The 144,179-nt window shown below is 41.4% G+C and overlaps 1 protein-coding gene across 1 annotated transcript; it reads right to left on the bottom strand.

Annotated features, from left to right (window-relative positions):
• Positions 1–56,039: 56,039 nt before the first annotated feature.
• On the bottom strand, positions 56,040–143,218 carry timm44 (translocase of inner mitochondrial membrane 44 homolog (yeast)). The gene is made up of 13 exons (XM_063032302.1): positions 143,172–143,218; positions 129,077–129,187; positions 126,039–126,209; positions 125,883–125,963; positions 124,635–124,784; positions 108,088–108,227; positions 100,576–100,661; positions 100,365–100,457; positions 92,235–92,359; positions 82,801–82,851; positions 80,193–80,282; positions 67,830–67,940; positions 56,040–56,868 (listed from the first exon to the last, which is right to left on the bottom strand). Exons 1-13 carry the CDS (start codon positions 143,199–143,201, stop codon positions 56,749–56,751), a joined length of 1,359 nt encoding a protein of 452 aa, XP_062888372.1. The 5' UTR covers positions 143,202–143,218; the 3' UTR covers positions 56,040–56,748.
• Between the last annotated feature and the right edge of the window lie 961 nt (positions 143,219–144,179).

Below are 144,179 nucleotides of genomic sequence, written 5' to 3'. Positions count from 1 at the left end.
TATTACTCAGATCCAATGCAGAATAAAACAAACAATAAATAAAACTGCACACAATTAGCTTATATGCAGTACATACACTGATTGTATGTACACCAAGTGATGCTAGGTACAGGAGTATCTGTACATAAGGTGACTGGCAGGAAATGATAAAGTGGTGCTGGTGGAGATGTGGCGGGGTGGGTTAGCGGGTGGAAGAGTTGATTAGTCTCACTGCTTGGGGAAAGTCACTGTTTTTGAGTCTGGTGGTCCTGGTGTTGGATGTTACATAGCCTGCTCCCTGATGGGAGCGGGACATACAGTCCGTGAGCAGGGTGGGAAGGACCCTTCATGATATCGCTGGCCTTTTCCGGCACTTTACTGTGTTCATCCATTATCCTCTAACCTCCAAATGTTCTGACACTCTCCTTCTGCCCAATCACTTCCACCCTGTTCCCCTTCCACCCTCCACAACCCTCCCCCCCCATCCTACCTACACTACCTCATCCCATGCTGTTACCCCTTGACACTGACACCCTGATCCACCATACACCCGGCTTCTCCCCACCTCGGCTTCACCCTCTCCTCCCTCCATCCTTGTTATTAACACCCTCCCTCACTCTCATTCCTCTCTCCCCACTCTCCCCTTCACCCCCTCTTCCTCATTCTATCTCACCTCCAGCCCTGCCCTCATCTCCTTTCCTCTTCACCCACCTCCTCATCCCTTATCTCTTCCAAAGTTGAAAGTAAATTTATTATCAAAGTACATATACAGTATGTCACCATATACAGTACAACCCTCAGGTTCACTTTCTTGCGGGCATACACAATAAATCCTACAGCTACAATAGACCCAATGAAAGACACTACCAAGAGGGAGGACAACAACTGTGCAAAAGGCAATTAGCTGTGCAAATACAAAAAGAAATAATAATAATAAATAAGCAAGAAATATGAGAACATGAGATAAAGAGTCCTTAAAAGTGAGTCCGTAGGTTGTGAGGCAGTTCAGTGTTGGGGCAAGTGAAGTTATCTCAACTGGTTCGAAAGCCTGATGTTTGAGGGGTAATAACTGTTCCTGAACCTGGTGATGTGAGTCCTGAGGCTCCTGTACCGTCATCCTGAGGGCAGCAGAGAGAAGAGAGCATGACCTGGGTGGTGGGGGTCCCTGATGATGGATGCTGCTTTCCTGCAACAACTCTCCGTGTAGATGTGCTCAATGGTGGGGAAGGCTTTATCCATGATGGACTGAGCCGTAATCACTGCTTTTTAAGGGCATTGGTGTTTCCATAGCCAGTCAATATATTCACCACTACACATCTATAGAAGCTTGTCAAACTTTTAGATGACATGCCGAACCTTCGCAAACTCTAAGGAAGTAGAGGTGCTGCCATGCTTTCTTTATCATTCCACTTACGTTCTGGGCCCAGGACAGACCCTCTGAAATGATAACACCAAGGAATTTTTAATTGCTGACCTTCTCCACCTCTGTTTCCCCCAGTAAAGACTGGCTCATGGACCTTCGGTTTCGTCTTCCTGAAGTCAATAATCAGCTCCCTGGCTTTGCTGACACTGAGGGAGAGGCTGTTGTTGTGGCACCACTCAATCTCCCTCCTAAATGCTGATTTGTCACCACTCTTGATTTGGCCAATGACAGTGGTGTCTTCAGCAAACCTAAATATGACATTGGAGCTGTGCTTAGCCTCATAGTCATAGGCATACAGCAAGTAGAGCAGGGGGCTAAGCACACAGCCTTGTGGTGCACCTGTACTGATGGAGATCGTGGAGGAGATGTTGTTGCCAATCCAAACTGACTGGGTATGCAAGGGAGGAAATCCAGGAACTAATTACACAAGGAGGCCAAGGTCTTGAAGCTTATTGATTAGTTGTGAGAGGATGATGGTTGAATGCCGAGCTCTAGTCACCTCCACCTGTCCACCTGTCACACCCTGTCTGCCCCACCCTCTTTTCTTTATCCCTCTGTCCCCATCCTCTCCTCCACACTCTCCCACCTCCCTCATTCTCCTCCTACTCTGCTCTCTCCATCTCCCTCTGCTCACTGTTGTCCCCGTGTCCCTGATACCCTCCTGTTCTTCCTGCACCCTTTCGATCTCCTCAGAGCTGTTCAATCAGTCAGCTACCACATCCTATCTGGATCAAAAGGACAAGTCGACGTCATGTGGTCACGGCCGTAACTAAACCTTCAGCCAACCTTGGGAGTCATTCACTAAACATTTAGAGGAAAATTTGTTGATGTGGGTAAATCCTGAGGCCCCTCCGAAGGCAAGGACATCAGTCAGTCCTGAAATCAAGGCCGTGCTGTCACGTGAGCCAGTCACATTTAATACTTCCTTCATATTTGCTCTTTTCCCACCTTCTTATTCTCTTTAACTCTCCACCCGATAGCTAGTACATGGGTAACAAGAGCCAACATCGCTGCCTGTGAGATGATGACACGCTCTCAGTTTGCTCAGAGTTTTTCTTTGGTGTGTCACTCAATGCATCGAAATGGAACAGGCGATGAATTATTCCAAATGCCTCCAGGCAAACCCCAGGGGTCCAGTGGGGGTTGGAGTGAGGGAGAGAGAAAAGTAAACCGGAGAAAAATAAGGTCAGAGCCAGCATTTTTGCAGAGGTCAACCATGATCACTGACTTCTCAATCACGGCACCTGAGACAGTATCTCCTGAGCCAATTGCCTCAAGAAACCTTCTTGATGCTGGATGCCAGACGTGCTGCTGAAAATCTAACAGGAATGAAGGCACGCCGCTGTGAAACGGGAGCAGGATTGTTGGAAAAATCTCCAGAAAGCTGTAAGGCGACAGTTAGATCTGAGACAATTCAGGCTGATGGGACAGTCGGGCACCAGGGAAGACAAAGGACAGCACGCTGGCATAGCAGTTGGTGCTGTTGCTTCAGTGCACCAGGTACCCAGGTCAGATCCTGAGCCTGGCACTGTCTGTGCGGTGTTTGCACGTGCTCTCCATTACCCCAGGGGCTTCCTTCAAAAGATTCACTCTCTCCCCACTCCCCAGGAAGATGCTGGCGGTTTACCGACCCCTCAATGTAGGTAGTCTGGGGTGTGTGGGGTGTCAGGGAGGGGTAGCACTTCTGGTGGGGGGACATGTCACGTTAGTCCACCTTTGGTCCCACCTGGCACTCAGCTCTCACCTGTGGCTCCACGTAACTGTTTGCATGCGACAGCCGCCACACCCTGGGCAACGGCTTCAACAAGCCGGCTAAACCAGGTGAGGGTAGCCGACGGGTCTCAAACCCTCAGTGAGATAGGGAGTTGTCTATCCCAGCGTGTGAAGACAGACTCCGGCTGATTGAGCAGACGAGACCAATGGAAGGTCCAACGGTCAAGAAGGCGGTCTCTGCAAGCGTCGTGGAACATGTAGAGCACGACAAGACACAGAAGACTTCCTGGTCATCCACTGCGCCTAGTCCCATCTCCAGCCGTCTCAACTCTGTCTTGCCACTGGATCCAGATGGGAATTGGGAAGAGAGAGTGAGGCTAACGCTGCACAACTCTCCCTCACTTAAATCCAAATCAAGCGCTAGTCTCGACACCATCAATGGTGTTGAGGTCTTCACCGATGACAACGATGGATAAACAACAACAGTGTAGGTTAATGGCAAAATGAATCAAAAGAGGAGTTGATGGATGTGTGTGAGAGAGAATAATCCACAGGGACACATGGAAATAGGAGAAATGGGGCTGGCGGGTTTGCTTCCAGGGCTAGCAAGGATCCGATGAGCTGAATTTTCATTATAAAGGTAAAATAAGGGTCAGCCACATTCCTGAGGAGATCTATACAGCACAATTCTATGCACTGCAAATAAATCCCATTCCAAGATTTTTGAAGGTCAGAATATAAATCACCTTAACACAACACACTAGCTTTTGTCAGTCATATTAACTTTCTGAAAGAACTGCTAAGTTTTAATTGTGACGGGTAAATTTATTGATGACATCCTCCCTCCACAAACCTCCTCTCACAAGACTGTAGCGTCAGACAATCCACTCATAAGCGCTTCCAAAAAATCTGTCCTTGAATGAGAATGATATTTGCTTCACTAACCGAGGCATTTTTTAGACTTTTCCAGAGACACAAAACAGGGATACAAATACAAGATCACTCCCTTCAGACCGGTTGGTCGCAATCTAATTTCAGTTACAAACAGTTCAAATGCAGCAGGAGGCTCGTACAAGTGTATTGTTTGCATTCAGCAGAGAAGTCCATTGTAAAGTGCGTTCACTCAGCAGGCAACATATGAACCTTTGACAAGTTCCATATCAGAACGTATAGACCCAAGCTAGTGAGACGCATGTGATCAAATAAAACGTGCATTATTCAAGAGCTTTTTTCTTACACAGATTCTCCAGAACTTTCTTCAAACATTATTGCAAGTCAGAGAGCAGTTAATCATATGACACAATTGTTAAAGCAGGAGGAAAGTCTTAAACTACTGCTCATTATTACACATATAAAATTGTTTTCCCTTTAAAAAACTGGTTAAACATCTTTCCAAATTTTAAAAATATCAAGCGAGTCATAGTTTGCACTCTCTCTCTACGGTTCTGTTATACTGGCAATTACCAGATACTGTTGGGGTATCTTCTCCAATTTATCAATGTCATCTCACCTTGACTCTTGCAGAAACATCACAAGTTGTACTGTCCTAGGGTAATCCAGCACAGAAACAGGCCCTTCAGCCCAAATGGTCCGTGACAGCCACAGCATCCTCCTTGCTGCTCCCCGCTATCCACATTCAGCCCACAACCCTCCAAACCGCTCCCCTCCGTGTACCTATCCAAGTGCCTCTTGAATGTTGCAATTATACCTGCCCTAGACACATCCTCTGCCAGCTCTTTCCAGGTACTCACTACGCTCTGTGCAAAGAAGTTACCTCTCAGCTCTCTTTTAAGTCTCTCCCCTCATATTTTATATCTGTGCATTCTAGTTTTAGACTTCCCAATGCTGGGGAAAAGACTGTGACCGTTTGCCCTAACCATATCCCTCATGACGATGTAAACTCCAAGAGGTCACTCTTCATTCTCCTTAACACCAAGGAATAAAGATCCAGTGTGTCGAACCTCTCCCTGTAAGCTCTCTAATCCAGGAAGCATCGCTATAACTCTCTCTTGCACCTTCTCCAGCTTGGGTGCCCAAAACTAGACACAACACTCCAAGTGTGGTGTCACCAATGGCTTACATAACTGCAGTATAATATCCCTACTCTTAATCTCATTGTCAAAACCAATGAAGGCCAGGGTGCCGAACACCTTCTTCACCTCCCTGTTTACTTGTATGCTTGCTTTCAGTGGACTACCCACGTCCCTTGGTTCCACATCGCTCATCAGTGCCCTGACCTTCACTGTGTAGGTCCCACCCCATTTTGACTGCAAAGTGCATCACCTCACATTTATCTAGGTTGAAGTACATTTGCCATTCATCACCCTATCTTCCTAACTGATCAAAATCTCTTTGCATTTCGTTGTAACTTGCTTCACTATCAACACGACACCCCAGTTTAGTATCATCAGCAAACTTACTAACCACACCATGTACACTCATACCCAAATCATAAGTAATGAATAACAGAGGTCCCAGCATTGACCCTTGGCGCACCACCCTAGTCACGGGCCTCCAGCAGGAGAAGCGACCTTCAACCATCACCCTCTGCTTCCTATCATCAAGCCGTTTCTGAATCCATCTCTCTATCTGCCCTGAATATCATGTGACCTAACCTTCCAGTCCAGCTTCCCATGTGGGACCTTGTCAAAGGCCTTCCCTTCATCTACCTCCTTAGTTAGCGCATTCCAAAACAGTCAACAGACATGACTGTCCACACACACAAATCTGACTACTCCTGATCAGGCCTTCACAATCCAAGTGATAGTAGAACCCGTTTCTTAGAATTCCCTGCCATAATGTTGTACTGGACCGACCGATGCAAAGATAATAGTACCACAAATACACTAACACACGTAATTCCTTTTCAAACCTTTATTCTTTACTCATAGCATGCTATGGGGAAGTTACAGACTGATCTCCCAAAAGAGCCAGTCCGGACACTGCCCCTGAATTACACAATCCTCCATAATTTATAACATTGATCAGGTAGCAGGAAATCTTACGATTACAAGTTTAGACAATATTAGAATCATTTCAATCACATGCTAAGATACAATTAGATGTAAAATAATCATTGGTTAGTTAGTTATAATAATTTTAAGCCAAAGCTAGCCCATCAGTTCCTCATTCGGACACCTTCCCCTTTTCCCCAGAACATTCTAGCCCTTACACTATACTTCCCATATTTAGCTATACCTTGAGGTGCTTCTGCATGATCAGATAGTTCCTTATTTGAACCTTTGCCTATCTTTAGAGGATAATGACTAGTACGTCACCGGTTGCTGGCTAAAGCTTCTTTCTGACTGTCCAAAACAGTAAACTAAGGCGCACACAAGGTGATTGATCATAAGTTAATCAGTGTTCTTAGTCTACAGCCCTATTTACCTATCCCTTCACTCCACCAATAACTTCCCCACAAATGAAGTCAGGATCACCAGTCTGTGACTGTCCCCTGGTCTGTTCCTGCAACCCTTAATGAACAATGGAACAACATTAGCCTCCCTCCAGTCCTATGGAACTTCACCAGTAGCTAACAACAAAGCTATTATTTCTACAAGGGCTTTGGTGATTTCTTCTTTGGCCTCCCATAAGGTCCAGGGGTGTACTTGATCAGGTCCTGGGGATTTGCTCACCTTAATGTGCTTTGATGCAGCAAATCAAAGTATATTTATTATCAAAGAATGTATAAATTCTACACCTTGAGAATTGTTTGCTTACAGGCAGCCACAAAGCAAGAAACTCGGAGAACCCGCCCATGTGTGGTGGAGGGGATCTATAATATAACTCTATCAAGGCGACCATCCCCTTCATATTTCTAGGTTCTACCCAAATGGCCCGATTAGATGATCTCTCAGGAAAATCCTCCCTAAGCCCTACAAATAATGTCCTCCCTTATCTAAAGGCAACATCACCTCCTTCTTTTTACATTCCTCTGGCATGCCCAAAGCATCTGTATCCCAGAACCTCAAGATGCCAGAGATGCCCTTCTCTCATCCATGTTTGGATAATAGTCACAATATGCCAATCCCTAAGGCAATTCACATCCTCAGTTCATCTGCTTTACCTGGTATGCCACGTGCATTGAAATAGATGCAGTTTAAAGCAGTGGTCCTCTCTGCCCTTTTACTGTAAATGGGGCTATCCTGATTGCTCCATGTACCCTTATCTTCACACCAACTTCACTCTCTCGAGTTCCACTCCTCTGCCAATCTGGTTTAAAAGCTGGTGACAAAAGTGTATTTCACTGCTGTGGTATTGGTCTGCCTCTAGTTCAAATGCAACTGGCCTCTCTTGTGCAGGTCACCTCTACCCCAGGAAACATCCCAATGATCCAAAAACCTGAATCTCTGCCCTGAGCATTGTCTCTTCAGCCAAGCATCCACCTCACCTATCTTTCTGTTCCTGCACTCACTGTTACATGGCACTGTGACTAATCTGGAGATCACTGCCCTCGAGTTTCTGCGTTTTAATTCCCTACCTAACTCCTTATACCCACCTGCAGGACCTCAACTTTTGTTCTGCCTACGTCATTGGGTCCAATGTGTACCACTGTTAATCCTCCTCTTGAGAATTTCCTGAAACTGCTCACAGACATCTTTGACCCAGGAGACAGCACACTATATTGGCTCTCCTCTGCAGCCACGGGATCTACTGTGGGTCCCCCTCACTATCAAGACTTCTGTCACTATCGCCCTGTCTGATGCACCATTTCCTTCTGAGCTTCAGAGTGGGTCACAGATGCCAGAAGCTTAACTAACAGTCCCTGAAAGAACAATCTACTCAACGGTATCCAAGAGGCTATACCTGTTAATGAGCAGAATGCCAGCAGGGGAGCCCTGCACTGACTGCCTGCTCCCTTTATTCTCCTAGTGATTATCCATCTGTCTGTCTAGTTTGGGTGTAACCATCTCAGTAAAAGCCTTTAGGTTTACAGTACCTCAGATCCAGCGCCAGTTCCTCGATCCCACCTCGATGAACTTCCCTCAGATGTAGTCATCAGAAAAACCACGAGGTTCTCTGACCTCCCATGCCTTCAAGTTCAAGTTTAATTGTCATTCAACCACACATAAATACCCTTGAGTACAGCCAAATGAAACAGTGTTACTCTGGGGCCAAGGTGCAAAACACAGTACCAACAGTCACACACAGAACATGGCACGTATCGCACATATAAGATAGCAAGCATATACGAGGTAGCAATGAAATACAGTCAGAGAAATATATATAGTCCAAGTCCCTGAGTCCAATAATGTTGCAGCAGTCTGCAGCTGAATATAATACGTGTCTTCCACTGAGCAAACACTATGGGGGAGAGGGGAGTACTAACTCCAGAATGGACACCGCACCACAATGCCTCTAGCACTCCGGTGGAGCCTCCGACTCCGACGCCTCCCCCAGGATAGCTGCGGCGTGAGGCCTAGTCCCTCACTACGACCAAGGCCATGGTGCTCCGCCGCTGATCACCAACGAAGCAGTGAGTTGCACTTGCAACATTCCTCGCTGCCAATGTCCAACGGGGTCTTGCAATCGCAAGAAAAGTGACTAAGACGATCACTCGCTGTTCGAATGCACACACCTCCTTTGCGCGCTGATGCCTCTCTGTCACAGGCAGCATCGCAGTCAGCACCAAATCCAGCTCCTTCAGTTTTCCACCAATGAGCACCTCACTGACAGGGTATACCATTCATACTTCCAGTCCTTAATGTCCGGCAGGGTCTTGCAATCATAAAAAAACACGTTTTAAAAAAGGCAATAACACTTTTGGTTGATCCTGTAGAAGCTGCTGGGTCTGAGTGCATCGCCATCTTACCAGAAGGCCTGAAATCTTGCAGAAGGGGCCCTAACTGTCCTCCTGACTACAATGAAACAAGGACTAAGAATAACAACAAAATGGAACCTTACCTGTTCTTACCTGTGCCTACTCACTGAAGCCCTTTTAAAGAGCTGCTCTCACTCCCCAAACCTGGGCCACTTACTCTGTCGCTTCATGTTAAAGCCTCTCCACACATTGGCTCCTTTTGACAGTATCTGGACTCACTTCAGAAACATCTGCAATCTTTGAGTCTCCCTTTGCTATTCCCCAGGGTGTCATGCATTGGGATTAAATAGTCAATGTGGATTTCATGGAACTGCGGAGCACAGGATGCTCGCATGTGAAATCCTTCAGTGTAAGGTAGCCCTTGCACATCAGCTACCACATGGACTTGATAGTGTGTGGTCTTGGTCTAATAGCAGGGAGGTGAAAAACATTTGGAGTGAAGAAGGAAGAAAAGCCATCTGACGTAGGTGTATAAGATTATGAGGGGCACATACAGAGTGGACAGCTAGCAGCTTTTTCCCAGGGCAACAATGGCTAATTCAATTGAATTGAATTGACTTTATTTCTTACATCCTTCACATACATGAGGAGTAAAAATCTTTACATTACATCTCCATCTAAATGTTCAATGTGCAATCATAGTAATTTATAATAAATAGAACAGTCAATGTAACATAGAAATACACTCAAATCAGCGTGAGTTAATCAGTCTGATGGCCTGGTGGAAGAAGCTGTCCCGGACCCTGTTGGTCCTGGCTTTTATGCTGCGGTACCGTTTCTGGGAAGGGAGCAGCTGGACTAGATTGTGGTTGGGGTGACTCGGGTCCCCAATGATCCTTCGGGCCCTTTTCTCACACTCATCTTTGTAAATGTCCTGAATCATGGGAAGTTCACAACTACAGATGTGCTGGGCTGTCCGCACTACTCTCTGCAGAATCCTGTGATTTAGGGAGGTTCAGTTCCCATACCAGACAGTGATGCAGCCAGTCAAGATGCTCTCAATTGTGCCCCTGTAGAAATTTCTTAGGATTTGGGGACCCATACCAAACTTCCTCAGCTGTCTGAGGTGCAAGAGGCGCTGATGTGCCTTTTCAACCACATAGCTGGTGTGTACAGACCACGTGAGGTCCTTGTTGATGTGGATGCCGAGGAACTTAAAGCTGTTTACCAGAGGCCATCCGTTTAAGGTGAGTGGAAGTTTAGGGGAAATGCCAGAGGTCATATTTTTTTTACCCAGAGGGAATAGGAGCCTAGAAGGCAATGGTTAGAGTGGTGGGAGGGGCTGATACAATAGGGACACTTAAGAGACTCTTAACTAGGCACATGGACGTAAGAAACTGGGAGAGATATGGGCCGTGTAAGAAGGAATGCGTTAGGTGGGATCTGTACAAAAGGGACAGGTTGCATTTGAATCTGAGGAGACTGATATTCTTGTGGGCAGGTTTGCTAGAGCTGTTGGGAGTGGTTTAAACTAATATGGCAGGGGGATGGGAACCAAGATGATAGAGCTGAGAATGAGCCAGCAGGTTTACAAGTCAATGATGGGTGTAACATGAATGTAAGGAAGGACCAAGGCAATTACTGGATACAAATGCAGACAGAACAATGAGTTAAATTGTACCACAGAGGCAAAATTCAAAAGGCTGAAGAACGCAGGACTGAAGGTGTTGTATTTAAATGTGCATATCATTTGGAATAAGGTGGACAAACTTGTGGCGCAATTAGAGATTGGCCTTATGGTTGGTATGACGTTGTGGGCATCACTGAGTCATGGCTGAAAGAAGGCCATAGTTGGGGGTCTAACATCAAAGGATGTACTTTATATCAAAAGGACAGGCAGGAAGGCATAGGTGGTGGTGTGGCTCTGTTGGTAAGAGATGGAATTACAACTTTAGAAAGAGGTGACATAGGGTCAGAGAAAGTTGAAACTTTGTTGGCGGAGTTAAGAAACAGTAAGGGTGAAAAAACCATTATGGGAATCATATACAGGCCTCCAAATAGTAGCCAAAATGTGGGGTTGAGATTGCAAATGGAGCTGGAAAAGGCATGTAATAAGGGTAATGACACGATTGTATTGCAGGATTTCAATATGCAAGGGGATTGGGAAAATCAGGTTGGTGTCAGATCACAAGAGAGGAAATTTATAGAATGCCTATGAGATGACGTTTTAGAGCAGCTTGTGCTTGAGCCTACTCAGGGAAAGAATATCTTAGATTGGGTGTTGTGTAATAACCCAGACCTTATTAGGAAGCTTAGTGTAAAGGAACCCTTAGGAGACAGTGATCATAATATGATTGAATTCATACTGCTGTTTGAGAGGGAGAAGCAGAAGTCACGTGTATCAGTATCGCAATGGAATAAAGAGAGTTACAGAGGCATGAGAGAGGAGCTTGCCCAAGTGGAATGCAGGAGGATACTGGCAGGGATGATGGCAGAGCAGAGATGGCTGAAGTTTCTGGAAATAGTTCACAAAGCGCAATTTGATATGTCCCACGGAAGAAGAAGTTCTCAAAAGGCAGGAGTTGGCAACCGTGGCTGACAACAGAAGTTAATGACTGCATAAAAGCCAAAGAAAGGGCAAATAAGGTAGCAAAAGTGAGTGGGAAGTTTTTAAAATCCAACAAAAGACAACTAGAAAGCTATAAGAAGGGAAAAGATGAAATATGAGGGCAAACTAGCCAATAATATAAAGCAGGATACCAAAAGTTATTTCACTTATATAAGAGTAAAAGGGAGGTGAGAGTTGATACTGGATCACTGGAAAATGATGCTGGTGAGGTAGTAATAGGAGACAAAGAAATGGCAGAGGAACTTATTGGGTACTTTGCATCAGTCTGAACAGTGGAGGACTCTAGCAGTGTGCCAGAGATCCATGCGTGTCAGTGAGCAGGAGTGAGTGCCATTGCTATTACAAAGGAAAAAACGCTAGGCAAACCTCAAAGGTCCTAAGGTGGATAAGTCACCTGGACCAGATGGACTACATCCCAGAGTCATGAGAGAGGTTGCTGAAGAGATAATAGATATATTGGTCATGATCTTTCAAGAATCACTTGATTATGGTATGGTCCTGGAGGACTGGAGGATTACAAGTGTCACTGCACTCTTTAAGAAAAGAGGAAGGCAAAATAAAGGAAATTATAGGCCAATTAGCCTAACCTCAGCGGTTGGAAAAGTGATGGAGTGTATTGTTAAGGATGAGGTTTTGGGGTACTTGGAGACTAATGATAAAATAAGTCAAAGTCAACCTGGTTTCTGTAAAGGGAAATCTTGCCTGACAAATCTGTTCCTTGAGGAAGTAACAAGCAGAGTGGACAAAGGAGAGACAGTGGATGTCATTTACTTAGATTTTCAGAAGGTGTTTGATAAGGTGCCACACACGAGGCTGCTGAGCAAGACAAAATTCTATGATGTTACAGGAAAGATACTGGCATAGATACAGGAATGGCTGACTGGCAGGAGGTAGTGAATGGGAATAAAGGGGGCCTTTTCTGGTTGGCTGCCAGTGACTAGTGGTGTTCCTCAGTGGTCAGTATTGGGACCACTACTTTTCACATTGTTTGTCAGTGATTTGGATAATGGAATTGATGGCTTTGTGGCAGAGTTTGCAAATGATACGGAGATAGGTGGAGGGGTAGGTAGTGCTGAGGAAGCAATGTGATTGTAGCAGGACTTAGACAAATTGGAAGAACGGGCAAAAAAGTGGCAGGTGGAATAAAGTGTTGGGAAATGTATGTTAATGCATTTTGGTAAAAGGGACAATAGTGCAGACTATTATCTAAATGGGGAGAAGGTTCAAACATCAGAGGTGCAGAGGGACTTGGGAGACCTCCTGCAAGACTCCCAGAAAGATAATTTACAGGTTGAGTCTGTGGTAAAAAGGGCAAATGCAATGTCAGCATTTATTTCAAGGGGAATAGAATATAAAAGCAAGGAGATAATGCTGAGCCTTTTTAAGACACTAGCCAGGCCACACTTGGAGCATTGTCAACAGTTTTCGGCCCCATATTTCAGAAAGTACTTGGTGTCATTGGAGAGAGTCCAGAGGGGGTTCACGAGAATGATTCCGGGAATGAAGGGGTTAACATATGAGAAACATTTGGCAGCTTTGGGCCTGTACTCACTGGAATTTAGAAGAATGCGGTGGGATCACATTGAAAGCTACGAAATGTTGAAAAGACTAGACAGGGTGGGTGTGGAGAGGATGCTTCCTATGGTGGGGGTATCCAGAACTAGAGGGCACAGCCTCATAATTGAACAGAAGTAAGGAGGAATTTTTTTAACCAAAGGATAGTGAATCTGTAGAATGCTCTGCCACAAACTGCAGTGGAGGCCAAGCCAGAGGTATATTTAAGGCAGAAGTTGATCATTTCCTGATTGGTCAGGGCATCAGAGGATATGGCAAGAAGACAGGTGTATGGGGTTGAGTGGGATCTGGGACCAGCGGAGCAGACTCGATGGGCTGAATGGCCTAATTCTGCTCCTATGTCTTATGGTTTTATGGTTCTACGGAATGGTTAGGCTGATCGTGGAGCAGGTTTACATAGATCAGCACAACATCATGGGCCAAAGGGCTATACTATGCTATAATGTGCACAGACACATACATAAGCCTGGACGTATTGTAATCACACTGACTAAACACACTCAAATGGACATTCACTCTTGTGTACACTTTCTTCCAACATGCCCCTTCCCCCACCCATCCATTAACCTCCTCTTGGTTCTCTTTCTCTTCTCCCTGATCGTCACAGCCCTCTGGATCTCTTCCTCCTCCCAACCCATCTTCCCTTCATTATCCCCCTCTCTCAAAGCCAATGTCCATAACCAAACCAGAAGCAACCTTTCCAGAGTCCAGTCGTGTGAAATGAGCTGAGGGTTGCTGGGATTAGAATTGGCGCTCTGCATAACCAGTGTGCAGTAGCTCAGTGGCTCCACAACAAGTGGATTAGAGGAAATGTCTGCAGCCCTGACACGTCCAGTACTGAGCGACCTGGTTGATCTTGCACAAGGAACGTGAGGGCTCGTCAGGTATTGGAGAACAGGCGAAGTCCCAGAAGGATAGAATGCAAAATTGGGGAAGATTTGCTCCAATCGCACCAGACGTTGCTGAATTTACACCTGCAACCTCTCTGTGTGTTTTGGTCATGTTTAGGGAGAGATCTGCATACCTTGGTGGGAATGCAGAATATTCCCCACTCTGACTTTTTACCTCTTCTCACCTGCCTATCACTTCTCCCTGGGTCCTCTCCCACTTCCCTTCCTCCTGTGGTCCACTCTCCTCTCCGATCATATTCCTTCTGCTCCAGCCCTTGTCCTTTCTCACCCACCTGGCTTCACCTATCACCTTCCTGCTAGCCTCCTTCCTCTCCCTCCACCTTTTTTATTCTGGTGTCTTCCTCCTTCCTTCTCAGTCCTGAAGAAGGGTCTTGGCCTGAAACGTCAGCTATCTACTCATTTCCAAAGCTTCTGCCTGACCTGCTGAGTTCCTGCAGCATTTTGTGTGTGATACAGCAACAGTACTCTGGATTGGTTCGAGAATGAGGGCATTATTTGGTAAGGATGCGTTGTGCGCATTGGACCTGTGTTTAAAAGGAGTCTGGGGCTGAGGGAAGTATGATGTGTGGATGGGATGGTAGGGGAGGGGCAGGAGCAACTATTCCTTAAAGAAAATGGGGATAATTTTGCTTTGGGCTACAGTGGCCACAGGATCAGATGGGAGCCCAGAGCAGAGGACAAGAATGCAGAGTGTTTGCCTGGATTATACTGTACATTCACATGTCTGGAGCTGAGTCTTAAAGCCATAAATTTCTGATTACCACTGGATCATTGCTAATCATTTTATAGCAAATCAAACCAAGAAAAAATGCAAAAAAAGAACAGATTTCCGTGAGTTGTAAACCTTTCCTGATTTGAGTCACGTTCAATGGAAGTAAGTTTCATACTTAGTGATGGCATTATTGACATTTCTGTACATTTTGGTTACTTCTATGATAATTTCCAAATTGCTGCATGAAGAGTAAAAGGTCACCCTCATCACCGGCTGATGTGGGAAGCTGGAGATCAGGCCGCCTCCCTCATTCCTAAGGATTTCTCCCTTGGGAATGAGATTCAGTGACAGTAAAACTCTCTGTGGTAGTGCCTCAAAGTGCAATTGTCTTCTGTCCAGCCGCCCTCTGTATGAGTCAGTGATGCACTCCTGCCAGTGAGGGTGCTTGCAAATAAGCAGGGTGTAGGTTCTGTATTTCTAAACATGGTGATGGCTTTCTAGCACAGAGTGCGCTTCGAGCCACGCTGCCCAGCAACCCCCGATTTAATCATAACCCGAATCACGAGGCCAACCGGTACGCCTTTGGAATGTGGGAAAAACCAGAACACCCAGAGAGGTCACAGGGAGAACATAAAAACTCCTTAAAGACCATGGTGGGAATTGAACCCCAGTCACTGGTACCGCAAAGCACTGTGCTAACCAACACGCTTGTGGTAAACCATATATATGTTGTAACTGGGTTAACTGTCTGGACACGTCCCTCTGCTGACTGTCCCTGTGGCTTCTCCCACAGATTCCTGTATAAAGGTGATTTCACCCTGCCCCTCCCCATCAGTCCGGGGGCAGACACTCACTGTGGAGGTCGTATTGTACAGCGAATAAAAGCCTTTCAATATTTTACCCAACTTCAGTCTTTGGAGTTATTGAATGTTCTTCAATTTTATTCGTTGTACATTTTAAAGCATGGAACACTCACTGAGACCCAACAAATTAGACCTCAATCCGCAAACGCCAGAAGCTGGAAATGCTTTCGAACTCTGGCTGGTCTACTTCGAAGCGTACCTAGAGGAGATTAAAGCGACTGACCCCGTAGAGAAGCGCAGAGTTCTACTCTCCAGGGTCAGTCCACGGGTCTATTCGCTGATTAGAGACCAGCCAAGCTACGCTGGCGTGATGAGCACCCTCAAAGGACAATACCTGTGGCCGATAAACAGCGTCTGTACTCGGCATCGCTTAGCGACACGGCAACAACGGCACGGGGGATCAAGTACTGAGTTCGTCCAGGCCCTACAGACACTCGTGCGGGCCTGCAATTGCCAGGAGCTGACGGCGGCGCAGCATGCAGAACTCCTAGTGAGAGATGCCTTCGTCACGGGGACCAGGTCAGTGTATGTGCGCCAGCGGCTGCTGGAAAAGGCCGATCTTACCTTAAGTCCGGCGATCAAGCTGGCCGACACGCTGGAGGCCGCTTTGCACAACTCTGAGGCTCTCCAGGCACGCGATCCCCCAACGGCCTCGTGGGCATCGCAGACCCTGCAACCCGTCAGCGAGTCGACCTCGGCTACTGCCAGTCACGAGTCCACGAAGTGCTACTTCTGCGGACTCGAGAAGCAACCCCAGAAATGCTGCCCAGCTCGACAAGCTACCTGCTCCAGCTGCGGAAAGAAGGGCCACTTCGCCAAGGTCTGTAAGTTCAAACCGCGAGTGGGATCGAGCAGCGCCGCGTGCGAGATGTGGGGGTCGCCATCTTGCCTGCCGCCTTCTTCCCTGCACGCCACCACCACGTGCGAGACACGGGGGCGGCCATCTAGGTTGGCACCCCCTCCCACCACCTACGACCAACGGGTGCTCATGGGGCACCCCACTGTGCCGGACCAAGACAGCGACCCCACCCTGGCTTCTGTGACCCTCAACCAAAGCGCTCCCCACCAGCTCGCAAGGTCAATGATGGACATCCTGGTAGAGGGGCGCAGGACAAGCTGCCTGTTTGACACAGGCAGCATGGAGAGTTTTATCCACCCGGACACGGTGCAGCATTGCGGACTCGTGATACGGCCGGTAAGTCGGAGGGTCGCCATGGCTTCTGGGTCGCATACAACAGACATCCAGGGGGGTTGTGTAGTGACGCTAGTGGTGCAGGGCACAGAATATCGGGACTTTACGTTACTGGTCCTGCCTCAACTGTGTGCCCCTGTGCTATTGGGGCTCGACTTCCAGAGCCACCTGAAAAGCGTGACAATGGAGTATGATGAGCCCCTCCCACCAATCACTGTCGGAAATCCTCAGTTTTGTAGGAATACGTCACATACCCCGCTACTGACCACCCACACACACCAACCCGCACATCCCACCCAACACCACCATGTCAACAGCCGCACTACGGGCACCACTTGCGGCCTCTCCACCCTCAAGATCCCTCCCCAACCGCTGTTCGCCAACCTGACCCCCGACTGTAAACCTGTGGCAACTAAAAGCAGGAGGTACAGCGCGGGGGACAGAGCTTTCATTAAGTCGGAGGTGCAGCGGCTGCTCAGGGAGGGGGTCATTGAGGTAAGCACAAGTCCTTGGAGGGCGCAGGTGGTCGTTGTTCGGAACGGGGAGAAGAATAGGATGGTCGTGGACTATAGCCAGACCGTCAATAGGTTCACGCAGCTTGACGCGTACCCTCTACCCCGCATCGCGGATATGGTCAATCAGATAGCACAGCACAAGGTGTACTCGACCATAGACTTAAAATCCACTTACCATCAGCTCCCCATCCGCCGGGAGGACCGCCCTTACACTGCCTTCGAGGCGGACGGCAGGTTTTATCAATTCCTGCGCGTCCCCTTCGGTGTCACAAATGGTGTATCTAGACCATAAGACCATAAGACAAAGGAGCAGAAGTAGGCCATTCAGCCCATCGAGTCTGCTCTGCCATTTTATCATGAGCTGATCCATTTTATCCTATTTAGTCCCACTGCCCCGCCTTCTCACCATAACCTTTGATGCCCTGGCTACTCAGATACCTATCAATCTCTGCCTTAAATACACCCAATAACTTGGCCTCCACTGCTGCCCGTGGCAACAAATTCCATAGATTCACCACCCTCTGACTAAAAAAATTTTTTCGCATTTCTGTTCTGAAAGGGCGCCCTTCAATCCTGAAGTCATGCCCTCTCGTACTAGACTCCCCCATCATGGGAAACAACTTTGCCACATCCACTCTGTCCATGCCTTTTAACATTCGAAATGTTTCTATGAGTTCTCCCCTCATTCTTCTAAACTCCAAGGAATACAGTCCAAGAGCGGACAAACGTTCCTCATATGTTAACCCTCTCATTCCCGGAATCATTCCAGTGAATCTTCTCTGTACCCTCTCCAACGTCAGCACATCCTTTCTTAAATAAGGAGACCAAAACTGCCCACAATACTCCAAGTGAGGTCTCACCAGCGCCTTATAGAGCCTCAACATCACATCCCTGCTCCTATACTCTATTCCTCTAGAAATGAATGCCAACATTGCATTCATCTTCTTCACTACCGACTCAACCTGGAGGTTAACTTTAAGGGAATCCTGTACGAGGACTCCCAAGTCCCGTTGCATCTCAGAACTTTGAATTCTTTCCCCATTTAAATAATAGTCTGCCCGTTTATTTTTTCTGCCAAAGTGCATAACCATACACTTTCCAACATAATACTTCATTTGCCACTTCTCTGCCCATTCTTCCAATCTATCCAAGTCTCTCTGCAGATTCTCCGTTTCCTCAGCACTACCGGCCCCTCCACCTATCTTCGTATCGTCAGCAAACTTAGCCACAAAGCCATCTATTCCATAATCTGTCCTCCAGAGGGCAATGGACCGGATGGTGGACCAGTGCCAACTGAAGGCCACGTTCCCATATCTGGATAACATCACCATCTGCGGTCACGACCTCCAAAAATTTCTCCAAGCGGCCAAAACTTTCAATCTCACCTATAACAAGGACAAGTGTGTATTCGGGACCACCCAACTTGCTATCCTTGGGTGTGTCATGGAGAACGGAGTCATTGGCCCTGACCCGACTGTATGCGCCCCCTGTTGGAACTCCCTCTTCCCAATACCCTCAGAGCCCTCAAGGGTGCCAGGGCTTCTTTTCATATTACGCCCAATGGGTCTCTAACTATGCAGACAAGGCCTGCCCCCTGGTCAAGTCCACCAGATTCCCCCTCTCAGCCGAGGCCCACGCGGCCTTCAGCAGTATTAAAGGGGACATTGCCAAAGCAGCAATGCATGTGGTGGATGAGGCCATTCCCTTCCAAGTACAGAGTGACGCCTCCGACTTTGCGCTGGCTGCTACCCTCAACCAGGTGGGAAGACTGGTGGCGTTCTTCTCCCGTACCCTTCAAGGCCCTGAACTTCGGCACTCCGCGGTAGAGAAAGAGGCCCAGGCCATAGTGGAAGCTATTAGGCACTGGAGGCACTATCTCGCCAGCAAAAAGTTCACCCTGCTAACTGACCAGCGCTCAGTCACATTCATGTTTAATAATCAGCAGTGGAGCAAAATCAAAAATGATAAAATTCTGAGGTGGAGAATCGAACTCTCCACCTTCAACTATGACATCATATACAGGCCTGGGAAGCTCAACGAGCCCTCCGATGCCCTATCCCGGGGAACATGCGCCAGCGCGCAGATCGACCGGCTATACGCCCTACATGTAGACCTTTGCCACCCGGGAGTCACCCGGCTTTTCCACTTCGTGTAAGCCCGGAACCTGCCCTACTCCCTTGAGGAGATCAGGACGATGACCAGGGACTGCCAAGTCTGCGTAGAGTGCAAACCGCACTTCTACCGACCCGAAAAGGCACAACTAATCAAGGCCACCCGCCCCTTTGAGCGACTGAGTGTTGACTTTAAGGGCCCCCTTCCCTCCATCGACCGCAATGTGTACTTTCTTAACGTAATTGACGAGTACTCGCGATTCCCCCTCGCCATCCCCTGCCCCGACACCACTACCACGTCAGTTATAAAAGCCCTGCGCAAGCTCTTCACTCTGTTCGGATACCCATGCTATATCCACAGTGACAGAGGGTCCTCGTTTATGAGTGATGAGCTATGCCAATATCTACTGGCTAGGGGAATTGCAACCAGTAGGACCACGAGCTATAATCCCCGGGGGAATGGACAGGTGGAGAAGCAGAATGCCATGGTGTGGAAAGCCACACTCTTAGCCCTCAGGTCAAAGGGACTGCCGGTCTCCCGCTGGCAGGAGGTCCTTCCCGAGGCACTCCACTCCATCCGCTCCCTGTTATGCACGTCCACCAATGCCACCCCTCATGAGCGGCTCTTTTCATTTCCCAGAAAGTCGACCACTGGGACCACCCTCCCGACCTGGCTGACGTCCCCGGGGCCAGTGCTGCTTCGGAAACATGCGAGGAGCAATAAATACTCCCCGATGGTCGAGAGGGTTCACTTACTTCATGCGAACCCCCAGTATGCCTACGTGGTTTTACCTGATGGGCGGGACGACACAGTCTCCATCCGCGACCTGGCGCTCGCAGGAGCACTGGGCCCTTACCCTGAACACTCCATGGTGACTATTGACCCCGTACCCACCGATGTATATACCCACGAGACACCGTGCACCCCAAACCCTATACAGACACCACACGACTCTCCCATACCGGGCGCAACGCACACGCACGAGGGATTACCGACGCCTAACGTGCTGACACCTCAAGTCAGGCCGGAGCCAGCACAACCACCATCGCCAGTGCAATCACCACCGGTGCTACGTAGATCACAGCGACGGACTCGACCGCCTGATAGACTTGACCTGTAAATATACTTGTTTTAAATACTGTCAGTCACTTCACCTCGCAGGATTCTTTTTAAAAAAAAAAGGAGGGGTGAATGTGGTAATCCATGTATATGTTGTAACTGGATTAACTATCTGGACACGCCCCTCTGCTGACTGCCCCATGGCTCCTCCCACAGAACCCTGAATAAAGGCGATTGCGCCATTGCTCCTCCTCTCAGTCCAGGGCAAATACTCAGCATGGAGGTCATATTGTACAGCGAATAAAAGCCTTTCAGTATTTTACCCAACTTCAGTCTTTTGGAGTTATTGAAGGTGCTTCAACGCTACCGGGCCACACTACTAATCAGATGATAAAGTGACCAGAAGTAACTGCAGGAGGTATCTGGAGGGGGAGATATCCTTTAAACAGCTAGTGATCCTCATGGCGTTAAGCAGGGCGCAACATATTCATTGATTCACATTGCTTAAAGGAATGGACGCCCCCCCTGGTCTTCAGCCTGCTCTGGACATTTTCATTGCCAATCCCATCATCTCACTCTGGTGCTCCTCCCCCCTTTTCTTTCTTCCATGGCCTCTGTCCTCTCATGCTGGATTCCCTCTTCTCCAGCCCTGTATCTCTTTCACCAACCAACTTCCCAGCTCTTTATCTCACCCCTCCCCCTCCCGGTTTCACCTATCACTTTGTGCTTCTCCCTCCCCTCCCCCACTTTTTAACTCCACTCCTCATCTTTTTTTCTCCAGTCCTGCGAAGGGTATCGACCCGAAATGTCGACTGTACTTTTTTCCATAGATTCTGCCTGACCTGCTGAGTTCCTCCAGCATTTTGTGTGTGTTGCTCGGATTTCCAGCATCTGCAGATTTTCTCTTGTTTGTGAAGGATTGCCCCTGCTGTGAGCTTTCCCATCATTAGTCCTGCTGTGGCCCCAAATGTCAGCTGTCTATTTCCCTCCACTGAAGCTGCCTGACTTGCTGAGTTCCTCCAGCGTTTTGTGCGTGTTGCTCAAAATTCCCAGCATCTGCAGAACCATTATTTAAACTTTATTCTCTCCTGCTGGACATACAGCTGATGTCGAGGGTAGTTGTGTGGTTTATGCTCCAGATTCTCTGGCTATCAGGAAACCAATGCATCACAACCTGGAAACTGTTGAGCATGTCAGGTGCCCAGAATAACTCCAGTATTTGCTTGTGATTCATGGCTAACAAATAGCAAGTCCACGAACGGGAACGCACTCCCAAGGGTAGGACCTTGAGGAACAATTGGTGTTGGTGCTGAGGTGTTACATTCTTTCTTTAGTCCTCATCTTCATGTGATTCAGTGAGATTATTAAGGACGGCAATGTGATTAATATTCTGAATCTGCTAAAACACAATTTAAACAGCAGCATTTCCAAATGCACCATGCAAACCAGCTAAAACTGAATAAGATATTCCTTAAATAGCACTCTGTCAGATGGAGATATGTCTGTACATTAATCGTGATAGAAATGATTCAGATAAATGTTCACTGCAAAGCACTTTCCCTTCATCCTGAGTCAAATTTGGAATTGTGGTGTCATGTTGGTCAGGGTGAATGTCGCCTTATGAGAAAGGCTTCCTTTGTATTTCTCTGTTACTAAGGTAACATGGGAAGAATTAACTATCACCAGTTACTTTGCTTCACAATAAATCAATGATGTTTTGCAGAGGCAGCTGGCAAAGCCAAGGCAGTCCTTGAGCAGGGACAATTTGCTGTTAGACTTGTTCTTTCTTAAACCCACTCAGCACAAAGTCTTCCAAAACTCCACAAACAATCTTCTTTCAATATTTTTATTAGCTTCTACATAGAAGAATACAGAGTACAAGAAAGTATATATAAAGGTCAAAAAAACAACTACCAATTACATTATATCTATTCATAATAACAATCTCATTGCCCTGCATTCATGTAGGTTAGTCAAAGTTATATTGAAATACACTAATTTATTACAAAAAGGTCCTACCAAGACCGAAGCTGTTTATTAAGGAGAAAAAAGGTAAAATACCTTCTCGTATAATAGAAATTAATAATAGCCAACATCTGAATTTAAACAATGAATTACAGGTTTTGAAAGTTTTGAAAATAATTCAGAAAGGGTCCCCACAATGTCTTAACAAGATTCAGAAAATGAACAACGAATCCTCTCTAAATCTAAGCATGACATAACGTCACATAACCATTGAGCATGAATAGGAGGAGAAACATCTTTCCATTTAAACAAAAGTGCCCTCCTAGCTATAAGAGAGGTAAAGGCCAAAATATGTGAATATGATGTCTTCAACTTGATATCTTGTCCTGCAACAATACCGAATAAGGCCGTCAGAGGATTAGGCTTAAAATTGACTTTGAAAAGTAAAGAAAAAGTTTGAAAAACTTCCTTCCAATATTTTTCAAGACATGGACAAGTCCAAAACACATGAATTAATGAAACTTCTACACTATTGCATCTGTCACAGTAGGGAGATATATCCGAATAAAAATGAGATAGCTTATCTTTAGTTATGTGGACCTTAAATTGTACAACCAATCTTTAAACCTCCCCTACCACCCTTACTCCATCTGTTGCACTTTGCTTCTCCAGCTACTGAATGACACCTTCACAAAAGCAACAAAAAACACATTTTATGGTGGTGGAGTAACTCATTAAACTAGTTTGAGAGTATGGGTATCAGGATGCTCGTGGGTCACAGCCAAGGACTCTCCCATGGTGAGTTCGGGCATTCGCTGGCCCTGCTGAAGGTTGCAACATCTTGCAACAGGGAGCCAAGTCTCACTCCTCTGCTATCCAAAACTGTTTAACATACATAGACCCCTCACAGGGTCACGAACTAAAAGACCCCAAGTTAAATTGAAAGATGGTAGGAGGACTGATCATAGGTTCTGGTCAAAATTGTGGTTGTTGAGGAGTAAAGGAGTGGTGTGCAGTGAGCTGAAACCAACCGGTGTTTACTTCAGAAGGAGTATACGGTGTCAACCAAGTGAAGGTGGCCACTAACAGTGGACTTTGGTGAGTAAGGGCATGAATTAATTATAGATGTTTAATGTTGTTAACTTTTAAATTCAACTTTATAACTCGCATAGTAGTGGTAAACAAGCAAGTAGTAAATGGCCAGCTTATATTCCACAGCTGGTGAATCAAAGTCAACTGACTCAGAACTTGTGGACATTATGGGCTCTGCTAAGGGATGGTATCTTTTTCCTCATCATATTCAGTACCTACTAGCTGTGCTCCCTTTGGAGTGAGATCTTGGTGAGTAAGGGACTTGGTGACACAAGACCAATGACTTGCTATTACATTAAAAAGTAAACAAATAAACAGAATTAAGGTTGGAATGGCTTCTTCCTATGTTGGGATGTCAGGCACTCAAAACCAGGGAACATTGTACAGTGTAGGGAGGTAGGTAACAATGATCAGGTTCTGTCGGGTAGGGATCAAACATATAACCCTAAATGTATAGCTCTGTTGGAAACTACTGATTTTTAAAATAATACTTTTTATAAGTTTTGTACTTTTTAACAAACTCATGTAAATTTCACACTCACTGGCAGAAAGCGGTATAGCAGCTAAACTAACGGTTTACACCTTTCTCTTTTTTGAATGGCTAAGCTTTAGCACATTATCCATGTGATGTAATTGTTTTAATTATGTAGCCTATTAATGAATGCATTTCTATCTAAGGAAATTTCCTTACCTTACTATAAAAGTGATAGATCTTTCAGAGGTGCCTTCTTGGCTTCTTTATTCCTTTGTCTTACACCCCTTAGCATTGTTTCGGAGCTCCTTATTTAGTTTGCTCAGTATTTGTATGTTTGTTTGTAGTCTAAAATAAACTAAAATCATGGAATTAAGACTGTTCGTCATTCCCGACTCCTGGAAGAACCCTATGGATCAGAAATTAAACAGAGATCCAATACCCCCATTAGAGAAAGAATAGAGAAAGTTACCAAACTGAAGTGACTTTCTTTATCAAGTCAACTCAAGTACGGTGAGATAAAGATACAGCAGCACTTCAGATACGTGGATTCAGACCATGCACAAACTATAAATTATACAAAAAAAAGAGAAAAAGGCTGCACGAAAAAGACATTAGGGCAAAAATGACACAGGGACAAGTCTACTGTCGGGCAAGAGGTGATCTATTGTGTTCCGATGCTGAGGTAGGTTTCAGGTCGTGCAGGTCAGTTCAAGAACCTGATGGTTGTTGGAAAGTAGCTGTTCCTGAACCTGGTGGTGCGAGACTTCAACCTTCTGTACCTCCTGCCTGATACATTGTGACAGTGGAAGTGCCACAAAGGTTTGCCAAATCGATTCCTGGGAGTGTGAATTGTTACATGAGAAAAAATGAAGCAGACTGGGCAATACTCTGAAGAGTTTAGAATAACAAGAAGCGAGCTCATTGAGACCACAGCATTTTTATGGAACTTGACAGAGTAGATACAGGGATTACATATCTCCTGCCTGGGTGTCTAGAATCAATATTTACTCCAACCAGAAGGCAGAGGGTCCCTGGAGCTCGGTCACCGGGCATACGTACAAGGACTGACAGATTTTTATGTTAAGGAAACAAGACATAAATGGCTAGTGCAAGAAAACGGTACTGAAGTGAAATGGGAGAGAAGGCACAAGGGGCCAATGGTCTATAGCTGCTTCTATTTCTCCCTCAACACAACCTTTCCAGCAGTTACGTCACAGTAGAATTCCGTTATATTTTTGCAAAAAGAAGACAAATTAGGCCAGAACGTCAACTGGGCATCTGTCTGTGACCCCCTGACAGTGCGATGCCTCATCTTGCCCTGTTCATCTGTCCAGTGGAACCTTCTGAACTACTGGTGGGGCAAGACACCCCTCATAGCTCACTCCACACCACGCTGCATTCCATTAGAGATGGGCAGAATGAGGCCCATTGGTCCATTGAGTCTGCTCCGCCACTCGACCAAAGGTGATGCTTTTTTTAACACCATTCTCCTGCCTTCTCCCTGTAACCCTTAACCCCTTTGACATTCATGTACCTCTCTATCTTAAGTACATACAATGACTTGGCTTCCACAGCCCTCTGTAGCAACAAATACACAGGTTCGTGTGGAGATCGTTGCACGTGGTCGTCCTTCACGGGCAATGATCTGATAGGTGGTGAATGTGGAAGCCCACTGTCATAACCTCACACTTGCTCTCTTAGCCTAATGAAAAGGACACAGTTAAGAAAAGTTTCTGGGGAATTCTTGGCAATCCTGTGGGAGGAAATAGGAGTCAGAAAATATTTTGCTTTATATTAGGACCTGATTCTGTTTTTGTTTAACTCATAGCTTAGCTGTTATCTTGAATAAACAATTAAATGGGAATGTCCATCCCTACGTCTGGCATTCTTACTTTGCCCAAAAACCTCTCAGCATTCAGCCCTACAGTTCTGTTGAAGACTCTTGATAAAACGGGAATACGGAAGGACGAGATAAGGAGATCTCACCTCCCAGTGCTACAACGAGCAACTGGCTTTCCCAGTGAGGGAGCAGTCCTAACATGACTTTTATCAACTGGAAATGAAGGTAAGCAATGCTAACACCTTGCTGAAGGGTCTAGGCCCAAAACGTCGACTGTACTCTTTTCCATAGATGCTGCCTGGCCTGCTGAGTTCCTCCAGCATTTTGTGTATGTTGCCTGGATTTCCAGCATCTGCAGATTTTCTCTTGTTTGTGATTGGCTAATACACTGTTATTGGATTGGAAGACCCAGTCCCCTTACAAATCTGCTATTTTCCATTGGGAACTAGAGCCCAGATTAGAGCCAATCACATTAATTATTGCCACATCAGGTTTGAATTCAACCTTGTTATCATAGGCATACATACCCAGAGTATAAATACCATAAAAATAACATTTTTGCAGCAGCAACACAAAATCAATTACATAAACATAAATTATGCATAAATTACATGACAAAATAAACAAATTTTTTTATATATCAGTTCAGGGAGAACCTAATCTCTCTCACTGGGCACAGTAAATGATTATCTTGGAAAATGCTGAGGTAATAATGTTGCTATCTTCTCCCTTTAGAACAATATTCTTATATTTCTATCAGCTATGCCCACATGGAAGATACCGTAGAGGTTAGAGATCTGAAATAAAAGCAGAACCTTCTGGAAGTGCATGTCTATTCTCCTCAGGAGAAGCAGGGGTTAATTTCACAGGCCCAACCTTTGTCATCTCTTGACTGCAATCACGCACAGATCAAGATTAACGTCATTTTTGCTGCTTTGCTCATGATTTCTCTAGCATGCTGCAAAGTATGTGAATAGTGGCAGCAATAATATCTCTGGTAACAAATTTTCTTTTGTTAAGATCTCTTAACAAAATGTGTACACTTCGCATTTCGTGTGGATGTGAAGTTAGGTAAACAGCAAAGAATAGCAAGGGCGGTGGTGAATCATAATTTTTCATTTGGAAGGAGATGAATAGTGGTTTATCCCCTGGTCCAGCATTGGAGATGTTGCTTTTCTTTTGATAACTGGTAATAAGGTTATTTTCATTGCGTGAACCAAAGTCAGTAAAAAGCTCTTGTTTGCAAATCATTCCGTACACAAGTAATAGAGATAATGGAAAATGGCGGGGGGGGGGGGAATCAACAGAATGGGTTAAAAACAGAATATACTGCAGTTCTCTAGTTACAGGAAAAAGTGCATTACAGGTAAATAAAGAAAGACAAATGAACAGCCACAACAAGGTGATTGAGAGATCGAGAGTCCATCTTAACATACAAGTTAAAGTTTAATATGTAAGTTCGTCTTTATTATATTTGATCGAGCTTACCGATCTAGACTCATGAGTATAAGCCAATCTGCAAATGAGACAAAAATTCCACTGTTGTGAAGAAGATAGTGATAGGTTGCAGGAGGATGGCACGCGGCAGAAGGTGTGAGGTGTTGTATTTTGGAGTGAAGAATAAGGAGAGGTAATATAAAGGATACTGGAGGCAGAGTGTGAACTCACAACAGTGAAGGTGAAAGGGCAGGCAGAGTTATAAGGCACATACGATACTGAACTTCATCGACAGACTCAGTTTGAGTATAAGAAAGCCAAGTACAAGGAGCTGGTAGAGCAGTGCTGGAGACAGGGGTTGAAGGCCGGTGCAAGGATATAGAGGTGGGGTGAAGAGGTTTTGCTGGCAGCTCGCTGTGCAGAACCTACTCTCTCCCTGGCATTACAGAGACTGCAAAGAAAAGAGCCATCACAACCGTCACAGAGGCCGTGGAGCAAACCTCCAGATGGCTATGGGTCAAGAGGTGTGACCCGTGGACCAACGCTGCTGGGACACAGGCCAGGGCCTGATCAACCCTGGCTGGGCTGCCTGGGCGAGAGTGTCTGGTGCTGAAAGGCCCGAAACACCCGATAACCCCAGGTTACATCACTGATGACGTGTCCGAGTACATCCTCGATAATATCACAGAGTATGAATGAAATGTTACACTGGGAGGTGGACCTTCATAAAACAATCTGGCTGCTACATTATAGGAATGAGGGTTCAGGGAAAAAAAAATGAATGGTTTAGAGTCTGGAGTTACAAAGAAATGTTAGAGAGGCGGGGATTGTCTTTCGGAGAAGGCTGAGGGGAGATTTAATAGAGGTATATAAAATTTTAAAAAGTGCGGACAGAGTGGATAAGGAGAAGTTGTTCCCTTTGATGTAAGGGTGGGGAACCGGAGATCAGCGGCACAAAATAATTAAAAGTGTTCGGAAGAACTCTTTTTACGCAGCATGTGACTAGAGTCTGGAATGCACTGCCACTCAGGTGAGAAAGACAAGTTCCAGTGAGGTCTTCAAGAAGGAACTTGATAAAGGGTCTGGTGGAGAGAATTTGTAGGACTACAGAGAAAGGGACAGTGAGTGACTTGTCAGGTAGAGAGTCAGGGAAGACACAGCAGGCCAAATGGCCGCTTTCTGTTCCGTCACCACTCTATGATTCTGGTCCTAGGAAAGATTAAAGCACTTGAAATAGTGGATTTAAAATTCAGAATATGCAGCCACTTTAATAAACAAAATACCAGCTCAGTGAACTGTTCTATTGCGTTAAATGTCTTCCCCTATGCGGCAGACACTCTTGGCATGTAACTGCAGTTAGGTCTTTGATCAAGCCTCAGGATGAAACTTGACATCTTACAGCTCTGCCAATATTCCTCCTCGGGATGTGGGAACAGCCTTCTGCTTGTGTGTTATCAGATGAGGAAACAACCCCGCGGGGATGAATTTAAAAGACCTTTCACAGTAATTTCTGTTTCATAAGTCAGCTGAATGCTAACACAATGCTAAGGCCATAGCATTGTTCATGGTTCAACTACTAAACTAAACAACCATTATCGACAACAGACTGGACCACCTCGACAGTAGTTATAAAATCTTCAACATATCTATCTGTCTTTGAACGACAATCTGTGGTTTCCTCACCAGGAAAGGAGTTGAGGAAGTTCAACTAAAGATAAGTTTTTGCGGGGAGGTAGCCGGTAGCTGCTTTCCCTTTCCAATGCTGTGTGAGGGGAAGGAAAATAATAGGAGGTACTGAACATGAATCAGTAACAAGGTCTCGATAGAGCTTACGAGTGGGTGTCAGGTGAAGAGACGAGCCAGCTCAGCTCTGTTGTGTCACTGTGGTTAATCAAACAAACAGTCACATTCCTTAAAAGAGGATGTGCAGCTGAATTATGAAATCTGTACCCCACAATATACAGGACACTGTGCAACTATACCTCTACCATACAGGTCCCAGTGCAGCCCATGCTCCACAACACACAGAACCCAGAGCAACTTGTGCACTCACCACACAGGACACAGTGCAACTTGTTTCCCAACTCACAGATCCCAGTGCAACCTGTACCCCCCAATACACAAGACCCAGTGCAACCTGTACCCCCCGATACTCAAGACCCAGTGCAACTTGTACTCTGCAGCAGATCCCAGTGCGACCTGTACCTCAAAACATACGTTCCATTGCAACCTGTTCCTCCAACACACAGGTCGCAGGGCAACCTGTACCCCAGCATAAGGAAGAAACCAGGCAAGCCCACCCCCCATCAGAAGTAGAACACAGAGGATCCAAACCCCAGCAGATCTCTGAACCTGTGTATACAAATCCCAGCAAGTATCTGAACCTGTGTATTCAAATCCCAGCAGGCATCTGAACCTGTATATTTAAATCCCAGCAGATATCTGAACCTGTGTATTTAAATCCCAGCAGGCATCTGAACCGGTGTATTCAAACCCCAGTGGCAGCTGGAAGCTGGGGAACCGGCTTTCAGGACACAAGCAACCAACGAACACACATTATGGCACACCCCCAACACACTGCAAAGCTGTACATGGAGAAAAGTTAAAGGCATTTTTATAACTGCCTTCCCTTCTTTCCCTTTGATCTTGCGAGACCAACAGTGACAGCATCCACACCCCTGACTGATCTGGCAGTTGCCAGATGGGTGGTTCAGTTTCAAATGGAGATAAACTGCGAAAGCCTTTCCACCACTGTGCTGCATGATCCATGCAAAACGGCATTAATTAATTGTGTATTTTATACTCAGAGAAAGAGATTGAGGATTAGCAGGCTCCACGTTAAGCAATCATAGACAATGGGTGAGGACTGCTGAGAGCTGCCTACTGTTGACAATCCTGCTGACACCATCACCACAGTCATGTATACCGGGGTTTACAGAGAATTTAGAAGAAAGAAAGAACTGTGTTTATAAATCCCTATTATATCTTGGAATCCTCTGCAAATGAGAACAATTTTTTCCCCTGAGCCTGTCCAAATCCAACATAGTCTTGCACACCACTACCAAATCTCCCCCTCAGCTTTCTTTGCCCAGATTGGGTTCACATTCATTTAGATATTCATACGATGAAATGTGCCAGTTGTGTTAATGACCAACACCACCCAGGACTGCTGGGGGCAGCCTGCGATGCTCTGTCCAACAAAGCATGCCCACAGCGTTCAGCGGGACAACGCAAGCAACGATGTTGGTAGAAAGCGCTGGAGACAGCCAGTGAAAAGCCTTTTGAATACAGTGGACCGATCACAAGCAAGAGAAAGTCTGCAGATGCTGGAAATCCAAGCTGCACACGCACATACAAAGTGCCGGAGGAACTCAACAGGCCAGGCAGCATCGATGGAAAAGGGTGCACAGTCGGTGTTTCGGGCTGAGACCCTTCAGCAGGACTGGAGTCAAAAAAGATGAGGATTCAGAGTAAGACAGTGGGGGGAGGGGAGGAAGAAACAGAAGGTGAAAGGTGAAACTGGGCAGGGGAGGCGTGAAGTAAAGAGCTGGGAAGTTGATTGGTGAAAGAGATACAGGGCTACAGAAGGGGAATCTGATAGGAGAAGGCCGTGGAAGAAAGAAAAGGGGGAGGAACACCAGAGGGAGGTGAAAGGCAGGCAAGGAGATAAGGCGAGAGAGGGAAATGGGAATGGGGAGTGGTGAAGGAGAGGTGAGGCCCCATTACCAGAAGTTCGAAAAATCAATATTCATGCCATCAGATTAGAGGCTACCCAGATGGAACATAAGGTGTTGCTCCTGCAGCCTGAGTGTGGCTTCATCCTGACACGGAGGAGGCCATGGACTGACCTGTCAAAACGCGAATAGGAAGTGGAATTAAAATGGGTGGCCACTGGGAGATCCTGCTTTTTCTGGCAGACAGAGCATAGGTGCTCGGTGAAGCGGTCTCCCAGTCTGCATCAGATCTCACCAATATACAGGAGGCCACACCAGGAGCACAGGATACTGTAGATGACCCCAACAGAAGCACAGGTGACGTGTTGCCCCACTTGGAAGGACTGTTTGGGGGATTCTAGTTAATTGGGACACATTGGGGCCAACACATTTTGGCCCAATTAAGTGGCTGTCCCAAATGGGCTAAGTTTCATAGAAACGGTTAAAAAGGTATAAAAAAGACAAACTACCATTTAACTGAGTAACTGAAAATCTGCCGGTTCCCTTGGCTGCGTAAAGCTAGGGAATACACACTCCAGTCCTGTCAAACCCGTGAGACTGATGTGGCCACCCCTAATTTGCTACCCTGTTACAAATTCAGTACTGAGAAACAACAGACAGCACACTGCATACAATTGAAGGAATTATATTTACAAATCTTAACTAAAGGGTTAGCAAAGAAAAGAAAGAAAAAAAACAGAAAAAAGGCCCGTTATAATTAAACAGTCAGATGTGTACAGGCTGGAGCACAAGGCAAATTGACTGATCCTCAGTTGAATGCAGACCTTTGTTCCATTGAATCAGTCCCCCACCGGGTCAAGTCCTACAACCGGTTCTCTCCAGCATCTTCCCTCTTCATCTCCCACCGAACAAAGGACCCAGCTCACATTCCAAAGCACCCATTATCTCTAATCATAAATCAAACACTGCTTCGACAGAAAGACCATTACATTAGCAGTGAAACCTTTCCCAGGGTGTTACATAACATCATGTATTCAAATAAACACCAAACAAACTAGAACAAGCATGGTAGCATAGTTGTTAGCACAACACTTTTCAGTACCAGCGACCCAGGTTCAATTCCCACTGCTGCCTGTAGGGAGTTTGTACGTTCTTCCCATGACCGCGTAGGTTTTCTCCGCATGCTCTGGTTTCCTCCCACAATCCAAAGACATCCCAAAGACAATGGGCGGGTTAATTGTTCATTGTAAATTGTCCTGTGATTAGGCTAGGTTTAAATCGGGATTGCAGGGGGCATGGCTAAAAAGGCCAAAAGGGCCTATTCAGCGCTGTATCTCAATAAATAAATAAATAAATAAATAGACCACTACAGTACAAAACTGTGTAGCTATCAACAGGGGAAATCATTCAGTATACACTGACTTGTTCTTTTGATTGACTATAAATGAACAAAATTAGTGCAGACACCTAGTTTAGCTAATAGACTGTCTTCAAACAATGATTGCATCTTCAAAATCTTCCTTTTCATTGTAACATTTAAGATGATAGTCAATACCTTCAAATTCATTGTAGCTCATAACTTGTTGAAGTAGTGAAATCGTTTCATTTTCACTCCCAGCTGTTTCTGGCATCTACACGCCTGAATGCTAGAAACCACAGTGAACAAAACTGTTCTGAATTGTCTTACTGCTTATTATTCACTAACAGTGGCAAAAATCATTGCTTTTTGAACAAAAATACTCACAAGTGACGCTATGTAAAAATCTGTTCATTCTAAGCACAGTGTGGTGTCTAATGGCTACATGATCTGCACGCGAATGACACTGGTCAGCAACAGTCTCCTGCCCCAGTTAAGCAACCTAGTGTCCCAAATAAACAAAGAGAATCCCAGCTATTTTCTCAATTGTTTTTGTTCTTTAAGAGTTGTCTCAAATATGCAGCTGTATGCCAGGACAAATAGGTACAAGAACAGTTTCTTTCTGTATGCCATCAGTCTTATGAACACTTGAATTTTAGTCTATTATAAACCAAGTCCACCTGTACATACACAGGTATACCTCATTGTATATAGTTCACGATTATTTGCACTATTGTTTTGTTTGCTTTTTGATTCTGTACAGTGACAGCTCAGGGAAACCAGCATCAAATTCCCTGTATGTGTCCACATACTTGGCGGTAATAAAGGATTCTGATTCTAATTCTAATTCTACCCTGATTAACTAATGGTCCAAATAACCAGAATCCACTGTATATCAATTACACTTTAATTAGAGTCCTCATGACCTGTATGTTTGCCTGTACACCATAAATTACCACAAATAAATTAACAAATAATAAAATATATTACAGAAGATTGATATTTAGCACTAGGTGCATTTAAGACACAATTTATTCATACTGGAAAAAAATGGTTTAACTACATAACACCTCATAGGCCTGATTTTATTCTCGCAAGTCAATGAATATGTTGTAAAAAAAAGATCACTTCCTACTCTGTACATATTCTTCTTCTTTCGATTGTTCTTTCTTTCCTCTCCTTTCTATAAGTGTAAACCTCAGATAAATATTATGTGGAGATTTGTAACAAATATGATTATATGATATATATGTACAGTATCTGAAATACATCTTATGGAAATGTTTGTTTGATGATGAAATTCAATAAAAAATAAATTACAAAAAAAAACATAATAACGCTGGCAGCATATCATAAGAGATGAGACGTGAGTAATGGCAGTCTCTCGACCTGGGGTAAGAAGCTGTTTCAGTGCTAAAAGTCCTTGTCCTAATACTACAGTAGCTCCTGCCAGATGGTAGGGGATCAAAGAGATTTGCCGCAAAACAAAGCATCATTCACTCCCTGTCCACAACTGAAAATGGGCCACAAGATCTTTAACATCCAGCTAGAACAGCTAGCAAACTTTGATTTAACATCTCCTCCACAGTATGTCAACAATAGACCATTCACTCCTCTGGTACCTTCTAGTGATCCAATTTCACAAACAGTATCATTCACTGGAAAGGATCAACTCAGGTTCCTAACCCTGATCACCTTTTAATGATTCACTTGTAAACTGTACTAGATGTGAAAGGACTGAGGTCAGCAAGCAGTCCAACAGCCTCCAGGCACTTGCTATCAAACCTCATAAATAGGGAAGTGCTGTTAGACATGGCTCTACATGCTGTACCAAATCCCAAACAGGAGAGAAGAGGAGGATTAGCTGAGTTCAAGCATCACACAAGCAATAGCACCAGAATGAGGGCAAACTCACCTGTTCCTATCTATAAACTATTGTTGCTGGATTCATTTCAGAACATTATCCCTCACGCTGGATTTCAGGACACATTGTGTCAAAAGATGATCAGAAATTACGGAAAATTAAAATTGCCTTTGAAAACGAGATAGAAAGAAGAAATCACAAACAAGAGAAAACCTGCAGATGCTGGAAATCCAAGCAACACACACAAAATGCTGGAGGAACTCAGCAGGCCAGGCAGCATCTGTGGAAAAAAGTACAGTCGACATTTCAGGCCGAGACCCTTCATCAGAACTGGAGAAAAAAGATGAGAAGTCAGAGCAAGAAGGTGGGCGGTGTGGAGGGAGAATTGCGAGGTGGTAGGTGATAGGTGAAACTGGGAGAGGGGGAAGGTGAAGCAAAGATCTGAGAAGTTGATTGTAAAAGAGATAAAGGGCTGGAGAAGAGGGAATCTGATAGGAAAGGATAGTAAAGCATCAAGAAAAAGGAAGGAGGAGGAGCACGAGAGGGAGGTGAAAGGCAGGTAAGGAGATAAGGTGAGAGAGGGGAATGGGAATGGGTGAATGGTGAAGGGGGAGGGGCAATTACCAGAAGTTCAAGAATCAATGTTCATGCCAACGGCTACACAGACGGAATATAATGTGTTGCTCCTCCAACCCGAGTGTGGCCTCATCATTACAGTAGGAGAGGCCATGGACTGACATGTCGGAATAGGAATGGGAAGTGGAATTAAAATGGATGGCCACTAGGAGATCCTACTTTTTCTGGTAGAAGGAGCACAGGTGCTCAGCGAAGCGGTCTCCCAATCTATGTCAGGTCTCACCGATGTACAGGAGGCCACACCAGGAGCACGAGAAGAGTTTATTAGTTGGATCTGGTGTCCAGAAAGAAATGGAGAGCTTTGAGGCTTCCTGATGGGGGATGGAGGTGTATAAGGACTGGACATTCATGGTGATCGTGGCCAGGGAATTTGAAATCATTGAAAAGATCAAGAGTGTGTGATGTGTCACGGATGTAGGTAGGAAGGGACTGAATCAGGGGGGATAAATCTGAGTCGAGGTACACAGATATAAGTTTGGTGGGGCAAGAACAGGCAGAAACAATGGGTCTACCTGGACATGCAGGTTTGTGGATCTTGGATAGGAGATAGAAACAGGAGGTGTGGGAGACAATGGCCTGGTGCTCCCGTGGTGGGGTCCTGTTCAAACCATCACTATCACCGAACATCCCACACCATCACCGACCTTATTAACTCTGGGGATCTCCCACCACTGCCACCACACCTTGTACTTCTTTCACCCTGCACCTCCTGTTTCTATCTCCTACCCAAGATCCACAAGCCTGCTTGTCCAGGTAGACCCATTGTTTCTGCTTGTTCCTGCCTCTCGTCGACTGTTTATTCTTTCCCAAAGACGCTGCCAGGTCTACTGAGTTTCTTCAGCATTCTGTGTGTGTAGAGAGAAAGGACGTTCAATACTGCAGCATATTTCACTGCTAATTAGTTATTGAGGAGCTAGTACTACAAATTTCTTGCCCTTGGATACCATTGTAAACCACTGCCTCTGACAGCCATTTTGCATGCTCTCCTCTTTAAAAGGACTCTACTCCACTGTTCCCACGGCACCTGTTTTGACCAATGCCACCTTCTACGCCAGTGTCCGATGTGCCTTCCTTGATCTTATCCAAAGGAACCCTCCACCTTATCCACAACAAAGACCATATTCCCCACTCACTGGCTCCACTCTCAATGAAAATCAGACAGCTTTAAGCAGACCAATTCTGCCGCCTATAGTGTGATTCCACATCTGACAAAATCCTTCTCCTTTCAAGATTTTGAAGGTACTTAGCCCTGTGAGAAATAGGTTCACCTCAGTCCCCACCAACAACCACTGCCCTTCCCACAGTTCCCTCTCAGGAACTGACAGTTCCACACCCATTTATCTCTGCCTTTCCCACTGTCTAGGCCAGGGACACAAATACTCTCTGCAGCTGTGACAGCAATCGGTGTGGTTTTCAATTCACTGTTCTATATTTACTGCTCACAATGGGATTCTTTTTTAATCAGAACCCAACCGATGATCCCGTGGAACTTTTCCCCACCAGTTCCCCAGATTCTAGTTGCCTGTTACTTCAATATCCTGCTCCATCCCTATCCCACCTCTTTCCTCAGTACCTGCTCTGCTCCATAAGAAGCTCAAAGGAGTCACAGGACTAATATTTAATAAGATACTCTTTTCTAACAATCTCAGCTACTTTATAGACCAAAAATGACAAAAAATATCATAAAAGTATACAGTATATCACAGGAGGAGGGTGGTTTTCCCATCACTGAGCTCAGCTGACTGGTCTGTGATCACCTGGTCTATGTACTCATGCCGAGCTCACCATTTTCATCAACTTTGCCTCTAACTTCTGCCCTGTCCTTAAATTCACTTGGTCCATTTCTGAAAACTCCCCCTACCCTTTCTCAATCTCTCTGTCTCCATCTCTGGAGACAAACTGTCAACCGACATCTTTTATAAACCTACCGATTCCCACAGTAATCTTGACTGTAGCTCTTCCCACCCTGTCTCCTATAAAAGTGCTATTCCCTCTTCTCAGTTCCTTTGTCTCCGCCGCTTTAGTTCCCAGGATGCAGATTTCCATTCCAGGACATTAGAGATGTCCTCCTTCTTCTAAGAATGGGGTTTCCCTTCCTTCACAGTTGGTGCTGCTCTCACCTGCATCTCCTCCATTTATGATATTCTCGCTCACCCCATCTTCCCGACGCCTTTAACAGTAATAAAATCCCTCCCGTCCTTACATACCAACCCATGGACCTCTGCATCCAACACCTCATTCTACGCAACTTCCGCCATCTCCAAAAGAATCCCACCTCTAAACATATCTTTTCCACCGCCGTCCCCCCTCCACAGGGAAGGCTCCCTCTGTTATCCTCTTGCCCATTCGTTCCTTCCCACTAATCTCCCTCCTGGCATGTATCCCTGCAAACAGCCTTAGTGCTACACCTGCCCATTCACCTCCTCCCACACTGCCATTCAGGGCCCCAAACAGATGAGGCGACACTGTGAATCTACGGGGATTGTCTTTTGTGTCCAGCACTCCCAATGAGGCCCCCTCTACATTGGTGAGATCTGTCATAAATTGGGGGGGCCACTTTGTCGAACACCTCCGCTCCATCCGCCAAAAGCAGAACTCTCAGATGACCAGACCTTTTAATTCCAACTCCCATTTCTGTTCTGACATGTCAGTCCATGGCCTTGTCTTGTGCCATGATGAGGCTATCCTCAGTGTGGTGGAACGACACCTTAGTTTCCGTCTGGGTAGCCTCCAACCTGATGGCATGATTATTGATTTCTCCTTCCGGTAAAAAAAAACTTCCCTCTCCTTCCCCTCTTCTTCTATTCTACACTTCGGCCTCTTGCCTCTACTCACCTGCCTTTCACTTCCCCCCGATCCCCTCCTCCTTCCCTTTCTCCTACGGTCCACTGTCCTCTCCCACCCACCTGGCTTCACCTATCACGTTCTAGCTATCCTCCCTCCCCTCCCCCCACCTCCTTCTTCTGGCTTCTTCCCTCTTCCTTTCCAGTCCTGAGGGAGGGTCTCGGCCCAAAACATTGATTGTTTGTTCATTTCCATGGATGCTGCCTGACCTGCTGATTTCCTCCAGCATTTTGTGTGTGTTGCTTTGGTCTACCCTCTTTCTTTTTAAATGATAGACCCATGGTGATAACCTCCGGCCTTCCAGCACCAAGCAGAGAACCTGAGAGCTAAACATGTTTAGAAAATGATGGTCAGAGCCTCTGTTATTTCAATCTTTGTTCCCCTTAACACCCTGGGATAACTTTTACCCCAGAATATATCTACATTGAAAAAATGCAAAAATAACCTCATATTTCTCTTTCTCAATTTTTGTCATCTTCATCATTGCTACAATTGCTCCCATCACATGTGAAGACAGGCACAGAATATTCATCTTCAACAAAAGCCACGACTTAGGGAGTGACGCCTCTCTCCCCAACGCTCTAAACAACTTCTATGCATGCTTTGAGGCATGCAGTACAACAGCGGCCCAAAAGCTACGCCCCTCCCAGGTGAGCAGCCGCTGTCTGTATCAGAAGCTGATGTGAGAAGGACTCTGCAGAGAGTCAATCCCATAAGGCGGCTGGACCAGACAACATCCCTGGCTGAGTACTCGGGGAGTGTGCACACCAGCTCACTGACGTCTTCACGGACATCTTAACACTTCACTCATCTCGGCTGCTGTCCCCATATGCTTCAAATCAGCCACCATCATCCCTGTACCAAAGAAACTACACCTACAGAACTAAATGACTACTGCCTGGTGGCACGGACACCAATCATCATGAAGTGCTTTGAATGGCTGGTAATGGCACACATCAAAAATTCCATTCCCGCCACACTGGACACTCGCCAATATTCTTACCGACAGAACGGTTCTACAACAGATGGCACAGCATCTCGTACCTCAATCTTTTGTATTTAATACTATGGAACCACATTTGTATGTGGAGTGCCCATAAGGAGAGAGCTTGTAACCTGGACCACCAAACTGGAGCCTTGATTTTCTGATCCACTATATTTTACAGGTTGTTCAAATCCCCACAGTCACCTGAGGAAGTAAAGGCACAGTCGTAATCATGAAGAAAGCACAACAGCACCTCTACTTCCTCAGGAGTCTGCGAAGGTACGGCGTGCCATTGAAAATCTTGCCAAACTTCTATAGATGTGTGGTGGAAAGTGTGCTGACTGGCTGCATTATGGCCTGGAATGGGGACACCAATGCCTTTGAGCGGAAAATCCTTCAAATGGTAGTGGATTCAGCCCAGTACATCATGGATAAAACCCTCCCAACCATTGAGCACATCTACATGAAACGTTGCCACAGGAAAGCAGCATCCATCATTGAAGATCCTCACCACCCAGGCCATGCTCTTTTCTCACTGCTGCCGTCAGGTAGAAGGTACAAGAGCTTTAGGACGTGCACCACCAGGGTCAAGAACAGTTACTACCCCTCAACTATCAGGCTCTTGAGCAACAGGGGATAGCTACACTCATTTAATGACTCTTTTATCTTGTTATTTATTACTGTTTATTTATATCTGCAGTTGCACAGTTTGCTTACAGTTTACAGTTCCTGATTACAGTTACTGTTCTATAGATTTGCTAAGTATGCCCACAGAAAAAGAATCTCAGGGTTGTATGCAGTGACATGTACATACTCAGATAACTTTTACTTTGAACTTTGAACTTTTGAACTTTGTTCCTCCGTGGCCACAAGTTTCCATCATGCGAAAGTTTCCAAATGTTAGTGAGTAGCAAAATCCTCTCTCCATGGTGCCAGTTGCCATGTCATAATCCCAGATACAATTCTTAATATCCCTGGCACTGCACTGTAATCATTAATGATCATGGACATGTCCTCACTAAACCCACCGCCTATTCAGTGATGACAAGTAAAAAAGTTATCTCTAGATTTAATTTGGCAAAGGCCTCATTGCCCCAGATCTGTTCCTATACCTGCTCGTCCCATCTGAGGGACCTTCCTTCATCTTGACTTCACAAGGAAGAATTTCATTTCTGCCTCCCTCCTCTCAGACAGAAAACAGGTTCGATCCAGACTGACGCCCATAATGTAACATACACTCTAAGCAGTTGGTCATATGGCACAATTCTTATGAACTAGGTTATATGAATTGACCACTACCTTTAGATTAGTGTGGTCCTGATTCTCGCTGTGTCTCTGTCAGCATCTCTGTAGTAGGATTTTGTCTGTCTCCTTTCCCAATTCCAGGATCTTTCATCTATTCCATCTGCTTCACGTCCTGTGTGGATGACATTCCGACCTAATACAATAAAGTCCACCTCAAATATCTCCTGATTCTTATGTTCATTGTCTTCCGTGAATTCTTCTTTCTTCTGCCCCACCACACCACCCCTCAGCTTCAATGTTGCCTTTGCTGTATGTTGACAGTGTATGAACTGCACACCCTGCTTTACACATTGCACATTTGTCCCAAGTAAAGCTGGGAAGCAAAACAACGACAGATGTTGGAAATCTGAAGCACAAACAGAAAATGCTGAAAACACTCAGCAGGTCAGGCAGCATCTGTGGAAAGAGAAACAGAGTCACCATTTCAGGTCAAGGACTATAACTCAATTACGAACAAAACATTAGCAGGGAATTTAGCAAACTGTAAATGTTGGGCAAATTCATCTGTCCTGCTAATGCCTGAAAGAACAGAAGAGAAAGGGTGCCAAATAAGTTCCAATTCAACCCTTCATTTCTCTATTAGATGGTAGAATTTTCCGTCTTTACCACGTTTTATGTGGTAATCCTTTCCAATCCCACGTTATTTTTACTGCATGATAAATTTTGTGGAGCAAACTTGTAAAAAGCTCTGAAACTGAACAGTACAGATTGTGTCCTTCACACGTTTAATTAGTCACAGTCTCAAAAGAAATTCCTTCCAAAATAGTTCAGCAGGAACAGTTTTGAACAAATCCACACAGATTCACACTTATTACATTTATACCTCATAGCTGACAGTCACTGGCTTCTTTGAAATGTTCTGTTCTATCACCCACTATCAATGCCAGGCTGACTGATCTGAGATCCAGGATCACAGCTTAAATCACCATAGAGTTCCAGTTCACTCATTCCCAGCAGCTCGCTTCTACTGCAGTACCTCCGCACACACTCCGCTGATCAAAGCCGGAGACCCGGACAACGAGAAGGACACGACTATGGTCCTTCTAAGTAGACCCCACCTCCAAAAATCAGAGATTAGCTTTATTTATCGTGTGCACTTCAAAACTTACAGTGAAATATGTTGATATGTCAAATCAAAATCAGAATTTGAATCAGAATCAGGTTTAGTATCACTGACAAATGTCAAGAAACTTGTTGTTTTGCACCAGCAGTACAGTGCAATACATTAAAAAAATCTATAAACTACAATCATAGATATATTTTTTAAAAATTATTATAACAGTATTTCAAAAAGAAGGCAAAATAGTGAGCATTGGTTCATCGTCAATTCAGAAATCTGATGGTGGAGCGAAGGAAATTGTTCCTAAGGCATTGAGTGTGTGTCTTCAGGCTTCTGTATCTACTCTTTGATGGTAGCAATAAGAAGGGAGTATGTCCTGGGTGATGACAGTTCTTAATGATGGCTGCCGCCTTCTTGACACATTACCATTTGAAGATGTCCTTGATGCTGGCAAGGCTAGTGCCCATGATGGAGTTGGCTGTGTTTGTAACCCTCCGCAGATTTTTCTGATCCTCTGCAGTGACCCCTCCACATAGACAGTGATGTAACCAGTTAGAATGTTCTCCAGGATACATCTGTAGAAATCTACTAGCCTTTTGTGACGTACCCAGTCTCCTCAAACTCCTAATGAAATGTAGCCGCTGTTGTGCCTTCTTTGTAATTGCATCAATGTGTTGGGCCCAGGATAGATCTTCAGAGATGTTAACACCTGGAAACTTGAAACTGCTCACCCTTTCCTCTGCTGGTCCCTCAGTGAGGAAAGGGACAAGGGGAATTGAGTATAAGAGCAAAGAGGTCCTTCTGCAGCTGTACAGGGCCCTGGTGAGACCACACCTGGAGTACTGTGTGCAGTTTTGGTCTCCAAATTTGAGGAAGGACATTCTTGCTATTGAAGGAGTGCAGCATAGGTTCACAAGGTTAATTCCCAGGATGGCGGGACTGTCATATGTCAAAAGACTGGAGCGACTGGGCTTGTATACTCTGGAATTTAGAAGGCTGAGAAGGGATCTTATTGAAACGTATAAGATTATTAAGGGATTGGACACGCTGCAGGCAGGAAGCATGTTCCCACTGATGGGTGAGTCCAGAACCAGAGGCCACAGTTTAAGAATTAGGGGTAGGCCATTTAGAACAGAGTTGAGGAAAAACTTTTTCACCCAGAGAGTGGTGGATATATCGAATGCTCTGCCCCAGAAGGCTGTGGAGGCCAAGTCTCTGGATGCTTTCAAGAAAGAGATGGATAAAGCTCTTAAAGATAGCGGAATCAAAGGTTATGGGGATAGGGCAGGGACTGGATACTGATAGTGGATGATCAGCCACAATCACAGTGAATGGCGGTGCCGGCTTGAAGGGCCGAATGGCCTACTCCTGCCCCTATTGTCTATTGTCTATTGTCTATTGGTGTGTGTTCCCTTCTCCTTCCTGAATTCCTAGGTCATATTGAGTACAAGGTTGCTGATATGTCACCACTCAACCAGCCCGTCTATCTCACCCCTATACCCTTCCTCATCACCATATGAGATTCTGCCCAACAACAGTGGTATCATCGGCAAATTTATCAATGTAGTTTGAGCCACACAGTTATTAGTGTAGAACAGCAGGCTAAGCTCACATGCTTCACTTGATTTGTATCAAATCAGCAAGGATCGTCCTGCAAACACCAGAGACCCTGCAGATGCTGGAACTCCAGACCAACACACGCACAATGCTGGAAGAACACAGCAAGCCAAGCAGCATCAATGGAAATGAATAAACAGTTGACATTTTGAGATGAAACCCCGCGTCAGGACTGGAAAGGAACAGGGAAGAAGTCAGAACAAGAAAGTCGGTGGCGGGGGTGGGATGGGTTAGGCAGGTAAAGGGTAAAGTCAGGTGGGTGGGGATTGTACTGGATAGCCCATGAGTGTCGCCAAAATAGCAACAACTCACCAACCCTAACTGTATGTCTTTGGAACATGGGAGGAAAACAGAGCATTCTACCTGTATTATCTTATTTTATTACTTATTTTAGAGGTGTAACACCTAATAGCCCTTCATGCCAGACCACCCAGCAACCCACCTATTCTACACCAGCAACCCACCTATTCCACACCCAGCAACCCACCTATTCCACACCAGCAACCCACCTATTCTACACCAGCAACCCACCTATTCCACACCAGCAACCCACCTATTCTACACCAGCAACCCACCTATTCTACACCAGCAACTCACCTATTCTACACCAGCAACCCACCTATTCTACACCAGCAACCCACCTATTCCACACCCAGCAACCCACCTATTCTACACCAGCAACCCACCTATTCTACACCAGCAACCCACCTATTCTACACCAGCAACCCACCTATTCCACACCCAGCAACCCACCTATTCCACACCAGCAACCCACCTATTCTACACCAGCAACCCACCTATTCCACACCAGCAACCCACCTATTCTACACCAGCAACCCACCTATTCCACACCAGCAACCCACCTATTCTACACCAGCAACCCACCTATTCCACACCAGCAACCCACCTATTCTACACCAGCAACCCACCTATTCTACACCAGCAACTCACCTATTCTACACCAGCAACCCACCTATTCTACACCAGCAACCCACCTATTCTACACCAGCAACTCACCTATTCTACACCAGCAACTCACCTATTCTACACCAGCAACCCACCTATTCTACACCAGCAACTCACCTATTCCACACCCAGCAACCCACCTATTCCACACCCAGCAACCCACCTATTCCACACCAGCAACCCACCTATTCCACACCAGCAACCCACCTATTCTACACCAGCAACCCACCTATTCTACACCAGCAACCCACCTATTCTACACCAGCAACCCCCCTATTCTACACCAGCAACCCCCCTATTCTACACCAGCAACCCCCCTATTCTACACCAGCAACCCACCTATTCTACACCAGCAACCCACCTATTCCACACCAGCAACCCACCTATTCCACACCTGCAACCCACCTATTCTACACCAGCAACCCACCTTATTCTACACCAGCAACCCACCTATTCTACACCAGCAACCCACCTATTCTATACCAGCAACCCACCTATTCTACACCAGCAACCCACCTATTCTACACCAGCAACCCACCTATTCCACACCAGCAACCCACCTATTCTACACTCAGCAACCCACCTATTCTACACCAGCAACCCACCTATTCTACACCAGCAACCCACCTATTCTACACCCAGCAACCCACCTATTCTACACCAGCAACTCACCTATTCCACACCCAGCAACCCACCTATTCCACACCCAGCAACCCACCTATTCCACACCAGCAACCCACCTATTCCACACCAGCAACCCACCTATTCTACACCAGCAACCCACCTTATTCTACACCAGCAACCCACCTATTCTACACCAGCAACCCACCTATTCTATACCAGCAACCCACCTATTCTACACCAGCAACCCACCTATTCTACACCCAGCAACCCACCTATTCTACACTCAGCAACCCACCTATTCTACACCAGCAACCCACCTATTCTACACCAGCAACCCACCTATTCTACACCCAGCAACCCACCTATTCTACACCAGCAACTCACCTATTCCACACCCAGCAACCCACCTATTCCACACCCAGCAACCCACCTATTCCACACCAGCAACCCACCTATTCCACACCAGCAACCCACCTATTCTACACCAGCAACCCACCTTATTCTACACCAGCAACCCACCTATTCTACACCAGCAACCCACCTATTCTATACCAGCAACCCACCTATTCTACACCAGCAACCCACCTATTCTACACCCAGCAACCCACCTATTCTACACCAGCAACCCACCTATTCTACACCAGCAACCCACCTATTCTACACCAGCAACCGACCTATTCCACACCCAGCAACCCACCTGTTCCACACCAGCAACTCACCTATTCTACACCCAGCAACCCAGTTGTTGTACACTAGCCATATCACAAGAGAGATCACAACGTCCAATTAACCTACTAAATGGACTGTGGCCTGTGGGAGGAAACCAGAGCACTTGGAGGAGAACGTAAATCTCCACACAGACAGGGCTGTGATTGAACTCCAAACATGGTGACATCCTAAGCTGTAATAGCATTGTCAACAAACGAAAAAAAACCAACTGCTATGCTACCGAGGCACCCGTATTCACTGGTCTCACAATGTCATTAGAAACTACTATCAAAAGATAAAGGTAGCATTCATCAGTTGCAAGTTGTTCACTATCCTGCAAATGACTGAATTTAATCGTATGTTGGCAAACATATTCCCTTTAAAATGGGGAGTAGGAGCAATTTCTTTTACTTATATAAACTAGGAAACAGTTATATAGGGTGAACTGGATGAGCTTTGCAGCCAGCACCAGCAACTGACATGACCAGTTCAGATCCAAACCTGTCGTCTCTAACAAGCCTTACTGATATCAAAAGAGTGGTCCATTAGACTTCAGTATGTGATTTTTCATATTTTCAGACAATTCATATAATTACCCAGATATTTCTCAGGAGCAGAATGATGGTGCTTATTTTGGAATAGTTGGTCCTACATAGTTGGTCATTACTGTCTACCACTATGAAATTTCTCCCATTTTCTGCCGGAGGCTTCAATCAGAAGGGGAAAGAGTTTCCATGGCAACCCTCCGAGGCCTAAAGCAATGCCAGTGACCACTGAAGTGATGAAGAGCTCTCAGGTTTTTAAATGTATCACGTCTATTCCTGTATTTACAGGACAGAAAGATTTTCAGTGATCTTCTCGCAGGTCACTGTAGCACAATGGATATCATAGTTCCTTTTGCCAGCCACTAATTCAGAAATTGTTCAATTTGTTCACCTGTACACATATGAGATAATAATTGTAACATATTTGTAATCGTAACACCGCTCCCTGGCCTTTAGCATTATCATGGAAAAGGATAGAATCAGAGAGGACAGGAAAATTTTCAATTGGGCAAGGGCAAATTATGAAGCTATAAGGCTAGAACTGGCGGGTGTGAATTGGGATGATATTTTTGCAGGGAAATGTATTATGGACATGTGGTCGATGTTTAGGGATCTCTTGCAGGATGTTAGGGATAAATTTGTCCCGGTGAGGAAAATAAAGAATGGTAGGGTGAAGGAACCATGGGTGACAAGTGAGGTGGAAAATCTAGTCAGGTGGAAGAAGGCAGTATACATGAGGTTTAGGAAGCAAGGATCAGATGGGTCTATTGAGGAATATAGGGTAGCAAGAAAGGAGCTTAAGAAGGGGCTAAAAAGAGCAAGAAGGGGGTATGAGAAGGCCTTGGCGAGTAGGGTAAAGGAAAACCCCAAGGCATTCTTCAATTATATGAAGAACAAAAGGATGACAGGAGTGAAGGTAGGACCGATTAGAGATAAAGGTGGGAAGATGTGCCTGGAGGCTGTGGAAGTGAGCGAGGTCCTCAATGAATACTTCTCTTCGGTATTCACCAATGAGAGGGAACTTGATGACGGTGAGGACAATATGAGTGAGGTTGATGTTCTGGAGCATGTTGATATTAAGGGAGAGGAGGTGTTGGAGTTGTTAAAATACATTAGGACGGGTAAGTCCTGGGGCCTGACGGAATATTCCCCAGGCTGCTCCACAAGGCGAGGGAAGAGATTGCTGAACCTCTGGCTAGGATCTTTGTGTCCTCATTGTCCACGGGAACTGGATACTGATTGTGGATGATCAGCCATGATCACAGTGAATGGCGGTGCTGGCTCAAAGGGCCAAATGGCCTACTCCTGCACCAATTGTCTATTGTCTATTGTCTATTGAATAGTACTGGAGGATTGGAGGGAGGCGAATGTCGTCTCTTTGTCCAAAAAAGGTAGTAGGGATAGTCTGGGTAATTATAGACCAGTGAGCCTTACGTTTGTGGTGGGAAAGCTGTTGGAAAAGATTCTTAGAGATAGGATCTATGGGCATTTAGAGAATCATGGTCTGATCAGGGACAGTCAGCATGACTTTGTGAAGGGCAGATCATGTCTAACAAGCCTGATAGAGTTCTTTGAGGAGGTGTCCAGGCATATAGATGAGGGTAGTGAAGCGGATGTGATCTATATGGATTTTAGTAAGGCATTTGACAAGGTTCCACATGGTAGGCTTATTCAGAAAGTCAGAAGGCATGGGATCCAGGGAAGTTTGGCCAGGTGGATTCAGAATTGGCTTGCCTGCGGAAAGCAGAGGGTCGTGGTGGAGGGTGTACATTCGGATTGGAGGATTGTGACTAGTGGTGTCCCACAAGGATCTCTTCTGGGACCTCTACTTTTTGTGATTTTTATTAACGACCTGGATGTGGGGGTAGAAGGGTGGGTTGGCAAGTTTGCAGACGACACAAAAGTTGGTGGTGTTGTGGATAGTGTAGAGGATTGTCGAAGATTGCAGAGAGACATTGATAGCATGCAGAAGTGGGCTGACAAGTGGCAAATGGATTTCAACCCAGGGAAGTGTGAGGTAGTACACTTTGGAAGGACAAACTCCAAGGCAGAGTACAAATTAAATGGCAGGATACTTGGTAGTGTGGAGGAGCAGAGGGATCTCGGGGTACATGTCCACAGATCCCTGAAAGTTGCCTCACAGGTGGATAGGGTAGTTAAGAAAGCTTATGGGGTGTTAACTTTCATAAGTCGAGGGATAGAGTTTAAGAGTCGCGATGTAATGATGCAGCTCTATAAAACTCTGGTTAGGCCACACTTGGAGTATTGTGTCCAGTTCTGGTCGACTCACTATACGAAGGATGTGGAAGCATTGGAAAGGGTACAGAGGAGATTTATCAGGATGCTGCATGGTTTAGAGAGTATGCATTATGATCAGAGATTAAGGGAGGTAGGGCTTTACTCTTTGGAGAGAAGGAGGATGAGAGGAGACATGATAGAGGTGTACAAGATAATAAGAGGAATAGATAGAGTGGATAGCCAGCGCCTCTTCCCCTGGGCACCACTGAGGGTGCAAGAGGACATGGCTTTAAGGTAAGGGGTGGGAAGTTCAAGGGGCATATTAGAGGGAGATTTTTTACTCAGAGAGTGGTTGGTGCGTGGAATGCACTGCCTGAGTCAGTGGTGGAGGCAGATAACACTAGTGAAGTTTAAGAGACTACTAGAGAGGTATATGGAGGAATTTAAGGTGGGGGGTTTTATGGGAAGCAGGGTTTGAGGGTCGGCACAACATCGTGGGCCGAAGGGCCTGTAATGTGCTGTACTATTCTGTGTTCTATACCATACCAGAGGAAAACCTAATTGGCATACACAAATGTTCTTAAGTTCAATAGACATCTCTTTGAGTGGAGAACCAAAGACCACAAAGAGGGCTAATGAAATCCAGTAGAGAGTTTATGATAAAACCCTTTCCTCTTGTTGAATGTAGGAATTAACCGTTACGGGCACCTGATGAGGTGAAAATGGATGCAATTAGAAAGATAAACGTGCATATATGTATATGCTTTCGAATTTAAAATAGTTTATTAACAATTACTCTATAGGTACGGTGCTGCTAGAAAGTTTGTGAACCCTGTAGAATTTTCTCATTTTCAGCACAAATATGACCTAAGATGTGATCAGATCTTTGTGTACATCCTAAAACTAGATAAAGAGAACTCAATTAAGTAAATAACACAAAAACATTAAACTTGTTCATTTATTTATTGAGTGGAAGGGGTGCATGATAATTAGAAACATTTAATAAACCTTTAGATAGGCATATGGATGATAGAAAATGGAAGGTTATGTAGGAGGGGAGGGTTCAATTAATCTCAGAGTATGTTAAAAGATTGGCACAACATCGTGGACTGAAGAGGCGGTACTATGTTCTATTATGTTCTATTTTATATTGATAGGTATAATATGAGTAATTCTGTTGAAATACCCATGACTGCGTGGCTAGGTATAGCTCAAATGCCATCTGTAAATTTGCTGATGATATAGCCATTGTTGGCAGAGTCTCAGATAGAGATGAGAGGGTGGACAGCTGGCTGAGTGGTGTCCCAGCAACAACCTTCCTCTCAGCATCAGTAAGACCAAAGAACTGACTGTAGACATCAGAAAGGGTAAGACGAGGAAACACACATTGGTCCTCATAGAGGGATCAGAAGTGGAGAGAGTGAGCAATTTCAAGTTGCTGTGTGTCAAGGTCTCTGAGGATCTAACCTGGACCAAACATATTGATACAGCTACAAAGAAGGTACAATGGCACCTACATTTCATTCGGAGTTTGAGGAGATTTGGTATGTTCAAAAACACTTGAAAATTTCTACAGATGTACTGAGAAGAGCATTCTGAAAAGCTGAGTCACCGTCTGGTATTGGGGGGTAGGGGGCTACTGCACAGGATTGAAATAAGCTGCAGACAGTTGTAAACTTAGTCAGCTCCATCATGGGCACTAGCCTCCGTAGTATCCAAGACACCTCCAAGGAGCAGTGCCTCAGGAGACAGCATCCATCGTTAAGGACCCCCACTACCCAGGACGTGCCCTCTTCTCACTGTTACCATCAGGTAGGAGGTACAGAAGCCTGAGGGTACACACTCAGCGATTCAGGAACAGCTTCTTCCCCTCTGCCATCCCATTCTGAATGGACATCGAACCCATGAACACTACCTCACTACTTTTTTTATTTCTGTTTTTGCACTACTTAATTTAACAATTTAATATATTTATATATCTTACTGTAATTCTATTTTTTGTATATTTATCATGTATTGCATTGTAGTACTGCCCCAAATTTAAAAAACTTCACGACATATGCTGGTTACATCAAATCTGATTCTCATCCTAATTCTGAAATTCCAGCCAGAGCTTAGCTTTTTTTTATATGGTTTATAATTATGATTTGGTATGCATTGCTTGAAAGTTTGGTGGAAGTAAATCAAATGAGATGTCCAGAAAGAAATTGAATAAAAGGAGAATCAAATCATTAAACTAAGGGGAGAAGAGCCCGTAGAAGGGCCTGACCAAACTCAGTTCTACAATGTCAGCTTCCGCTAAGTGGACAACTGGGCTGCCTCTGTTCCATAACAACCCAATTACTCTAACAAGCTCCTGGAAACCACATTCAAACCTGACAGGAGGGAAATAGGGGAATTAGGCTGATTGGATTGCTCTAATGGGGGGTGGCCTAGACCCTATGGGATGAATGGCCTTCCTTGCTTTAATGAATAAATAAATAACATCATCAGCTATATTACGCTTGCGACTTCCCGAAGCTGCCTACAATATTCAATATTTAATTTAGGAAAAAGTCTCATTAAAATTAAACTTCAAGAGAGAATCTGTAGACATCAGCACAACCTTCAATTATACAAGCCGGCAAACAGAAATCAAAATGTTCAACTCGGTTGCTGTGGGTGTGTTCAGAATTTGAATATCAAAATACTGCAGAAAGTTAATTGTTTCTGACTGTTAAAGATCGTTGAGGCTGTCGGTAAGGAGCACTGCTTCAGCCACAGACTTGTTCCAAAACTCCCAGTTCTTGCTTCTCTATTAAGAGATTCTGATGCATTTATTACTGCCCCTTAGTCACCAGTAGCTGTATTATTTTATTTTCCTTAGCAGGTCTCTGGGCATCACCCACCCTCAATTCTCTCAGTCTCCAAGCATCACAGGTTCATAGGGTAACACAGTACCACAATGAGACACTTCAGTCCAACTCATCTATGCTGACCAAGACGCCCATCTACACTGGTGCAATTTAGCAAGGTTTGGCCCAGATCCCTCTAAACCTTTCCTATCTATCTACCTGTTCAAGTGCCTTTGAAATAATGTTCACCTCTCTCTCTAGGTATCTAGATTTATTATCCCTCTCAACTCCATTCCCCTGTCTTTTTCCTGTACCTTTTGACACCCTGATTAATCAAGAATCCATAAACCACTTTAAACATACCCAGTGACTTGGCCTGCTGCAGCAACGAATTCCACAGATTAACCAACCTCTAGCTAAAGAAAAATTTCCTCATCTTTGTTCTAAATTGATGTCCTTCAATTCTGAGTCTGTGCCCCATGATCCTACACATGCTCACTATAGGAAACATCCTCCCCACATCCACTCTATCTAGGCCTTTCAATATTCACTATGTTTCAACAAGATCCCCCTTACTCTTCTAAACTCCAGCAAATACAGACCCAGAGCCATCAAACACTCCTCATATGTTAATGCTTTCATTCCTGGGATCATTCTTGTAAAACTCCTCTGGACCCTCTTTTTCCTTAGATAATTTTTTTTAGATTCTGAGATTTCGTAGATAAAGGGCCCAAAACTGCTCACAATATTCTAAGTGTGGTCTGACCAATGCAATATAAAGCCTCAGAATTACCTCCTTACTATTGTATTCTAGTCCTCTTGAAATGAATGCTAACATTGCTTTTATCTTCAACATCACCCACTCAACCTGCAAGTTAACCCTTAGGGACTCCTGCATGAGGACTCCCAGGTCCCTTTGCACCTCTGATTTGGGAATTTTCTCCTCATTTAGAAAATAGTTCACAGAGGCACAACATTTTGCTAACAGTAGAGAAGAAATGTTTCCTCATAGAGAGAGTAACACACACAAAATGCTGGAGGAACTCAGCAGGCCGGGCAGCACCTATGGAAAGAAGTACAGTTGACGTTTCAGGCTGAGACCCTTTGGCAGGACTAGAGAAAAAAAAGATGATTTAAAAGCTGGGAGGAGGGAGAGAGAAACACGAGGTGATTGGTGAAACTGGGAGGGGGAGGAGTGAAGTAAAGAGCTGGGAGGCTGATTGGTGAAAGAGATACAGGGCTGGAGAAGGGGGAATCTAATAGGAGAGGACAGAAGATCATGGAAGAAAGAAAAGGGGGGAGGAGCACCAGAGGGAGGTGATGGGTAGGCAAGGAGATAAGATGAGAGGGAAAAGGGAATGGGGAATGGTGAAGTGGGGGGGGGGCCAATACCAGAAGTTCAAGAAATTGAGATTCATGCCATCAGGTTGGAGGCTTTCGAGAAATCCCCCACCTTTTAAATCAACTCATCTTTTTTGCTCCAATCCTGCCGAAGGATCTCGGCCTGAAACGGTGCTGCCTGGCCTGCTGAGTTCCTCCAGAATTTTGTGTGTGTTACCTAAATTACCAAAGTTAATTGTATTATCATATTAATGGCCAACTAAGCTCAGCAGACTCAGTTCAATCTGGACCAGTCACATTCCTGCCCTATGGCATTTTTTAGAAGCCATGCATGGTCATTGAAATTCACCAAAATAGTTGAAGTACTCACACAGCAATCGAAATATTGATGAGATAAACATCATCAACAATGTTTTTTTAATTGATTGCTCTTCATATTGACTAGTAATTTTTTAGTGGAAACTTCTTTGCTCACTTTTCAGTATTATTAGAGCTTTCATAACTCTTTTTTAGAGTCTGGATAGAATATCAAGGTCAGTGAAGGCTCAGTCCTGAAACAATTTTTTAAGTTCCGTGATGTGTTAACCTTTTGGTATGCATGCAATGAGAGGGAACCAACCGCTGATATGTTCTCTTTCTTTGTAACTTTGAACAGAAATTGCACAAAGTGCTGAATGATCACCACTTTTTTAACCCTCCAAAGGAGACCTTATATCATAGAAAAATCAGTTTAAAATCAAAGTTAAAGGCGAAAAGCATTGAGCTGAGAGCCTAATTTTTCTTCAGTCTTTGCGCAATTATGCAAAGCTGAGGGTAACACCTTGCAGATTTGTGCCATTTCCTGGAAGTAAAAATAACCTTGTGAGCAATGTGCAACTTACGAATTTCCCATCTTGTAATATGGCATGCAGTTCCGGAATCCCCGATCACATCATTCCAACATCTGGAATCAAGCACAGCTCCAATTCCAAGGGAGATTTTGGAATACAACAACCCACCCTCCTTAGGCCTATTAGTCCCAATGCTTTAGTCTGTACTGAATATAGAAGAACCATGCAATATACACATTAATTGGCAGGATGTTGATATCCAGATATGGGCACAGAATGGTAAGATTATAGGCTGGTGAAATTAGAATCAACGTTTTTCTTCAGAAGTAAATTTGCTCTATTGACCCAGTCGATTTAAGGTAGTTGTTCTGATAACTAATATCATTAAAAAGCAAGGAACTTAAACTGAAGGCAGAACAGCATCCTAACTGAGAATGGTTTCTCAGATCTATCCTGTTGATTAATAATTTAGCTCTTTATTATTGGTGATATTTGACTATTTCTTCATCAGATATTCAGTTATCACTCATTCTAAAGGACGCTCTAGAATGTCACTTTCGTTGCAAAGAGAATGTCACTTTTGTTACATCTTTCAATTCATTGAGGAAGATGAGAAATGGAACAAAGCCAAGAGCACTTCTGAAATAATGAGATAGACCCAACATGACTCACAGTGACAGCAGGAGATGGAAAACTGAGGATGAGCTCCCAGAAAATGGTGCCTTTTATAGCACAGAAAATATCACCTTAAATCATTGATTACTTAGCCAACTGTTCTACCTCCACTTCGAGTTACAGAAGTGACTTAAAAAGCCATTGGTCATGGAATAACAATGAGTGTAACCAGGAAGAAACATCAAAGACGGACAGCACCAAATAAAATAAACTGGAAGGAATCAATCAGGGGTCTCAGATGAATTTGGAGTGTCAGCGTACGGTGGACATAGGATGGTAAATAAGGTTTTTCAGCCTTGGGCACTTGTCATCACATAGAATTACAATACCATGCAACAGAGAACAGACTCAATGAATGGGATAATTGGATACTGCAATATTCTTGGCCATGAGGCATTCAGGAAGATTGTGATGGAAAGAAACACGGTCAGTATTAGTCCAGGGAAGTATTGTAGCACTGGAGAGAGATAATTTAATTGAATGCCCTTAGCCTGAATCTTTTATGGCTAGATTAAAGAAAAGTAGCAGGGCTGTTACATTACTGGGTTTATGCCATTGTAGATCAAAAACCAATAGGAAAGATATAGAGTAAATTTGCAGCTCATTTACAGAAAGGCACAAAAGGCATTTTTGCATCTCTATTTAGAGGATGCTGTTAGTGTAGCAGAATAAATGATTGCAGTGGTGATAATGGAAAAAAAAATTTCAATTAACCTAATACACACTGGGATAGCAACAACATAAAACCCAAAGTAGTAAATTAATTGCTTAAAATGTGCATAGGTAGACTTATTTGACGAATGTGCTTCCAGTCCAATGAGGCAAGCAGCAGTGCTGGGTCAAACTCTGGGAAATTAAGTTGAGCAAGCATCATATTTGGGGAAAATCAACACAAGGCTACTAGAGAGAAAAAAAACACACAAAATACTTAACTAAATAAAACTAATTTTATTGCATAGAAGATGGATCTAGCTCCAAAGTATTGAAAACAAAAATTGGTAAGATAAAATAATCGTTAAGTAATGGGAAGCATTGAAAGAAGAGATTGCTCCAGGTAAGGGATGATTCCTCCCAAGTATAAAAGTATAACTAAATCCAGAGTTCACTGGCTGGCCAAAGATTATTTATATTAGGCAGAGGAATGTTTATGGCAAAGGGGAGGCTTATAATTTGGTAAAGAACAAAACTGAATATTTAAGGGGCAGAATATTTTTTTTAAAAAAAAGGCTAACAGCGACTGTTAGTCTGCATTTTCGCTGTGAAATGAGTGACATCTCTCTGTCCCTTGTTAGTGAGAGAGCCTGTGTCATGTTGAACTGTCAGGGAAGCAATAGTTTTTGTTGACATTTTATAAAAGGATATGGCATCACTAGAGAGGAATCATTAAGTATTATAAAGAATAAGGGTAAGAAACACAGACTGGATCTCTTCTGAGTAAATAGAGATGTTACCTAATCAAGATCCTTAACAGTATTAAAGATTTTAATGAAGTGAATAAAGAGATAGAGAAGAGCATAACTAGACATTATCAATACAAAGTTGTCACCCATAAAAATTCAACAGGGATTTCAGAAGAAACTTAACTTATTCATGGTTTTGTGAAGTGGAACTCACTACCAGTGTGTGGCTGAATAATATTGATCCATTTAAGAGGAGGCTAGACAAACGCATCAGGGAGACAGTTAGATTGATCGTCTTAGCTGATTAAAAACTGTGAGGAGGCTCGAGTTGATCATAAACATCAACATGGACCATCTGGATCATAAATCCCAATCTAATTGTGACTTGGTCAATAACTTAGCCGTGTATAGGAACATAACACCTCAGTGGGATTTGTCTTTTTATATACAGAATATACTTGAGTTTTTCGGAAGCTTGAGTTGGAACAGCAAGGCTGAAGATGAGGCTAATTCAATCTTCACACCTAGGTGATAACAAGAATCATAATTTGTACAATTATTGTTGCACTCAGATGCTTTTTCATAATATAAATTTGAGGATTTATATTTCAATAATGGAATTTAATTAAGTACAATTATGAAGAGTTACTATAACAGATATACACAGTATTAAGGGTGTGTGGTATTACCCATCCTTCATTCTTTCTTTGTCCCATCAAGGCTGCATGCCAATAACTTTTCCTAATACAACTATCGTCTTTCCCATTCCACCACTACATTTGACCTGCTATTTTATTCCCCATTTTGAATTATTGGAGTCCTTCAGTTTCTTTCATTTCTCTGCACTCAATTTCATTCTCAGTTCCTCAGTTTCCTCCCAATCCCATCTAGAATTTACAACACTATCCTCAGCTGAAATCTGTGTGCATAAAGACTGACACCTCTACAGCGATCCTATTTATTTAGTTTGAAATGGGAAAATAAATAATTTAATACAAGGTCTGCTGCTAGATAATTCAAGCCCATGACACGTTTTAGCAGGTCTATCCATCCTGATCTCCTTCACTATAAAACATTGCTGTGTAGGGATAGGAACACTAGGCAAACATCAACTGCTCCTAATAAGTAGAATCAGTAATCTTGCTCACTTGCCTAGCAGGTTGGATGGGACTCCCTACATGTGGAGGTAGATTTGGTAATGGGTGGTAGATTATGATGATAGTGCCCGGGTAGTTCTTTAGTGCATCAGATGCATGGAAGACTCACAATAAAGTCACAGACCAGGCAGATCAAGTCCCCAGTTTTCAATGGTGTTTGACTTTTTTTTATTGAATTTGGATCATTAAGTGCATAAAAACATGGCAATAAGATACCTAATCCAAGCCTGTTATATCTTTCTACCATTTTAGTTCTCCAATCACAAAGCCTTTGATTCTTAATGAGGTACAGGCATTGGCTGTTCTGCAGGTAAACTTAACCAATAAGTGTCAACAGGTTGCCATAGAAACAAGGAATGCGACATCCACAGTGTCTAATCTGGCAGCCCAACATTCATATATGTGAACTTCTAAATCCAATGAAGAGAATAGGCAGATTTTTTTGTATATCCTAGCTCAGGGAATGTGAATCAAATTGAAGCATCCTGCCATGTTCTGTGGCCATAATTTAACATCAAATATTAAAGTACAATGTTAGAGCAAATGTAATAAAAAGTCAGGAAAAAAGGAACATACTCTGATCTTGCTGGTAGAAAATACCAGTGCTATTGTTTATTTAATACAAATTATTTACAAGACAGCAGCCATGCTTTATTTCATTTGCTTGTCTTTTTATATAGGACTGATAATGGCATCAAAACCTCTGCAGTCTTTTGACACATTAGCACCTAGAGTCTTAAGGCTCTGCTGACTTAGTAGGTTCACTTTCCAATGGACACCCAGACACAGGTTCACAAGGGAAGAATGCAAAAATCCCAAAAGCCAGGTCCCTCCTTTATAGGATTTGCTCAGAGCTTGATGCAGAAATATCCAGAAGTCTCCAGGCAGCATAAGGGTTCAGCTCATCCTGATCTCTACAAAGAGCCCACACATAAAGCATCTTCAACACTTTATCCTGGGAGAGGCAAAAAGGGAGTGGGGTAATAAAGAAATGAAGACAGAGCTTACTAGAAAACATTACAGCATTTATCATTACGGCACTTATCTAATTTGCTAATTATTGACATCCAAGTGAAATAACATAAATGGAACCTTATATACGATCTTAAAATTACTCTGTCAATAGAGGCCTCTTAAGAGAAGACTAATCTAATGTTAAAAGTTGACACAGCAGTCTTAAAGCAGACATCCCATATACTCAAATGGAAATCAAATCAGCCTACCCAGCTCTTCAATTACGAAAAATCACAGGCTTCCAGAAAATGCTTTAAAACTACTCATAATTATTAAACACATATATAAATTACAATAAACATTCAAATCACTGACGTTGCTGCAATCCCAAGAGACAAATCATAAATAATTTTATTCGCACCTTTAAATATTCTTGAAGTTTAAAGTGCTGGATTTATTTGATTTTAAAAAATTCAACTGAAGAAAAGTTTCAATATGTCTATCACCATTCTGGCAGTCAGCACAATGGACTAATCCAACTTTCCTGAATGTCACATGGAAAATTAATTATTAAATAAATTCATTTAAACTCAAGTTGCTAGAAGCTAGCAAAAGTTTTTGCTCATCAGCATAGCTCTATGGCCATGTGTCCAATTCTGTTATTACATTCTGTACCTAAATTTTTGTAATGACATTTCCACAATTATTTCCATTTCCTTTTTGCTCTACCTCTGTTTGCACTTAGAACTCTGCACCATTCCATTGTTTCTGCACTCGTCACTGTACTTATTAATACCAAGCATACTGTTTACTCTGTACTACACATGGGAAAGAATTTCACTATACCCTGGTGTATATGGCAATAAGCAATACCAAATATCTATTTTCAGATTGTTTTCCAGTTCACATTCTTTATTTTAATATCAAAAGTTGGGTATGCAAAAATATAGTTACAACCAAATGAAAAGAGATAATAACCACATTCAAAGCTGTTTACTGCCACTCAGCTTTTTATTAATAAGGGTTTTATTCCAGTGCCATCTCGAGTTACCAAGTCAATTCATTAACTAGTGTATACTAGTACTAGTCCACAAACCTAGGAGTCTATGTATTATATCTTCAATTTCAAAATCACATACTTAAAACAAAATGTATGAATGTATTCCCAACACAGAATTTTACTGACATGTAAAGATAAAAGAGATTTCTGTTAGAGTAGTTCTCCAGGTGTTTTTTTTTGTTCAACTGTTAGCAGTAAAAGTCCAAGTCCTATATAAATGCATTCTACTGCTAATGTGAAATTGTGTTACTTTAAAAGTTACAGAGGCTAGATGAGTTTATTAAAAGGCAAATATGCAGGATGAAAATATAGCCGTGGGTGTTTATGGAAATCTTAGGTAAGAACTTGCAGACTCCAGTATTTTCCTTTCCCAGCCATTTGAAATGACTGGAGGATATAATTTAGATCATGCATAATTAGTCAATGTCAAGACAGAGAGACAAGAAGTGCAATCTCTAACTTTTTAAGTAGGGCAGTTTGTTGCAGATAAAAACTAAATTAACCACAAATTAAAGTGCTGGACATTTTCTTTATGATGGCTGAGTAACTGACTTCAGGATGTGCTTAATTACAAGTTATATTTTTAAACTACAAAGTGACAGGTGATGTACCACAAAGTTACACCCAAACTATTGTAAAATGCAACCTATAAAGTTCTCATCACAAATGAACAGTATCTTTTCTGAAATTTAAACAAACACATGAAATTATAAAATGCTCAGGTTAGCAGTATCCGGAGAGAAACGGAGCCAATGATCTTCTCATCAAACCACACATTTATCTCTCAGCGATAGACCACAAGACATAGGGCCAGAATTAGGCCATTTGGCCCATCAAGTCTGCTCTGCCATTTCATCATGGCTGATCCATTTCCCTCTCAAACCCAATCTCCTGCCTTCATCCCATAGTCATTCATACCCTGACTAATCAAAAACCAATCGATCTCCACCTTAAGTACACCCAATGACCTGGCCCCCACAGCTACCCGTAGCAACGAATTCCACAGATTCACCACTCTCTAGCTGAAAAAATTCCTCATCTCCATTCTAAAGCGACTCCCTTCTATTCTGAGGCTGTGCCCTCTGGTCCTAGACTCCCCTACCAGAAAAAGCATCCTCTCTAATTCACTCTACATAGACCTTCCAACATTCAATAGGTTTCGATCCTAGCATATTATTCATGAAGCTGGTTACCACTGTTATGAAACTGAGTACCAATTTTTAATACATTTGGACATTTGTACTTTTTCAGTCTTAAATTTAATACCAATTATTATTTCCAAATAGCCACTAGTTAGAAAATAAGAAAAATATATGTCAGTTATTAAAATAATGTAAAACTTGAGAATCTTACAGCAGAAAAATATACATTACAATTACTTGGGAAGACTGGCAAGTAAGATCATTGTGCATAAGTACAAATTCCAGTGAGTAAAGACCCAGAGCTAGCAGTTGCTCCTCATACGATAAGCCTTTTTCATTCCCTGAATCACTCTTGTGAACCTCCTCTGAACCCTCTCCAATGTCAGAACATCCTTCCCTAAATAAGGGGCCCAAAACTGTTCACAATTCTCCAAGTGAAGCCTCACCAGAGCCTTATAAAGCCTCAGCATTACATCCTTTCTTTTATATTCTAGTCCTTTCAAAATGCATTGCAATTGCCTTCCTCACCGCTGACTCAATCGGCAAATTAACCTTTAGGGAACCCTGCACGCAGACACCCGTCCTTTTGCACCTCCAATTTTTGTATGTTCTCTCTATTTAGAAAATAGTCTATGCTTTTATTCCTTCTACCAAAGTGCATGACCACACACTTCCTGACACTGTATTCCATCTGCTCTTTCTTTGCCCATTGTCCTAACCTATCCAAGTTCTTCTGCAGCTTCAATGCTTCCTCAAAACTACCTGTGCCTCCACCTATACTCGTATTATCAGCAAACTTGGCCACAAAGCCAGCAATTCCATCATCCAAATCATTGACATACAACGTAAACAGAAGTGGCTCCAACACCACTAGCTGCGGAACACCTCTGGTCACTGTCAGCCAGTCAGATGCTGCCTGTCCTGTTGAATATTTCTGGCATTTTAATCCAAATTTTCAGCAGATGCAGCTTTTGAATATATCTTTTGAATTGTCCCCAAATGCTGCACTGGGATATATACTAATCAAATGAAAGTGATTTCTTTGCATTTAAAAGGCATATAAAGCAATAACAATTCTTTTTCTTTCCTATCCTGACATATTATACATGAAGCTGGTTACCACTGTTATGAAACTGAGTACCAATTTTTAATACATTTGGACATTTGTACTTTTTCAGTCTTAAATTTAATACCAATTATTATTTCCAAATAGCCACTAGTTTGAAAATAAGAAAAACTTATGTCAGTGTTATTAAAATAATGTAAAACTTGATAATCTTACAGCAGAAAAATATACATTACAATTAATCTTCTTGGTTCTTTTACTTGGGAAGGGTGGCAAGCAAGATCACTGTGCATAGGTATAAATCAGTCCCAACTACAGCGTAGCTTCTGTAATTTGGTCATTAAATCTATGTCCACTCTTTACAGGTGACTCCCGCATTACGGTCAGTTGTGTACTGGAAATTAACCCTTAAAGAATTCACAAATCACCACCCAAAAAAATAAGAGATATAAAATAAAGTTCACTCTCACAGAACTGATGTGAAAATAGTAAACAGCTTTGCATGCTATATGCACAGATGTCACAGAAAATTGTGATTGGGGCAATTACAAGGAACTCAACACCTAAATGAGAGGGCCGCCTGTAAACAGAATTCCTCGTGTAAATTGGCGACACTGTTTTCCATCCTCCCTCCCATGGGTGGTGCTAGAGTGCCTCTACCAGGTCAAAAGTGTAACTACATGCCCCAAAAATAAAACTGACATACTGTGAATGTCCACCTGATGGAAAAAGGCAACAGGAGATGCATGCAGATGTAGTTTTTGGTACAGAACTGCATAAAACTATTTCAAAATCCAGTTAGAACACAGTATAATACTGCACAGTAGGGGCCCCTTGGCCCATGACGTTGTGCCAACCTATCTAAACTTATTCCACAATTAATCTAACCCTTCCCTTCTACATAACCCATGCCATCCATTTTTCTTACGCCCATGTATTGATCTAAGAGTCTTTTAATGACAGAATCAGAACCAGGTTTAATATCACTGAAATATGTCATGGAATTTGTTGTTTTGAGGTAGGAGTACAGTACAATACATAATAATAACTATAAATTATAATGAACTATATATAAAGATTAAATTAAGTAGTGCAAAAAAGGGGGAAAATAGTGTGGCAGTTTACAGTACTGTGCAATATTCTTAAGTACATGTAAAAATATTCTGTAAAGCAAAGATGCTTTCAAAAAATAATGAAATGTAAAAGTTTCTAAATATCAAAAAAATTACTATGAAGAGCAGTAAACAGTAAAATAAAACCTAAGTCAAATCTGTATTTGGTGTGACCACCCTTTGCCTTTAAAACTGCATCATTTCTCTTCAGTACACTGTAATGCAAATTTATAAGAAAATTGGCTGGTAGGTTGTTCAAGCATCTTGGAGAACTTGTCACAGTCCTTCTGCAGACTTTGGCAGTCTTGCTTGCGTCTGTCTCTCCAGATAATTCCAGACAGCTTTGATGATGTTGAGTTCACGGCACTGTTGCAGAACTCCTTGTTAGTCTTTTCGCTAAAGATAGTTCTTTATGACCTTTGCCATGTTTGGGGGGGGGGGGTCATTGTCATTCTATTTTTTTCCTCCATGGATGCTGCCTGACCTACTGAGTTTCTACAGCATTTTATGAGTATTCCTCCTCATCTTTGTCTTAAATCTTGAGGCTACATCCCCTAGTTCTATTCTCATCTACCAGTGGAATCAACTTTCCAACCTCCCTTTCATAATTTTACACGCTTCTGTAAGATCCCTTCTTAGTCTTCTGAATTCCAGCGAGTACAGTCCAAGCAAATCATAGGATAACCCCATTATCAGAATCAACCTAGTGTACTTCCACGGCACCATCACCTACACACATTACTCCAGGTACAGTCTCACCAATACCTGTACAGTTGCAGCATAACCTCCCTGCTCTTAAATTCAATCCCTCTAGCAATGAAGGCCAACATTCCATTTTTCTTTGTTAACCTGTTGCACCTGCAAACCAACATTTTGCAATTCATACACAAGCACTCCCGAGTCCCTCAGAATAACATGCTGCAAATTTTCACCATTTAAATAATAATCTTATCTTCTATTTTTCCTTCCAAAATGGATGACTTTGCATTTGCCAGCATTGTTTGCACCTCATCTGTCAGACCTTTACCCACTCACTTAATCTACCGATATCCCTCTGCAGACTCTCCGCATCCTCATTTAGTGACATCAGCAAACTTAGATATGCGACACTCACTCCCTCTTCCAAATCATTAATGTATATCGCAAACAGTTGTGGGCTCAGCACCAACCCCTGCAGTACTAGACTCACCATTCAGTGCCAAGCTGAGAAAAATCCCTTTATTCCAACTATTAACCTTTATCAGTTAAACAATCCTCTATTCATATTAATGTTGTCCCCAACTCCACGCATCCTTACCTTTTGGAATGTCTTTTATGAGACACTTACCAAACATCTTCTGGAAATCCAAGTATACAACATCCATTTGCTTTCCTCTATTAACTGTACTCATTATATCATCAAAGAACTCCAGTAATTTTGTTAAACACAGTGTTCATACATCCATGCTGTGTTTGCCTGATAGAACCACTCCTATTCAGATGTCTCACTATTCCTTCCTTAAAGATAGCTTCAAGCATTTTTTAAACTACAGAAGGTGACGATGAGAAAATGCTTGATATCATGAAGGAAGGAATAACTGACCTATAGTTAACTGTCTTTAGTTTATATCCTTTTTTAAGTAGTGGCATGACATTGACATTGAGACCTGCCCAGAGTCCAGAGAACTTTGGTAAATTATCATAAATATCTCTACTATAACAGCTGCCTTTTTTTTAGTACACTGGGTTGCATACCATCAGGACCAGAGGACTTGTCTACCTTCAGCCCCACTAGTTTGCTCAGCCTTGTCGCTTTACTGATAGCAATTGTATCAAGGTCCTCACTTCCCATCACATCTGTAACATCTCCCTTTGACGTATTAGACATGTCCACCACCATGAAGATTGACACGATAAGTCATTCAAACCCTTGGCCATTTCCACATTACCCAACATCAACGCATCTTCTCATCTTCCAAGGGACCTACATTCATCTTACCCACATTTTTCTGCTGTATATAACTATAACTTTTACTGTATGTTTTTATATTTTGTGCTAAACCTGATTCTGATTCCCTTTACTTTTTGATTCTCACCTATGTACATGCACACATACGTGAAGCCTCCAGGTTTCCAGCACCTGTTTCCCAGCATTTTCAAAGCTGGATTCCTCCAAGTCCAGCAGCAGGGTAAAATGTTGCAGTAATTCCCCACTAGCTTTACAGGTGAATGAACCTGAACAACCAGCACCAATGATTATTTCTATTCATTTAAATGAAGAACAATTGCAAGGGACCAAGTTTTAATTACTTCACATTTTTTCCACTTTTAGTTCATTTGTTTTAATTTTAATCATTCATTTTTTTTTTAAATTTTGGAATTTTTTGGCGTACACTGTTAGCTTTCATGCCTAGCTTGACGAGGGGCAGGATTTGGTCAACCGCTGGTATCTTTTAAGCACTTTAATGGGCATGGTTTGGTTCTGTTGTCTTCCCTGTCCTATCCCATGCTATCCCTGCCGCTCAGCCCCACCTCAGAGAAAGGCCATGCTACCACTTAAGGACTCGCCATTGAGAATGGTGCCACCTTCATGAAGCAAGGCTGAGGAGATTCACAATCGGCAAATACAGACTTTCTAAGTAGGTCAGTGGTAAGTTCCTCACCACAAAATCTGGACAAATATGTTTCTCGGATAAAGCTCTAAATTTATGACATGATTAGCTAACTAAACTCCCTTTCACAAAGCTGAGCACTTGTTGAGTGGGATATTAACAAGATATTGTTTATTTTTCTTTATGAAAATTCAATACAGAACTGGGGCAACACTGGCAAGATGCACATTTATTGCCCGTATTCATACCCAATATGGACCATCTGGTGATGATATTCCCACAGTTACTGAATAAAGTAACATAATTTATATCCAGCAACAATGCAGGAATAGTGATACATTTTCAAGTACTTGTGACTTGGAGAGAAACATGCAAACACACACACACATTTCAGATGAAAGATCTTGTACCAAAATGTTGACTGTTCATTCCTGCTCCCATAGATGCTGTCTGGCCTGCTGAGTTCCTCTAGCATTTCACGTGTGGTACTCCTCAAGATTTCCAGCATCTGCAGAATCTCTTGTGCTTAAGGGAAACTACAGGGGGAGTGGAAGTAGGGGCCAGAAGGAGTTTCAGTCTTTGTCTTTGGTGGCAGAAGTTGCAAATCTGAGAGATGGCGCCAGAACAGGTGCAGTGCACTTTACGAATGGATGACACTGCAATCATTGCGTTGGAAGGAAGCAATGGACGTGCAAATCCAGCGAGTTTATTTGTCCTTCTTGAGTGTTGTTGGAAGTTCACTCATCCAGGCAGTGGAGAGGGCTCCATCCCAGCTCTAACCAGTACCTTGTAGAGAGGGGAAAAGACTCTAGCGTGCACTTTAACTAAAGTATGCACTAGCAAGTAAATGCAGCCTCTTCTGTCTAAAATTGCACAGACCACTTAAGATATTATAATTGACAACTTTTGATGCTTCTTTCTGTTTAAGTGACTGTCTACAAAAATGTGGACATTTTAAGTGGAGAGTACTGAAATGTACTGAAATGTAAATGTAAATTATCTAGACAAGAAATTGTAATTTAGAAGCAGCACACACAGATCTAAGGATTGTATCCCCCACAGAGTAAATTAAATCATTTTAAAGATGTTCCAGCATATTTCTGTACAAATTTTCTCTGCTTTGGAATAATAGGAGCAACAGAGATGGCCCCAGAACACTGAAAAATATTTACGCTGACAGTGAGAAAGCACTGCACTTTCTTAATTGTCTTTTGGATGAGGTGCTACATGAGTCCATTCCCAGAAATTCATCCCTGATTGATGGAATTAAGTACGCTGCATAGTGGTAATTGCATATTTAGTTTCTCTCTAAATTATGACCCCTTTGAATTCAGTGCATTTGAATAGGTTTGAGTTTAATTCCGCCTCCTCTGGCAGGGGAGCACTATCAGAAGAATATCAATGAAGTTTTCCCGCATGGCCAATATTAATTCCTTGATCAATATGACTAAAGCACATTTCAGTCTTGGGAATTTGCAGTGATTGAGTTGCCTATAATGATCACATGCAAACAGTGACTACACTTCAAAAGTACTCCTTTGATTATAGTGTTCTGGTACGTCCTGAGGTCATGAGAGAGATGAATTAATGCAAGTCATTCCTGCCTGCGTGCATTCTTCCTGGATGGAGTGACTGATGCAGACAATAATGAACCTGCAGATCGCTGGATTTGTAGGGAACACCATGACGTGCGTTTACCAGAATAACAATTGGAATGATATTCTTTGATTACATAGACAAACTGGAGAGTTTTGAAATTCCCTCTTAACATAAAAAATAATCAATGGGAGGTAAAAATTCTGTAACCAAAAGTATTGCAGCATGAGTAGGAAATGGCTGTTTTTCTAGCAAGCAGATAGCAATCAAAAGTAAAATAATTGGTAAAACTAAAGAGAAAATAAGTTGCCAATCAACTGTCCAGCTCTTGGCTCCATCCCTCCCCCTCCTGCCTTCTCCTATCATGTCTGATCTTCCCCTCCCCCTCCTACTTTCAAATCTCTTAACGTTGACTTCTCAAACTTCCTCTAATGCCCCACCTCCCCCTCATACCCCATCCATTATACACACATTTTTTTTCTCTCTCTCTTCTTTTTCTCCCTCTGTCCCTCTCACTATACCCCTTGCCCATCCTCTGGGCTTCCTCCCTCCCCCTTTTCCTTCTCCCTGGGCCTCCTGTCCCATGATCCTCTCATATCCCTTTTGCCAATTAACTGTCCAGCTCTTGGCTCCATCCCTCCCCCTCCCGCCTTCTCCTATCATTTTGGATCTCCCTCTCCCCTGCCGCCCGCCCCCCCGCTTTCAAATCTCTTAGTTAATTTCTTTCAGTTAGTCCTGACGAAGGGTCTCGGCCCGAAACGTCGACTGTACCTCTTCCTATAGATGCTGTCTAGCCTGCTGCATTCACCAGCAACTTTTATGTGTGTTGCTTGAAATTCCAGTATCTGCAGATTTCCTCGTGTTTGAGAAAATAAGGAGAAATGTCTTCACATTGATAGTTAAAATCTAGATGCCCTCTACAGACACTTTTGAAAAGTAAATGAACACATTATTGTTAGGGGGTAAATTGCAGTTATATGGAAAAGTTGGGATGTGGAACTAAATTGGATTGCTCCTTCAAAGAGATGGGCACAGTAGAAATGCCAAATGATCACTTCCTGCAAAATTCAATAATTCCACTTGGATAGAATCACAAGAAAATCAACCTAGTACATCCCTGATCAAGTCCACTATATGCTTTACTGTTGTATCTATAAGAGAGACGAAGTGGCTTTTTTTAAACAATATGCCTAGATTAAGAAATGTTCAACAGAATGCAGCTGGTAAATCGAAATGACGTGGCTTAGCTGGCTGTTGACAGTTCTCTATTAATTTATGGATGAGATTTTTTTTATAACTACTCCACCAAATTAAGCCATTTGTTCTTCAAAGATCCAACCACCTCACAGGGCCTCACCATTGAGGATGAGGCTGGTGCTTTGCTGGGCGTTTACATAATTGATCTGTAAAAGGTTTATTTGATCTTATCAGATTAGTCAGTAGGCAGATTGATGCCAGCAGGAAATCCTGGGCTATTGATTCAGGGTGCCTTGTTAGTCAATAATCTTCTTTGTACAACCATATACTGATTACTATTACAGCATATTACATAATAAATAGTGCTGATCTTAAGAGACTACAGCTCAAGTATCACCTTCACCTGATTTGAGTCTGTCCTCAGCATCTCTACACGTGAAGATTTCCATCATTTATTTGTAAATTGAACACTTTCCTGACATGGCCTTCACGGTGAAAACTTGCAGTGCTTCCTCTTCTCTCAGTTTTAGCCTATTGCCCAAGAATCTGGTAACAAACCCATTCTGTCTATTCAAACCTAAACACTGTTAAAGGGGAGAGAAAAGCAACCAAGACTAATACCATTCTCACTGTTAGCACACAAGCTAACCGACTTTGTTACAGAAAACACAAGAAATTTTAGGAATACAGAAGATTCTGTAGATGTTGGAAATCTTGAGCAACTCACACAAAATGCTAAACAAAAGAAAATCTGCAGATGCTGGAAATCTGACTTGCAGTTTCTCCAGCTTTTTGTGTGTGCTGCACTAGAAATTTTAAGGACAGAGGTTCTCAGGCCACATCCCCATTCCCTAACCCCCTTTCTCTCCAGCAAATTGTTCCCTGATTTCAACTTGAATGTCCTTCCCTGACAATCCATTCCACAAAACTAATCCCTAAAACTGTTTTAATTTTTAAACTTGTTACCCTGATATTTCAGTCTTCACTATTTAAGGACGCTTTACAGAAATGAGTTGATTTATTTTTAAAAACTCAATTGCGAACTGCTAATCTTCAACAGAGGAAATTCACTCCATGTGTCAGTTATAATTATACTGTTTTACAAAGGTGCACAGGAATCTCCAATTAATCCTGTTTAGAAAGGTCATTAATATTATGCTCATCACTTTTTAACATTTCAGAGAATAAGTATACATACCGGGTCCCCCTCCACCACTTCTCCATTGTGATTCTTGATAACCATGACTAGCTGAGCCTGGAAGGTGATAATTAGAACAGGTCCCTGCTCCATCATTTTCCCCATTGCCAGCTGCAATCAAAGAGAAACAGGTCACTACAAAGAACACCATAAAAAAAGACCAGAGTGAGCGAGTATGGAATAGTCACTCCTACAGAAATACAAATCATCAACACATTGCAAAGAAGCTCCCTTGACAGTTCAATTCAATCATCAGTTCATAGAGGCTAGTTGGAACGACTGCCTTAGTCATGTAGCGTGAAACACATTTTCACTCTTGTGAAACCAGAATGGAGTAAATTAATCAGTGCACAGAATGAGGGTTTTCTTAGTGATTACAAACATAACATCGTGTGCTGCACTGATTTCAGACTGGGATGTGCTTTTACAATGTGATGGCAATATTATTTTTCTAATTTCTTGTTATCTCAACTGTGTGAAATGAGTAGTTGAGTCATATTAACCAGAAATGTCAGATTGAATTTCAAATCTGTGTTGAGTTAGCAGACCTCCATTGTACTATTGGTAGGAATACCTCAAATAGCATGTGGTTTAGGAAATGAGAGAATAAATCTGTGAGAGTTTCTGTGCGCTGTTCAAAGGTGTCTGCTGATGACTGCAATATGCCATCAGATAATGACAAGATATGGCCTGTAAAGGAGACTCTGGCTGCTAAATGTTCACTGTCTAGAACTCTCACTTGAAGAAATGGAAAGTAAGTAAAAAAAAAGCTAAAAATAAATCCAGTGAAATCAGACTTCAAAATGAAACACTGCAGAGGATAAAACACAGCTAGCATAGATTGGGCATCCTAGAGACGATTCATAACGAAGTAAAATTTTTATCTCAACTGGGTTGCCTTGGGAGATCTGTAAGCAGAAGTGGACTATTTTATCAAACTGGTCATTTTAACTGAGCTTCCCCACTAAGAATATGTTTCCTGAGGACATGTGCAAAGTATAACCAGCATTGACTAAATTTCTAAGATTTTCTTTATGCTTTGAAGTTTTATAATTTAAAGAATTTCTAATTCAGAGTTGTGAGCACCAGAATATTAACCAAACCAGGCACAGAGAATTTAAATATTTCATTATGCTTAGCTTTTGGATATTATCCAGAAAACAGATTTCAATTTTCAATTAAACACCAACATCATCCTTGTTCTACTGTGCACGATCCAAAGCAGTTACTATTCCATTTTGTAATGGAAAACATTAATTAAAAATGTCACTATTTAAATCAGCTAAGAATTTCAAGAACTATCAATAGGTTAATAAATGCAATGCAACAATTAGAAAGTTAGAATGCGTCATTGGAACAAAACCAAGTCAACAGGATCACTGTTACAAATGAACCCCAAAAAGTATCCAATAACATCACTTAAACAACAGGAATACTGCAGATGCTGGAAATTCAAGCAACATACATCAAAGTTGCTGGTGAACGCAGCAGGCCAAGCAGCATCTATAGGAAGAGGCGCAGTCGACGTTTCAGGCCGAGAAATGTCGACTGCGCCTCTTCCTATAGATGCTGCTTGGCCTGCTGCGTTCACCAGCAACTTTGATGTATGTTGCAATAACATCACTTATGTGTGTTTGTGTTCAAAAAGCAGAATTTTTTTTTTGTTACTGACAGTTGGCAAGTAATAAACAGTAAGACAATTCAGAACTGTTTTGCTCACAGAGGTATCAAGCATTTAAGCTTGGAGATGCCCAAGTGAAAATGAAATGATCTAACTACTTCAACAAGTTAGGAACTACAAAGAATTTGAAGATATCAACAATCATTGTCATGGAGTCATAAAACACTACATCATAGAAAAAGGCCTTCGGCCCACCTAGCCTGTGTTGAACTATTAATCTGCCTAGTTCCATCAACCTGCACCTGGACCATAGCCCTCCATGCACCTCTCATCCATGTACCTACCCAAAGATCTCTTAAATCTTGAAAGCTCAGGAGGACAATAGTGTCTAAAGGTGACTCCTTTCCTTGCATCTTCAGAAACAGCTCTATTTCTATCTTTGATATCTCATTTTTTCCTTTTCAAGGTTCTTTTGAAAACCCTAACCTAGAGTTACACGCTGACTTCGGTTCTTTGCGGGAATGGGACCCGCTCTTGGGCCTCACGGCCGGCCGCTTTTCGATATGTCAAGGATGCAGCCTGGAAGACTAGCGCACCTTCAGGGTATCAGATTTTCGTGGCTCTGGAGGCCAGCAGATTCGCGGTTACCGCTGCCTGATGCGTCCTGGGAGACAGAAGATTGTAAGCAGCCAGCTGGCTGCTGTCTATGTGCTCAGATTCAGAGACCCAAGTTCTTTGGGCACAGAGCTCGGAAGAAGTGACGCAACAGACTTTTAACACCATAAATCAGCGAGTTGCTTTATTATGTCTCCCCTTTATTATGTGAAACAGGAACATCTCTTTTTCCCTTATTAGGGAGAGAGAGAACACCTGTGTTATGTCGAATACCAGGTGAAGGACTAGTCTTTGGGGTACTGCAAGTCTGCCTTTATTGATGCTTTACTGCACATTTGAGCGTTCGGTGGGGGGTGCCCATGCTTTTTTGCCGGTGGGGGGGGGGGGGTTGTTGCTTTGCTGCTGTTTGTATGTGGGAGGGGGGAGCTGGGGGGGCTTTGGGGTTCTAACATTTAACTGTCATTCATTCTTTGGGGTAATCCTCTGTTTTTGTGGATGTTTGCAAAGAATAATTTCAGGATGTATATTTTATACATTTCTATACATAGTCATAGTCATACTTTATTGATCCTGAGGGAAATTGGTTTTCATTACAGTTGCACCATAAATAATTAAATAGTAATAAAACCATAAATAATTAAATAGTAATATGTAAATTATGCCAGGAAATAAGTCCAGGACCAGCCTATTGACTCAGGGTGTCTGACCCTCCAAGGGAGGAGTTGTAAAGTTTGATGGCCACAGGCAGGAATTACTTCCTATGACGCTCTGTGTTGCATCTCGGTGGAATGAGTCTCTGGCTGAATGTACTCCTGTGCCCACCCAGTACATTATGTAGTGAATGGGAGACATTGACCAAGATGGCATGCAACTTGGAGAGCATCCTCTTTTCAGACACCACCGTCAGAGAGTCCAGTTCCATCCCCACAACATCACTGGCCTTACGAATGAGTTTGTTGATTCTGTTGGTGTCTGCTACCCTCAATATACTATTGAAATCGACCCCGCATCCATCACTTGCACTGGCAGCTCTCTGCACACTCTCACCACTCACTGAGTGAAGAAGATCCACCTCATTCCCATTAAATGTTACCTTTCACCCTTAACCCATGACCTCTCATAGTCTCACCCAAACTGTGAAAAATGCATGCTTGCATTTACCTATCCATATCCCTCATAATTTTGTCTCCCTCTATCAAGTCTCCTCTCAATCTTCTATGCTCTAAAGAATACAGTCATAACCTTTTCAAACTTCCCCTATAACTCAGTTCTTCAAGTCTTGGAAAATTTTCTCTGCACTCTTTTAATCTTCCTTACATCTTTCCTGAAGGTAGGTGATCAAAACTGTACACAATACTCCAAGTCAGGCCTCAGTAACGTATTATACAATTTCAACATAACATCCCAACTCCTGTACTCAAAACATTTATTTATGAAGGCAAATGTACCAAAAGCTTTCTTTACGACCCTGTCTACCTGTGATGCCATTTTCAACAAATTATGGATCAGTATTCCTTCTATTCTAGCAGATTCCTCTGTGCCCTATCTGTCATCACCTGGCTGGTCCTCCCAAAGTGTAAAACCTCACACTTGTATGCATTAAATTCCATCTACCATTTTCAGCTTACTTTTCCAGCTAGTCCAGAGCCCACAGCAAGCTTTGAATGTCTTCCTCGCTATCCACTACACCCCCGATCGGTAAATCTGCTGATCCAGTTTACCACATTATCAACCAGATTGTTGATATAGATGACAAACAATGGACCTAGCATCGATCCCTGTGGGACACCACTCGTCACAAGTCTCCAGTCAGAGAGGCAACCATCTACAACCACTCATTGGCTTATCCCACAAAGCCAATGTCTAATGCAACTTACCACCTCATCTTGAATGCCGAGCGAATAAACTTTCTAGACCATATGAGACCTTGTCAAAGGCCTTGCTAAAGTCCATGTAGACAACATCCACAGCCTTGCTTTCATCAGCTTCCCTGGTAATTTCCTTGAAAAACTCTTAAGATTGGTTAGACACGTACAAAACCATGTTGACTAACCTGAATCAGTCCCTGGCTATCCAAATACTTATATAGCCAGTCCCTTAGAATACCTTCCAATAACTTTCCCACTACTGATGTCAGGCTCACCAGCTGATAATTTCCTGGCTTATTCTTAGAGCCTTTCTTAAACAACAGAACAACATTAGCTATCCTCCAATCCTCCAGCACCTCACCCCTGGCTAAGGATGTGTTTCTGCTAGGGTCACTGCAATTTCTGCACCAGCCTAGTGCAGAAATTATCCACCCTAATTTGCCTCAAGACAGCAAACACCTCCTCCTCCATAGTCTGTACAGGATCCATGACTTCGCTGCTGCATTTCTTCACATCTATAGAATCTGTGCCCATCTCCCAAGTAAATACAAATGCAAAAAATCCACTTAAGATCTCCCCCAACTCCTTCAGCTCCACACAGATTACCATTCTGATCTTTCAGAGGACCAGTTCTGTCCTTCTGCTCTTCTTTTGCTACCCTTTTGCTTTTAATATATCTGTAGAAGCCCTTACGATTCTCCTTCACCTTCTCTGCTAGAGCAACTTCATGTCTTCTTTTAGCCCTCCTGATTTCCTTAAGTTCTCTTGCATTTCTTATGCTCCTCAAGTACCTCACTTGCTCCTGCCTGCCTATACCTGCTAGGCACTTCCTCCTTTCTCTTAACCAGACCCTCAATATTTCTCGAAAACCAAAGTTTGTTAAACCTGTTATCTTTGCCTTTTATTCTGACAGGAACATACAAACTCTGTACTCTCAAAGTCGCACCTTTGAAGGCCTCCCACTTACCAAGTACTTTGCCAGAAAGCAACCTGCCCCAATCCACATTTGACTGATCCTTTCTGGTACCATCAAAGTTTGCCTTTCTCTGATTCAGAATCTCAACCTGAGGACCAGACCTATCCTTTTCCTAATTACCTTGAAACTAAAGGCATTTTGATCACTTGATGCAACGTGTTCCCCTACACAAACATCTGTCACCTGCCTTGTCTCGTTCCCTAACAGGAGATCTAGTATTGCACTCCCTCTAGTTGGGACATCTATGTACTGATTAAGGAAATTTTCCTGAACACAACTCACAAACTTTTTCCCATCCTGCCTTTTTACAGTATGGGAGTCCCAAGCAATAAGCCTATTAAAATCACCTATTACAACCTTACATTTTTTTTGCAACAGTCTGTGATCTCTCTACAAACCTGCTCTTCTAAATCTCATGGACTGTTGGGTGGTTTATAATATAATCCCATTAACATGGTCATACCTTTCTTATTCATTAGTTCTATCCATAAAGCCTCACTAGAAGAGCTCTCCAGTCTGTTCTGTCTGAGCAGTACTGTGACATTTTCCCTGACTAATAATGCTACCCGCTTTATCACGTCTAAAGCACCGGAACCGCAGAACATTGAGCTGCCAGTCCTTCCCCTCCTGGCACAATGTCTCAGTAATGGGTACAGTGTCATAATTCCATGTGCTGATCCATCTCCTGAGCTCATCCACCTTTCTTACAATACTTTTTCATTGAAATATACACAGCTCAGAACATCAGTTTCACCATGTTCAAACTTTTGATTCCTGACCTTGTACGTAAGCTTAACGACACCTTTCTCCTCAATCACTCCACTGTCTGTTCTGGTGCTCTGGTTCCCATCCTTTTGCAACTCTAGTTTAAGCTGCCGCCCTCTGTGCAGCACTAGCAAACTTCACTGCTAGGATATTAGTCCCCCTCCAGTTCAGGTGCAAACCATCCATCCTGTACAGGTCCCACCTTCCCTGGAAGAGGACCCAATCATCTAAAAATACAAAACCCTCCCTCCTGGACCAATTCCTTAGCCACATGTGAAGCTGTATGACCTTCCTATTTCTAGCCTCACTAACACATAGCATGGATAGCAATCCTGAGATCACAGCCCTGGAGGTTCTGTTCTTTAACTTAGCACCTAACTCCCTGAACTCACCTCGCAGGACCTCATCAGTGATCCTACCTATATCTCTGATACCAGTATGGACTATAAACTCTGTCTGCTCCACCTCCCACGAGAATTCTGCGGACTCGATCCGAAATGCCTCTGACCCTGCCACCCAGGAGGCAACAGACCTTCCAGGAATCTCATTGTCGTCCACAGAACCTCCCTTCTGGTCCCCTAACCAACAAATCCCCTATCACTACAGCTCACCTCTTCTTCCCCCACTTCCCCTCTGAGCCGCAGAGCCAGACTCAGTGCCAGAGAACTGCTTGCTACAGCTTCTCTCTGGTAGGTCATCCCTCCCAATAGTATCCAAAATGGTATACTTATAATTGAAGGGAACGGCCACAGGGGTACTCTGTAATGGCTGCCTATTCCCTTTCCCTTTCCTGATAATCACCCAGCTACCTGTCTCCTGCAACATAGGTCCCTGTAGATCCTACAGTATCCATCACCTCCTTATTCCCCCATACCAGCCGAAGGTCATCGAGATGCAGCTCCAGTTCCTTAATGCAGTCTCTAAGGAGCTGCAGTTCGGTACACTTCATGCAGATGTAGTTATCAGGGAGACTGAAGTTCTCCCAAGGTTTCAATATCTCACACAAGGAACATTCCACTAACACTCACTTGCTAAAAACAGTGTCCAATCTCAAATGTTACAATGAAAATGAAGATTTGGAGGATGCAACCATTGGAAACATTGTTAGAAGGCAGTCCATTATCTGCACTAGGTGTCTACACTGATTTTGTTCATTTATAGTCAATCAAAATATCACGCAGCATACACTGGATTCATTCCTCTGTCGGTAACTGTTAGGAACTAATACACAGTTTTGCAATACTGTAGTAGTTTTGGTGGTATTCTAATTTGTTCTGCATTTATTTAAATGCATAATTTGTTACTCAGTTAAATAGAAGTTTGTCTTTTTTTATACCTTTTTAACCATTTCCATGAAACTTTGGCTAATTGGGGCAGCTGCTTAATTAGGCCAAAACATACTGGTCCCCCCCCTGTAAATTTTTTGACATTGACTAGTTTCATGGAGTGCGTGTTGTGTAGGAATGGGTCTCAGACTTTCTGTCTACAATATGAAGTTAGAAAGCCTCTTCACAGTTTCCAAATATCCCTAATGATTAGAGACCTTTAGAAACAAATGAAAACTAAAAATCAATAAATTCATTTAAAACAATTAACATAAATCAATAAAAATATTAATTAAAATAAAGCACTATATTCATTCACAATATACATCAGTGTGGACACCTAGTGCAGATAATAGGACTGCCAGTGATGCCTAATAAAAGTAATTCTTTAAATTTCATAAATCAAGCTGAATCATGTAAATGATATATTTAATTATGTTTTACCTTACACCTCTTGTTGTTTTCTCTCCATTCCTCCAATTGCCTCCCACTCTAATTCCCATCCCTGGACATTACACTGGAATGGGAATTGGTTTACTATTATCACAGGTACCAAAATACAGTGAAGAGCTTGCCTTGCATACTGCTCATATAGATAATTACACAGTGCATTGTGGTAGAAAAAAGTGAAACAACAACAATGCAGAATAAAGTATAACAGCTACAGAGAATTGCAGTGCAGGCAAACAAAAAGGTGCAAGATCATAAAGTGGATTGTGAGGTCAAAAATCCAATTTATTGCACTAGAAAATTGTTATGTAACAGTAGGGACAGAAACTGCCCTTGAACCTGATGGCATATACTTTCAGGCTTTTGCATTTTCTGCCTGATGGTAGAGAGAGAAGACAGAATGTCCAGGGTGAGTGGGGTCTTTGAATACACTGGCTGCTTTGCTGAGACAGTAAGAAATCAGAGTCCTTAGAGTGGAGACTGGTTTCTGTGATGTGCTGAGCTGGGACTGGTTTCCATATGAGAAGGAAGCTGGACCCAATTGAATGCAAACAGTAATTCAAGGTGTAATTTTAAAATGTACTGGAAACTTAACAATAAACAAGAAAATAAATTACAGACAGATATGCTTCAACTGAAATCTCGATTTAAAATAACAATCTGTCATTACTATGATTCTATTTCCAGACTTTAAATTTCTCATTGTGGCTAAATTCAATTTCTCTTAATTTCTCACAATTGTGACTTTAATATTCATGCTGTTTGTCAGTATTGTCCTATTAATATTAAGTGCACATCATGCAGGGAGACCTCACCAAGTTTACTAAAGTCCATATTGCCACCTCAAACATTCACCAGCTTCAGAGAAAATGCTCGAAACTCTCATTAATTCACTAAATAACAAGTCATGATTTACTGAACTTTGGCGGCAAAACATTTTAGAACATTAAATGGGAATGTCTTGATTGGCAGGAGCTGTTACTGGCAGGCTCATTATCAAAGATGAATGCTGAGATCATTTTTTATTATTGATGCAATTCAGTGACTTGGATGCAAAGAATGTTTGGAACACAGCTGTCAAACAAACAACAGCTAAGCACTATAAACTTTTTAATCACAACTGGATATTTGCAAATTCATCCCTTCTACTCAATAAGCTAGAGCTTGAAGGAAAAATAAAGAACAAGCTCCTGCTTATTATTTTCTTCTAATGCCAAGTTCAAGTCTAAGGCCCCATCTGTAAGCAAACACTTGTTGCTGGATCTAGACATAGCAGCCAAAGGCAGTCTTTTGCCTTTGTAGAATAAATCAAGAGTCAAAATGCTATAGTGGGTCTGTGTAAAATAGCGAACAAAGGGGTGCATTTGAGATCATCTGAGATCACAGTACAGGAAGAACTCATATGTATGGAACACTAATTTAACAAAAACCCTCAAGGTGCCTCTCAACCATAGAATTGAATAAAAGTTAACATTGAGACGCAACAGGAAAAATCAGGTATCAAAACACTTTGCCAAATAGATAGCATTTATATAGCTTCTTAAGGGAGAAGAGAACTAGAAGTTTAAAAGAAAAGTAACTTCAAAGCTTAGGGAGAAGTCCACTGAGGGCACCATTACCAATGGTAGTATGAAACAAGTAAGAAGAATCAGAAGAACAAGGATTTTTGTATAGCTGTAAGCATGGAAAAAATTGCAGTCATACACTATTACTCTATACAACACTTTTGTCAGATCCCCCATCTAGTATTCTGTCAATACAGCACAGCTGGATATTACTGTCTTTGAAAAAGGGCACAGACATTAACTTGGACGGTCAGGAAAGTTGTAATCTGAAGATTGTGAGAGAATTTATTTCACAGAAGAACTTGAGGTTAAATAATTGCAGAATACATTAAAATTTAGTCATATAAATTCTTCATTACGCCAAAGGGGTGAAAGCTTCATAGACCAAATAGATCTGTTACCTGGTAAAACCATTCAAATGAATAATAGAAAGAGAGTGAAAGGAAAAATTACATGCCAAGTAAACAAAGGTTTGTTCATAATTGTGCAGTGCATGCCAGGACCTTAAAATAATAACTAGGAAAACTGCAATTACTTCAATACAGCCTACATAACAATTTTCTTTTTCTGATATAAATCTTAAAGTTTACTACTTCAATTTAGTTTCTAAAAAGTAAATCAACTAAAATACTATAAATCTCAAACAAAAATGAACAAGGCTCCAAATGCCAAGCAGAATTGCCAACAGGATTAAGCTAGGGCAGTGATTCAGGTTAAAGGTACTTTCTTCAATGTTGAGGAAAGAGCATTTTGAGAATTATTATCTGAATGACATGTTCCTATGCAGATGGTACCTGACTAGTTGAGTATCCTGGTCTTTAACATTTAGTTTCATTCTTCTGTCTTCTGTTTAGTTTCATTTTCATGACAATATGTTGAACACAAACATTATACCAAATTTTGGATACCAACTTCCAGTAATTCACCAATATGATAGATTGGAATGAGATGCAGGACACTGCATAGCAGTGAGCAGTGTACTGTATAAACTACTATCTCTACTTTCTAATTGCCATTAAGTTCTCGACATTGCCTTCAAGGGTGAATTTGGATGGATAAATTCAGTTAAGGCATCATCCCAAAGCACTTTTAAAGTTAAGTATTAATTTTAAGCACCTTGGGAAATTAGCCATTAAGAAGATTAAAACAGATATGTGACCACTAAACAGAATGAAAGTCATTCCCAGAAAGTAAATCAGTAATTTTTCATTTTCTCAACCTCACTGCCCGCTCTTCAGCAAAATAATCAACTTGTGTATTTCACAGGAGCAAGTGATTAGAATAACATGAAAATACATGTACATTTTCTGAGATTTCCTGTAACACATTTTATAAATAAAATTACTTCCCATGAGAAATCTAGCAAATCCTGGTGGAAGAAAGAGAAAACAAAACAGCTGATATGTAGTTGTGGGGATGGGAATGTGACTGAACCCCAAGACAGCTCCAAACATCTAACTGACAGCAATGCCAGGCAGATAGAAAGTATTTCCTTTTTGCCCTTTAGAGAGGTGCAATGAGCTAAGAGTCTCCAAAGGAAACGTAGAAAGTTTGCTTTAATATAAAGGAGCCTGGCTATAAAAATACAAAAAGAAAGAAGGGAAAGAGCTATGAGGATTCTACCCATCCTGGTATTTTCTAAAATAGATGGAGTAATCAATCAAACAGCTGCTTCAAAAGAAAAATCAGGATCCAGTAATCAACTAATTAGAAAATGAAGCTAAAGCAAGCAGCTTAAATAAAGAGCTTCCATTACTATAGATACAATAGGCTAACAGCAGCTTTAAGTACCTAAGTGTCACCATCTCAGAGGATCAATCCTGGACCCAACATATTGATGCAATCACTACGAAAACATGCCCACAGCTATACTTCATTACGAGTACAAGGAGGTTTGCTATGTCACCAAAAACTCCAGCAAATTTCTACAGATGTATAGTGGAGAGCATTCTGACTAGTTGCATCATCATCTGGTATGGAGGAACCAACTCAGAGGATCATAAGAAGCTTCCGAGGGTTGTAGACTCAGCCAGCTCTATTTCGGGCACAAGCCTCGCACCATTGAGGACATCTTCAAAAGGTAGTGCCTCAAAAGGCAGCAACCATCACAAAGTACCCTCACCATCTGGGACAGAGCCTCTTCTGATTAAGAACATCTGAGTATCTGGATGTACCATAACCATATCCTCAGACACTCCTTCAAGTATTAGAACGTCATTCAATCAAATACACAAGTACAATAACTAGGTATTCAGCCATGCCTTAAATGAATATCCTACAGATGATGTGAATTTTCCCACGTGTCAAAAATCAACTGCAGATCATTCTCTATCAATATTTGAAAAACAGTATTTTTCAAAATAGTATTTCTTTATTCAGATATGGCATGTTTAAACATTCAATGTAAGTTTGTTGATGTTTTCAGTTATGTATTGAATACTTGGCTGCCATGCATTCAAGGGCTCAGTTAAAGTCTGTTTGCATTCATGGCCACAATAGTACTCAAGTATTAGGTTAAGGCATGCTTGCAATTCATTTAAGATGTGTCTGACTTTCAATTATTATGCATAGTAGCTTCAGTGCTGGTGAAGCCTGACTCTTGGAAATCATTCTACTGTCTTGTTTCATACAGCTGGGGATGAACTTGAGTCAAATGTCCTGAAATAATAAATATCAACAATGCAGTGACAGAAATAATTTAATAGCTATCATACATAACTTGTGACCCAATCCCTCTATGCTGTTCACATTGCTATGACAATGACAAATGACCTTAATTGCCCAATCTCAAGGACATAAACAGTATTTTTGGAATAAACCATAAAAAATGTGACAGTTTATGTTAAATCAGTAATAGTAAATAGAAGACTAAGAAGTATATAGAAAAAATACAGTTAGAAGCACCCATTTCACTCAGCTGTAAAGAAGCCCATGCAATAATTTGCTATGATGCTACTTTAGTAAATCATTCACTATTTATTTCCCAAAGTATCTTCCTTTATTATAATAAAATTATAACTGAGAGGGATGCTAGCTTGGTCAGTGAAGCACTTTTTATTCCAGAAATCCAATAACCAGGTCACCAACAGCACAATTTTGATGCAATATACCCAATACTGAGTAAATCTGCCATTACACAGAGTGATGTTAAAGATTGTTAATGAAGCCAGTTACTTACATCGATATTGTCAATGTCAAGTATTTTGGATCGGAACTGAAGGTTCATGGCCTTGGCTTGTTGAATGGGTTGTGCAAGCTGGCTATAAGTCTGTATGTAAGATGAAGAAACACAGAAAGGTTATCATTAAGTACCAGCCCATTTAATTCTCTGAAAAGGCCATACTGGCTATTTTCTTTGCTCTACATCAATACAGATTTCAACTCAACTGAAAGTTGACTCTGTCAAAGGATTATTTTTATTCTCATACAAGTGGAGTATCTCAGTGTACCATTTCAATTAATAAGTACTCTGTATCAGCACCAAGTAGTCCTCGATCTGATAACCGCATGGATAAAAAATAGGTAAGGCTTGTACGGGTTTGCTTATCAAACATTCATAGTTCAGGCATAAAGTTTGAATAACATAAACTTCTATCTCAAAAATATCTCGTCCCTTATTTCTCCCAACTCCTATCATATCTATCAGCATACCAAGATTTGGTAAGCATCAAAACGTAAACTGAACTGTTTTGTCCAGTCATGACTCAGACCACTTCCTACACGACTCATTCTCAATGTCACTTGTGCTTGCAGTGTGCACCACATTTTGTCTGTTTATTTGCTACTCAGTCAGGAGCAAAGCGGAACACATAAATGTCAGAGAAAATGGATTCAGTCACACCCCAAGAAGTAAGTTGTGCTATTTACATGATTTTTGATTTATTGTTACTGTTGAATAGAATTGAATTATTCCACACCCCATTAGATCGGGAAACGTGACAAAAGACATGAAGATGAATTGCACACTATTCATTTGGCGAAGCAGCAACTTGCCATACAACATAGTCTTCGTATCACTCAATATTTTGTGTCCCAACATCATTTGCAGCAAGCTTAAAGGTGATTATTGATGCATTTTCTTTGAACCTAATTCACCTCATGCTCTCCCTTGTCCAGATGCAAACTAAAAAGCCAGTCTTCTTTAGGATTGTAGTGGCTAAGGAATCAGTTATGAAGGATTGCTCGATCAGCATCATCAGACAAGTCAACAGAACAGGGATGACAGATTAGGTGTTGAATGGTGGCTGACATAAGCCCAGCACCTTATCAGTTGGAGAAAGTAGAATCTAAAAAATTTAAGGAATTATAGCTGCTGGTGATGGCTGTGGAGGGGGTAGAATTTTGACCCACAACCACTACATTGAAATTTTACATGTTCAATGACATTTCATAAATCCATCTATTTCTCATGCAGTCTAACAACTGAATTTCTGAATTTTAAAAAAATCAAACAACAAAACAAATAGCGAGGAGGGATTTAAAAATATGGTGAGAAGACTCTTGTCACTGTGGAGGGATGTGCTCAATTAGTTGTTATTGGGGGATTAAGCAAAATGCTAAGATAGGTGGATCTGTCACGGAGACAGTTTAGTTGATAATGTTGGCAATTTCCTTTGAGTTTCTGGCCAATATGGCTCTCTCAAGCAATATCTAAACAGATCAGTTATTTACTCACTTCTCTTCGCGAAACTTTATTGTAACAAACTGGCTGCTTGTACCTACAGATATGGTTGTGACGAGGGCTTCAAAAAGAAGCTATTGATGTGAAGGACTTTGAGATGTCCTAACAACGTGAAAGGTATGATATGAAGGCAACCTCTTGCTCTTCTTGCATTTTCAGAGCAACTTCATGAACAATATTTCCTCTTAAATTTGCTCCGTTTCCCCAAATAATCACAACTGACCAGACAACTGTACAACTCAGGACAATTAATTGTAGGCTGCAAGCATACACTCTGAAGTTTCAATGCTGAGTAACAGTAAATGAGCTGTAAAAAATAAATTACTTTTAAATATCTCCTCTTATTGTAGTCATTACTAAATCCCACCTTGCAGTTCCAACCTACAGTGATGTGTGATCTTAAATGTCAAAATTCCTTGGAGGCCAACTTGGTATCAAGAAGTAATCAAAAACTCTCTTACATTAGACTCATTATCAAACAGAGAACAGTTCTTTTCTCCACAGGGAGCAGAAACATGCACCTTGTTAGCAAAAATAATTCACAATTGACAAGCTCATTATGCGAACAACTGTATTTCAGATGTTATGTTCATGCAAACTGCATTCAATCAATGATATGCATCAGCTATCAACTCAAGTGCCATTGCATTAAAAATAAATCACCATAAACATTCCAATTATGGAACCAACAATGAGAGGCTTTATATGTTTTTTTAAAAATCCTCTCTCTACTTCGCCTCTCCTGAAACTGAATCCCGCTGGCTTTCACCTCTGCTGGTGGCCTGGTACCTTGCTCAATTACAAAAGGCAGTTCGTTCAGAAAGGGGAACATTAGAGCCAAATCTAATCCCCAATTCTCAAGAAAACATCCACAAAAAAATCACATCACAGGAGTCACCATTAATGATTGCGAGACAGAGGAATAGTTGTCTATTTTATTCTCTAGGGGCTGTTGGAGAACAGCTGTGGTTGTCCTGGTTGTAATTAGCTGAATTAACTTAGTCTAGAGATTAGATCACAATCCCTTCTCACTTGTATTTTAGAACCAATAGCTGAGCAGAAATATAACAGAAACAAATGGAGTTCTGTTAACCAAAATACATACTGCTTCATAACACCAGTCCTTCAGAACATCGAGTTCACCTCTCATCATAGCCTGTAAGACAAAAGAGATTATCAGTTAAGTTTGTTCTACATTAGCAAGATAAATGCAATCATACCTGGAATATCTTATTAATGCATCTCCAATAAATAATTTATTTCAAGATTTTGATCCATAATAAAAGATTTTGTCTATAAATACTATATCCATGTTCATAAATACTGATTACTGATCCCATTATAAAAACGATAATTTTAAATGCAAAATATTTGTTCAGTCTCCTTAATTTTGAGAAACGCAACAAATTATTCACCATACAAGAAAACAAGGCAAAGCTGACAAATAAAAAGTGACCTTGAAGTAACATAACATTCAACAACGAATAAGAAAACAGAAATATGATCCTCCTGAATATATTAATTCAATTAAGTTACGGCAATTCAGTAACACAAGAATAATTATCTTGCACATGTTACAGCTGGTCTGCTTACTGGACAGAACTGTTACTTGACTGTAACACAAGACTACCTTTCAGGAGCCATCAAGTAATTCGTAGTTCTTAATTGTTATGTTTAGACTACATAAAAACGTAGTCTGGTATTTTTAAAAAAGGAAGTAAAGAAAGGATAAGGAAAATATAATAGGTATATACTTGATATGAAACACTTATTTTGGAAATCTGTAAGATACTATTTGTGGAAAATGCTTTCTTGGAAAAAATGCTTAGGAAGCTAAAATGAAGGATAGTGAAAGAAGCAATGCTGGAATGAATATTAAAGGAATTTGTTGAATGTTTTTATAGCAACTTCTGCCTCAGAATTCCACACTCTAACCATCATTTTGATTTTTATGTGATTAAATTAAATATGAACCATCTCATTACCACTCCCTTGAACAGTGTAATGATTTACAGAATCCATTGTAACTTTCTTCTAAACGCCTTGCAAAATCCAAAATAACTTACATCATAACTATACAAATTCATATTCAATTTACAGAAATCTTATAACCATTTTATTAATGACAGAAATAAACTATTTGCATTTAGGAATTAAAGAAAAACTATAAAAATTTACTGGTAAACGCAAATTGAAGGCCATGGCAAATAACAATGAAAACTGTGAAAGACACATTTTTTGAATACCACATCTCAGTGACTTCTTCAATGGACAATAATGGCTAGTTGATTTTCAGTGAACTCCTCTGTGTGGCCCCGGAGGACCTTCTGAAGCAGTTCTGGACTATGAAGCCATCCTACAGATAATAGGATCTAATAATTTAAACAGCAGAGTTCTGGTCTGGGTGGTTGAAAAAAGTAAATATGACAGCAAGGATGGCAGTGATTGGAAGATGAATGCTGTGGTAGGAGAGAAATGGAGGTGTTATAAAGCCACAGCCAACCCCTTATTATGTTATCTCAGCAATCCTAGTAATCTGTTGGGGTCAGAATGTGAACTGTTGTGACATCTCACAAGTTCCTTGCAAAGAAATAACAACAGCCTCGAATGCTAGTGTCTTAAGTATGCATGATCGAAGACTGATCAAGTACTGACAAATTCAAAAGATTCGTCTGTAGCACTGGCAGATGACTGCCCCATGTGCAGCAATGGAATGTGCAACTTTGGCCAAAATATTAACTAAGTGTGCAACTCATCACATTAGAAGGGATCTGCCAAGTTCTGCGCAGGCACGTGCCAAGATAGAGCCAGACTCCTCCATAGTCCTTGAAAGTGGGGTAGTGGGAATATAGAGATGAGGTTACAATTGTATCAGCAGTAATCTCATTGAATAGTGGAGTATGTTTGAAAGGCCAAGTGGTCTTTTCCTGTCCCATGTTTTGGGGGGGGGGGGGCTCTGCCATCCCTGAGGGTAAATTTATTCATGGAGTCTTCAGCCACTTAATTATCTACCACCACTCTTGAAAGAATACTGGATGAGGAGAAAACAGTATGTTTGAGGGCCACATCTGGTGGTTTCATTTTTGATGGTTTCACCCCTGTCTTTGGGGAGAATAAATGGCAGCATCATCTCCACATGGATCTATCCTCAGTCCTGATGCCTCAATTAAACATCACTTCTTTTTGTAATCTGGTAGATGCAGCATCATGGTTAAGTACAACAAGATAAGCATCTAAGGTGTATGGGATGGATGGAATAAAAGGAGTTGTATGGGGCAGGTTTTTGTTTACACAGAAAAAGTTTAACTTGATATTGTATTCAATGTAGACATTGTGGGCTGAACGGCCTGTTTCTGTGCAGTACTGTTCTATGTTCATAAAGTTACCAGTTTGTGCAAGCTGTAGGTGAGAGGCTCACAGAATGCTAATTGTGCGATGAAGTAGTGGAGCATATAAATGTTAGGTGTACGACCTGACAGAGGTTATTGATGGAGGGTGTCATAGGTGCAATTAATTAATTGGTGTCTGTGGCTTGTGGCGTAATTGGCATGATATGACATGATAAGAACAATGCAGATACATTAATTGCTCTATCACCTTTGGGAGATCCCTGAAACTCCTGGGGCACTGCGTTCAGGATTTCTGACATTGCCGTCCAGGACTATCTGTTCTCATTAACTTTTCATCATGTCTAGGATAGCCTGCTTGAACACCCTTCCAACATTCCGGCTCCTCTGTCAAGGCCAAATGTGCAACTTCGGAAAACTCTAAACCTCACAACTCCATGTTGTGCCATTTCTCATTTTTTGTTGGTCAGATTTCTTTTCTTCACGGCTGCCAGAATCTGGTATAACGCACTGCACCTCCGCTAGCAGCATAGACTAATTTTACTCCTGTTATAAGGTTAAGATTTTTATGATACATGCAGCCAATCAACATGTTATTTGTTCTGGTTGCCCACATTAATCATTATAATGCACAAACAGCAGGAAGTCAATGTGCTCACAGTATAGCAAACCCAACACCAGTTCTGAGTTGGGGAGCAATCCAATTTAGCTCCCTTGATGCCTTGTGAATTTCAGAATACTAGATGATTTTGTTGGCTAAATGCCTTGTTCCTAATCCAAAATATTTCCTGACAGAGAAGAGAGAACTTCTGCCATTTTTGGAGGGTCTTCATCACAAAGACACTGACATTTTAGGAGAATGGTTTACCACCATCTTCTCAAGGCCAATCATTGAAAGGGTATTAAATGCTAATCTTTCCAGCACTGTTCACATTCAATGAGAACATTTTAAAAATAACATTAACTGACCTTTATCTTGTGTACTTTGGGCCACTGTAATATGAGAATGAGTATCTTCTGCAATGCTTTGGGAAATATCTTATGTTCTTGACACCGCACAACTTCACAAGGAATCAAATAAACAGCGGCAATAAATGCAAGTCAGAAAAAAAAGATTGCAGGCAGCCTGAAATAAAGCAAATAATTCTGTAAACTTTCAGCAGGTCAGGCAGCATCCAAGGAAAAAGAAGTACAGTTAACGTTTCAGGTCAAAGATGTTTCTCAGAAACATTAACTTGTTTCTCTTTTCGTAGATGTTGCTTGACCTGTTGAGTGTTTCCAACGTTCTCTGTTTTTATTATATAAAAATTGTTGATTTTATAGGTAGAAACCTCAGAACACTACTTTCAACAGTTTGTACTCAGATATTTTGCAGAATGATTTCTTTTTACTTAGTGCTTTTAGCTATAGTTTTCAGTTCTAGGTAAACAAGTAAACTTGGAAGGGGGCCCCATTGTAATTGGGAAGTGAATTGTTAATACCAGTCAATTGAACTCAGATGATTTTAACTTTGGTTTGGCTCCTGAAGCACAACATAATTTCAACATAGCAGATTTGTGGCAGGTTGTGGGTAGAGACTGTGAGCAGGGACAGTTACAGTGACTCAGTGCTGGCATCAGCTGGAAAGTGTGACATTGGTGCAGGTCAAGATAATTGTCGAGTAGCTGAAGAGATTCTAATTTTTTCTGATAAATCTCTGCTTTATGAGCTTTCAGTGCTGGAGTTAGAGAAAGAAATTAGCTCCTTATAGAATGTTTGGCAAGTGGTTACAGACTATTCTAACATTTAAGTGGCAAGTTAATATGTGAAACTTGGTCAAAAAGGTGATGTGTCATGATGAGGCATGTGGTAGTTCCTGGATGCCAACATGTCCCACAGCACACACATGGCTTCAGGATCTTCTGGTAAGATGGTGGTGCATTCGATTGCAACTGCTTCAACAGGGTCAACCAAATATGCTTTTTAAGCATATTTTTACCATCACGAGATCCTGCTGGACATTAAGAACTTAAAGTACTGCAGGTGTACCCCATCAGTGAGTTGCTCTTTGGTGGAGAAACTGGAGCTGGGCTTGGCATTGACCGTAGTGTCAGAGAGGTATCGGAGGAGTCAGTGCGCGAAAGAGGTGTGCGGTGTAACAGCGAGTGATTGCCTTCGTCGTTTTTCTTGTGATCGCAAGACCCTATTGGGCATTCTTAATGTGGAATGCCGCAAGTCCAATTCACTGATTTATTGGCAGACGGCAGGGGAGCTGCTTGGCCTTGTCATAGATAGAATTAGGCCTCAAGACATGGTGTCACTTGTTAACAGCTACCCAGGAGAGATGCTTCGAAGTCAGAGCACTCCGCTGGAGGCAGTGTGGTGTGGTGTCCAAGCTGGAGTCATTGCTTCCCCGAGTATTCGCTCAGCAGAAGGTAAGCCGTATTGTGTTCGACTGTAGACTCCTGCAACATTCATAGACTCAGGATCTTGGACAATTTTCTTTCATGTGTCTGTATTCTACTGATATCTTAAATATGCTTGCTATCTTCTACGGGCCTTGTGCTGTGTATGACGTTTGGTACCGTTTCGCACCTTGGCCCTGGAGTAAGGCTGTTTCGTTTTGCTGTATTCACGGGTATTCATGTTTGACTGAATGAGAATTAAACTTGAACTTTAGCTCAGGGTTCATTGAGTAGGAGGTCAAGCTGCAGCCAATGTGATTCATCAGAGAGAAGAACGTTTATAGGCACTTTATACCAAGACACATCACATCCCATGAGAGGTCATCTAATTTGGTCAGGAATTGCAATGTGAATGAAGATAAGGCAAACAAAAGGATTAATATTTGCAACTGTTAATTCAAGTAGGGAAAGCAAATGAGAGCATTGTGATTGTAAAAATAGCTTAGTGAGGGAAATTCAAACAAACAAACAAAAAGACATTGAAATCTAAAAAAAACCAAATTACTGTGAACACTCAGCAGATGAAGTGGAAAGAGAAGCAGAGTTAACAACTGAAGTTAAAGATACTTCATCAGTTCTGTTTCTCTTTTCAATGCCTGACTGTGCCTGGCTTTTGTGTTTTTATTTTAGTATATTAAGGAGGACTGACTCTGCAGCAAACAGCTAAGACTCTGGAAGGCTGTGTTGCTTGTCTCATTGCCAGTGTTCAGGCTATAGAAGAGCACACAGTGGGAGGAGAAGGATTCATTAGTCATGGTAACATGATGTACTAAGGACATTGGCTGGACAAAGGAGGTGATTCTGCATAGTCAGTGCGAGGAGCTAGGCATCAAATTAACAGAATTTCAGAAATAATTACCTCTGGATATTTGCCTGAACTGCATTCACAGAATAACAAACAAGCGACTCAAAGATTGGTGAGATAGAAGTGGGCTTCAATTCACGGGATACCAGGAGTGGCAGTTGTAGCTTTAGAATGCTTTATACATGAACTGTGCTGGGATCAGTACCGTAATGAGCTACATAACTAGAGAAACAGACATTTATAGTAGTAGGGATAAAAGATCAAAACTGAGATGTCAAATTGAAGAGAAAGGTCAGGATGCACAAGCACTCCTCCCTCCGCATCATCCTCAACATGGGTGCCCCCAGGGCTGTGTGCAGAGCTTACTGCTGTACACTCTATTCACACACAACTGCATAGCCAAACACCGAGCAATCACATTGTCATGTTCACCAAACACACAATTGTGGTGAGGCTCATCACCAGCAATGATGAGACAGCCTACAGGGAGGAAGTGAAAGAGCTCAAGGCCTGGTGCCAGGCAAATAACTTTGTCCTCAAGGTCAACAAGGGGCATGGTTATCGACTTCAGGAAAACCCGCACCGCTCACATCCCTTTTCATGTCAGTGGAACAGCAGAACCTCTTGCACAACCTCTCTTGGTCTCAAAAATATATATCAAGAACCTTGAAAGAGAGTCCATAGGTTGTGGGAACAGTTCAATGTTAGGGCAAGCAAAGTAAATTGAAGTTATCCTGACATGTCTATCCACAGCCTCCTCTACTGTAAAGATACACATTTTAATTCCACATCCCATTCCCATTCTGACATGTCTATCCATGGCCTCCTCTACTGTAAAGATGAAGCCACACTCAGGTTGGAGGAACAACACCTTATATTCTGTCTGGGTAGCCTCCAACCTGATGGCATGAACATCGACTTCTCTAACTTCTGCTACTGCCCCACCTCCCCCTCATACTCCATCTGTTATTTATTTTTATACACACATTCTTTCTCTCACTTTCCTTTTTCTCCCTCTGTCCCTCTGAATATACCCCTTGCCCATCCTCTGGGTCCCCCCCCCCCGTCTTTCTTCCCGGACCTCCTGTCCCGTGATCCTCTCGCATCCCTTTTGCCAATCACCTGTCCAGCTCTTGGCTCCATCCCTCCCCCTCCTGTCTTCTCCTATCATTTTGGATCTCCCCCTCCCCCTCCAACTTTCAAATCTCTTACTCACTCTTCCTTCAGTTAGTCCTGACGAAGGGTCTCGGCCTGAAACGTCGACTGTATCTCTTCCTAGAGATGCTGCCTGGCCCCTGCTGCATTCGCCATCAATTTTGATGTGTGTTGCTTGAATTTCCAGCATCTGCAGAATTCCTGTTGTTGAAGTTATCCCTTTTGGTTTAAGAGTCTGATGGGTGAGGGGTAGTAACTGTTGCTGAACCTGGTGGTGTAAGTCCTGAAGCTCTTGTACCTTCTTCCTGATGGCAGCAGCAAGAAGAGATCATGTCCTAGATGGTGGGGGTCCCTGATCATGGATGCTGCTTTTCCATTCGTGTAGATGTGCTCAAAGGTTGGGAGGGCTTTACCCATGATGGATTGGACTGCATGCACAACTTTTTGTAGGATTTTTCATTCAAGGACATTGATTTTTCCATACCAAGCTGTGATGCAGCCAGTCAATATACTCTCTACCACACACCTACAGGAAAACATATATACTGAAAGGTACTGGAAAAAGACCAGCAATAGGAAGGATTCCATTCATCCTGCTCATGGACTGTTTGTCCCACTCCCATCAGCACTCACTCAAAAACAGTTACTTCCTCCAAGTCATCAGGCCGATCCATACTGCCAACCATTAACCCATTCCACCACCACTACATACACATCACCTAGCATCACTTTATGTACATACAACCAGACTAGTATATAACAGTTACTAGTACATTGTGTTTTACAGGATTGCTTTTATATTTATATTTAATGTGTCTATTTTTTTGCTTTTATAATGTGTTCTTTATGCTTGTTGTTTTTTTTTTGCTGCACCGTATCCAGAGTAACAATCATTTCATTTTCCTTTACACTCCTGTATTGAAGAAAGACTATAAGCAGTCTTGAATCTTGGTAAGAAATAATATGGGAAATGATAAACAGACCGACAGGAAGGAAAGAAGAGTATGAATCCCCTCATTATTATTTATCAACGAGCTTCAAAAGCTGAGCCTCTGTACTCCCTCTGCAACTGAATCGTCGACTTCATTATCAGAACACAAGTCATTGTGGATCAGGAATAACATCTTCTTGCTGACAATCAACACAGGCGCACTTCAAGGATGTAGCCCACTGCCCTTTTCTCTACACTGATGACTGTGTGTCCAGGCACAGCTCAAGTGCCATTTACAAATTCACAGATGATACCACTGTTGGTAAGATCTCAGGTGGCGACGAGACAGATTGGCTGATTCAGTGAATCTATCTAAGTGATGTTTCAACAACAACCTTGCACTTGTGTCAGCAGGACCAAGGAATTGATTGTGGACTTCAGGAAGAGAAAGTCGGGATAACACACATCAGTCCTCATTAAAAGGTCAGCAGTGGAAATGGTGAGCAGCTTCAAGCTCCTGGGCAACATCTTGAGGATCTTTCCTGGGCCCACCACACTGATGCAATTGTGAAGAAGGCATGCTAATGGCTCTATTTTGTTAGGAGTTTAAGAAGATTTTATATGCCACCAAAGACTCTTGGGAATTTCTATAGTTGTACAGTAGTGAGCATTCTAACTGCTTGCTTCACAGCCTGGTATGGAGTCTCCAGTGGACAGGATCGCAAGTGGATTCAGCCGGTTGTAAACTCAGCCAGCTCCATCGTGGGCACAATCCTCCCCACCATCAAGACATCTTGAGAACATGCCTTCTTCTCATTACTACCACCAAGGAGGAGGTACAGAAGCCTGAAGACCTCACTTAACAATTTAGGAATGAACCCGTGAACACTATTTCATTTTCCTTTCTTTCCACACATTCAACCTATATAAAATATAAACCTAATTCTGATTCAGATTCTAAGTCAATGGATAAGGCTAAAGGTTACAATAATAACAAAAGAACAAAACTAAAGGCTCTGTATTTGAATGCATGTCGTGTTTAAACAAAAGCAGATGAAGTGACAGCATAATTAGAAGTAAGTATGATCTGCCAACCACTACTAAAATATGGCTGAAAAATGACACAAATTGGGACCTGAGCTTTGAAAAGCATATTTAGAACAGACAGGATGCTAGAAGGAGACAAAGGAGTAGCTGCTAATTAATAAAATTGGTGCCATGAAGAGAGATGACCTAAGCTCAGAAAACCACATTGTAGAAGTTGTTTGGATAGAGATGTAAAATAGTAAAAACAAGAGTTTGTTTCTGTGAGTGATACATACAAGCCTCAAATAATAAGCACACAAAGTATAATGGAACAAATTATGAGAACTTGTTGGAAAATTACAGCTTTAATCTACATCGACTGTCAAAATCAGCCTACAGAAGGAGTTCAAAGTGCTTCTTGGCAGAGTCTGTTCCAACTTTAAAAAAAATTATCTTCCAGCATTGGGTGCCAACTGAAATAACCAGGAACCTGGCTGATTTTTTTTACATTAAGATGGAAGTAACAAAACTACAACCACTCTCTTGCTAAGATCAGCTACCTCACCACAGATCAGGAATCAAGCATGTCCAAATGGCTCAGGACATGCTGGATGATGTACTCTCCGCTAGGGGAATATGCACTTAACCATGTTAACTCAAAGTAAAATTTAATTAAATATGAAAATGAAAAAAAATAGTGAAAACTTAAACATCCAAGTAATATCAAATACTATAACACTTCAACATTTAATTCACAGATTTTTCTTTACAATGAATTACATTCCACAGATTCACTCCTCCTACTAAAAAATATGAAACATCACCAGGTACCTCCAGAACATTGGGAATGATGTCCCTCTCACATTGCTTTAAAAATGTGTCTTTATCAAAGTGGGGGTCGACTTTCAGAATCTCTGTCAGCACCTCTGACATTTCAGTCTTAGAAAACAGCCCCCCTGGGAAAAGAACAAATACAACATCAGCAAAGATTTACTCAGTCAAAACAAGAATATTATTTCTTTTCTTTCTTTTTAAATCTTTTTATTGAATAAGTATACAAAGGGTAAACCATAAAGGCACTAATACACTGTTAGAAATTACAGGAGATATTAATACAGAAGAAAAAATTGATACAAACAGTGCAATTTAAACATAAAATAATATGGTAAAATAATAGTATACTGATTTTTATATATATCAATATAGAAAAGGAAAAAAACCCCAAAAAAGACCCCAAAAAAAACCCCACCGTGCAACTAAACTAAAAGCAAAGCAAAGCAATGGGCTAACTTGGAAACAGGTAGAGTTAAAGAACTTAAAATCACGTCCTCAAACCTGACCTCCATTAAAAACAGTTTTTAAAAAAAGGCAAGAAGGGAATATAAATATGGAACAAAAGAGAAAAAAAATTACATTAAATGAAAATATTGAATAAAAGATCTCCAGGTCTGTTCAAATTTAAGTGAGGAATCATAAAGATTACTTCTAATTTTCTCCAAATTTAAGCATAATATCGTCTGGGAAAACCAAAAAAAGGTAGTTGGAGCATTAGGCTCTTTCCAATGTTGTAAGATACATCTTTTCGCCATTAAAGTAAGAAATGCAATCATTCTACGGGCTGAAGGGGAAAGATTACTGGAAGTTTTAGGTAATCCAAAGATAGCAGTAATAGGATGAGGAGAAATATCTATATTCAATACCTTTGAGATAATATTAAAAATGTCTCTCCAAAAAGTTTCCAGAGTAGGACAAGACCAAAACATACGAGTTAAAGAGGCTATCTGCCCCGGACATCTATCACAAAAAGGATTAATATGAGAATAGAAACGAGCTAATTTATCTTTGGACATATGTGCTCTATTAACAACTTTAAATTGAATTAGGGAATGTTTAGCACAGATAGAGGAAGTATTGACTACTTGTAAAATCTGCCCCCAGTCATCCACGGAAATAATAGAACCCAATTCTTGTTCCCAATCTGACCTAATCTTATCAAATGCAGCTTTCCTAAGTTTCATAATAATATTATAAATAATAGCCGTTGCACCTTTCTGACATGGATTAAGGTTAATTATAGTATCTAAAATATATGTAGGAGGTAGCGTCGGAAAGGAAGAGATTATAGTACTTAGGAAATTTCTAAAAAATGTATTCTTGGTAAATTATACTTATTAGATAATTGTTCAAAAGACATAAGGGAATCATTTAAAAATAAATCCAAAAACCGTGAAATACCCTTAGTCTTCCAAATTTGAAACGCACGATCCGTGAAAGAGGGAGGAAAAAATGTTACCTAAAATAGGGATCACTAGCCCAAATTGGTTGAGATCAAAAAATTTTCTGAATTGAAACCAAATACGCAAGGTATACTTAACTATCGGGTTAGAGACCAGTTTGAGGCGTTTCAAATCAAAAGGAAGAGAGGAACCTAAAATAGAGCCAAGTGCATAGCCCTGAGCAGATTGTAATTCCAATACTACCCATTTAGGAATGGATAGTGTATCTTGGTCAAGTAACCAAAATTTCATATGTCGAATATTAATTGCCCAATAATAGAATCTAAAGTTAGGTAATGCTAGACCTCCATCTCTCTTGTCTTTCTGTAAATGTATTTTACCCACTCACGGGTTTTTATTTTGCCAAATAAATGAAGAAATTTTAGAGTCAACTTTATCAAAAAAAGATTTTGGAACAAAAATCGGTAATGCCTGAAATATATATAAAAATTTTGGCAGAATAAACATCTTAACTGCATTAATATGACCAATCAAAGTTAAATATAATGGAAACCATTTAGATGAAAGTTGAGTAATATGATCAATTAAGGGTAAAAATTAGTCTTAAATAAATCTTTGTATTTACAAGTAATTTTAATCCCAAGATATGAGAAATAATTATTAATCAATTTAAACAGAAAGTTATGATACAAGGGAAGTTGTTTATTAATCAGAAAAAGTTCACTCTTACTAAGGTTTAATTTATAACCTGAAAAAAGACTAAATTGTGCTAATAAATCTAAAGCAGCAGGGATAGATTTTTGAGGATTAGAAATATATAAAAGTAAGTCATCAGCATAGAGTGATATTTTATGGGACTTTAGGCCCCGAGTTATCCCAATAATATTTGGGGATTCTCGAATGGCAATTGCAAGAGGTTCTAATGCAATATCAAATAATAAAGGACTAAGAGGACAACCTTGTCGAGTACCTCGAAAAAGAGGGAGAAAAGGTGAGCTTAAAGAGTTAGTACAGACCGAGGCCATAGGAGAATGATATAACAGTTTAATCCAGGATATAAATTTCGAGCTAAAATTAAACATTTCAAGCACCTTAAATAAGTAAGGCCATTCTACTCTATCAAACGCTTTTTCAGCATCTAAAGAGATAAAGAATATTATTTCTAAACCCCAAAATGAGCAGAAATAGCTACATGAAACCTCTCAAGACATAGACAGCAAAAACAAAATGTCAAAAGGCTTCAAGTCAGGCAAAATTGCAATTTTAAACTACTGAATAAATAATCCATTACAAGTCCCATTTTATTTGGAAATAATGATACAGATATATCTAGCAGTCAGACTATTATGTTCAAAAATTCTATCTGGTTACTCTTAATGACGGAACTGAGGAACAAAGGAGTTCAGAATGGATCACAAGCTCAACCATTATCATTATCCCATCATTATCTCTCAACTCTGCAAAGGCACCATAGCAGTAATCAGACCTCTACAGAATCTGTTTTTTTTTTAATTTAGCTTCGCCCCCTTGAGGGGTTCTTGTCTTTGAAAGCATTCTAAAATATATGCACATTCAATCATTTTAGGATTAAATGAAGCAGTGTTAGATTCTGAATGAAGCGTACCTGCAGATTAATCATACTCAACAGTGTGAGCTTTCAACGGGTAGTGGGTGGGTTGAGACTACACAATTTTAAAGCTGGAGGATATTAACACACAAATAAAATGGCCCAGCAGAGACGTCTTCTAAAACGTCACTAACCAGGAAAAGAAAACGAATTCTCAGAATGCATGAATTTAAAAGTGCAAATAAACTAAAATTCAGAGGCTGCTTCTTTATAATGATGACAATGATGACAACGATGACAATCAGGCAAATCAAAAGTGCTTTGGTGTGAAGTTCAATTATTTTTTAGCTGTACGATGAATGGTTTAACTATTTAACATAGTGAATGACAAGCATCCTCCTTCCCCCAATTACAAGATTCTCCACTGAAGACATTACCTCAGGACAGTTTCAGACCACACACAACCCACCTAATTGGTCATTCCTCATGAATCCTACTAGTTTGTATTTACCAATCACTCGATTTGGGAGGGTACCTCAGTTCTGTAGAGCTATGTTTTCATATGACTTTTACACCCACTTTCTAGGAAGGGCATCCTGAACCACAAGAAAGAGTGCAAACTTGCACCTAACAAGAGGATGTTAAGGTCAACCTAAGATTGTGGATTTCAACACCTTATATCACAATACTTCTAAAGATGAATTTCTTTTCAGACTCTGAACAACCAAATGAATATATACATTCCATCAATATATTTTTCAGCCCCATTAATTTGACGTGACTAATGTAGGGCAACGCTGACTCAAGAGTTCCTCGGAGGCTAATTTCTCAGAGTGCTTATTTTCATATCTTTATTAGCAATTCTGATACAAGATCAGAAGTGTATTTGCTGATATTAGAAAATTGTGAAGCTTAGTTAATTCTAATGGGGAAGTGGAGATCATCCAAAAGGATTATAAAAGATTTAATTCACTAGCAAGTGGAATTCAACAGAGAAGTTGTTAAAACTGAACAAAATTTCATAAGAAATTAAAGGCAGAGGAAATTAAACTGGAGAACAATTTAGCAGTGAGAGATAATCACTTTACAAACTGTTTACATGTTATGAGCAACTGAAAAGGGAAGTTAAGCTTCAGCTGTAATTCTTTCAGTTTATTCAGTGACTGAACTACAGAACTGATATGGTAAAACAAGCTCCCTAAATATACAGTATGTACACTGGTCACATTAAACTTCTGGGAAAATTAAAAGTTGTTAGGCACAGAAGATGAAGCAAAGCTTCTTGGAGACAGTCTGAAGGTCAGAGGTGGGAACTTCATTTGATATGGGAAACAATAATATTATGAATATTAATTGATGAATGGCTAAAGGTAACATCATCCAAGGCAAGTAAGGGAAGATGTTGACAGAATTGAGAAGATGAAGAACTGCCATTAACCTATAGTAGAAATCAAGGCATAACAATTTAGCCACTACGCTGCAAACTAGTTGAAGTTTGTGAACACGAAGTGCAAGTAATGTGTGCATAGCTGAAGAGAGCAGCATGAAATAATCAACACTATAGCAGATATAGTTCAAACTCAAGTGGAGGAGATAGTTTTAAAAAATGGAATAGAGAGGAAAGAGAGAGAAGGAACATCTGAGAAATGCAATAAAGCAGAAACAAATGGAAAACATTGAACTACAAAAATGATTGAGTGGAGCAGCAGAAAGACAAAATACATTCCACTTTAACAAAATTATTCTTTCTTTATCCAGTCTTCTTGAAAGCCTTCTCGCTGGGAAATAAGAAACAACCAGTAAAATACAGAAAAGTCAGCAGTGAAGGAATTGACTATAACAAAATTGCAGAAAGTAATGAAATATATTAAGGGAGGAGTTCTATGTTGAGTATCCAGTAACAGTGTGAACAACACCAAAACTTTCTCCTTTCTTGGTTAAGGTACTTCAGTCTTCAGTACTGCGCCACCTCAATCAATGAAACATGTCTACTTTAATTCAGTTTTGGCACATGAAATTGAATTAAGATAATACAAGACAGCACTGAGTTCATTCCACCAAAAAATGCACTGTGCTCTTTTCCTTGTTCCACTGTTCACAGACAGCATGCAACAAAAAGTTACCACCACTCTGCTCCGTATAGCGGAATTAGTCCTCACTCTTAATAATTTCTCCTTTGGCTCCTCCCACTTCTTCCAAACTAAAGGTGTAGCCATAGGCACCCGTATGGGTCCCAGCTATGTCTGCCTTTTTGCTGGGTTTGTGGAACAATCAATGTTCCAAGCCTATACTGGTATCTGTCCCCCACTTTCCCTTCACTACATCAACGACTGCATTGATGTTGCTTCCTGCACACATGCTGAGCTCGTTGACTTCACTAACTTTGCCTCCAACTTTCACCCTGCCCTCAAGTTTACCTGGTCCATTTCCGACACCTCCCTCCCCTTTCTTGATCTTTCTGTCTCTATCTCTGGAGACAGCTTATTTACTGATGTTTACTATAAGCCTACTGACTCTCACAGCTACCTGGACTATTCCTTTTCTCACCCTGTCTCTTGCAAAAATGCCATCCCCTTCTCGCAATTCCTCCATCTCCGCCACTTCTGCTCTCGGGATGAGAAAGGAGCAATCCTGTTGCCTGCCAGTTGAGGCTATGAGGCTTTTCATTCCAGGACGAGAGAGATGTCCTCCTTTTTTAAAGAAAAGAGCTTCCCTTCCTCCACCATCAACTCTGCTCTCAAACACATCTCTCCCATTTCACGCACATCTGCTCTCACCCCATCCTCCCACCACCCCACTAGGAATAGAGTTCCCCTTGTCCTCACCTACCACCCTACCAGCCTTCAGGTCCAACATATAATCCTCCGTAACTTGCGCCACCTCCATCGGGATACCACCACTCAGCACATCTTTCCCACCCCCACCCCCGTGCTTTCCGCAGGGATTGCTCCCTACGCAACTCCCTTGTCCATTTGTCCCCCCCCATCCCTTCCCACCAATCTCCCTCCCGGCACTTAACCTTGTAAGCAGAACAAGTGCTACACATGCCCTTACACTTCCTCCCTCACCACCATTCAGGGCCCCAGACAGTCCTTCCAGGTGAGGCGACACTTTACCTGTGAGTCGGCTGGGGTGATATACTGCATCCGGTGCTCCCAATGTGGCCTTCTATATATTGGCGAGACCCGACACAGGCTGGGAGACCATTTCGCTGAACACCTACGCTCTGTCCACCAGAGAAAGCAGGATCTCCCAGTGACCACACATTTTAATTTCACTTCCCATTCCCATTCTGATTACGTCTATCCATGGCCTCCTCTCCTGTCAAGATGAAGCCACACTCAGGTTGGAGGAACAACACCTTATATTCCGTCTGGGTAGCCTCCAAACTGATGGCATGAACATTGACTTCTCTAACTTCCATTAATGCCCCACCTCCCCTTTATACCCCATCTGTTATTTATTTATTTATTATTATTTTTAAATACTTATTTTCTCTTTCTCCTTTTTCTCCCTCTGTCCCTCTCTCTATACTCCTTGCCCATGCTCTGGGCTTCCCCCCCTCCCCCTTTCTTTCTCCCTAGGCCTCCCGTCCCATGATCCTCTCATATCCCTTTTGCCAATCAACTTTCCAGCTCTCAGCTCCATCCCTCCTCCTCCTGTCTTCTCCTATCACTTCGGATCTCCCCCTCCCCCTCCCACTTTCAAATCTCTTACTAGCTCTTCTTCCAGTTAGTCCCGACAAAGGGTCTCGGCCCAAAACGTCAACTGTACCTCTTCCTATAGATACTGCCTGGCCTGCTGCATTCACCAGCAATTTTTATGTGTGTTGCTTGAAATTCCAGCATCTGCAAATTTCCTCGTGAGAGCACAACTAAACAGTTTCCAAGTCACATTAAATATGGCATAACCTCAAACTTTTCTATAATATTATTCAAACACTTGTAACACAGACTTGGGAATGTTCACAATAACCAGATTTATATAGAGTACCTTGTAGATGCTAACATACGTTTGTTTGCTCTAGACTCAACTCCCTCAATAACTTACACTTAACCAACTAAATTCCATCCCCCTACATCTATCAAAATATATAGTAACTATGCAGCCTCCTCACTAATCCTCTCAATAATCAGACTCCTTGTCAAAGATACATCAAAATTACTTATATCCATATTCATACATTACCCTACATCTTTGGCAGGTCGCCAGCATCCCAATATCCCCCTAAAAAAATTACATCTCCTAGATGCAGTCCCTAATTTTTAACCTCAAAGCCTACCTGAAACCTAACCACTTGCACCATTTCTTCAGTCACATTTGTCAGTCATTATCCATTTGCCACCTATACAATGTCACCTTGCAATATAAATGCTATCTGTTTCAATAAAATGTGTACTGCTATGGAACAATATAGCAGAAGAGCAGAAAAGGCAGCAAACTGCAAGATTATTTTATCACATCTGGAGTATTACGTGCCTTTCTGGCCACCTCACTGTAGGAAGGATGTTGAGGCTTTGGAGAGGGTGCAGAAGAGGTTTACCAGGATGCTGCCTGGTTTAGAGAGCATGTGCTATCATGAGAGGCTGAACAAACGGGGTGTTTTCTTTGGAGCTACAGAGGCTGAGGGGAGATCTGATAGAGGTGTATATGATTATGAGAGAGCAGATACAGTACAGAGAGTATCTGCTTCCCAGGACAGAAATGTTTAATACCAGAGGGCATGCATTGAAAGTGAGAGTGTTTCGATTCAAAGGGGATGTGAGGGTTAAGAGAGTGGTGGATGCTTGGAATGCGCTGCCTGCTATGGTGGTAGAGGCAAATATATTAGAAGCTTTTAAGAGACGTTTAGGTAGACACATGAATGTGAGGAAAATAAAGCAACATGGACATTGTGGAGGTAGGAGGGATTAGTTTTTGGGTGTTTTTGATTTACCTTTTAGCTGGTTTGGCACAACACAGTGTGCCAAAGGGCCTGTTCCTGTGGCTGTATTGTTCAACACTCTATGTCCACACTATAGTATTTTGAGAGAAATTGCTGCATATTTGGTATAGTTTGAGTTGCTGATGAACCCATATGGTGACCTCTGTTGTTAAAACCCTGAGAATAATCAGCTTCCAGCTTTATACCAGAGATAGCTCCCTCGCCTCACTTACCTATCAAATCGGTCACTTTGTCAGTTAAAGCTCGTGATGCTCGAATAAATGTGTTATCACTTTCATCATATTTCATTTTCATTTCAAAGAATCCTGTAAAGGAAAAGTAGAAGAGCATTTAAATCGCCATCTGAGAATATTCAGCTGATAGCCCGACAAGTTCATCCAATTCTAAGAGAAAATAGATAAACACAAAGAAATTGGCCTTAACTGTTAAAGACAATATTATTATCCTTGAATTCCTTCCATTGCTGGTACCATTTTGAGTCTTTATGCAGCACCATCCCCATTGCTTCTCTGTAACAGAAAAATTAACATTTAAAAATTAGGTTGAAGTGCAGTTAGCTACTGCAAATAAGCTATCATTATTTGACTCTATGAATGCATTTCAACGTCTGAAAAACAAATTCTTTGCAGCTAAGATGGTTTTGTCTGTAAAAGTTTCTGTGAAAGTACACAGAGGATTACAGTTAAGGTTACATAGTTGCAATATTCAATTGCCAACCTGTGGTCAACTAGCTACAACATCTGATTTCAGTCAGTGCTACCAATAAGCCACAACATTAAGGACTCATTTCTTAGATCCTGGCATAGTATTGCTGAATGTCATCTGGTTAAATAAAATAATATTTTTAAATCAATAATCCATTGACCATTTCCCTACATTCTGTAATAAACACCAAGCATAATACCACCTTAGTTTTCTATCTATTACTGATGAGAACTTGGCATTTAATGTGTGTGCTCTAAGTTACAAATAAGATCCATTATGGTTGTATTTGTACTCTTTAGTTCCATTCATACTTCCTCAAAACATAAGATGATACCTTCCCTATCATCACCACATGACAGCCCAGAGCTCCTTCTTCACCTTGCTTTTCATTTTCATCCTTCGTGAACTGAAACTCATAACACTGGAAGCCATTCAACGTTACATCATTTAAAGAACTATTCAATTGGTCTCATGCCAATTCTGCATTCCTAGTGAAGGGCCTTCAACATGAAATGTTAACTCTTTTTCTCTTTCCACAGCCATGGCCTGCCCTGGGGAGCAATTCAAGCATATTCTGGTTTAATTTTAGATTTCCACCAACTGCACTTTTATTTTTTATTTCAATTGTTTTATATGCTAGAAGTAATTATCCAGTACCCTTCTGAAAGCTGGTATTGAATAAGCTCTGCATAACCATGTGAAGTTTTTCTTCTCATCTCACTCGAGGCTTTTTCACAAATTAGGTTTACTTCATATCCCCCTTTTATCAGCCTAATCATTAGTGAAGATAATCATTCCTGGAGTTTTCAGGAAAACCTGAATCCTTCATTGAGAATAAAGCAATTTGATACTTAGAAAATCAGAATTTGATTAGACAGCATCAATATTGCTTTCTGAAAGGGAAGTCATGTTTGCCTAATCTACAAGATCTCTTGAAGGAGCACCTAGCAGGGAGATAAAGGAGAATCAATGGATACCAAAGTTCAAAGTAAATTTATTATCGAAGTACATATATGTTACCATATATAACCCTGAGATTCATTTTCTTGTGGGCAATCACAAGAAATACACTAGAATCAATGAAAGGCTCCACCCAACAGGATAGACAACAACTGATGTGCTAAACATTGTGCAAATATAAAGAGGTAAAATGAAAAAATAATAACCATATTAACTAACTAAGTAAACAATAAATATCGAGAACATGAGATAAAGAGTCCTTGAAAGTGAGTCTTGTTCAGCGAAGTTATCCCCTCTGGTTAAAGAGCCTGATGGTTGATGGGTTCCTGAACCGAGTGACATGGGTCCTGAGGCTCCAGTAACTTCTTCCTGATGCCAGCAACAAAATGAGAGAATGGCCTGGATGGCGGGAGTCTTTAATGATGGATGCTGCTTTCCTGCAACAGCACTCCGTGTAGACGTGTTCAATGGTGGAAAAGGCTTTACCCATGATGGACTCGGGTGTATCCACTACACTTTGCAGGCTTTTCCATACAAGAGCTTTGGTGTGTCCATACCAGGGCATGATGCAACCAGTCAATATACTTCCTATAGAATTTTATAAAAGTTATAGATGTCATGCCGAATCTTTGTTAACTTCTGAGAAAGTAGAGGTGCTGCCGTACTTTCTTCGTAATGGCACTTATGTGCTGGACTCAGGAGAGACCCTCCGAAATGATGACGCCAATGAACTTTAAAGTTACTGAGTCTCTCCACTTCTGCTCCCCCAAATGAGGACTGACTCATGGACCTCTGGTTTTCTCCTCCTGAAATCAATAATCAGCTCCTTGGGCTTGACGACACTGAGTGAGAGGTTGTTGTTATGGCACCACTCAGCCAGATTTTTAATCTCCCTCCTATATGCTGATACGTCATCACCCTTAAGTCGACCAATGACAGTGATGTTGTCAGCAAACTTAAATATGGTATTGAAGTTGTGCTTCACCTCACAGACATAATTATAAAGCAGAGAAAGCAGGGGACTAAGCACGCAGCCTTGTGGTGCATCTGTACTGAGAGAGATGTTGTTGCCAATCCAGACTGGCTGGCGTCTGCAAGTGAGGAAAATGAGGATCCATTTGCACAAGAAGGTATTGAGGCCTAGAACTTGAAGCTTATTGATTAGTTTTGAGATAATAGTATTAAATGCCAGGCTGTAGTCATTGAAGAGTATCCTGACATATGCATCTTCACTGTCCAGATGAGTGAAGAGCCAATGAAGTGGCATCTGATTTTGACCTGTTGTGACGGTAGGCATATTAAAGTGGATCCTAGTCACTTTTTGGCAGGAGTTGATATGTTTCATCACCAACCTCTCAAAAAGTACTTCATCACAGTGGATGTAAGTGCTACTAGACGATAGACATCGAAGCAGATTACCACGTTCTTCTTAGGCGCCAGCCTAATTGAAGCCTGCTTGAAGCAGCAGGCTAAATCAGACTGCTGAAGCAAAAAGTTAAAGATATTGGTGAACACTCCAGCCAGTGATAGGCACAGATCTTCAGTTCTCAGCCAGATACTCTGTCCGAGCTGGATGCTTTTTGTGGGTTTCCCCACCTGAAAGATGCACTCAGAGACTGAAATCAAATGCTCATCGGGGGGTTGTGGGAGTGAGTGAAGGCTCCTCCGTGTTTTGATGGTCAAAGTGAGCATGAAAGGATATACCATACTGCCAGGATTCCTTGTGTTAGTCCCAATTTGTAATGCTAGCACAGGCCTATGTCAGTGATTATAGCCCCTATGCTGCAATTTGGGACCCTGAATGCCTAATGGATAGCACAACCCTCTCAGGACCTATCTAAGAAGCCTACCTGGTGGCCACATACCAACCACAGCAACCCCCATGTAAACCAATAGGGGTTATCATCAAATGTTTTATTATATTGTTTTTGGAGTTTTAGAATATTAGATACTTAAGTAAAAATAACTACACCTTTTACAGTACCAGTGTCAGTGAATCAGTCATTTAGTTGCCCCGATCACCCTGACATCTAGTCAAGGATGGGGGTAGGGTGTCACTATGAAAAGCTGTTTGCAAATGCAACAAGCTGCCTGCACTGAGACTACCCTTCTGCTAGTCAGCCATGCTGAAATGTCAGAAGCCAGACTTGCAGCAAAAGACAGAATCTAGGATCATTCCGGTTAAAGAACAAAAGGCAAAAAAGTGGAAACAAACATAGTGAAGTGCCACAAGTATCAGTTCTGGGAACTTGACTACATACAATCCATGTCAGTAATTCAGATGAAAGGAGAAAAAAAAGTGCAATGTGTCCATACTTTCTCTTGACGTGAAGACAGGTGGGGGAAGTGAGATGCAAAAAAGTAAATGAATACAGAGGAATAAAAACGGATTAACTGAGTGGCAAAAATATGGAAGGTGGAGTCTAATGTGAGAAACAAAGTAGGGTTATTCACTTTGATTGGAAGAACTGAAAAATGGAATATCTTCCAAATGGTAAGAAGTTCATACATGTTGGTGCAAGGACAGACCCATATTAATCCACGAAATACAAGAAGCAAATATAGGATATGGCAAGGTAAATGATGGCTCATCTATAGTACTGTACAAAAGTCTTAGGCACACACAGTGCCTATAAAAAGTATTCACCTCCCCTTGGAAGTTTTTATGTCTTATTATTTTACAACATTGAATCACAGTGGATTAAATTTAGTTTTTCTGACACTGATCAACAGAAGAGACTCTTTCACATCAACATGAAAACAAATTTCTACAAATTGGTCTAAACTTATTGCAATTGTTAAACACAAAATAATTGATTGCACAATTACTCACTCCCTTCAAGTCAGTCTTTAGTAGGAGCACCTTTGGCAGCAATTGCAACCTTGAGTCTGTGTGGATAGGTCTCTATCAACTTTGCACATCTAGACACTGCAATTTTTCCCTATTCGTCTTTACAAAACTGCTCAAGCTCTGTCAGATTGCATGGGGATCATGAGTGAAAAGACTCTTACATGTCCAGCCACAGATTCTTAATTGGATTGAGGTCTGGACTCTGACTTGGCCACTCCAGGACATTGACTTTATTGTTTTTAAGCCATTAATCTGTAACTGTGGCTTAATGCTTGGGGTTATTGTCTTGCTGGAAAACAAATGTCCTCCCAAGTTACAGTTCTCTTTCAGACTGCGTCAGGTTTTCCTCCAGGGTCAGGTTTTCCTCCAGGGTTTCCCTGTATTTTGCTGCATTGATTTTACCCGCTACCTTCACAAGATTTCCAGGGCCTGCTGCAGTGAAGCATGCCACAGCATCATGGCGCCACCACCACACTTCACAATAGGGACAGTGTGCTTTGATGATAGCACTTAGTCTGATGGTCAAAAAGCTCAATTTTGGTTTCATCAGACCATAGAACCTTCTTCCAGCTAACTTCACAGTCTCCCACATGCCTTCTGGCAAACTCTAGCCGAGTTTTCATGTAAAGTTTTTTTTTCATCAGTGGCTTTCTCTTTGCCACTCTCCCATAAAGGTGGGGCTGGTGAAGCAGCCGGGCAACAGTTGTTGTATGCACAGTCTCTTCCATCTCAGCCACTGAAGATTGTAACTCCTCCAGAGTTGTCATAGGTCTCTTGGTATCCTCCCTCACTAGTCCCCCTCTTGCATGGTCTCTCCATTTTTGAGGACTGCCTGCTCTAGGCAGATTTACAGCTATGCCATATTCTTTCCATTTCTTGATGACTGACTTAACTGTACTCCAAGAGACATTTTCAGCAACTTGGAAAAATCCTTGTGCTTTTCAATAACTTTTTCACGGAGTTGCTTGGAGTGTTCTTTTGTCTTCATGGTGCAGTTTTTGCTAGGATACTGACTCACCAGCAGTTGGACCTTCCAGATACAGGTGTATTTTTACTACATTCAATTGAAACACCGTGACTGCACTCAGGTCTCCAAAAACAGATCTCCATTAAACTAATTATGTGACTTCTAAAACCAATTGGTTGCAACAGTGATGATTTGGTGTGTCATATTAAAGGCAGCAAATACTTAAGCAATTAATTATTTTGTGTTCTATATTTCTAATTTAGATCACTTTATAGAGATCTGTTTTTACTTTGACATGAAAGAATCCTTTTCTGTTGATCAGTGTCAAAAAAGCCAGATTAAATCCACTGTAAGTCAGTGTTGTAAAACAATAAAACATGAAAACTTCCAAGGGGTGTGAATACTTTTTATAGGTGCTGTATGCCAGGGTGCCTAAGACTTTGGCACAGTACTGTATTTGTCAACGTGGAGTGGAGAGCTAGTTTGTAAATCTGGTGGGAGCAAAAGTTGTTGAGAATGGCGAGGGCAGGGCACTGTGGGAGGGGTGTGGGACAGGTGGCAGAGGAGGAGTGCCAAGGGCAGGAGGGTGGCATGGGTGCAGACACACCCAGCTCTGAGACACCAGGCAAGGTCATTTGATTCCAAACAATTGGTTTATTGATCATAACAGAATGTCTCTGTGGTGTTTTCCTCTCCTGCCCCTCTCCCTTCCTCTCTTCCCAACCATTATTCTGCTCTCCCTGCCCTCTTCCCACTCTCAGTCCACAACAGAGACCCATATCACAATCAGGTTTATCAATCCTCATATGTCATAAAGTTAAGTTTTTCTTTCTTTTGCGGCAGCAGTACAGTGGAATACATAAAAATGCTACCATGTTGTGCAAAAGTCTTAGGCACCTTTGTTATATATATGTGCTAAGATTTTGCACAGTATGGTACATTGTAAGAAGGTTGAAATACAAGAGTAAGGAAATATTGCCAGATTGTACTACAAACGTTTGTACTTATGGTGAGATCATACTTACAACACTGTGTGCAGTTTTATTCTCCACACCAAAGTCAGGTAATGTAGTGATTGACCCTTAGAACGAAGAGCTCATCTTACAAATAGAATATGGGCTATACTCTGTATAGAGAAGGGAACTAATAGAAAAGAAGCTGGGGAAGAATTGACGTTGAAGGTGCTGAGAAACCGTTTGCTTTGACTGTAGTGTTTAGAAGGCTTCAGAATAAAAGGTCAGGAACTGGCTATGGATGCTCAGTTATTGAATATATTTGAGGTGGAGAAAATACATTTTTAGAGAACAAACGAATTAATGAAAATATTTATCAAGCAAGAACAAGGATGTGAAGTGGGAGAATCAGCCACAATCTAAATGAATGGCAGAGAGGGATTGAGAGACCATGTAGTCTGCTTCCATTCCTCGGCATGATTTTGTCACTTTTATATTCTACACCATTAATATCAAAACAAAGATCTCACATGCTTTCCTAATAGCCACGTCACCTAGTTCTGTCATCTTCGAAGACTGCAGTATATAATTATTCATTTTCTGTTCTTCTGCCATTCTGTTCATATCACTGAGATTATGGTGCACACCTCATCTTTTTTCCCAAAATGCTTCACATTAATCATAGAGTTATACAGCAAGGTCCAACTGGTCCACGCTGCCCAAGATGCCCCATCTGCCAGCATTTGGCTCATAACCTTCTGATTCTTTCCAATCCATGTAACTGTCCAATTACCTATTAAAAGTTGTTATTGTACCTGCCTCAGCTACTTCCCCCTGAAAGCTCATTGAATATAGTCCACACCCTTTGTGTAAAAAAAGTTGTTCCTCTCTGCTCATCTTAAATCTATTTCTTCTAGTTTTTGATTCTCTAACCCTGGAAAAAAGACCAAGTGCTGTCACTATTAGTCTTTAACTTAATGAGCCATATGCTTCCACAGTTCACCGAGGAATTTCCCTCTCAAGTCTGTTGTTATAATCTTTACCAATCACTACAGTTCCAAGCTTCAAATCACCAGTGATCTATGATCCACAATTCTTTTAACCACAATGCCTTTATTGGGAATGATCATGAAACCTACCTGTTTTTCCCTATTCATAACCCATTTAAAAGTCATTTTTTAGAAATCATTCTTCAAGTCTTACAACCCTCCTCCTCACCCTCATCCTTCTTCTCAAATTGTACTAGATGCTGTTTACCTTTTGTTAAGGCTCTGTTTTCCCGTCCTACCTTTAAAATGTGAGGTTGACATAGAGAAGCTGATATACAAGCCGGTGATTTAGTTTTAAAATGCAAACGAATGGCTTGTTGATGACTATCTAGGCTCATACTTTAAGAATGGTCACCTGAATGAGTTAGCAGAGAATGACAGATAGATCATTAACACCTTCAGGAGATGTGGGGAGAAAACCTGCTGCAGAAATACCAAAGAATCACATACTCATTTGCTTCAAATACTTTTTCCTCCGTGGCTTTAGCTTTTGAAAAGTCGCTTCTTTTCCTCAGCAATGACGGTGGCCGGTAGGTCCCACTCTGCCCAAGGACACTCTCATCTAGTTCCTTCTTAACAGATTCAACACCCTGAAAGAAGCAAAGGAGTATAGGTCAAGTTAGCGTGATAGGGTCATGGCAGAAAAATCGATAACCATTCTATTCTTATAGTCACAAATTTCTAAGTTATATCACTCCCCTCAAGTCTTATCAATAAGTGACCCCATAACAAAACAGGATATCAACAGGAATGGTGTCAAAGTAATCTAGGTTTACTAAAATTTAACTGAAATTAATGATATGAAATAAGAAAGAAGTGAAAACATAAAGTTGATTGAAGTAGATTACTGCACTTTTTATATAAATTCAATATATAAGGGAAATAATGATTTATCTGGCAAGATCATTGTAGAATTTTACATTTTTTCTTTGAGAAGTGATCACACAATAACAGGCCACTCTGGTTTAGTTGCACCAGCTGCATCCTTAACCTTAGAAGTGCACACACAACCCAGAATTCAATAATATTTATACTGTAAGGTCAAAAATACTACCAATCTTTCTTTTACTCGGATGCATCTGGTCAAGTTTTATTTAGTAAGAAACTGTTGAAGTCCACCACTGAACACCTGCATACTAACTTCATGCAAAGAAACAAGTGGAAAAAAAAAGTGATACTCTTCAAAAAGAATCTGTCCTATAATTTAATGATAAGTAACTTATGACACAGTAGAATGGCACGCAGTTGCAAGAAACAGCTTGTGAACTCTTTGCAATCACCTAGTTTTCTGCATTAATTACTCATAAAATGTGCTCTGATCTTCATCTAAATCACAATAATAGACAAACACAATCTGCCTAAACTAATAACACACAAACAATTGTACATTTTCTTGACAATCCTGAGTACACCATTTAAACAATCACAGTCTAGGTTCAAAAAAGTATGTGAACCGCTGGGGTAATGCCTTCTACAAAAGCTATTTGGAGTCAGGTGTTCCATCAATGAGATGAGATTGGAGGTGTGGGTTGTAGAGGTGCCCTGCCCTATAAAAAAAGGCACACAAAGTCAGGTTACTGATAGAGCCTGCTCTTCTCAAGAAAGATCTGTTTATGTGCACTATCCCTCCATCAAAACAACTTTCAGAGGACCTTAGAAGAACTGTAGAGATGTATGAAGCTGGAAGAGGCTACAAGAACATTTCTAAAGACCTAAGTGTTCATCAGTCCACAGCAAGAGAAACTGTCTACAAATGGAGGAAATTCAGTACTGTTGCCACTCTTCCTAAGAGTGGGCACCCTGCAAAGATCACACCGAGAGCACGACAAGCAATGCTGAAAGAGGTGAAAAAGAAGGAGGGTAAGAGCAAAAGATCTGCAGAAATCTCTGGAACTTGTTAAAGTCTCTGTTCATGTTTCCAATATAAGAAAAATACTGAACAAGAATGGTGTTCATGGAAGGACACCACGGAGGAAACCACGGCTCTCCAAAAATAAACATTGCTGCATGTCTCAAGTTTGCAAAAGACCACCTGGATATTCCACAACACTTCTGGGACAACGTTCTGTGGCAGATGAGATAAAAGTTGAACTTTTTGGCAGAAATGTACACCACTTTGTTTGGAAGAAAAAGGGCACTACAGACCAACACCAAAACCTCATCCCAACTGTGAAGCATAGTGGAAGGAGTCTCAACGCTTGGGGTTGATTTGCTGCCCAGGGCCTGGACATTTTGCAATCATTGAGGGAACAATGAATTCAAAATTGTATCAAGACACTTTACAGGAGAATGTCAGGGAAACACTCCATCATCTGAAGTTTAATAGAAGTTAGATGATGCAACAAGACAATGATCCCAAACACAAGAGTAAACCAACAACAAAATGGTTTAAAAAGAAGAAAGTTTGCGTTTTGGAATGACCAAGTCAGAGTTCAGACCTTAACCCAATTGAGATACTATGCCATGATCTGAAGAGAGTGGTCATTGCAAGATACTCCAGAAATATTGATGAACTGAAGCAGTTTTGTATGGAGAAATGGTCTAAAATTCCTCCTTGCCATTGTGCAAGTCTGCTCAGCAGCTACAGGAAATGTTTGGTGGAGGTTATTGCTGCTAAAGGAGGTACTACCACTTACTAAGTACAAAGGTTCACATACCCTTTCCAGCCTGGACTGTGAATGATTAAACAATGTGTTCAATAAAGACAGGAAAAGTGCAACTGTTTGTGTGTTATTAGTTTAGGCAGATTGTGTTTGTCTATTATTGTGACTTAGATGAAGATCAGACTACATTTTAAGAGTAATTAATGCAAAAAACCAGGTAACTGCAAAGGGTTCACAAACTTTTTCTTGCAACTGTTGTAAAATTCAGAAGAATACTTCAAATCACATTTGCTCTAGTCAAGGATTGGGATGTTGATGAAAGTTTCCTCCTTCTTGCCTTCTCCTGCATTACTGAATATAATGGGTTAGAACTGGAGCATCTACACATGTTCCAACTCACCAGTGAAAAATTCAAAACTATTCAAAACTGTGTTTCATTATACAAATCTAGTTATTTTCACTTTCATGAGTCTAAGGTAGGAAAAGGTCAAGCTATGACAATTGCATGCAGTTCCCTTGGGTTAACAAAAGGGAAACAATAATCAGAGAGCACTCTTACAAACATGTGCTGACTGGTGATTCTGGAATATTCAAGTGAACTGAATAAACTAGAAATAGTGCAGTTTGCCCATATTTAAATAATTTAATGATACTTAAGGTTAGAATGATGAACGCCATGAGTGAAGTAATGCTGGGTCAGAGTGCCAACGGAATCATAAACCCACACAAGTCAAACACCTTCAAGGGATGGAGCAAAGCGTTAAAAATCAACTCTGCCTTCATGTCTGACTGTGTCTAGTGTCTCTTTTTTGGTTATTTAGCTTCCTTACCAGATGGAGTCTATATTCACTGGCACTGTTCCCCGGGAGACAAGCAGCATCAATATACTGATTCTGTCATACTTATTGACTTGAAATATACACAAGTGCAAAGAACAAGATAAAACAATGACTGCTGACATAACTGAAGCTGAACTAAAAACTGCAATTAGTAGGCTTAAATTAAGCAAGTCACCAGGATCAGATGGATATACAGCAGAGTGGTATAAAGAGTTTAGAAGTGAGTTAATTCCTGTTTTACTCCCCACACTGAACTGGGCCCTAAGAAAGGAGCAAATGTCACCCAGCTGGAAGGAGGCGATAATCTCAGCTATACCAAAATAAGGCAAGGATAAAATGGAATGTGGGTCATTTAGACCAATATCTGTTCTTAATGTGAATTATAGAATATTTACTTCCATCATGGCCAAACGATTAGAAGAGTTTCTACACACACTGATACATAATGATCAGACAGGTTTTATACAACAATGCCAAACACAAGACAATATACGAAGGACACGTCACATTCTGGATCATATATAAAAAAAGAAATTGAAGCAATGGTGATAAGCGTGGACGCTGAAAAGGCATTTGATTCGGTTAATTGGAATTTTCTTTACAGAGTTTTACATAGATTTGGTCTACATGACACAATTATTAAAACTATACAGGCACTATACAACAATCCTACTGCCAGGATTAAAATCAATGGATATTTATCTAATAGTTTTACCCTAGAAAGGGGCACAAGACAAGGTTATGCATGGTCACCACTACTCTTCGCATTATATCTGGAACCATTAGCTCCATACATCAGACAAAATGAAGATATCAGGGGAATTACTATTAAAGGGACAGAGCATAAATTTGCCTGTTACGCGGATGACATTTTGATCTATCTAGGGCAACCAACATACTCTTTACCTAAATTGATGCAATCCTTTGAACAATATGGCCAATTATCAGGATACAAGATCAACATAGATAAAACACAACTACTTTTATATAACTATAGCCCACCAAGAGAAGTTGAAAGTAGATATCCTTGGGCATGGCAAACAGAGTCCGTCAAATATTTAGGCATCACTATGCCAAAAGATTTGGCAAAATTATTAGAATGCAATTATCAGCCTATATATAAGAAAATTAAGGAAGGTATAACAAGATGAAACCTAATTCTTTTTCTTGGTCTCAGTTCAAGGACCGTATCTATTAAAATGAATATACTGCCCAGACTACTATATCTCTTTCAGACCCTACCAATAGAGATTAACCAACATCAGTTCAATGAATGGAACAAGATGCTATCAAGATATATATGGCAAGGTAAAAGGCCTAGGGTTCGTCTCAAAACTTTACAATTAGCCAAGAAAAAGTGGGGATGGGGTTTACCTTCTGTTAGAAATTATTATTTTGCAGCACATTTGAGAGCCGTGATATGCTGGTGCAACCCCTAATATAACGATCAATGGAAAAACAGTGAGGAAAGGATACTTTCCATCCCCATACAGGCAATTTTGGCTGATAACAACCTGCAAAGCTACATAAATAATATTGACAACCCATGGGTGAAATGGACTCTTAAAACATGGAAAACTATTATAAAAGAATATAAACTAGAGAGAGACATTGCAATTCTTAAATGGTGTGCACATGACTCAGATTTTACGCCGAATAAACTGGATGCTAGATTTAAGGACTGGACAGCTAAAGGAATAACAGCTATTTGCAATATAATGAAAGAAGGAACACTGCTCAGTTTTGAAATGAGAAACACTTATTAGAAAAACAAGACTTTTACTGGTATTTACAGATGTGACAGTATGTTAATAGGACAGTTAAAAATGTAACCAAGGCAAGTACATGTCTAATAGAGCTATTTAGAAAAGCATATAATTCAGACAACCGTAGAATAATTTCAAGCGTGTATAAGGGTTTGTCAAACCTTAAAACACATTCGAGTTCATACTTTAAAACAAAATGGGAGAAGGAAGGAGGGATAATAATATCTGAGGAAGACTAGACAATAATATGGAGGTATCAATGGAAGTGTACCAGTTCACAGAAATGGAGGGAGTTCGAGTGGAAAAACTTGATAAGATATTTTATTACACCCTCTCAGAAATCCCATTATGATAGTAACCCCCCCCCCCCCCGTTTGCTGGAGAAATTGTGGAAATCAGAATGCAAACCATTATCATATTTTCTAGGAATGCCCGTTATCAAAGACTATTGGAGTGGGATACATAATGCCCTACAAGACATCTTTAAATGTGAAATAACTTTAGAGAGTAAGACCATATATTTTGGGTATATACCTCAAGAATAGTTGAAAAGAGATAAATATTTAATGAATGTACTGCTAGTGGCTGGTAAAAAGACCCTTACCAGGAAATGGTTATCACAGGAGAGCCCAACTTTAAATGTATGGATGGAAATTACAATGGACATTTACAAAATGAAGAAGATAACAGCATCTGTTAATCATAAGTTGGAACAATTTTATTCATACTGGAAAAAATGTTTAACTACATAACACCTCATAGGCCTGATTTTATTCTCACAAGTCAATGAATATGTTGTAAAAAAAGATCATTCCCTACTTTGTACATAGTTTTCTTCTTTCGATTGTTCTTTCTTTCCTCGCCTTTCTATAAGTGTATACCTCAGATAAGTATTATGTGGAGATCTGTGACAAATATGATTATATGATATATATGTACAGTGTCTGAAATACATCTTGTGGAAATGTTTGTTTGATGATAAAATTCAATTTAAAAAATTACAAAAAAAAGAAATATACACAAGTGAATAAAAGTCATTAGATGGATCTCATTTCAATAAAATCTAGATATTCATGCACTATTTGTCTTCTTTAAATATTGCACTTGCTCCAAGACAAGGAGAAAATCTGCCATATACCTGCTGCACTACAAAGATTCTACAAAGACTTTTAAATTGTTATTGATTCAAATATAAACACTGGTCCAAATTTCTATTTTATTTTGCCTGCCACATACTATTCCCAGGATAGTCAGTTTATATCTGTGACTCAATTCTCAATATGCACATGTACTGCAAATCCAAGTGTTGATATTCAGCCACTTCAGATAATGGCACTTATTCTCGAGAGTTGCTACTGTCCCAGCATTCAAGTTTCCTTTGAGACCTATCCAAATTTATTTGCCTCGATATTTATTCTATGATTTCCAAGGAAGCAGCTACAGAAATTTGATTTTACACACAATGAATCTGTGATCACTGTTGTCAGTCTCACTGTCACTTTGATTTCTGGAATGTTGCCCCAGCTGAAGCACTAGGAATACACATCAAATTTGCTGGTGAGTCTCAGCCCGAAACGTCAACTGTACCTCCTCCTAGAGCTGCTGCATTCACCAGCAAATTTGATGTGTGTTGCTTGAATTTCCAGCATCTGCAGAATTCCTCGTGTTGAAGCACTAGGAGATTGTTGCAAACTTCTAATTTGTTTCGCTAATGGCCTTTGGATATGACACCCAATCTGAGTTGCTCATGGCTTTTATTCAGAATGTGACTCTTCCTTAGTGACCTTGCAAGCTACTTTTATTTTCCTCACAGAAAATAGAAGTAACTTGCACAACAGGCACAACAATCACCATTGCCATAAAGACTGCAGGAGGTCAAAAAAGTAGGGGAAAAAATCAAGAACGAGAATTATTTTGCTCAATTTGCTAGTGATCTTGTGCGAACAGCCTGTGGCTAATGTGGATTAAAGCTTACTTTAAGATGAGAATAGAACCAAGGCTTTCACCCCATAACAATACCAGGGAAATGACGCAGGGTCAGAGATGCTACCTTTTGGGTGAGATGTTAAATCAAGCCCCTGGTTTCACAAAGGATTTCATGGCACCTCTCCAGAGAAAGGTTGGGAAGTTCCCCTGGTATCATGGACAACTTTTAATCAATACATCAATCATTTAGTGATGCAAGTGAAGTTCATGGTGAGAAAATATACTATATCAAATCTCATATGGGAACAATTTATTATTTCAATTCATCAATCTTTTCTTCAACAGAAAGGACTTCTCCGTGATTAGGAGATTTAACTGCAGCCTCTGCTAGATCATCAATGACCAATTTCCCTGAACCCCTGTGACAACCCATACAAGGGTTTTTAAAAACTATAAATTTATATGTACAAGGAGGAAGTTATTGTCTCTGTATCAATGGGAGGCCATCCCATGTTTTAAGAGGACTTCATACCTTCTGGGAGTCTACGGCCCTAATTGAATACTGCAGGTGATTTCTTAAATTTAAATAAACTGCAAAGCTCAAATCAGCAGAACATGTTCAGGTAAATTCACTGCTTGGTAATTAGTCCTTCCCAATTTGCATACTTGATTAAAGCAGAAATTTCTGTGTTCCACTACATTAAAAATGTAGAAAGAAATTGAGCATGGCACAAGTGAAATTACCTGGATTGTTTACATAGTGATAATATGTTGTGTTCTATTTCACCACAATGACTATTATTCACGCTTTGAATCTTAGCATGTTCTAAACCCAGATAAATATCATGGTTAAGATTCTCCTGAGCATGGAACAGGAAATGGCAGCATAGCTTGTTGGTATCTGTCTAACTGCTGGCTAATTTCTACCGCTGCTCCATCTTAGATCAGAACATCAAGCTCAGATTGAGGGTGATGTACCACATACCGTTTGCATGAAACCAGAATCAGAATCAGAACCGGAATCAAAACCAAAACCAGGTTTAATATCACCAGCATACGTCATGAAATGTGTTGTTATGCGAAAGCGATACATAATGATAAAAACTGTGAATTACAGTAAATATATATATTAAACAGATATGTTAAATAAGTAGTGAGGTAGTGTTCATGGGCTCAATTGTCTATTCAGATCTCTGATGGCAGAGGGGAAGAAGCTGTTGAGTGTGTGTGCCTTCAGGCTCCTGTACCTCCTCCCTGATGGAAGCAATGAGAAGAGGGGCATGTCCTGGATGATGGGGGCCACCCTTTTCAGGTATCGCTCCTTGAAGATGATCTGGATGATACTAAGACCAGTGCCCATGATGGAACTGACCCCAAGTTCACAACCTTCTGCAATTTCTTTTGATCCTGTGCAGTGGCCCCTCCATACCAAATAGTAATGCAGCCAGTTAGAATGCTCTCCACAGTACATCTGTAGAAATTTGCGACTGCCTTTGGTGACATAATGATCAACCTAACACTTTCAAGTCTTCTGTTTGATTATTTTATAATGGACTCAGTGAATTCTCTCACTTCATGAAATTCTGAAGTTTCTTCACTGCTTCTCTTAAAATGAATTAATAAGTTAAACAATGCTGTTAAAAGTCCTTTAGCCTTTCTTATTCTCTACAGCTAGTGACCAAGAACCCTTTCAGGTGAAAATGGATTTAAAATACTCAATTCAAAACATCCAAGATGGATTCGGAATCAAAGATTCTGCTCTATATCCATTCTTCTGTGGAATTGTATTTCCAACCTCTAATTTGATTATGCTAGTCCAAGTGCTTCATCATTTTGTTAATTTTGTTAACTAAATAGTCTTTATGCCTTTTATTACATTCCTAGTGGAGACCAACTTTAAAAGATACAAGTTATCTTAGGCTGCTAGGAAAGGGACCACTTAGTTTTTTTTTCTGTCACCTTAACAGGAATAGAGTTCCTCTTGTCCTCACCTACCACCCCATGAGCCTCTGTATCCAGCACATCGTGCTCCACAACTTCTGCCATCTTCAACAGGATCCTACCACTAAACACGTATTTACCTCCCCCCCCCACTCGTCACTTTCCAGAGGCACTTATCCCTACAAGCAGAAGAAGTGCTACTCACAACACGCTGGAGGAACTCAGCAGGTCGGGCAGCATCCATGGAAAAGATCGGTCGACGTTTCGGGCCGGAGCCCTTCGTCAGGACTGAAGAGGGAAGGGGCAGAGGCCCTATAAAGAAGGTGGGGGGAGGGTGGGAAACTACCCAGAAGTGCTACACCTGCTCATCACCTCCTCCCTCACCTTCATTCAGGGCCCCATGTGAGGCAACACTTCACCTGCAAATCCCTTAGGATCGTCTACTATATTCAGTGATCCCAATGTGGCCTCCTCTACATTGGTGAGACCTGGCGTAGATTGGGGGAATACTTTGTTAAGCACCTTTTCTCCATCCGCAAAAAGAAGGATTTCTCAGTGGCCATGCCCATTCCAACATGTTAGCCCTTGACCGCCTCTACAGCCAAAATGAGGCCACTTTCAGGGTGGAGGAGTAACACCTCATATTCCGTCTGGGTAGCTGCAACCTGATGGCATGAACATCGATTTCTCTAACTTGTGGTCATTTGTCCCTCTCCCACTTTCCTCTTCTTCCATTCCCTACTCTGGGTCCCCTCTCACCTCTTCTCTACTCACCTACCTATCACCTTCCTCTGCCATCTTCAACAGGATCCTACCACTAAACACATATTTACCTCCCCCCCCCACTCGTCACTTTCCAGAGGCACTTATCCCTACAAGCAGAAGAAGTGCTACTCACAACACGCTGGAGGAACTCAGCAGGTCGGGCAGCATCCATGGAAAAGATCGGTCGACGTTTCGGGCCGGAGCCCTTCGTCAGGACTGAAGAGCGAAGGGGCAGAGGCCCTTCTTCTACCTATCGCCTCTCCTCCTTCTCTTTCTCCTATGGTCCTCTCTCCTCTCCTATCAGATTCCTTCTCCAGCCTTTTATCTTTTCCACTTATTACCTCCCTAATTCTTACTTCTTCCCCAACTTCCTGGCTTCACCTGTCTCCTTCTAGTTTCCCCCTCCCCCTCATACCATTTATTCTGGTTTCTTCCTCCTTCACTTCCAGATCTGATGAAGGGTCTCGGCCTGAAACTTCGACTGTTTAGAAACATAGAAACATAGAAAATAGGTGCAGGAGTAGGCCATTCGGCCCTGCAAGCCTGCACCACCATTCAGTATGATCATGGCTGATCATCCAACTCAGAACCCTGTACCCGCCTTCTCTCCATACCCGCTGATCCCTTTAGCCACAAGGGCCATATCTAACTCCCTCTTAAATATAACCAATGAACTGGCCTCAACTGTTTCCTGTGGCAGAGAATTCCACAGATTCACCACTCTCTGTGTGAATAAGTTTTTCCTCATCTCTGTCCTAAAAGGCTTCCCCTTTATCCTGAAACTGTGACCCCTCATTCTGTACTTCCCCAACATCGGAAACAATCTTCCTGCATCTAGCCTGTCCAATTCCTTTAGGATTTTATACGTTTCAATAAGATCCCCCCTCAATCTTCTAAATTCCAACGAGTATAAGCCTAGCCGATCCAGTCTTTCATCATATGAAAGTCCTGCCATCCCAGGAATCAATCTGGTGAACCTTCTTTGTACTCCCTCTATGGCAAGAATGTCTTTCCTCAGATTAGGGGACCAAAACTTTATTCATTTCCACAGATAGTGCCTGACCTGCTGAGTTCCTCCAGTATTTTGTGTATGCTGCTTGGATTTCCAGCATCTGCAGAAGCCCTTGTGTTCATGTTTCTCGTATTTTATGATCTGTTCTACTAGTTTTTGAGGCTCAGACACCAAGAGATATGAAAAAAAAGATCAATGTGCAAACTGCTGAGTGAGAGAAACACTTGCACTGAGAGAGGAATCAAGTCTGTATCAAATTTTCACTGTTTATTCAGTCTAGTATGGAGATCCTTAAACATCAGGAAGGATTCTGTATTTGGTAAAACACATTTAGACTCAAATACATTATCTGCATTAGAAACCAACACATAAATGTGCTGCAGGCAGCCCACAGGGCTGCATATTCAATACAAAGACAGTTATTTATTGCAAATTTTTCCCTTCAGTCTTTCCTACAGTAAAAATTATTTCTTTTGCTTTGGCATTTTTTATATCATTCTAGTCATACATTTCTCAATCCTTCCCTTTATATTTTCTTTTTTGCAAATGACCAAAACGACAATCCAGATTGATTGACTTGCATAATCAAAACTTTCCTAACAGATCCCAGCAGATCCCGGTTTGTTTTGAATGACTCAGTAATGCAGCAAACAGCACAGCACTCGATAAGTACTACCTGTGCCCTTTATGAACGTGCCATAAAGCAGTGTAGCAAGTTTGGTAGGAGTGTTGAGGTGTTCTGCACCAGTACATCATTATCACAATAATAAGGATATATTTATATTCACGTACTGCAAACAAAGAAATTAAGATAACATCTCCTTTACATATTGCTGACAAATTGTCTAACCTATCTTTACTTGCTTCATGAATCAGTCATAGAGCAATATAGCACAGAAATAGGCTCTTTGGCCCATACAGTTCATGCCGACCACAGCACCCTCCCTGCTAGACCCAGATGGCTGCATTCAGCCCATAATCCTCCATATTAAGTCTCTCAAAATTTTGCAATTGTACCCTCCTCAAATTCTTCTTCTGACAGCTCACTCCCAGCTCATTCCAGGTACCCTCTGACCTCTTTAAAGTCACTCCTTTCTTATCTTGTATTTGTGCCCTTTAGTTTTGGACTCCCTAACCTTGGGGAAAACACTATAACTATCCATCATATCCAAACCCCTCATGATTTTATAATCTTCTAAGAGGTCATCCCTCATTCTCCTACATTCCAAGGTATAAAGAACTAGTGTGGCAACCTCTCCCTATAACTCAGGTCAGAGCCCAGGGGACATCTTCATAAATCTCTTCTGAACCCTCTTCAGCTTGACAGTATCTTTCCTATAACAGGACACAATACTCCAAGTGCAGCCTCACCAAGTACTTACATAACAGCAAATTAATGTCCCTACTCCTCAACTTGATGCACTGACTGATAAAGGCCAGTATGCTAAATGTTTTCTTCACTACACTGTCTACCTGCTTGCTGTTTTCAGTGAACTATGCACTTGTACCCCTGGACTCCTCTGTTCCACACCACTCGCCAGGGTCATGACATTCACTGCACATGTCCTACACTAGTTCGTCTGTCCAAAATGTATTACCTCAGACTTAACAAATTAAATCCATCTGCCACTCCCAGTCCAACTTGCTAATTGATCACAATCTCTTTCTAATTCATTGTAACCTGTTTCACTATCAACAAGACATCTTAATTTAGTATTATCAGCAAACTTGTTTATCATGCCATGTACATTCATATCCAAATCATTTTCATAAATAATGAATAACAGAGGTACCAACATGCACCCCTGGGGTAAGCCACTAATCAAAGGCCTCCAGTCAGAAAACTGATCTCCAATCACCACCCTCTGTTTCCCATCATCAAGCCATTATTTCTGAATCCACCTCGCTAGCTAGCACCCCCTGAATCTCATGTGACCTAAAACTCCAGATCACGCTGCCATGTGGAACCTTCCCAAAGACCTTACTAAAGTCCTTATAAATAAAATCCACTACCCTACCTTCAGCTATTCCCTTAGTTACCTCTTTGAAAAACTCCAAAAGATTAATCCTATGCACAAGTCTGACTATTCCTGATCAGGCTCTGATTACTCAAATAATGAGTAGACCTTGTCATTCAGAACACTTTCCAGTAACCTCCCTACAAATGAAGTTAGGCTTGCCAGTCTGTAGTTCCCTGGCCTGCCTTACGACTCTTCCTGAACAATAGAACAACATTAACTACCCTCCAGTCTTCTGGAACTTCGCCAGTGGCTAACAACAAAGTAAATATGTCTACAAGGGCCTCTGTGACTTCCTCCCTGGTCTTCATTAAGGTCACTGAGGACTTGCCCAACTTAATGTTCCTTAAAGATTCACAGGCATCCCAAGATATTCTCCTTAGTAAACACTGAGGAGAAACAGACATTAAAAATCTCAGCCACCTTCCGCGGCTCCACACATAGGCAGCCCTGGTGGTCTTTAAAAGGACCTAGTCTGTTCCTAGTCTCCCTTTTACTGATAGTATAATGGAAGAACCTCTTGGCATTATCTTTAATACTGCCCGTCAAATCCGTCTCACACTCTCTTTTTTCTCTTCTGATTTGCTCTTAAGCATTTTATATTTGTCGTTATTTAGTTGCATCCAAAGGCCTACATGCAAAGTATGTTTCTTCCTTTTTCCCTGACCAGAACCAAAGTTCTTTTGTCAACAAAACTTCACTGAACTCGGTACGTCTATCCTTCACCTTGACAGGAATATGATGCTTCTGGACTTTTGATATGACCATTTTAAACACCTCCCATTTTCCAGCTGTTTCTTTGTTTTTAAACAGAATCATCCAGTCAAGCTCAGCTAGATCCTGCCTCGATCCCTCAAAGTTCACCCTGCTCCAGTTCAGGTGTTTAATCTGTTGTCCAGTTCCATCTTTTTCCATAACTATTATAAAACTAATAGAATTGTGGTCACTGGACCCAGAAAGCTCCCTAACTCCTATTTCTGTTACTTGGCTGTATTGTTCCCTAAGAGGATGTCCTGAGTTGGTTCATCTATATACTATGATAAAACTGACTTGGACACATCACACAGCTACTACCCCACCCATGTCCTTTTCATCCTGGTAGCCTAGTTGACACCAGGAAAATTGAAATCTCCCACCAGCACTACCCTACTATTCTCAAAGCTACTTGCAATTTCTTGACACATATGCTCAAATACTTGCTGGCTATAGGGGGAGGGGGAATGTGTCCAAAATATAGCCCTACCAAGGTGACTATCCCCTTCTTATTTCTTAAGTTCTAACCAAATGGCCTCGTTACATTATCTCTCAAGAATTTCCTTTCTAAATACTGTTGTAGTATCTTCTCTTAGTAAAAAGGTAACATCCCCTCCTCCTTTATCTGATCCTCTATCATGCCTAAAGCATAGTCTCATGTCTGCCCCCCCTCACAATTGAGTTTCCATAACTGGTATTTATCTCCAATTCCACATATTCTAACACCTGCACCTCCACTTTATGTTTATCTAAATTAATCTAGCTTTTAGACCATGTTTCTAATTTTACGCATCTCTTTTTTGCCTCAATATCCACTTGTTTTACTTCACATTTGCAAGGTGCAAATCTGAAGTAGGCTGTACATCTACTTTAAAGGTGCATTTACAAATTGAAATTGCTTTCTTTGGAGCTGGCATCTTTGGAGCCCATATGCCAGGAAGTAACGTTTCTTTTTAACGGGAGAGGACGGAAGAGGCTGCATAACAAATTTCACCAGATTCACAAAAGAGATGCAAATCAAATTGAGGTTTATGACAGCCTCTCAGGTTTGATTTCAAGGAAAGCACACAGGCACAGCAGTGAAACAATTATATTGTTAACTATTTGTCTTCTTTCATCGATGAAAAAGCATCCAAGTTAATGAATTGTACATTGGTCAACACTCTCCAAAGTCCCAGAATTAGGAGGACAAAACAAGGGTGCTACTGCCATGAAGCACTGCTCTAGAATTTTATTTGCAGCCACAGAGGAACATAATTCCCATTTTGGTCCTGGACCAATTTCTTATGTAGGTTTTCTTGCTGCTTGTGTGTAGGGAGCCTAAGTAACACCAGTAGGTTCAAGGACCAGATCCAATGGCAGTCACGGGGAGAGCATTTCAATGATGAGAGCAGGAGCTGGTGTTTGGAAGTCGGGGCAGGATCACAGGAAAGGAAAGGTTCAACTGATGCACATAAATGGTGATGGGAATTTGGGTCAGGGGTGAGATTTTGGGCTTAGACTGGTTGCAGATGAAATTGCTGGTGTTGTGAGTATGGTTGCTGAGTTTTGATAACGTTCAATCTGGAAAATTGGGCACTAAATTAGGATTATTATTAGGAGTTCCTGATTGGGGGAGGTCATTGTGCAATACAGGCTTGCAGTTAACAGTTGGGTTGGCTAGGCAGTTGGGGTATTGGGGCAGATAATTGAGGATGGGGTCCTGTGTTTGAGAGATTGATAGGTGATGGTTGCAAGCTTGAAGGACGTGGATGGCCTCACTACCAGAGAAATTGGAGAGTGATGAACAATAGTTAGCATATATCTCAAGAGGACTAGAATATAAAAGCAAAGATGTAATGCTGAGGCTTTATAAGGAACTGGTGTGATCTCACTTGGAGTATTGTCAGTAGTTTTGGGCCCCTTATTTAAGAAAAGATGTGCTGACATTGGAGAGACTTCAGAGGAGGTACACGAGAACGATTCCAGGAATGAACGGCTTATGGGATGAGGAGCGATTGATGACTCTGTGCTTTTACTCACTGGAATTTAGAAGAATGAGGGGGGATCTCATTGAAACCTATTGAACGTTGAGAGGCCTCGATAGAGTAGATATAGAGAGGATGTTTCCTATGGTGGGAGTCTAGAACCAGAAGGCATAGCCTCGGAATAGAGGAACGTCCATTTACAATGGAGATGAGGAGGAATTTCTTTAGCCAGTGTGTAGCGAACCTGTGGAACTCTTTGCCACATGCAGCTGTGGAGGCCAGGTCATTTGGTGTATTTAAGACAGAGGTTGATAGGTTCTTGATTAGTCAGGACATGAAAGCTTACAGGGAGAAGGCAGGAGAATGGGGTTGAGAGGGAAATGAATCAGCCATGATGGAATGGCAGAACAGGCTCGATGTGCTGAATGGCCAAATTCTGCTCCAATGTTTTTCAGATTACAGCATGTACTTCAACACGAGATTTTCTCCATTGAGAGAAAATTGCCTTTGGTGAAGCACCAAATATATCAATACAAGCTACATCCAAAGCTTGCATAGTGAAGAATTATTTTAAACAGAACAATGGTGAAGTTTATGCAAAATATCAAGCAATTGCATCTTAAACATTAATTTAACAGTTCAAAATGAAAACTGAAACTGTGATTTGAAGAGAGCATTACTGCCCCCTGGTGCTCAATGTGATTTGTGCTACTCTCTATTGTAGTTAACTGCAGATTAGATGGCTTTTAAATTCTAACCAGGATGGTGTTAAAATTGTACTATCAAAAATAAACAACAAGGTCTGAGTGAAGATCAGTTAATTTGTAATGTCCCATAGTCTGTCATGCTCTTTAACATAAATTAGTTATACCAATAGAATGGACAATGAAGTGTTGGAGGTACCTGCACAACTAAAGGGCATTGTTCTAGCAAGAATCAGCACTTCCTGGCAAGGAAAAGGATTATTTAAATTAATTTGTCCCTAACTAGCATTTTTGGTCAGTGATTTTGCTTTTTAATGTGTGAAAGATAAACAGCATTGTTGCATCTACATGCAATATCTCATTTACTGGCTGTTTATCTGAATCGGAGAGGCTGTATTTATTATTATTATCGAATTATAGGTTAATTTTAATTCAACAATTTCAGAAAATGAATCATAACTAAAGCAAAGATTAATTTAAACTTTCAGGTGTCATAGGGTTCCACACAACATTTCTATATGTGTTAGCCGAACTACTGCAAGAACTTGCTTTTCTGCAGAACCTTGATTTGTCTCTAAGCATATCCTACATGGCTTCATTTTCATGGTGAAATCAAATAAACGTTGAATGCAATTTTGAATATGGTTATATCTCACATGCATTAGAGTCACTGAAGTAAACTGCTTTAGGTAGGTTTATTTACCTGAGATATTGCTTTGAAAGCAGTAGTCTTCCCGATTTTCTCCCCACTCCTGCTGACAGTTTCTGCAGACTGTTTTGCTGATTTTGCTGCTTCTTCTACTCCTTCCCTTATTTTTTTACCAATATCAGATTTTCCAACTTCATCGAGGCTCTGTAAAGCAGACATGAATATACTTACTATAAACAGGTTTCAAAAGCATATGAAACAAATAATCAAACTCCACTAACATCAGACACACATGAATGGGGCAGGTAGATACTTAACAAAGTGCTAACACTTTCAGAACTATAGCTTGTAGGTGCTGACAACCATATGAAGCCACAAGAGACCATTGATGTTGGTATCTACAACATACAAGATGCTTGAGAAACTCAGTGAGACAGGCAGCAACTATAGAGGGAAATAGACAGTAGATATTTCAGGTCGAGGCCCTTCATCTTGACAACGGATCTCAACCCGAAACGACAACTATTTGTTTTCCTCCACAGACACTGCCTGACCTACTGAGTTCTTCCAGCAACTTGCGTGTTGCTGGTAAGCATGTGTTCACTTTACAAGGCTCAACATGAAAAATATCGGTATTCTATTCAACCATGAATATCACCACAAAAACTCTTATCTTGGCTTCTTCCAACATTCATATGCCTTTGTATAAGAAAGCATAATTACATCCTGGAATCAACAAAGTTTTAATATGACAGGAAGCTGCCATTAACTAGCACTTGCTAGCCTGCCCACTTATTCTCATTCTTCCTACAATTCCATTTAATAATATGCGTTTTCTGCTGGTTGGAGAATCTAGGACGAAAGATCATATTTAGAGTCAGATCTTTCAGGAATGGCATTCAGAGACACAACCACAGACAGAAGTTGGTGAAAATAACGCTGGGTTAATTGTTAATTGAGGTTGAAAAATTGAGGCTAATGACTTTATTAACCAAGAATGGTTTGGAGAGTCAGATCTCAGATCAGCCATCATCTGATTTATTGATGTCACATGCTAAAGAGATAATATAGCCTCTTTCCCTGCTCTTGTGTTCATACGACTTAGAATAAGTAGACATCTAGGTTCAGCATGATGTGTTCATGGCATAACAGGAGAAAACCAATGGAATCAATGCCATCACCTGATAAAATGACATAACATTCATGCTGTAAAATTTATGTCCAAGAAGCAGTAGTTCAGAAAATTCCAATCTCTTTACACAGTTGCCTAATGTTCTTGGTTAGCCCATAAATTGAACTCACCTCTTTTACTGTTTCTGAAAACTCTTCTAGCTTTTTCTTTAAAACTTCTGAGGTTTTGACTGTTTCAGATTCAATGGTTTTCTAGAAAAAAAATAAAACTATTTAATCACCATAATATTCAGAATTGTGCATAACAGAAAAGTTTTAAATACTTACATATTTTTTCCGTGCCCTTTGTAAAGCTTCCGATTCTTCTAACTTTTTTGCTTCATCTCGAAATTTCTTAATGCTATCTTTCATTTCTTTGTTTTTTGCTAGTTCTTGTTTGATATTGTCCAATAAACCACCAAGAAAGCCCCTTCTCCCATCTGATGTGTAACTTCGAACCTATAGAGAAATTAGAAACTTTAAATAAATTCAGTAGCCTTATTTTTATAAGCTTGGATATTCAGTGTGCATGAATCACAAAAGGTTGTCTTGCAGGTGCAGCAGGTGATGAAGAAGGCAAATAGAATATTGGCCTTCATTCCTAAAGGGATTCAATTTGAGAGCAACAGGAATATGCTGCATTGTACTGAGTAATGATGATACTGCATCTGGAGTACTGCATCCACAGTTCTGGTCTCCTTGAGAACAGATACACTGACTTTAGAAGCAGGACAGATAAGGTTCACCAGATTGATTCTGAAGATGAGGAAAGATTGAGTCATCTGGGATTACACTCACTTGAATTCAGAAGAATGAGAGGAGATCTTACAGAAACATTAAAATATGAAAAGGAGATAAAATAGAGGCAGGAAAGTTGTTTCCACTGGTAGGTGAGATGAGAACTAGGAGACGTGACCTGAAGGTTCATGGCGTAAATGGAGATGAGGAGGAACTTTTTTTTCCCCCCAATCTGTGGAATTCTCTGCCCTGGAAAGCAGTAGAGGCTATCTCATGAAATATATTTAAAACAGAGCAAGATAGATTTTTGCATATTGTTATGGAAAAAGGCACATAGGTAGGGCTGTCCATGGCCAGATAGGCCAAAATCTTACTGAATGACAGAGCAGGCTCGACAGGCCAGTTGGACTACTCCTGTTCCTATCCTACAGATAGCTTCTTCTCTCACCTTTTTAAAGGCACAGGGATGGCGTGGAACTCGTTACAGAGTAAAGGACTGAGGTGAAGACTTTGCCATTTGAGAATCCATTTACATTGATAATGTTTCATTAGTGAATTAGATCAACACTGCACAAGCACGGCAGAGGAAGAAAACCTTCTATTTATCTACCATAACCTTGTTCAGACTCCAAAGCTTCATCATGTTTTACCTACTAGAGCAGAATATCATACAGATCATCAGAATATCAAAGCTTAAAAGGATTAAATTCTGAGAACCAATACATAACCTTGACATATATTGCCTTGAATTTAGAACTATGTGTATCTATCTAATTAAGCTCAGAATGACAATATGATCAAAGAGAGTGAATTATAAAGCATAGGTTTCATCTGAAGAGGAAAAGAGGCACAATCAGGAGAGATAGGCATTTTACAAATGAAATTAGAGAGCTTCTTTTCATATTAAGAATGCAGTTAATGGAAATATAGTATTATTTCTCAAAAGTTGTAAGAAGTCTAAATCAATTATTAGTTATTAGAGATTAAAGAGAAAGATTATTAACTCGAGCCACAGAACAGACAATAACCAAACATAATAATGAAATAAGTTCAAGGAGCTAATGGGGCTTCTTCCAATCCCACCTTCCTATAAAATTATCAAAAGTTATAAAAGGAAACTAATAATAGGTTTTTGTAAATAATCCTCTCACTGGTTCAGAGTTAAGCGCCAGTATTACCAGACTAAAGTTAAAGCAACATTATGTCAGAGCCAAACTACGAGGGGTGATTGATAAGTTTGTGGCCTAAGGTAGAAGCAGTCAATCTTAGAAAACCTACCACATTTATTTTTCAACATAGTCCCCTCCTACATTTACATACTTAGTCCAGCGGTCGTGTAGCATACGGATCCCTTCTTTGTAGAAGTCGGTGTCTTAGACCTCCAGTAAGTGGTCCACGGCAGGGGTGATTAATAAGTTTGTGGCCTAAGGTAGAAGGCGATGAGTTATACAGCTCTCATTACATGCACGTGCAGTTCAACTCTTTGAGTGATTATGCAGAAAGTTTGAAGTTAATAACTCATCTCCTTCTACCTTAGGCCACGAACTTATCAATTACCCCTGCTGTGGACCACTTTCTGGAAGTCCAAGACGCCGACTTCTACAAAGAAGGGACCCGTATGCTCCACGACCGTTGGACTAAGTGTGTAAATGTAGGAAGGGACTATGTTGAAAAATAAATATGCTAGGTTTTCTAACAGCTCCAATTTGCCTGCCATCACAACAGGTCAACAGCAGGTGCCATCTCACTGGCTCTTCACTTTTTTCTGGAAATAAAGATGCATATATGATGGCAGAATATAGTATTAATGGTAAGACTCTTGGCAGTGTGGAGGATCAGAGGGATCTTGGGGTCCAAGTCCATAGGACACTCAAAGCTGCTGTGCAGGTTGACTCTGCGGTTAAGAAGGCATACGGTGCATTGGCCTTCATCAACCGTGGGACTGAGTTTAAGAGGCAAGAGGTAATGTTACAGCTATTTAGGACCCTCGTCAGACCCCACTTGGAGTACTGTGCTCAGTTCTGGTTGCCTCACTACAGGAAGGATGTGGAAACCATAGAAAGGGTGCAGAGGAGATTTACAAGGATATAAGAATAGGTTAAGTGAACTCTGCCTTTTCTCCTTGGAGTAGACCTGATAGAGGTGTATAAGATGATGAGAGGCATTGATCATGTGGATAGTCAGAGGCTTTTTCTCAGGGCTGAAATGGCTAACACAAGAGGGCACAGTTTTAAGGTGCTTGGAAGTAGGTACAGAAGAGATGTCGTGGTAAGTTTTTTACGCAGGGAATGGTGAGTGCATGGAATGGACTGCTGGCGACGGTGGTTCGGCACAGCGTTGTGGGCCGAAGGGCCTGTATTGTGCTGTAGGTTTTCTATGTTTCTACCTTAGGCCAGGAACTTATCAATCACCCCTTGTATTACTGAAAGATGAGTAAATTCGTAGCCAGGTTTTCTTTATATTCAAAATGAGCTATCAGGTCAATAACCATTTGCCTAGAGATGACCAGCTGTAACTGGGCACTCACAGGGTGCAATACAAAAGTAATTTTATTGTATCTTCTTCCCTTGATTTCATGTTTGCATTACCTGACATTGCTCCGTAGAAGAACGGTTGCATATCCTGTAAATATGAGTTCTGTTGAGCGCTGGAACTTGAGACTTTGTGCACAAAAGCTTAATACTTGTTGATAGACATATCTGGAAATGACAGATTTATAATTAACAAAAAGAGTGCTTTAATTTTACAGCATGTTAATACACTTCAATACATCCAAAAACATTTAATATTGAATGAGTTACTTTAATTTCTAGTCACTGTTGTTAAGTGAAAGAATGGATAATATTTAGCACCACAGACTCAGAGCATTGAATCTATCAACAATTAACCTTGTTTTTTTTTGCTGTTCATTAAAAAACGTACAGAATTCTGAGAAATCCTAATGTACAGAGCACTAACGGATCTCCTACTCTTCTATGTATACCATGATGGAAGTGTACCAACAAACAAATCCTAGAAATGTAATACAAGCCTAAAGGAGATACAAATATTTGCATTTCTATTGTACATGGAGCTAAAATGTATCAAAAGGAAAATGCAGCAACTATTTTGTAATTAAATATCTTGGAAAAAGTCAATTCAGATAAGTTAGAAACACATTTCAATTCCCAACAAATTGATTCTAGAATATCAAAGATCGGTATATAGTGGCTTAGTATGTCTTTTCATTATGAATTCTGGCAAAAAGTCATTTTAGAATAGGCCATTATTTATAACCAATAGGACTGCACTGTACTGTTCTTTTGCTATGCAGAGTTTAACCACCCAAACAGCAAGGATAAAGTCACATTACAAATCACCCATAAGTCCAGTTCAATATTATTTATTGTAAAAAAAATCTCAATCTCAGTTTTTTAGTGAGAAATGACAAAAAAAATTAAATGATATTAATTTAAAATTAAGTTAATTGAATTGAATTGATTATTTTTTACATCCTTTACATACACGAGGAGTAAAAACATTTATGTTACGTCTCCAACCAAATGTGCAATGTGCAATCATAGTCATGTATAATAAATAGAGCAGTCAATGTAACATAGAAATACACTCAGATCAGCATGAGTTAATCAGGCTGATGGCCTGGTAGAAGAAGCTGTCCTGTTAGTCCTGGCTTTTATGCTGCAGTACCGTTTCCCAGATGGTAGCAGCTGGAACAGTTTGTGGTTGGGGTGACTTGGGTCCCTAATGATCCCTTGGCCCCTTTTCTCACACCTGTCTTTGTAAATGTCCCGAATCATGGGAAGTTCACAACTACAGATGTGCTGGGCTGTCCGCACCACTCTCTGCAGAGTCCTGCAATTAAAGGAGGCTCAGTTCCCATACCAGGCAGAGATACAACCAGTCAGGATGCTCTCAATTGTGCCCATGTAGAAAGTTCTTAGAATTTGGGGACCCATACCAAACTTCCTCAACTGTCTGAGGTGCAAGAGGTGCTGTTGTGCCTTTTCCACCACACAGCTGGTGTGTACAGACCACGTGTGGATGCCGAGGAACTTGAAGCTGTTCACCCTCTCAACCCCAGATCCATTGATGTCAATAGGAGTTAGCCTGTCTCCATTCCTCCTGTAATCCACAACCAGCTCCTTTGTTGTTTTCTTGACACCACTGTGTCAGAAAGATGACTTCTTCCTTGTAGGTACCTGGTTATTGTTTAAGATTAGGCCAATCAATGTAGTGTCGTCAGCAAATTTAATTAGCAGATTACAGCTGTGGGTCATGGGTATACAGGGAGTAAAGGAGGGGACTTAGTACACAGCCCTGAGAGGCTCCTGTGTTGAAATTCAGAGGGGTAGAGGTGAGGGAGCCCACTCTTACCACCTGCTGGTGATCTGACAGGAAGTCCAGGATTCAGCTGCACAAGGCAGGGTCAAGGCTGAGGTCTCTGAGCTTCCTGTCGAGCCTGGATGGAATTATGGTGTCGAATGCTGAACTGTAGTCCAAGAACAGTATTCTCACATCAGCATCCTTCTTCTCCAGGTGTGTAAGGACAGTATTAGAGCAGTGGCTATTGCGTTGTCTGTCAATCGGTTGTGTCGGTAAATGAATTGTAGGGGGTCCAGTTTGGGTGGCAGTATGCTGCAGATGTAGTCCTTGACCAGCCTCTCAAAGCATTTGCTTATTATTGAGGTGAGTGTGACAGGACGCCAGCCGTTCAGCCATGTTAAATGAAGAATAGTCTTGAAAGAACAACTTCATTTCCAATTTACATTTGTCTATTTCCTCCACTCTTTAAGTTAATCACTGTGTATTAGTTTTGAGATTTATTGGTGTAAATTCCTCAGATGGTCATTGTTCAAATCTTGGCATCTTATAAATATTTTCCAGCCAGAATTGCCGGATAGTGATCAGTATTATGACTTCTTCCTGTCATGCCAGGGATCGGAGGCTAATTCTAGTGCATAAAGGATCCAGCTCAGGTCAATAAACAAATACAGCACAAATGACATTTAAGACAAAGCATGCGGTTTTGCCTCAGTACTCTAACTCCAGAAAAACTCACCAGATATTTGGGTTAGCAATCTAAATACAGTACCAAGATTAGGATTTTGTAAATAGTAAGTATTCCCCTCACTGATCTAGTTATGAATTATAGAGATCAGATTTCAAGCCATCCTAAGCAGCAATCTGATCTCAGATCTGATAAATGACAAGCCAATACAAGTGATTGCTATCTGGCTCAACTATTGGTGCATGGGGAAGGTAGAGTGATAGGTGGAGAGGTGGAGATTGCTGTGCTTTCTGCTCTAATGGTTAGATATTTAGCTGGAATTTTAGATTAAGTGCTCCAGTAAAAATTAAAAATAATATATAACATTATTGGTTACCCAGCACTGGAGACAAGGACTAAACAAATGCATTACTAAACATAATTGCAGTTATATTATTACTAAAAACAAGCAGAGGGGAAAAATCATAAAAATTCAAAAAATTGTAATTAAAAGATAAAGAAACAGCAAATACATCTCATTGTGCTAATAACAGCAGAACTGGTCCATGTTTCCAATGGTACTACTCAGGAACCAAGTACAGTACATACCTATCCTTGCGGAGACTGCCTGAATTGCTTTGACTCAAGTTAACCTTTCGTACTCCATTTATAGTGTCTTAGTTTTTAAACTGGACTGAGACCCTTGCTGCCTTATTTACTTTGAAGCTTTTTTCCATTATTTGTTCTTGCTTTTTTTTAAAGCATCTAATTAATCCATTAGCTACAGCGAAAATCTTTTATGTTTTGTTGCAACAGAGCAAGTAAATTTTATAAATTATCCTTCTCAGAACTGGAAAGTTATCGTCACATGTACTGAGGCACAGTGCAAAGCTTGTTTGTTTTGCATACTGTTCATACAGATCAATTCATTACACTGTGCATTGAGTATTACAAGTTAAAACAATAACAAATTGTACAATAAAGTGCAACTACTACAGAGAAAGTGCAATGCAGGTAGACAAAAAGGTACAACATTATAATGACGTGGATTATGAGATCAATAGTCATTCTTATCATACAAAAGAATCATTCAATAACAGCGGGGTTGCAACTGACAGTACATGCTTTCAGGCTTTAGTATCTTCTGCCCAATGAGAGAGAAGAGAAGAAAGAATATCTGGAATAGTGCTGGCTGCTTTACTGAGGCAGTGAGAAGTATAGCAAGGTCTATGGAAATGATACGCTGAACCATGTCCAAATCTCTCTGCAGTTTCTTGCGGTCATTGGCAAAACAGTTGCCATATCAAGCCTTAATGCATGCAGATAGGATGTTTTCTATGGTGTATCAATAAAAACTGGTAAGGGCTGACAAGAACATGTCAAATTTCTTTGGGCTCTTAAGCAGAGGTATTGGTGAGCTTTACTGACTGTGGCATATACATAGTTGGACCAGGACAGACTATTACTCCTCGGAACCTGAAGCTCTCAACCTCAGCAATATTGATGTAGAAAGGAGCATGTTCACTGCTCCTTTCCTGAAGCTAACGACCAGCTCTTTTGTTTTGCTGACATTGAGGGAGAAGTTGTATGATGCCATGTTACTAAGCTCTCCATCTCTTTCGTGTAATCCAACTCATCGTTATTGAGATAGAGCCTTCTATGGTGGTATCATCTGCAAACTTGTGGATAAAGTTGGAGACAAATCTGGCCACACAGTCATTAGTGCACAGGGAGTAGAGTAAGAAGCTGAGCACATGACCTTATGGAGCACCAGTGTTGAGAATAATCGTGGCAGAAGTGTTGATGTCTATCCTTACTGATTGCAGCCTGTTGGTCAGAAGGTCAACAACCCAGCTCAGGGGAAGGTGGTGATTCCCACATCTTGGAGTTTGGTAATGAGTTTGCCTGGAATTATAGTATTGAAGGCAGAGTTGTAAGTAACATCAGTGTCTCTCTCAGATAGACACATGGATGAAAGTAAAATGGAGGATTATGTGGAAGGGAAGGGTTAAATTGATTTGGAGTAGGTTAAAAAAAAAGACTGAAGGGCCTGTACCGTCCAGATGCTCCAGAGATGAGTATAGGACCAGGGACCTGTTCCAGCAGTAGATGAAATGCAATGAGTCCAGGTTGTCTGGGAGGTTGGAATTAATGGGAAAAATGACCAGCCTCTCAAAGCACTTCATGATAATGGACGTCAAGAGTCACTGGGCAGTAGACATTAAGGCACGTTACCTTATTTTTCTTTTGCTCTCCCAAACTTGTACAATTCAACGTCATTTTGGACAATGTTGACCACAGATGAATGCAATGTTCTGAATGTAATTGACGCTAATAGATTAGAAACACTAGACAACATGTCTAGACACCTCAATGTCAAAAGGAAAATCTCAACATTTAATTGATTTCTTTAGGACTGAGTCACTGCTCTAAAATTTTCAAAAACATGTTTACACTTAAGATCTCACCAAGTTCATCAAGGGACAGAGAATATAATGTGATGAAAACTCCGTACTTCTCAAAGACATGTTAATATTTTAAACCATTCTGCTTTTACCTTACTTCAATTCACATCAGCTCTTATGAAATTTATTAGTTGTGACTTGTTATAGTTAAATGTTTTGTAACTTCAAAACACTAAACTAATTCAAAGGAAGAGACAGGAGTCTGAAACGTGAGTCTAACTTTGTCTCTTACTTTAAGCAAGGCACACATGTATCATGTGGTAGCGTGACGATGTATGCAATTCACATATTTTTACATATAACCATAATTAATTGCATAAACAACAAAGAATGCTTAATCAAATGATACATTTACAAGATTACTCAAATATTACTGAAATATTAAGTACACAACACAACATTATACATATAACAGCACTATTACATTCTCATCATGGATGGAGAGTCACCTTTATACTAATGGAGTCAGAGCTAAATTGCTCTATTCATTATATAACAAGTTTTACTATCAGAAATCAAAGGGAAGGATATCAAACTGCAATATCTATTAATTCATATTACTTAGGATAGAGAATGAAAAACTTAATTGAAGCATCTGGTAAACTCCATAACAGAAAGGACAGAGTTTTGTTTTCTAGGAATAAAAATGTAATTAATGAGCCAGCAATCTCTCATTATGTTGTCTGCTGAGAGTTCAATGATAATAATGTTTACCAACCAGAGTAGAGAATAATATTTCCATAAAGTTTTGTTCCATGTTAAAGCATAGCTGTACTTAACTAGGCCTGTCCTTTTTTATTTCATTTAATCCAAAAGTTGCACATCCCTAAGACCAATTAGGGCTATTGGTGAAACTTTTCGAGATTGGTAGGTACCTGAAATTCACTTCTCCAATGGAACAGTAATTTTATTAACCTGTTTTCCCTTTGAGGTCGACATTAGGGACATCAAGTGCAAGTCAAAACTTTTCTAAATATAGTTTGTATGCTGTTCATGGTATTACATTTTCAGAAGGAAAATAATTGTCAGCCTCTTTCCACCAGTGTCATGAGTGCACAAATCTCCAACTGCTATATTTTCTTCCCGCTGAAAAATTCATAAATTTATTAAAGTATCAAAAAGTGAAATTTTAATCTGCCATAAAATATGACACCCTAATTGTTATGACCATCACTTCCAAGCTTCAAGCTCTGCTCCAAGCCAACAAATGCAGCCAGGAAAAGAATTAAAACTTCAAGCTTAAAAAAAAATGACAGATTAGTCTTCAAAGAGTCAAAAATGTTACAATACTTTGATGTTAATGGAAATGGTTAAGGCCACTTATTTAAAAATAGTATTTGTTTCATATTTGTGTTAATTTACTTTGAAGACTACATCATAAAATACTGAAGAAATATCTTTACAGGTTTGAAATATTTTACATATAAGCATAGTAAGTAATTAGGGTGAAAAGTGCTATGGTACTCTTTATTGCAAAGGAGTGAGTGCAAAAGAAGGTATAGTTTGCTACAATTGCAAAGGACTTTGGAGACACCACTTCCAAGAACTGTGTACAGTTCTGGTCTCTTTATTAAAGTAAGAATATACAGGACATGAAGGCAATGCAAAGAAAGTTCACAAGAGTTACTCCATGTACAAGCAAGTTACTTTACAAGGCAAATTTAAGCATAATAAGCATATATTCTGTGGAGCCCAAAATGAAGAAAAGTGACCTTCTAAGGCATGTAATATTCTGAGAGGACTTGACATCCTAAGTACAGAGAATGCTGTCTCCGGCATAAATCTAAAACAAGGGAGCAGACTCTCAGGGGTAGTGGGCCACACATTTCAGACAGAAGTAAAGAATGACTTCCTATCGCAAAAGACTGGAAATCTCTAGCCTAGAGAACTATGGAACCGGAATATTTAAGACTAAGGTACATTTAGAGGCTTTAGAGGAAACAATTATGCAAACCAGGCAGAAATGTGTTGAGATTAAGATCAGCTCATGATCTTATTGAATGGCAAGTTATGTTTTACAGGTGATACAACATATGCTTACTTACGTCCTCATATTCAAATTCATGATTAGTAAAGTTAAAGCAAAATTCAAACTTAAAAAGAAAACCATGAAGGAATTCAGAGTCCAAAAGTATGCACCCAATGAGTCTAAGTTTTCAGAGGAAGGCCAAGGAGTGACACAGCCATTAGCATCTCTCTGCTGCACCATTTTACATACCCATTAAGGTGAATTAGAATTTCTAAGCATATGCCTACTAATAACTGGGATATTGTGACCGAATCCAAATGTAATGTTTGAAAGGGTGAAACACAAAACAATTACTTAGATTCAAGATTTAGGCAAGGCTGACCTTAAGGTAATGACACAGAGACATACAGTAACCTTGACAACATTCAAAGGTAGAACAATACACCCAATGGATATGCACACACAAAAAAGTAGTTCTCTTCGTGGAGCAAGAGCTCCTCTAGCCAATTAAAAGGAAATAGAAGAAAAATAGCATACAAAATGCTTATGTTACAAAAATCCTGGTTACTGGGAGAAATACAAAGGACAAAAGGTGCCAATGAAAATGTGGAAACATTGATTAACTATTTAGCGTCAGTATTTACAACAAAGTTTGGAGCAGTGAGTCAAGCATCCCTAGAAAATTAACGAAGTTTCATAGATCAGATGCACTCTCAACAAATTCCTTCCTGGCACCTAATGTTAATTCAAAATCTAACACTGACAAATTTTTATTAACTGGAGCCTTAAAGGGATTTGGATTTAGATCATAAATCTCACGTGCTTAAGGATTAAATCATCTCCTACTCTTTCTGAAGGCTATAGTAAGAAAAAAAGTTTCAAGAAACTGACTATGACCATCAAGAGCAAAGAATGCAGGGGTACTACCACTGAGGTTTGTTTTTAAATTATGATGGTACAGGTGATCCCTGAGTTAAGAGAGGGAACTGTGTTCCAAGAAAAGTCTTCATCATGAGTTTCTGTTACACAAAGCTGCGTTGTATGTGCATATGTCAAGAAACACAAGTTTCTTCTTGTCATGTAAGTTCTGAGAGTGTGAATTTTATTCCAGATCTCAAAATCTTTCAATAGTGATTTGTGAATTTGGTGATTGTAAATGCCTGTTACCCAAATGGCTGCAACACAAAGGTCACCTGTATTGACAGCTAAACTGCCTATAACAAAAAGGTGAACTTAAAACTAAGTATTTTATTCAGTCTTTCAGGAAGGCGAGCATTCATTGGCAATCCATGCTCAGAATGACTTTTGAGGTCACTCACCCAGTTACGTTGATGTGCCCCGAATTACAGAGTCAGACCAGGCAACAATGGCAAATCTCATCCATTAATCTCTTAGTGCAAGAGGCTTAGTTGGATCTTAGAAGAGTTTTTTGGAGTGGTATGTAGATTTCTGCTAGGGAGGGAGGTGTAGAACATAGAATGATAAGCACAGGGCAGGCCCTTCAGTCCACAATGTTGTGCTGAACTAATTAAGCTAGTAATTAGCAACACACACAAAATGCTGGAGGAACTCAGCAGGCCAGGCAGCATCCATGGAAAAAAGTAAACAGTCGTCACTTCAGGACTGAAAGAAAGATAAGTCAGAGTAAGAAGATTGGGGGGGGGAGAAATGAAGTAAAGAGCTGGGAAGTTGCTTGGTGCAAGAGATAAAGGTCTGGAGGAGAAATCTGATAGGAGAGAACAGATGAACATCAAGGAAAAGGGGCGGAGTACCAGGGGGAGGTGACAAGGACAGGTAAGGAGATAAGGTTTGAGAAATTTGAGATATCAATGTTCATGCCATCAGGTTGGAGGCTACACAGAGAGAATATAAGGTGTTGCTCCTCCAACCTGAGTGTGGCCTCCTCGAGGCAGTAGACGAGGTCTTTCAACCCGTGCCACTCCAGAGGGAAAAAAAACTCTTGGTGGTAATTTTGAAACCCTTCCTTTTTACAATAGCTTTCAAAAAGAGTAAGACAGCATTTAGTCCTCAGAACCATGAGATTTATGATCTAACTCCAAACCCTTTGAGCCTTCAGTAATGATGCAAATGACGTATTTCACTGTATGTTTCGATGTACATGTGACAAAGCTAATCTTTACAATACCTCTAATAAAATTATTTCTACCTCAGATTTTGATGTCTAACCTCTCCTTATAGCACATGCCCTCTAATCCAGGCAGTGCCCTGGTAAACCTTTTCTGAACCCTCTCCAACACGTACGTACGTGCGTGTGTGTGTGTGTGTGTGTGTGTGTGTGTGTTTGTTTGTTTATTTTTGGGAGGGGGAGAAGGGGACCACAAATGATGTTCCCAACTCTTGAACTCAATGCCTTGACAAATAAACTAAGGCAAGCCATCCAGTACGTCATATACCTCCTTTACCAGCCTATCAACCTGTGCAGTCAGTTTCAGGGAGCTATGGACTTGGACCCCAAAATCCATTTCACCTCAACGACATTAAGGGTCTTGCCATTAATAGCGTACTGTCCCTTTACATCTGATCTCCCAAAGTACAACACTTCTCATTTGGCCAGATTAAACTCCACCTGCCACTTCTCTACCCTTATCAGTAAACTGATTTATATCCTGTTGTATCCTTTAGCAATTTCCTATGCTACCCAGAACACCACCAATCGTTGTATCAGCTGCGAACTAACTCGCCCATCCATTCACAATCCAGGTTAATTATATATACAGGTGGCCCCCGTTTTCCGAACATTCGCTTTACGACACCTCACTGTTATGAAAGACCTACATTAGTTACCTGTTTTCGCTAACAGAAGGTGTTTTCACTGTTACAAGAAAAGGCAGCACGCACCTGAACAGCCAAGCTCCTCCCCCGGAACTGCATTCTAGCCGGCATTACTTAAACACGTGCTTTATCTCGATTTATTTTGTGCAGCCGTTAGCAAGATGAGTTCTAAGGTATCGGAAAAGCCTAAAAGAGCTCGCAAGGGTGTTACACTTAGCGTAAAACTAGACATAATTAAGCGTTTCGATCGTGGTGAACACAGTAAGGACATTGTCCACGCGTTGAACTTGCCTGCGTCCACCATTCGCACTATTTATACCCAGAAAGAATTTTGAAAGCTGCTGATGTTACTCTTGGTTCTGCTTGTAGCAAAGTGGTCTCTCTTAGTCGGCATCCAACAATGGATAAAATGAGAAGTCTATTGCTTGAGTGGATTGATGGGTGTACTAAGCGTGGTGTTCCGTTAAGTTTTCTTATACTTAAGGAGAAATCAGTCAGTCTTTATAATAAGCTGAAACAGAAAGCACTGGACGATGGTGATGAAAGTGTTGCGAAAGTGGAATTTAAAGGTAGTCATGGGTGGTTTGATCGGTTTCTGAGGCGAGGGAAGCTTCATCGCTTAAGCAGTGGTCCCTAACCTCCAGGCCGCTAAGAATGCAGTGGTGCAGCAGTAGTCAGAACGCACCCAGCACATCTTAAAGAAAAAAGCCGAAATAAACAAGCTAATTAATTAGGTGCTGCCCAGCACGTAAATGTCAGCCCAGATCAGAGGTGCTTGCCGATTGCGTCAGGTGGTTATTCGTATAAGCAAGTGTTTAACTGTGACAAAACTGCAATTTATTGGAGTGTTCCCAATTTTGGTAAGTGAAACTACACTGTTAATACATTATTTCTACTTTATATAGGCTGTGTATTTTTATGTATTATTTGGTAAGATTTGGCAGCTTCATAGCTTAAAGGTTACTGGACAGAATGTTCCTGCCGAGAGCACTTCCGTGAGATTTTCGCTGTGCTAGACAATGCTGAAGAAAAGTATTTCTACTTTATATAGGCTGTGTATTTATCATATCATTCCTGCTTTTACTATATGTTACTGTTATTTTAGGTTTTATGTGTCATTTGGCATGATTTTGTAGGTTATTTTTTGGGTCTGGGAACTCTCAAAAATGTTTCCCATACAGGTGTCCCCCGCTTTTCGAATGTTCGCTTTACAAAACCTCACTGTTACGAAAGACCTACATTAGTACCCTATTCTCACTTTCAGAAGGTGTTTTCACTGTTACGAAAAAAAATTCAGCACGCGATAAAAGACAGCGCGTGCCCCAAGCAGCCGCTCTCCCCTGGATTTGGAACTGCTTTGCTTTAACACATGCCTGTGAGCAGCTGTTTGCAAGATGAGTTCTATGGTATCGGAAAGGCCTAAAAGAGCGCGTAAGGGTGTTACACTTACGGTAAAACTAGACATAATTAAGCGTTTCGATTGTGGTGAACGAGGCAAGGACAACGTGAGTTTGGTTTGTGGCAGCTGACGAACATGATGTTGAAGAGGTTTTGGCATCCCATCACCAAAAACTGACAGATGAAGAGCTGATGCAATTGGAAGAAAAAAGGATAACAATCGAAACCGAATGAGTAATGATAAAGTACGACTTTAATTTTGAAAGGGTACGTCGGTTTAGGAGATATTTGCAGGATGGTTCGAGTCCTTATTAAAGAACTGTGTGATAGAAAAATGCGCGAGGCTCAGTAGTCAAGCAAGCCTTCCACATCAGCCACAGCAGACGATGAACCTCGACCTTCAACATCGAGGCGAGCAGTCATAGGAGAAGATGAGCTGCCTGCTCTAATGGAAACAGACGACGAGATGACACCCCAGAGTCCCACCACCCCAACTCCCAGGCCACAGACAGATACTGTACCGATTCACGGAGAATGCAGCAGTAGCCAGGAGGCACACAGCACATCTTTAAGAAAAAAGCCGAAATAAACATGCCAATTAATTAGGTGCAGCCGACACATAATTGTCGGCCCAGATCAGAATCGACGCAATCGGAAATCGGCACTGATCCTTGTTTTCCTTGTACTTTTAAAGACTTTGAGAATATGGATTTGGCTGGCTGAGTTTTAGATAAAGGTAGGCTTTTGGAGGATGAAGAACAAGAAGCTGGCAAAGGTTGGAATAATCAGGCCTGGTGGTAACAATTCAGGATCTGAGTCACAGCAGCACAGGCTGAGGCAAGGATGGGGAAAGTGGGAATACAATCTTTATGGTGCACTGGAGAGAATGCAGAGGACCTCCATCCAGGATATTGCCTTAGATGGTATTTTACATTATGAGGGGTGGCTGGGTTTACTTTCCACGGAGTGAGAGGAGGCTGGGGGGTGGGGTTGGGGGTGGTAGTACAAACCCTGACAGAGGTAAACAATGAGACACAGAAATAGGGTTGATGGTAGGAAACTTTTCATCACAGCATAGGTGTGATAGATATAGATTTAGAGTAAAAGGTTTGAGATCTTTTACATCCACTGCATGGTTGGAATCTGCGACACACTGATTGATAGGTGGAGAAGGGAGAAACTTTTACAATACATATCTAAATGGACACTTGAATCACCCAGGCATACAAAATTGTGGACCAAGTACCAGTAAGTATTTAATAGACAGCCAAAAGACTCCTGTCTGTTTTCTATGACTCTTAAGATTCCTCAATAGAGAATCATCAGCTCAATTCACGATCAAACAGAGAAAAGAGGCCAAGATCTGGTTCAACCTGACAGTGCCAGATGTATTAAAAGAAATTTCCAACTATCTTTCTCATTCTTTGAAACAAATAGTCATAGTCATACTTTATTGATCCTGGGGGAAATTGGTTTTCGTTACAGTTGCACCATAAATAATAAATAGTTATAGAACCATAAATAGTTAAATAGTAATGTGTAAATTATGCCAGTAAATTATGAAATAAGTCCAGGACCAGCCTATCGGCTCAGGGTGTCTGACCCTCCAAGGGAGGAGTTGTAAAGTTTGATGGCCACAGGCAGGAATGACCTCCTATGACGCTCTGTGTTGCATCTCGGTGGAATGAGTCTCTGGCTGCATGTACTCCTGTGCCCACCCAGTACATTATGTAGTGGATGGGAGACATTGACCAAGATGGCATGCAACTTAGACAGCATCCTCTTTTCAGACACCACCGTGAGAGAGTCCAGTTCCATCCCCACAACATCACTGGACTTACGAATGAGTTTGTTGATTCTGTTGGTGTTTGCTACCCTCAGCCTGCTGCCCCAGCACACAACAGCAGACATGATAGCACTGGCCACCACAGACTCGTAGAATATCCTTAGCATCGTCCAACAGATGTTAAAGGAATTCTTACAAAAATGTGTTTTTAAAGCATCGAAGTTATTATTCAGGAACCTAGCAGAATGGATTAAGAATCTTTTAAGAGACTCCTGGAGAGGTACATGGAGCTTAGAAATATAAGAGTGCTATGGGTAACCCTAGGTAATTTCTAAAGTAAGTACACGTTCAGCACAGCATCATGGGCTGAATAGTCTGTATTGTGCTGTAGGTTTTCTATGTTTCTATTTCTGCACACACTACAAATACCTTTGCTACACATTGGAGTTATACTCTAGAATTAACCTGTGTTCAGATAGAAGTTTGCCTCTCACAGTCAGTGGCAGCAACTCATGGCCAATGGGCCTCTATGTAACAAATATCTTCAGAGTTACCTCAAGGTGAGAAAAGAATCACGTGTGTATCTCTAAAAGTTAATAAGAATAGTTGCATATTTGTTTCAACGAATAGTGCAAAAGTATATTAAATAGAATGGATTTCTACTCTAACTACTCTATTTTAGCTCAGTGCATACCAACATTGCCACAAAAGTTTCTAGTTTAATCATCTCAGGTGGCCAGTTCCAAACTGAAAGGATAAGTGTCAGCATACCATTGGCCTTAACACCATGCTGATCACTGCCCATGTATTTCCACCTCTATTTTAAACAATAGAGGTCAAGTGGATTTTGATGAATCATACAGATTATTTCCCAGGTATCTCATTCTGCTCTAAGCACCGTACCGAATCGGTCAGGTGTTCGATGCTGAAGACTAACGTGGGCCTTTTACACAGGGCACCAATACCACTATAACGAAAGAAGCAATTGACAGAGATAGTAATGGACCTGGACCTGTTCCTGTTCCTGTTGTTACCTTTGGTGAGATTGGGACCCACTCTGAAAGAGTTGCGCGGCTTTACTCTTCCTACCCTGTCTTCTTCACCCTCAACGCTGACTTTCCCTGACATCATTCCCCACGTTTGCAACTCATCACTAGACCCTGCTTCACCAACTCTCCGCAGCAAACGGGAGAGCCATTTGAATTTGACAGGATACTCATTCTCAATCAAGCCACAGACATCTGATGCCAGGAGGTAGGAACAATCCTGGGAACCACATTCTTACCTGGTAGCCGCGGCTCCCGGCCGCCGCCATGTTACCGTTGGATGACCTTCTATGGCGGAAATGACGTGCTTCTTGAGCATGATGTCAGTCGACGACGCGTCATGGCGACGATGGAGCAACCGGATTAGCGCCAAAATATGAATGTGACGATAGAACAGCACAATATTATACCGCGCTAATTCAAACATCGAACTAAACTAATCCCTTCTGCCTTCACAATGTCCGTATCCCTCTATTTTCTGCACATACATGTGTCTATTTTAAAAGCCCTTTAAATGTCTTTGGTTCCACCACTATCCCCGGCAGCGCATTCCCACACTGTGTGGGGGAGTCTTCAAAGGTCAAAGTAAAATTTATTATCAGGAGTACACATATGTCTCTACATACAACCCTGAGATTCCTTTTCCTGCGGGCATACTTAGCAAATCTATGGAAAAGTAACTAAACAGGGTCAATGAACAACAAACTGTCCAAACGCAAATATAAATAAATAGCAATAAATAACGAGCATGAAATAACAAGAAAAAGAGTCCTTGAAGTGAGATCATCAGTTGTGGGAACGCCAGAAATAGGATGAGTAGTTATCCTCTATTGTTCAAGAACCAGATGGTTGAAGGATCATAACTGTTCCTGGAAACTGGTGGTCCTAGTCCTGTGGCACCTCTACCGACTACCTGATGGCAGCAGGGAGAAAAGTGAATGGCCTGGGTGGTGAGGATCTTAGATTATGAAAGCTACTTTCTTACGGCAACTTTTCATGTAGATGTGTTCAATGATTGGGAAGGTTTCACCCATGATGTACAGGGCCAAATCCACCACCAGTTGTATGATTTTCTGCTAAAAGGCATTGGTGTTCCCATACCAGGCTGTAATGCAGCCAATCAGCACACTTTCCACCACACATCAAAAGAAGCTTGCCAAGGTTTTTGTTGACATGCCAAATCTCCACAAACTCCTGAGGAAGAAGAGGTGCTGTTGTACTTTCTTTGCAATCATATTTATATGATG

The sequence above is a fragment of the Mobula hypostoma genome, chromosome 24 (assembly GCF_963921235.1).
Source record: "Mobula hypostoma chromosome 24, sMobHyp1.1, whole genome shotgun sequence".
NCBI lineage: Eukaryota > Metazoa > Chordata > Chondrichthyes > Myliobatiformes > Myliobatidae > Mobula > Mobula hypostoma.
Note: the sequence above shows the minus strand (reverse complement) of the source record. Positions and strands in the feature narration are given on the sequence as shown.

Excerpts from the sequence above, each read along its gene's own strand:
- timm44 (XM_063032302.1), bottom strand. The coding sequence starts at position 143,201 with ATGGCGGCGGCCGGGAGCCGCGGCTACCAG. Across the intron at positions 108,228-124,634 it reads CTTTCAAAGCAATATCTCAG|GGTGTTGAATCTGTTAAGAA; the intron begins GTAAATAAACCT and ends TGCTTCTTTCAG. Across the intron at positions 82,852-92,234 it reads TCATTCCCAATGTTCTGGAG|GCTATGATGAGAGGTGAACT; the intron begins GTACCTGGTGAT and ends TTTGTCTTACAG.